Source organism: Tachysurus vachellii, chromosome 13 (genome assembly GCF_030014155.1).
Source record: "Tachysurus vachellii isolate PV-2020 chromosome 13, HZAU_Pvac_v1, whole genome shotgun sequence".
NCBI classification, from domain to species: domain Eukaryota; kingdom Metazoa; phylum Chordata; class Actinopteri; order Siluriformes; family Bagridae; genus Tachysurus; species Tachysurus vachellii.
In genome coordinates, this window is record NC_083472.1 from 18,953,407 (window position 1) to 19,097,585 (window position 144,179).

Below are 144,179 nucleotides of genomic sequence, written 5' to 3' on the forward strand. Positions count from 1 at the left end.
ACGGACAATTTTCCAGAGATGCCAATCAACCTACCATGCATGTCTTTGGACCAGGGGAGGAAACCGGAGTACCCGGAGGAAACCCCCGAGGCACGGGGAGAACATGCAAACTCCACACACACAAGGTGGAAGCGGGAATCGAACCCCGACCCTGGAGGTGTGAGGCGAACGTGCTAACCACTAGGATTGTAGGATTTGTTTGTTAGTAAAATGTATTCAAATATTTTGAATATGTTTGTTTATGTTACTCAAATGACAAGTTGTTTACGAAACTTGTTCTTTACAGGAACTGGTTTGATTGATTATTAGAATTAAATAAAAAATTTTCTGTAATTCTTCTGCATTATGATGCATAAGACCACAGTTGAGCGTGAAGGTGGCAGTGTTCTACTTTGTGGTTGTATGAAAGAAATTTCAGCAGCATGAATTCATAACTAATACTTAAATTCTGGACTACAAAATATTAAAAGAAAAGAGGCTGCCCTTGCCAGGCACTCTTTCAACATGATAATAACCCAAATCATACATCCAGGGCCACTCTAGCCTCATTCTCCATCCAGCATCCAGACTCTGAAAAAGCTCACGCTCCATAAGTGACAAAACGAAAGACATGGCAGTATGTTGCCAACATGTTCAATCTATGAGTGTGGAATCCTTTTAATTATTGTATTTTTTTTTTATTTATAATGAAGGTGTTTAAAAACAAATAAAACTATAAATTTCAATAAAACTCAAAATTCTGCTAATTGTTCTGGTGTTCACTGAGAATTAGATAAAAATTCCTAAATGATGTGCTGATTTATGCTTAGTATTGAATATATACTTATATATGTATGTCATTCTCAAAGTGTAATGCACTCACATGCACTGATATATTCAACAACTATAGAAAGATTTATCTGGAAAATATTAAGTGTTCCCCGTGACCCGAGGTAGTTCGGATAAGCGGTAGAAGATGAATGAATGAATGAATATTAAGTGTTTGATCAAATCAATTATATGAATAACAATATATCAAATATTGTATTCCAGGGAGCAGGCAAGGCAACTGAACAACTGAACAATTTCACAGTCCCAGATGGTGACAATGCAGTGGCTCTGTAATATTCAACATAAATTCTACTCTTATACAAGAAGTAGATTGTTTTCATACAACCATAGTAAAATGTGACTTAATATAAAAATTAAGAGATGGTGCTCAGAAACAAAAATCTTGTTTTGTTTAGATAATCAGACTTGTCTTATCACAAATAAAAGTCCTTATAAGCCTCTGTGGGTGTTGTTGTAAAGTGTTTTTGTTTCATCAAGACTGATTTACATAAGCATGTTAGTATTTAAGAATTCAGTCTCCAGGTAAATCTTTTAGAAACTCTGTTGCTGGCATTGAAGAAACACAGAACTACAACAACAGTGGATTTGGACTTCAGTGATTGGATTAATAGTACGCTTCATTGTTTCATGATGATCTTTCGTATTTGCATAGCTTTTCTGATTATTCTCTGATGTCTCTATTTACTTTAACCATTTAAATGTGTGTTAAAAAGCTTTAAAAGAGATCAGTGTTTTAAAGGTTCAGAAAAAAAATATGAACTGAAACTATTCTGTAGAATTATGTGGCATTTAACTGTGTTCTTTTACAGTAAACTTGACAGTTTAAACTGATCACTTAAAATGTGAATATTTTTCTTACTCACTAGCTGTTTGTCCATTATGAAGGGATATCTCTTTCTCCTAACTTTCATAGGTGAGTGTGTGTTTTTAAAAGTTTCATCTCACTAATTATGTATTAATAATGTCTATAAAATATGTTAAAAATAAGTATTATTGCTTTTTTACTTAATTGTTGGCCTTTTCAGGCTACTATTAATTTATAACTAGCAGTAAAATAAGTAATAGCTTTGATTTATGGATCTCAAAATATATATAGTGTTGGTAAAATGGATATAAAAGTCTACAGACCACTGTGAAATGGCAGGTAGATTAAGCCAAAGATAATCATGTTGATAATCAAGATACAATAATCTTATCAGTAACTTAAGCATAAATTTGCACATCCCTGAATTAATACTTTGTTAAAGCACATTTCATGATTTTAGTAAACCTATTGATGATTTTGGATATGGCTCTATCAGCATCCCCACAGATTTTAGATTAGGTCTGCTCAATAGCTTTGTCATTCAAAAACTTTGTGAACAACATATTGTCATAGGAAGAGAGTCCTTATTAAATGCTAATGACTTTGCCACCTTATTCAATGAGTAAATGAACCATATCTACCAGTTAATAAACATAGCATATTATATATTATAACATCATAAAATATATTGTCATGACATGCAATGATGTTTATTGGCAATTATAATATACAGTATTACCAGATCTTCCAACCAAGACAGTGGCATCCTCCAGTCTATAGCTCTCTAAGAGCATAGGCTCCCTTAAGCCTCCCAAACAGGGAGAAATTACACTGTTGGAAGTTATTGATAAATATAATATAAATAAATAAATAAAAAACAACATGCTGATTTTCCCCCAGTATAATGACAGATCAGCCAATGAACATGTAAATCTGTAATGATGGGAATAATAGTGAACTGTTCTGAACTCTGAACTCTCTTACATTAAGATACACTTTCTGGGCACAAGTCCTATCCCCTTAGCCCAGTCTCATAGCTCTTTTAATAACTTCTAATTTTCTGGAAAGGCTTTCCTCTAGATTTTGGAGAGTGGCTGTAGGGACCCCATGCAGCTTCAGAGCATCTAAAAAGATCTTATTCTCTTCATATCATCAGTCTTTATCCACCTTTCAGTGTCTTTGATCAATAATAATCACAAGCCTCTCCTGTTCATCCTACTGAGTCTAGAAATTCATGACCCAGCATGACACAGGTTTCCATTCTTATTGGAGGGATTGCCATATCAATGGACATGATCATCTCCACCCAGACTCTCTACGGGTGTTCTATGAAGTCATTAGCTAAATTCGTAGATCTCATTTTGGCAGTGTATGTAGCCTCAGGTTAGCTCTGGACAACTAATTATCCATCTTGCCTATGCACACTACCCCACTTTTGTAAATGCAAGACCTTTTAACTTTGTCATCGTCTCCCATACCACATTGCATTGCCAGTACTGCCTTCCTGTATCTGCCAATATCAGATTTAATACTCTTGCCTACAAAGCAAAATATCCACCAGAGGCCACCTACATGAAGGCACTTATCACAACCTATTTTGTAATGCACTTCCTTCATGATGATATGAAAAATATATGAGAAATACAATTCTCATGATTATCTAACCAACTAGAGGTCTTCAAAAGAGAACTAAATGCTCAAACTAAGTTCTAGATTTAAAAAAAAATATAAATTTCAGTTGTTATATTTTATTTTGTACTACATCCTGTAGTGTTAGCATGATAATATTCTTAGTCTTTGACCTACTGAACTAGCATAAGTATGTTTTGGAAAAGACTGCTAAGCAGTTCTGTAGGTTTCTCTGGACAAGGTTGTCTAATAAATGTTGAGAAGAAAACACTGCTTTGAAAAGATTGCTCTGGCATTGTTGGGATTTGAATTTTCCTTCATCCAGTGATAGGGCAAATGCTTTTCTGGCATCCCCTGAATCTCAGACAGACACTGATGTTTTATTTGTTTACTGCATGGCTCACTAAATAAATGATTTTCTGCAGGTCTTGTCCCAGCCACCTCATCTCTTCTGCGACCTGTTAGTCATAAGTATTTTCTGATCAAGACAAAAGTGACATGGCCAGTAGCTCAGAGTTACTGCAGAGAAACATATGCTGACTTGGCTACAGTTGAAAGTGACCTTGACTGGTTAAGACTAAAAGATAATTTGGCAAGGGAAGGTTTGACAGGCGCTGCCTGGGTTGGTTTGTACAATGATATTAACAGTTGGCGCTGGTCTATTAATGGAGTTCCGCTGAAAAATAATTATCAAAATTGGAATGGGATACAGCCTGATAACGATGGTGGCCACCAACCATGTTCTACTATGGGCCCATATGGATACTGGTGGGATTTTGAATGTGAAAGCCTGTTTCCAATTATATGCTACAATGGTGAGTAAAGAATTTATATTTTGCTTTGTTTCTATTTGCTTTTTGGTTTATCAGACTATATACTGTATAAAAGACTGTTCCAACAAATCCATGAATTGTGATATTGATATTGTAATTTTAATAGTAAATTCTTGTTGACAGAATACCTAACATATATGAGAGAAATGAAGTAGGATCTCAGGGGGCTAAGTTAAATTGCATTAAAAACTGAAACTTTTTGTGACTTTATTTTATGAGGTCAGTTTCTTATTCACAAAGGTAAAAGGCAAAACAAAGTTCAAACTCGTGTCTATTCAAACTCTTTTGGTAAAAAGTACAAAAAAATGTAAATTTCACATATTATGTAATAAAACATTGTTATGTTCAAAATTGTATGTTTATGCTGAGTAGAAGGGGATGGCCTGTTTCTCACTGCTATGATGTAAACTATAATAAGCTATAATAAATTACCTTGTCAAATCAAATGTAACTACATTTAAGACTGAAAGTTTACATACACTTAGTCTAAAATATTCAACTCAGTTTTTCACAACACCACAGAATTCATGCTAGGGACATGTCAGTTATATTTCGTTCACATAAGAGGCCATTTTAAAACAATCAAATAGAGACAGACTTATTTCAGTTCTAATTCACTTTATCAGAATTACAGTATATTTCCACAAAATGTACATACACGAGACTTTAGCTTGAAAGTGAAAAACGTGGTCAAAAATGGGTCTTTAAACAGACACATACACACAGGGACCCCCCAAACATGAGATTGTCTTATAAAGTGGTTTAGAAAGACTGGTTTAAGTATATTCAATCAGCGCTTGGCTGAAAAAAACAACAGCTTCTTCCGTTTATATTTCGTTTCAGTTTTATATCTACAGTACTACCGGGCATGTGGACTGTACCTGTGTGAAATCTCAGTTTATGTTCTTAGACAATAGCATGTGAGCAATTAAAAAATGAAAATGGTTTTAAGTATTAAATTTGTAACTGTATATTTTACATGTTGTTGTGCTGGTACTTTCAAGGCAAAATGATTTGTACCTTTATTATTTAATAAGAAATGTTTAGAAACAATATAATGTTCATAGCTAGACCTTAAGCAAAAGATGTACAAAAAAATGTTGTCTTAATTAGATCACTTCAAACGACAAGTGGAAGTGGAAGCCTTATTTCATCAAGGATTTTTCAACTATACTAATCATACTCATTGCTATTTCACAGCTAATAACAGTTTTGCTGGCAGATATGTTGGTGTCAATACTATGTTTGACTGGAATGGGGCTCTGGCTTACTGCAGAGAGTTTCACACAGATTTGGCTTTTGCAACAAATGATGCAGATAACAACGCAATACAGAGCATAGCATACCGTCAGGGTAAGTCTTGGTTTGGCCTATACAGGGACACATGGAAGTGGTCGGACGGAACTAACGCATCAAATCCACTATGGCTTTCTGGACAGCCTAATAATTATTATACAAATGAAAACTGTGCCGTTCTTAATCAAGGACTATTCAGTGACGTACAATGTGATGCGCTCAACTATTTCATCTGTCATACCAGTGAGTTATTTCTTTCATCTGTTTCTAACAATCTGAATGCACTTGATAATAAGAAGTATGCAAATTAAATGCTTTCTACATCAGTCTATTTCCTCTCTACTTTGCTAATTATCTAAGCTCATAAATACAATAAAGAAAATTATATAAACATTGTCCCAACTGACCCAAAAATCTTTTCACTTAACTCTCTTTCTTAATGTTTTGTCTCTGTGTATGTGGGTTATGTAGCTCATCCAGTGAGGGAAAAACAGATCTTGAGACTCGAAGTGAAGTCTGGCTTGAGCATATCTGATTCTGATGTGCAGTCGGCCATCTTAGAACTGGTGAGTCACACAAAATTACTAAAATTTGGCATGTTAAATATCAGAAATATTGAAGCATCACTAGCAAACCTTATATGATTCATATGTAAAAATATACACGACTCAGCACTAAAGATGTTATATTTAAATGATAATAAATGGTCATATCTTAATATTAATAAATGTTTATAAATAACCTTGATCATTAGTCAGCCTATAAATTAGAAGGTTGTGAGTTCACATTCCAGGACCACTAAGCTGTTATTGATGATCCCTTGAGCATGGCCCATAATGCTCAACTACTTGTATGAATGACCAATGAAATTTGCTCTGCATAAGGCTGTCATAAATGTAAATATTTGTTCCCTTTCTAAATGAGCTGTAAACTTTTGTTCATGTTTACACTATTTCGGTTACAAAGATTTGGCCTATCTAATGTGTGTACTAAATATGCTGAAATATTTTTAATAATCTGTAATAGAGCTGCACATGGGACTGTTTTTATTCCCACTCATGGTGGAAGTCCGTTAAATCAATATTCATCTCTTGATCTGAGTATTTTTTTAATAAAGATCGCAAAACAGGCTTAAAAATTCTGTTCCTGTTCTGTAGGTCAGTCAGAAACTGGATGAAAACGGCATGCTGGAAAACACCACAGTGACCTGGAGAGTGCAGTCAGATGGACAAATTTTTAAAAAGAAAAAAACAGACCTCTAGGTGCTAACCAGGGTTTAAGCTCTGTTAATTATAGAAATGCAATTAAAAAGAATGATGTAGATTTCTTTCATTACTGAAATGTCTCTTGATAATATTATTGGCTACAGTTTATGTCTTGTTGATTACTTTCTATTTATAGTAGCTACTTCACATTCCCCATTTACGTATAATTGCATATCTAATTTCAGACTGTCATGTTTTTAAACATCCTGATATATTTGTTATATATGAGTTATATTTAGCATTTTGTTAAAAGTCTTCCCTGTTCTCAGAATGAATAAGAATTAGGACAAATAAACAATGCTACTCATCATCTTTGAAGCCTCACATTTTGTCTTTCATTTCAGCAATGATCAATTAATAACGCGTTTCAAGTTCAAACTCTTACAACCTTCAGCTGCCTGCAAGGTGAATTGGATTTTCAACTAAAACACTTGAACAACGAAAACTTAAACTTGCAAACTTGAGAACTTGCAATCTGGAAGTTCTCTCTCTCTCTCTCTCACTCATTTTCTACTGCTTATCCGAACTACCTCGGGTCACGGGGAGCCTGTGCCTATCTCAGGCGTCATCGGGCATCAAGGCAGGATACACCCTGGACGGAGTGCCAACCCATCGCAGGGCACACACACACACTCTCATTCACTCACGCAATCACACACTATGGAGAATTTTCCAGAGATGCCAATCAACCTACCATGCATGTCTTTGGACCGGGGGAGGAAACCGGAGTACCCAGAGGAAACCCCTGAGGCACGGGGAGAACATGCAAACTCCACACACACAAGGTGGCGGCGGGAATCGAACCCCCAACCCTGGAGGTGTGAGGCAAACGTGCTAACCACTAAGCCGCCGTGCCCCCCAATCTGGAAGTTGAACTCTGAAATTAAAGTTGAACTCTGAGCTTTTACTCCTGCTCGACTTTAGGTGTAATTTCATCTTTGTTGCTTTGTTACCATTTTTGGGACATGATCTGTTAATTTTAATAAAATGTTTAATTAACATTTCAAAAGTTATGAAATTTGAATGATTTATTTGGGAACAAATGACATAAATGTAAATGTAAATTTATTTGGATTTGTTACTGTATTAATGGAAGCTCTTTTGTGAGATTGCAGCAATATGTACCCTGACCAGACTTTACATAACGAAAAACAATGAATTTTATCAACAGAATTTTATAAAAACAACATTTTTAAAGAATTCAAACTGCATGCTTAGTGACACATCAGGAGAGGGTATTTTTTGTCTGGCCTACAAGCTGTCAGATAATAAGGGCTGAGAGGATGCAAATACAGATAAAGTAGTTTTAATGACTATAAAGCAGACACATCCAAAAGGGCTGAGTTGCTTGGCTGAGGCTTGTCTGGTGATAGAACCCCATTGATGGCTTGAATGCATAGAAGCTGAGGCAGTGGGACAAAGGGGATATTGGGATGGCTAACAGGGCTTTTTCCCCCGGGTTGATCAGCTCTATATAGACAGAAATGGTGCCTGAGTGTTGTGAATGGTGCACTGAGTTATGTGGATACTCATTGTGAAAGTGACTGGGACTGACTTGCCATATCTGTGTGGGAGCTGGTGTACCTGCCCATGATTGTCCTAGTCATGGTGCATTCAGGGCACTGCTTGACTCAGCAGGCACCTTGAGACAAGGTGGCAAGGAAGACTAAGTCAAAGAGCTTTGGTGAATAATATTGAGAGAATATAATGCACAGCTTTTATTATAGGTGTACTAGTTTTGTTTCACTAGCTATTTAATATTGAGAATAATACATGTTTTTATGGGTAGTTTAAACAGTTCTGGTTGTGGTGGTATTGTTGTGGATGTCATCAGTGATTACAGTGATCAGATATGGTTATATTTTTCAAAATTGTTTATGACAGGAATTGCAATATTTATTCTGTGTTTTTACAAACAGTTAATAAAAATAATGTCTGTACCAATTTCAAGAGCCTCCAAACAGCTTGTAAGTTAATAGCTAACTACACCAGGGCCCATCAGAGCAAACAGTTTTGATTTATATATGAGTTTGGAAAATGTCAACAATTCACAAGTTATGAAATTAGTTTTTGGTATCTGTAGCACTGCTACACAGAAACACTGACACTGTAGACTGTAATAAGGACACAATCAACCATGCTGAGAATAGTAATAAGTCAAACAACAGAATTCTATTGGTTCCGTGCCTGTATATTGAATCCTGGTCGTTATGGTGAAGGTGCAGGATCCAAATATAGAGTACATGTTAATTGTTTTTTTTTAAAATCAGATTTCTTTTAAATATTTGAGGTCATTAACATTCATTCATTCATTCATCTTCTACCGCTTATCCAAACTACCTCGGGTCACGGGGAGCCTGTGCCTATCTCAGGCGTCATCGGGCATCAAGGCAGGATACACCCTGGACGGAGTGCCAACCCATCACAGGGCACACACACACTCTCATTCACTCACGCAATCACACACTAGGGACAATTTTCCAGAGATGCCAATCAACCTACCATGCATGTCTTTGGACTGAGGGAGGAAACCGGAGTACCCGGAGGAAACCCCCGAGGCACGGGGAGAACATGCAAACTCCACACACACAAGGTGGAGGCGGGAATCGAACCCCGACCCTGGAGGTGTGAGGCGAACGTGCTAACCACTAAGCCACCGTGCCCCCCTGAGGTCATTAACAATAAAATAAAATATCTCAGTATTCATAGATTTATTGCAAAGTTTTGCTATAACAACTAAACCTAATACTCTTGGGCTGACAAAATATCTACCAACTGTGATGGTCCCTATTTTTAAAAGAGAGACTATTTACTGAAGTATATTCCTGTGTTCTAATACTTGAACCTGTGGGTATATGTTGTGAAAAGAACAAACTTATGTATGGAATAAGGTACAATTCAACACAGGTCAAACAAATCCAAAACATAAGCATCGGTAGACATTGGTTTGGTTACATTAGGTCAGATACATTGGTTCAGAATGTCTGTTACAGGGCACTTAAATGAAAGTTGTAACTACATTGTATACAAACATATTTATGTGATGCTGGGTTGGAAAAAGTACCTGATCTCCTTATTGTGAGGCTGTTTTAAACTTGCTGGTCAAGAAACGTTGATAGTGTCATGAAGTCTGTTAAAATCCAACATATTTCAGTGCCTAACCTTGTTGCATTAACCACAGGCCAGGGGCCTGTTTCAATAAGGAGGTTCAACCAACTGTGAGTTTAAACTTGAACCTGAGATGGGAAACTCTGAGTTTTTGGTTACAGAACAGCTGAAATTAATTAGTTTTATCAACTCTAAATTGACTGACTCTGAGTTAAGCGCGTGCACCACAACTATAAAAAGCTATTATCAATGGAGCGCATATATAACGAGTCACCATGGCAACAGCGTCAGACAAAAAGAGGTCTGCATATTTCTCACCAGCAGAACTGTTTATGAAAATGCAGAAATGTGTAAGTTTTATTTTACATTTTAATTACTTTTATACAGTGTTGGTGTAATTAATTACTAAGTAATCTAAACACTGTTATTTAATTAAAGACTATAAAACAATTCTGTATAAAACAATAGTGGATTTAACATCACATTTTAAAAGGTATATTTTTAATGTAAACTTCTCCCTCTAGTTACACACTTTGGTCAATTCAAGGATAATTCATGCAGTTGTATATTGTTTATGTGAAAGCATTAAAAGTGCAGTTTCTTGTCTCTTCTTATTGTTCAAGTGGTTGAGGTTGATTTGGGATTTAGAAAGTAATTAATAAGTAATTAGACCAAATTAGTAAGTAGACCAATACTTTCTAGAGATAGTAATTATTACATTAATCTAATTAGACTGGTTGAAGATGTAATTTGTAGTTAGTAATTAAGAACTATTTTAGAGTAAATTCCCAACTGTTATAATATCAGAGGTGAAACCGGAAGAACAGTATTTTATTTTATCAGGAAACAACACAAAAATTGTCAGAAAGCGCTTAAGAGCGAGACACTTTCCTGACTGCTCTGCAATCAGTAGCCTTACTAATATGTTCCGCATCCCCAATGTTATACACAAAATTGCCATTTGCAAAGAAACGTAAGGCAACGCAAAGCATCTGCTCGGATGTAAGAGCACGGCCGTGATGGCTGATGTAAGGATGGATGAGATTATGGATCTTATTGACTGTAAAGAAAAACGGTACTGCTCAAATAAAAATACATAGGGATGTAACAAAAATCCACTCTGGGCCTCAAAATCCTCTCCTGATGTAAATTTAACTCCCTACGAATTAATACAGCCTCTTCATCTACAGGATTATCCATAAAAGGACACGCCATTTCATATTTACCTGTCTGGCATTTAGCAGACCCCCTTACCCAGAGTGACTTATATTTTGTTTCAATTTATACAACTGAGCATTAAGGGCCTTGCTCGGGGCCCAGCAATAGCAGCTTAGAGGACCAGGGATTTGAACCCATGACCTTCCGATCAGTAGTCCATCACCTTAACCACTGAGCTACCACATCCCACATTCCCTTTGATTCTCTCTGTGTAACTGAAATGTGTGCAATGAATGAGGTGTTTAAACGTCACTTCCTCTTTAAAAAACTATGGGTTTACCGAAGAAAACCTGCTCCCGACCAGGTTAGGTTCACAGAGTAAGTTACTATGGTAACTGACTCGGAGTATAAGTTACCTCTCTTTCAGAAACGTGCTTAACTTAACCTGCTTTCTCGGGTTTAACATACATCCCTTTCTGAAACGGAAAACCCAGAGTTTCCCTCATTTCAGGGTTAACATACTCAGAGTTTTCACTTAACCTCCTTTCTGAAACAGGCCCTAGGTGTGCAGAGGCTGGAACGGATTAAGGATAGGGCAGGGTTAAACACAAAACAAAAACAAAGGCACATGGTACAAGACACACAAATACTGACAGAATGTCCCTCTAGTGTCCAGGCAGGGAATAGTCCAAGCCATTCTTTACAATTGGAAGCGAATAAAAAATATGCAATCTGGAAAAGCTATGTACCTTCACTGCTGCTCAACTTTGTGTACTTTATAGAATTTTAACTTTGTTGCTCTGGTACCCTTCTTGGGACTCATAACATGACCTGCCTTTTACAAACATTTAAAAAAAATATGAAATTTGAATGATTTATTTATGTCTGTTTCTGATGTATTAAATGAAAGTTCTTATGTGAGTGCAACAATCGGCACACTGACCAGACTTCACAAAACAAAAAACAATTATCAACAATGAAAATATAAATTTATTAAAACAACAACATTTTTAAAGATTCCTAACTGCATGCTTAGTGACACGTCAAGATAGGATGTTTTTTTTTAATCTAGGCTACAGGCTGTAAGATAAAAGGGCTGAGAGGATGCAAATGCAGGTAAAGCAGTTTTAATGAGTGTAAGGCAGACGCATGCAATATGTCCAGCAAAGTCAAAACAGGCACAGGTTATGAGATCATAAACCAGTGTAAATAAGGCTAGGCAAAACACAGGACACACTAGGCTGGTCAGTCAGCACATAATATAAGGCTTTATAATGTCAGAACAGATTGCTTAGTGTATGGGATGTTGCAATTTGAGTGTGACTCAGAACTTTGTATTGAGGAGGATAATATTAGCTTAGGGTTGTGAATGCAAGGATAATCAGGGATCAGCAGGTGAGCTTCCTGTCTGGCTTTGCTGGTTGTAGAGCAACAAGGTGGCAAGAAAATCTCAGTGTAAGAGCTTTGAGGAATAATATTTAGAGAATATAAGGCACATCTTTTATTATAGGCATACTAGTTTTGTTTTACTCGCTGTATAATACTGAGAGTAATACGTTTTTTTATGGATAGTTCAAACAGTTCAGGTTTTGGTTCTGATGTTGTGGATGTCATCAGTGATGATAGAAAACCTTTTGTCCATGCTGTTTAACAATAATACAATAAAATATGTAGTTTTTCAATTGCCTCTAATGAAAATGAAACAGTGGATTGTTGATATGTTTCTTTCTTAGCATCTGTTGGAGAGAACCAACAGAAAGGGCTGTGGTTCTGTATCCATTAGTGGTATTACCATAGATTCACATGCCTACTTTTGACGAATTTAGTTTTACATTTGCCTGTCATATACAGTGGGTATGGAAAGTATTCAGACCCCTTTAAATTTTTCAGTCTTTGTTTCATAGCAGGGGGGCACGGTGGCTTAGTGGTTAGCATGTTCGCCTCACACCTCCAGGGTTGGGGGTTCGATTCCCGCCTCGGCCTTGTGTGTAGAGTTTGCATGTTCTCCCCGTGCCTCGGGGGTTTCCTCCGGGTACTCCGGTTTCCTCCCCCGGTCCAAAGACATGCATGGTAGATTGATTGGCATCTCTGGAAAAATTGTCTGTAGTGTGTGAGTGCGTGAGTGAATGAGAGTGTGTGTGTGCCCTGCGATGGGTTGGCACTCCGTCCAGGGTGTATCCTGCCTTGATGCCCGATGACGCCTGAGATAGGCACAGGCTCCCGTGGTAGCTCGGATAAGCGGTAGAAAATGAGTGAGTGAGAGTTTTTTCATTCCCACTCTGGAATTCTGACCAAGCTCTAGGGCTGTACCTGTATGATTTTTTTTTTTTTTTGCATTATGCTGCTGCTATAATATTGGCCTGTAGGATATTTCTCAATGAATCTCATGCACATGGGAAGAAAAATTATGAAGGGAGTAGAAACCCCCTTTGTCGTTTACATAAACACAAAAAACAATTTAAAAGCCAGAAATAGTTTACAGGTTAAAATGGATTCTTGCAATAATGGAAACAGATGCATGTAATAATGGAACAATTTTCTAAAACACATTAAATTCAGTACTAGAGATTCTTAATTGTGGAGCTGTAGATCACTAGTCATTAGTGCTCACATCAGAATGACAGCATGTGCTCTGGGTTAAAAGAATATCAATAAAGATTGCAAAACAAGCTTATAAGTGATTTTCCTGTTCTGTAGGTCAAGCAGAAGCTGGATGAAAATGGCATGTGGAGAACACCACAGTGACCTGGAGAGTGCAGTCAGATGGACAGATTTTTCACAAGAAAATGCCATATCTCTAGATGCCATCAGGGTTGTCTCTTGAAATGGACTATAGGTAAATCAAAAGATTTGCCAAAAATGTAGTTAGGAAATTATTAATTAATTAATTAATTAATTATGGAATATTGATAATAATAATTATTAGGTATGCATATTATTGGATAATTACTTGTAGGACAGCACCATGTTATCCCAATGACTGTTATAAAAATAAATAATTGATATATAACTTTATTTTTTATAGCAAAGTCCACTAAAGTAGCATGGCAGGTGCTATTTATATAATAACTTAATTTTAACTGCAGTTTTTTTTTAGTTTTTGTGAAAAGTATTAATTAGTTTGGAATCTTAATATTTTCTTTTGTGGCATATAGTCAAATAATAGGGTGGATGCATATTGAATGTTAACATAATTATTAATGAAATTTGAATTATTATATGGTAATTTAGTAATTTACTGATTAAAATATGATCATATCATTCAAAATATCTATTCTGTTTAATGTTAATTAATAAAAGGGAACAAAAGAAGAAATGAGAGGTATTTGAGATTCAGATTTTCATCGCTCTGGATAAAGGTGTCTTTTAGAGGTGTAGGATAAACAGAGCTTAATACAGTTTGATTATATATACTAATTAAATGAAACACATCAACAACAAAAAAAAAACAGTTTTCAAAAATACCAAAAAAATCCACCACCACCAACAGCACACTATTATAATAAAAAGTAAAAAAAAACCACAACAATGTACCATGTTATAGCCTATAGACTATGTGATATGTGATTACAAGTAGATATTTACTAGTCACAGCATTTACTAGTGGAAAAGAAACTGTTCATAAAGAAAATCCTCCTTCAAAATGTATACTTTCATCTAAATTCATGCAATGAGTCTTTTAAAATGTTGTTAAAAGTCTTCCTTGTTCTCATAATGATTAAGAATTAGGACAAATAAATAATGTAACTCTTTGCTGCCTTGTCTTTTATTTCATAGTTTATAATGTGTTTATAAAGATAAAGCAACAACCATTAGCTGGCTTCAATGTGATTTGCATTTGCAGTTAAAAAATAATTAGGTTTGTTGAGATAACCTCTGTCTCAGCTGGGGTTCATTTTCATAAATCAATATAAATTTGAAATGAAGATTTTTTTTTGTTGCAAAACCTTAAATTACTCAGAAATATTTTATACATTGAACCTTTATAAACATAACAAATTACACATAACAAGCAACAATAATAAAATGCAAAAAAAATAAAAAATAAATGCAAAAAAACTATCAATTAATTCATTCACTCAGACAGGAATACAGCGCCAGGGCACCGGAAGGCATCACACATACACAGACTCATGAACTTATTGATGAATAACATACTGTAGCCAATCAGTAAAGCATCTAATACTTGATTCTATCCAATTCAGATTATGATTATGATTACCACTTTATTAGGAACACCTCTATACCTTCTTATGTGTTGGCCAAACATGTGGCAGCACTGAAAATAATGCAGAGAGAGGTCAAGAGCTTCAGTTTTCAGACTCTACAGTTTACAGTGAATGGCACAAGAAAAAAAAAAAACACACACACTCACACACTTGTGGGTGGAAAAGGCTGCCTGAGCTGGACATTTCCTGCTCAGTGCAGGTGATTTTTTTTGTCCCATAACTCTTGGGATATTTTTTTGAGAAATTTAAATGACTGTCTTACTGCGTCCAGCCTCTCCAGCAATGGCACGTTGCGAGAGCCCTTGCTTGTGCAGCTCAATAATCCTGCCATGTACAAAAACAGAAAGCCTTTTTGCTTTTGCCATCAGGAGATCATGACATTGTGACTGTCTAAAGAAAAATGACATTGAAGCCATATTTTTGCACAGATTTGAACTTTTTAAGGCTATGGTCTTAAACTGTTGATCAGCAGATGACCAGCCTGTTTGAGTTTAAATGCAGTTTTCAATAAACTGCCTACTTTCTAATTTTTGTCTCTTGCTCTTATTTCTTCTTTTGGCATTTTGAAGAAGTACTTACAACCTGGTTATTATATTATTATTATTTATTTATTTATTTATTTATTTATTTATTTATTTATTTTTTTTTACAGATCACCTCACAAATCACCTAAGAATATAACCCATTTCTTGGGTTATTATGCTTATTTTCATGATTGCTGCTGTAAGTGTTGAGCAGTCTGTATATTTCACATCCAAAATTCTTAGCTTGCATAGTGTTAACTGTCTTCTCTCTCCATATGACAGTGGATCTCCAGCATGTCTTTAACCTGCTGGCACACACTGTAGTTGTGTGGCTTGGTACTGAGGTACTCCATCACAGCTTGAGCTCCAGCTTTCACAACTCTGTTTAATATGAGGACACTAGTAAAAGAAAGACAATGTTGAAAAATATACATGTATTCATTTTTGAATCTGAAACACTGTCATTCATAATGTCTGCCTGCATAGCTGTACTAAATGTCCTGTAATGCACGTCTGAGGGCAAGACATAATATAAAATGTGATATAATGCACATTATAAGTTCGGTTTCGGTTACTGACCTGTGTTTAGAGAGCAGATTCTCTCTTTGAAGGGCCAGAAAGTCTGGAAGATATTGCTCAGGGTCATGGTCCATCACCACTAGGTCCAAACGTTCCTCACCTAGGTGAGAGGCTAAGCTGGAGATGGCTTCAGCTGAAGAACAGGGTAAAACCTGGAACTGAGGTAGATGGACAGATGTTAATTGTAATGGAGATTATCCAGATAGTAAAGTTCCATGTGATGTTTTAGACACAGGTGAGTTCAGAATAATAAAATAATGTAAGAATTTTAAACTCAATTCTGAAATATAATAATGTATAGTTGATATTACATGGGAATATAAAAATATAAAATATAAAAAATTATCAAGATCAAATTGAATACTGGATTAGATCACAAGGCAGCAGTCAGAATGAAAAATAAAGATAAAAATAATCTTAAGATAAATGAAGAAATAAGGTGATATACATTTAAAAATAAAACCTTATGCAGATGATGACATGGATTCACCCAAGGGGATGAAAAAGAGCAGGCTTGCAATGCAAAGCTGAAAATTGTTGTCTCAACTGCACTTTTTTTTGGTTCCACACACCTGTGAATTTTTAAACCCTGCAACAAGTATGATCTCCTCGCCTTTCTCGGCAGTAAGTGGGTCCATCTCCACTGTGAACAATTTTCCAAAGGTGGGAAGCATACGCAGTATTCGGACAGAAGTGTAGCCACAGTGCATTCCCAACTCCAGCACCCTGAGAGGAGCTTTGCGTCGTACCACTTCATCCAGAAACACACCTGTAAGGCAGGATAAAGAAAGTTTAAAGACACAAATTGCTCATTTTAAGAATAACATTTAAAATATAGTGTACACACAAACACAGAGGGTGACTACATTTGTAACCTTTTTCTGGCCCGATGCTGGCTGAAGCATGTTTTTTACTGTAAAGGTCGAACGTGGCCAGCACACTTTCAGCTTGGCCATGGGTACACTCAGAGAAGATGTAGGCATGTGTGCGTCTGACACAAACATTTCCACAGAGGACCTTCAGCACTTTCTCACACAGACATCGATAAAGAGCTCGCAGTGGTGAGTGGCAAAGTGTAATGATCACAGAAAGCAGAGGCAGGGACAGCAGGAGCAGTGTCTCCATGACTTCAGACCTGATACGAAGTGGAGAAATAGCTATTAGAACTTAATAGCTAACTTCACCATACTTTTAAAGATGTATTGTGGAAATAAGGCAGAAATGATCATAACAATAAGTGCATCTGTAACAATAAGTGCATCTGTAATCTTTCTGTAATTACAGAATGAATATGAAAGCCAACACTATTAGTTGTCCCATACCTAAAGAAAAGATGAAGTGTTATCTGTAGAATCTAGTGCATTTTAGCAATGATAACATGTCATGTTTAATTTTGTTTACAGAAAACAATAAAGCATTTGCTTTTGACTTTTCATGACCATTGCAATGCAACAACATTTAAATGAAATAAAAAGATAATCGATACTACTGCTAATGCCTTAGATTTATATAGTAGTTCAATATCATTTACCTTAGAACAACTGTTCTTAACATTTACCTAAATAAACAACAAAAATAAATAATTTACCCAAAAAATAGTTCCTTTAAAAAACATCATAACTTACCAGGCTAAAGAACAGAAAGGACCAGAAAATGTGTGTGTTTGTGTGTGTGTCAGTGGCTATATATACACAGTGCAGTGTGTGTGTGTGTGTCAGTGGTTATGTATACACAGTGCATTGTTTGTGTGTGTATATGTGTGTGTGTGTGTGTGTGTGTGTGTGTGTGTTTCTAATGATTTTGTAGATACAAAAGCCTGAGTTGTCAGGCCCAGCTGTTAGTTATACGTCACCTGTTTTTGACCTCTGTATTTGTTTGGATTAAATGCGACTCAAAACAAATGAGCGCATCTTAACAAATCAAGGAAGTTCTAAAGTTCACGCAAACGGTTCTCATGGCAACCTTAAAGGCACAGTGTAGTGTAAAACAGTCAGGAATTGTGTGCAATGAAAAGGAATCAAAGACTTTCAGAAGACAAGTGAAGTGTCGATATTCACCACAAGAGGGCAGTCATGTGCACTAATTGTACTATACTTCAAAACGATGCAGGTAATTGAAGGGACACGAGAGAATTGTAGCTTTGACATCTGAACTATAAAAACCACTGCAGAAGCCCATTACAAGACACTTTATAGCCCTGTCTGTTCTTAGATTTGTGTTGTAAGTTTTTACCCTTTTAATTAAAATCATTTCTTTATGTTATGAATCTCTCAGTAACCAATGAGTGTTGGTTTTCTTTTCTTCTTCTGTACAGGAAAAAGTGATCTTTAAAGATTAAATAACCTTGATAAAATTAATCTTTATAAATTTGTCAAGCTAGAAATGTAAAAAATAACTATCCATGGATATATATATAGATCCATGTATATATATATATATTACTATTTTTTTTTCAAACTTGAACATTTCGTATCCATAATCTCAGTTTGTATTCATAAGAATTAAGGTATATTTTTTATACTATGACTATCCAAAATCTTCAGCATGCTATTAGAGCTTTCTGAACCCATGCAGTGGGTGTGTGGAGTAGGGCGGGGCTTCGACCACCAGCGAGTCTGTGATTGGTTGTCTGAGTCTGTCATGTGTCGGATTGGCACAGTAGCGCGTGCAGGTGGGCGGGGATCACTGAGAAAGCGGTGCAGGTCTGCGGCACGAGCGCAGGAACCGAAGGGGGCGTCAACTCTCAAGGCAAAAAAAAAAAAACACAAACCGATAAAACTTTTATTTTACGCAACAGCAGCCAGAACGGTGTCACACCGGTGCCAGCTCTCTCACCTCTCTTATCGCCTGAATTAAAAGCTGTCTTGCTCCCCAAATGGCCAGCCCTGGTTCGGATGCTAGACCGCAACATCCGCACAGCGAGGCCGCCCCCGAACCGGCTGTGCGCGAGGCCCGGAAATGGATAGAGGTACGTTCTGTTTACCTTTCAACGTCAGCTGGCAAGTTATCTCAGTCATGCTGTTTCATTTAACACGTGTGTGTGTGTGTGTGTGAGTGTGAGTGTGAGTGTGAGTGTGTGTGTGTGTGTGTGTGTGTGTGTGTGTGTGTGTGTGTGAGTGAGTGTGTGTGAGTGTGTGTGTGTGGGTGTGTGTGAGAGAGAGTGAGTGTGGGTGTGGGTGGGTGTGTGTGTGTGTGGGTGGGTGTGCAAGATTTGTTTACACTCTAGGGGCTGAGTTAAAACTGGGTGCACAATTACACCCAAATCAAATTACAGTTAAGGGAATTCTAACAAGATTTACTAGTCACCTGTTGAACAAATTGAACAAATAGACACCAAATTATCTTAACGTATGCATGAGATGAAAGATAGTGTTCGTGTGGAATGTGTTTTTTCATTTGTTGGCTAATGAACGCTTTTCATTTATTAGCACTTGAGTCTTTCATTTTTGAAGGTTCATTCTCCGAAAAAATGGCACTAATGTGATGTTTAAGCTAAAAATATGTGTCACTTATCAACAAGTGCACATCAATCTTCCAAAACTATGGTGCACCAGGTTGATCAGGTCAGACTGGGCAACTGTATCGATACACCTAGTTATCCGTAAGAGTATAATTACTCAGTTTCTTTTGCAAGTTGAGATGTACAGTATTTGAGGTGACCTCATTATTCTGAAAAATGGCCAAAAGGCTAAGGCAACAAATGTCCCAAAGGTCCGAAGCCATCTCCTCGATTTATACTGTATCTGACCGTGCTGACTATAATGTCTATAGTTTTAAACTCTGGATGTTACTGATACATTGACCCCTATGGCTCTACTCATTCGCTCTCAATCAGTTATTCATTTAAAAACATGTGACACTGCTAGAACTGTGACTGTATACTGTAAGTCACTGTTCTAGTAGTGTCACATGTTTGCCAGCTCTTTTGCTACAGTTATAAACTTGATGAATTCAGGTAGCCATCCTTTGCCAAATACCTCAAACATCTGTGTAACGAGGCCTCAATTTAAGACCAGTTTCAAAGCTTTTGCATGGATGGTTTATTGTTACAAAGCCAGTTGTTTTGTGTTTATTGTGCCAAACTGTTGTGGTTTTGGCTTGAACCTAGCATGGGTTTTACACTGTTGTGAGGAGTTGTACGCCTCTGTTTGTTTAGTGTCTCTGCAAACGTGTATATGCTTCTGCAGAGGTTATGCTTTTATGAGGGTGATTCTCTTACTTACTTAAAAACACATCACAGGACCCTGGGCAAAACTATTACACAATTAAGCAATCCTTCCTAGAGCAAAAAAAAAAAGGTTGAACTTGAAATGTTTTCTTTTGGATCACAGGCAAATAAAATTTTTTGATGTTTAAGTAAGGAATAATATTTTATATAGTAAACAGCACATTGGATTTTTTTATCCATTTATAGTAACTTTTGTTATTGTGGAATGCCAATGAAACCAAGATACTTCCTGTAATAAATGTTATAACAGCTCCATAGTCATTCCCTCATTCTTTTTGTCTCTCTCTTGAAGTTAATAAGACAAAAAGTCCAGTTTATAGAGAAACAATAAAACTGCAACGAAAACAGTAAAGCACTCCTTCCTTCTTGTGTCTAAAAGTTACAGCTTTACCTCTGACTGTAACAAAAGTACTGATACTGGAGACTCCTTCCAAAAATGTTAAAACCTATAATAAAAATAACTCCAACCATATCAAAGGTTACACATAAGAGAAGACATCTGATCAGTCAGAATCAAGAATTCAACATCATTGTGGAATAAATTCATATTAAATATATTCTGCCATAGCTGTATACTAGGAGTATCTTTGCCAGTTTAAATACATTTTAAACAAATGCCATGACTCAAGTTATAGTGATTCATGAGCCTGCATAGCCATTGAAATTTGTGTCCAAGAGTTCATGAGACTATTTGGCTATGTTCTCAGGGCTTTGAATGTAGCTTTGCTTTATATCCTTATTGATGGGGAGCGTAACTGATGGTGTTTTATTGCACAGTGGGGGTCTCCTCTGAGAATGTTAAGCTGTTATATGATTTTGCATAATTAACAGCGTCAGTCTTGAATGAAGAGTGGGTTTATTTTTATTTATTTATTTATTTATTTATTTATTTATTATACAAAACGTGATTGTAGGAGTTTTTTTTTAATTTTCTTACCAAGATTATTTGGTAAAAAATAATGTATAAGAGGATCTTAATTAAAATGCTGAATTCTATAGCAGCCTGAGCAATAGGATGTTCTCTGTGTCAGATAAAAAGAGGAAGATCTTCTGAAGGAAGATATTGTATAAACATGTGATTTGGGACACGTCTTCTGCTATGATCTGCTTATAGGATCAGTCAGCAAGATCCGAACAGGGTTGTATTAACAGTAACATACTTTAGTGACACTTGATTAAATAAGGTTTTTTTATTCTGTCCATTAGTGTGTTTTTGGTGAGTTTCACCCTTGGCAGTATCATGACTTCAGCTGTTTCAAGAGTTTCCTGTAATCCTATGCTGCCCTCCTTTTGGTGGCCTTTGGACCAGCGTCATAGCAGTGCTCACACTGCTGTCTTTGGGCACAGACACACTAAATCGGTCGCTGGTGAGCACGTCATTTGCACGTCAGTAGCAATCTAAGACCACGGATTGCTACTCGTGACCAAGGAATTCATTTATGAAGTACAATTTCTGTCTGAAACTTTAAAATAAAGTGGAAAATGATTGGATGTAAACCCAGATTTAGCCCTCACCATTCCAGCCTCACAGATATATTAAAATTAAAGAATTCTACATTTAAATTTACAGCATTTAGCAGACACACTTATCCAGAGTGACTTACATTTTTTTTATTATTTCAGTTTATACACCTGAGTATAAACATACACAGTTTATACACACGCAATTGAGGGTTAAGGGCCTTGCTCAGGGGCCCTGCAGTGGCAAATTGGTCGACCTGGGGATTCGAACCAATGACCTTCCGGTCAGTTGTCGAACACCTTAACCACTGAGCTACCACATCCCACATAAATAGCTTTTGTTTTTGCGTTCATTTTACTTTGGAGAGACTTCAAGAGAGTCAGTTGTGGCCATGAGTCCACAATGTCTCTTCTATTGTTAACGATGCTTTCATGAAAGGTGGTCTTTATTTTCGAAAGAATGGATACCGCGATTTTACAATTCTGTTTTACTAGTGAACTTTAAACATTCAAGCAACATTTTGGAATGAAATTGAAGCACAACAACAAGAGCAAAAAAACGATAAGAAATGTATAGCGAGTATTAGATATGAGTGATAACTCTAGCATTGGTGATTTACCTTCTCAAAACAGTGCTTAGTATGGTCATTGGTATAGATTTAACAAGGTACTGTGCTGGATAGTTATTGATCCAAAGCCAGTACTGCTATAAACTCATACAAAAGAGAATAGGGACTTCCCAGTGTTTATAGTTTGTATGATTTGATGGTGATTTGATTAAACAGGGAAGTAACTAATAGTTTACCACTAAGTGAAAAGTTGAAATTTTAAGTTAAAGTGGTGTTCTTTGTGGTTTCACTGGTTGTAGACTGAGAATTACAAGTTGCAGTCTCACCTTGCACACACCAGAAGACTTAAGTATTTTGAAGAGATTAATGCAACAATTCAAACTCAGATTTATGGGTCAGAGCTAGTTACCATAAGCCTATGAGTTCTACTTGTAGGATCAAATCACTGACCGTCTCAATTAGTTTGTTTATCACACAACTCATTCTTGCAGATCATAAAAAGAAAGAACAACCCTTTCATGTGCAAAATATGCCTGAGTTGCAAGCAATGCAAGTGTATCCCAATGGGAATGAAGTTTGTAAGGCATTGTGTTAGGCTGATCTGTGCTGAAATTAGTGGATCACTTCAGCAAGAATCACTTGAGACAAACTCAAAGCCTGGTTAGGATTTACATCTGCTTATTTGCTCCTATTGTTCCACAGCTCAGTGCTTAGTGCTTGGGGAGTGTTTTGTTTGTTAGGAATACAATTAATTAGCACATGATGTTCATGCTTGCCCAGTTGTTCATTCAGGCTTGGATGGATCTCTCTGCACATAGCAACTGCACTCAGAACTATAGTTTAACATTGTTTAAGATCAAAGCAGTTATTGTAATCTCACTTATATGGGAGTGGGAAAGTGGTGAATTTTTCATTGGTGTGAATAAAGGCTTCCCCTGCACTGGTTCTGGAAACCAAGAGCAGTATTTTCCCCAATTGTAGATACACTTCATAATTTTCCTTCAGGGACAGCTCAGTAGCTCGGGTGCCCGGGACAGATTTCAGGTCCGAGTTATTAGGTTTTAATTTGTAGTTCCCTGTTGGACAAGCAGGTTTGGACAAGTTGGACAGAGAAAGAAAAGATTACTATTTACTGACTTATATTTAAACATAGTGTACTTCACAATGCTAGAATACACGTATACTTCAGAAACCAACCAACTACTTAATTATACACATCAGCAGAGGTCTGATCTAGCTGTCAGTGCAACACGTTTTACTAGGCAGCTCAATTATCATACACGCTGATGAGTCCAGCTCAAATACACCATGTACTGTAACTCTCCTGCTATGACTGCATGCAGTCATGTTTATCTAGAGAAAGTAAATACACTTTTACCAGACTCGTTTTATATATAACGTGTTTTATGTACAACATGCTGACAGAACAGCACAGCTTATACCTAACAATAATTTTGTCAAAGGCACACACAACATGCTACGTAATACTCCTTCACTTCCCTTTGTCTGTATTAACTACCTAATCACACATTATATTAGTTACTATATAAGTCTAGTGTATTAGGCAATCGAAACATGGCCATGCAGAATGTTTATTTATTTATTTATTTATTAATTATCTAGTGAATTCATTATATTCACTCTTAGAGTAAAACAATATTGTTCATCTGTATATAATTTTGTTTGGCTAAACTCGAGTCTGTTAGAGCTAATGGAAAAGAAAAGGATTAAGTGTGTTTTTTTTTTTTTAATAATTGAAACATATACGTTCCTTACAAATTGTAATAGTTCGCACAGGGCCCCGAATTGAGAATTTGGACAACTGTTGTGGTTTCAGTGGAAACTCCTACAGCTCTTGAGGATTAAGTCCAGTTTACACATTCTTCACTTGACAGAACCTCCTGAATGTGCCTGTGTAAATACATTTCTTAGAACTGAGGACATATTTAGGATTTTGTCAAACACAAAGTAGAAGAAGCCAGTAGGTATTTATGTCTGAGAGCAGAATGATACATTATGAAGCACCAGCAGGTGAACTAGGCTCAATTTAATACATTTTTTATCCCCAGCCAGTGTTAAAAAGCATTGGACTCGGACATGGTACACTGTACTGAAGACTATTCAGGTCTCTGACCTGCCAAATCAAAACAAGTCCAGATGGTCTATTTCACCTAGGTTTAATTCCTTGCTACCTTAAAATCTGTTTTATGGGAGACTGCCTATGAGCAGATCAGGGCTCAGAAATTTAAAAACAAAAAAACAAAAACCCACTTTTTCTGTTCTTGTATTCCAACTCCAAAAAACAGTTATGTAAGTTTTCACATAATCTGTATTTAGGCCTAAAATAATAAAATACTTGGTTGGGAATGCTATTAGGTGCAATTAGCAGCAATAGTGTTGTATTCTATTCAGAAAAAACATGCTAATAGCATACCAGACACACACACACACACATTCCAGAGTCTATGGAAGCCTTTGATTTCTAAAAGTAAGAATTAACTCATAATAATTTATTAGAGGTTGTCTATTTTGATAAAAAAGACAGATTCAGAGTTACATGTTGTCAATAGTGTAAGCAATTTCCCTGTTTTTCAAAATACATAGAAAATTGCTTGCTAGCTGACTCAAATCCCATGCCTAATCTGGGGTAGCTAGCTCAGAACAACAACAATCCTGTGTGTCTGTCTAAAGCATAACTTTATTCAGTTAGACTTTCTGGTGAGGAAATATGAAGCCATGTAACATTTTAGTACAGTGTGTGTGAGCTAGTGACCTAACTCTGACTGAAATTACATGAGACATTCAAGCTGTTCAAAAACATTTTGTTCATTAATAGTAAACTTATCAGTTGTGAATTAAACTATGAGTAAAAAAACTTGCAGGAACAGTACAGTACATGTACAGTATGTTATGCTGCTTGTGAAAAGATTGAATTACTAGAGCTAGTATCTTTCATGCTATCCTTCTTTTGTCTGTTGGTGTATTTAGCTCAGTACACTCTCTCAGCCTCGTGTTACAGACTCCACCATCCCTTGCTAATTCTGTAAGTGGGTCATGATGAGCAGAAGTAGGGCGTTTTTCCATCTCTGAAAATTTCCGAAAGTGTGTTCAGGGTCAGCAGTGGTCTCTTGGGAGCTGGACTCTTTTTGCTTATCAGGGGATACTGGTGGCTACATGCCTGCCACACACATTTGCCTATCAACAGCCTTCTAATGCTCTGCCTACAGTTACTTTACTTCCTATTGACTGCCTAACCCAGTTTGCATAGCTCTGCATTTGACTGGAAAATGAGAAGTCACAAAGTTAAAAGAAAGGCCCTAAATACAAACCAGAGCAGTACATCGTGTATCTTTTAGAGCTGGGAACACATGGCCTGCAGAGTTGAGGAACAACTAGCATCTGATTTGTAACATACAGAGTAGGACTGGGCCATATGACACTAATACGAGTGATCACTGTCTTCATTCATTCATTTTCTACCGCTTATCCGAACTACCTCGGGTCACGGGGAGCCTGTGCCTATCTCAGGCGTCATCGGGCATCAAGGCAGGATACACCCTGGACGGAGTGCCAACCCATCGCAGGGCACACGCACACACTCTCATTCACTCACGCAATCACAAACTACGGACAATTTTCCAGAGATGCTAATCAACCTACCATGCATGTCTTTGGACCGGGGGAGGAAACCGGAGTACCCAGAGGAAACCCCCGAGGCACGGGGAGAACATGCAAACTCCACACACACAAGGCGGAGGTGGGAATCGAACCCCCAACCCTGGAGGTGTGAGGCAAACGTGCTAACCACTAAGCCACCGTGCCCCCATCACCGTCTTAAAACTCCTATATTATGTATAATAGTATATAGGTTTACATATATATAGAAAAACACTGTTGGCTGTTGACTGGCCCTCACATTTCCCAGACTGAAATCCAATTGACAACTTGAAACATTAATTATTGGAGCATTTGAAGCTGCTGGGTTGCACCACAGACTGTCCAGGAGCTCACTGATGCACTGATCCAGGTCTAGGATGAGATCCCTTAGGACACCATCCACCACCTCATCAGGAGCATGCCCAGACGTTGTCTGGAGTGCGTACAGGCATGTGGGGGCCATACACAATACTGACTTACATCATGATTTATCATGATGAAATTCATGCAAGTTGGGTCTTTTATTTACTTACAGTGCATTAGGCAGCTCCAGTTGAAGGAGTATTATACTGAGTTCTACTAGTTGTTGTATTGAATTATTATTGACACTGATGTTATGGCATAATCAGTGCTTGAACCTAAATACCACACACAATATGGTTGTATCCATTTCCTTTACATTTTAAAGGTGTGTGTGGAAATGACTCTGTTAAATATCCTAAAACTCATGACTGTATGTGTATGAGATTAGTTGTCTTTGAGGAATGTTCTCATGGTTTTATATTTTCAGTTCAGTAAGATCAGGGCTGTCGTCAGATTACCGATCCTGACGTTTCTATCAGAGAGAACACCAACCTCCACCACACACACATTAATTTTTACGCACACACAAATTTGAGTTTCAGGATTGTTCTATGCTGAGCCCATATCATTAACAATGGTGAATGAATGGAGCCATTCAGAAAGAGGCACAGATACTCACTCACTCACTCACTCACTCACTCACTCACTCTCTGTCTCGCTCTCTCTCTCTCTCTCACATACACACACACACACACACAGTAGGCCTACACTGTTTCTAGCCAGATGGTATTTACCAAGACAGACAGACAGACAGCCGGGCAGACAGACACAGAAACACGTACACAAATGCAGACTGATCACTTACATACTAATTACAAAACACAAACACATGCTCTCTTTAAATTAAATCTGAAATAAATTCAGAGGCCTGAACACTTCTTTTTATTACTTTTGTCTTTTACACACACACACACACACACACACACACACACACACACACACACACACACACACACACCAACAAAAAGTAAAAGCTCAGCCACCTCTTTTATAATTTCTCACCTTATTATCTTTTTCTTTTTGTATATTATGCATATGAAAAGTCTTCCAAATGCTTAAAACGCAGTTTGATGCTGTGGCCACATCTCCTTTGCTTGCTTGCTTTCTGTCGCCACTCAGAAATTGAGGAGGACTAGTTGAGGAGTTGTTTTCTTACAGCAGGTTCAAATACGCTCATGTCCTAGATATTTTATTTAGCCTTTCAAGCATAATGGTATACCTGATTGCATAATCCTCATCAACACACAGGCGTGGACCCTTTCTATGTTGTGTTCCAACCTGTCCCTTCACCACAGGCATCAGCTATTTCTCTTTGTTTGGATGGAAGTTACTTTTAGATATTCCACATTTATGGGTGTATGTCTATGTAGTATAAACCATCAAATCCAAATAACATTAAAGAAATCTTACACCACATAACACCACATAACAGATTATGTCCCTCTTGTTATTTGTTTATTGTCTATTATGCAGATTATAATATACCATGAGGGTGAAAAAATATAAGTGATTAAAAAAGTTGCAACCAAAAGCTGCAAATTCAAGCACTATATTTGGTGATCAGGAAGCTAGTGATAAAAGCAGGGCACTTTGGTGGTCTACTGCATTCAGGTTTGTATAAACATCGTGTCAAGCTGAATAGACATTTTAGATGACATTTCCATATACTATAGAATAATCCAGCATGGGGCACAGTGGCACAGTATATTCCAAAATAGATTTTTATTATTTTCTTAAATTTTATTATTTTCTTTACATAATTCATATGTTGTTCAGAGTTTTAAATCTCTACAATTTTCCAGTCGCTAAAGAAGAATTTGCTGTAGTAATTGCTGCTATGATTCGGGAATGTTGGGTATGTATGGCAGCCACAGGACCTTGGCACCTTGCAGTGATCGAGTTGACCATGAACTCTTTATATCAGTGCAGTCTGACTGGAACTGGGCCATGACACAGGATGAGGAACTCAAGCATGCCAACAACAAAAAAAACTGAATGACTGACAAAGGAGTAGATCATGTTTATGGGCGGGCAAAGCAAAGTTCTGACTTCACTCTCATTTAGATGCTTAATAGAGCGAGTAAAAAGACCTTCAAAATTCGTAAAGTCAAAGAAAATGCTTTACGGCAACAGGCGGCTCTGCAAATCTCTAAATAATTGGCTGTACTTTCTTACGTTCACCTATTTTGTATATCCTCAAGAAGTCTTATATCCTAAAGTAACTTAATGTTACAAAGCTCTAACAAAAAGTGTCACTATATTAGTAATTAGAATTTCATTCATTCATTCATCTTCTACCGCTTATCCGAACTACCTCGGGTTACGGGGAGCCTGTGCCTATCTCAGGCATCATTGGGCATCAAGGCAGGATACACCCTGGACGGAGTGCCAACCCATCGCAGGGCACACACACACTCTCATTCACTCACGCAATCACACACTACGGACAATTTTCCAGAGATGCCAATCAACCTACCATGCATGTCTTTGGACCGGGGGAGGAAACCGGAGTACCCGGAGGAAACCCCCGAGGCACGGGGAGAACATGCAAACTCCACACACACAAGGTGGAGGCGGGAATCGAACCCCGACCCTGGAGGTGTGAGGCGAACGTGCTAACCACTAAGCCACCGTGCCCCCCCTAATTAGAATTTTTTCTTTGTTAATTAAAAACACAATAAAAAAAACTTTTTCTTCTTCTGCTTAGATTATATAGCGTATTTGCTAGCATTTATGTTACTGCTGGCATTTTTCATAGCAGTGTTTTTATAGAACATAATCTACACCTTCTGATTCAAGGATTTAGCCATGTTTTAGTGTACTGTATGTAACAGTGAATGTAGTTCACTGAAGTTGTGATATAGTAACACAAAGAAAAGATAAGACTTTTTGATTCATCTTTTAGTTCTGTATTGAAAGTGTTAAACATAATAGATTTTTTTATTTGTTGCCATAATGTTGCTTAGTAGAAAAATGTATCGCAACTATTATTAGAACCATATCCTATGTTCTTAAAAACCCAACAACTCCCTTCATCCCAGTTTGACGACCTTGATCCGATTGATCAACATCAAGATTAACATTGGATAAACCCCAGCAGTACATTCAAAGTGTGTTCTTCATATCTTATGTGTTTCTAGACATCTGTTTTTTGTTGATTACACTTGTGACAGTTCAGACTCCAGCAAACAAAATCATTTCCCATGGACCTTCAGTGGAATGGTATGTACACCAGATGCAGGAGAAAGAAAACCTGATGCCTCTCCAGTGATCTCTTTAACGTCTTTCATCTGCTGATCTTGCATTCTGTCACATATATTATGCCCATTAGTATGCAAATGAAAAGTTCTCTTTCTTTGTCTCTTTCTCTCTCTTTCTGCTTTGCGTCAGTGGCTTTGTCAAGCCTTACACTTTAATCTATTTCATGATATATTGTGTGTGTTTGAACATCTCTAAGGATTTTGGGATGGTGCCCATGGAAGCCAGGCAACTTCTCTATGAAAAAGACTATGCAGTCCAGCAGTTCTAGTGCACTCAGCATATAATTGGATTGGGTTATAGGAAATAGAATACAAGATTAAGCCTAGTTTGCACTATTTGCCTTTGGTGTCTTTTGACTCACTGTGCTGAAGTCTGAATAAAGACAGACTGAGGCTTTTTATAGAACAGGAGATCTTCCCTGTGGGGTAAAATCTCAAAAGTAAAGACTTTACTTTTGAGATTTTACCCCACAGGGAAGATCTGCTGTTCTATAAAAAGCCTCAGTCTGTTCACTAAGCAGGCTTGTGCTGTACCTCTTCAGGAAAGGTAGGAAAGGAGGTACACCTGCCTCACAAGGGTGCACAACTATCTTAGCTTTGCTTGGCTGTGTGGGTGGGAACCTGGCCAAAGCACTGGTGTAAGGCTGTTCTGAGTTTGATCAACCGTCCATGAACTGTTTCAGAGATTATCTTTACTTCTAATGCTGGGTTTTGTGGCATCGGAGCTGGACCAATGGTCTCCTGAGATCTGAGCATGGGTCTTGTTGACTTCTGGTCCATCTCAGATGCCATTGTGGCTATGAAGAGTTAGGTATGCATAAATACCCAGATACACAGACCCCAAGACGCCATGCTGCCATCCTCTTCTCTCTGTTGTTGGAAAACATATCGTTGATCTGTCTTAGTTGTTCCACTAATGACCAGTCCTTCATCTGACACCAGCGTGACATTGGTGAGGATGAAGCTTGACCAGAATGCACGATAAGAACTGTACTCTTGCTCTTTATTTGGTAAACACACACTTGCATCCCAATTCAAGCTTGGTGGTTAGCCACAAAACTGGCAACAATAGAGAAAACCTTGTAGACATTGTAGGCATGAACATGCTGATGCTGGTAAACACCTGTTGGCATAGACAACCTGTAAATATATAACATATATATTATATATATATATATATATATATATATATATATATATATATATATATATATATATAAATATAATTGTATTTATTTATGTATTAATTGTAATTGTATTTCAAAGACATTAACTTCCATCATAATGGGTGGTTTTGGGGGCTTTTGGATAGGCAAATGAGAGCCCACTATGTGATATTGTTTTAATATTTCCTATGATAAAAAGACAAAGCATACTGGGTTTTTTTTAACTACAGACTCCATGTGTTAAGCTGATCATTATTTCCAAGCAACCATAGCATACAATGGACACACCAGAGTCAGGTTAATTGTTTCTCTAACCCATATTATGAGAAATCTATTTGAAAATGCTTTATTATCAAACCTCAGGAGACATAATCAAAATATGAGTTGGGAAATAATAAAAGCAGTTACAGTGTTCTTTGCTACTGTTTCTCTTTAGGTTTTTTAATTGATAAATGGTCTGTCATTAAGTGTTCATTAAAACTTCATTGCTTTCTGGCTTTCTGAGTAACTCATGCACTTGGACATTTCCACAATGACAATTAGTGAAAACATCTCAAAGATCTACTTGCACTATATGAAAATCATATGCATTTCATTGACCCAAGAAGAAAACTGGATAGATATAATCAGTTACTTGAGTGATCACAATAACTTCTAAACACTTGATTTTGACTATAAAGGTCTGTTTACAGACCTTCTGAAACCCCAAGCATTTATAGAAGAACGGGGGCATAGAAGCCTTTATTATCGCCACATATACATTACAGCACAGTGGAATTTTATTCTTCACATACATGCCTTTTTCAAATAATCCTGTATTGTTTTCTCAGCAGAGCAGGACTCCCAAGGTCTCATAATGATCCTGAGTGAAGGCTCACAGAGTGGGGTATGAAATATGAGTGTGGATCAGTGGATGGAATTATTTTCAGTCACTCCACACACTCATACATAGTGTAGAGTTCACAACCATCCTCACTGAAACCAGTTTAATGTTTTCGATTAGGGTTGCAGGGGATTTGTGTACTAGAGAAGGGGTCACGGGGGATGAGATAATTGTATATTAGTGATACATTTTGCTGAATTTATACACCCCATGGGAGTGTGTGTGTGTAATATACCCTTTGATTTGACACAGAGTTGCTACTTGCAACCCTCATGAATTAGATGCTGATCCCTCTTTATTAATCTTGCCATTATTGTCATTTCATTGTCACTCTCTCGCTTTCTCGCCTTTCTTTTTTCCGCTATATGAAAGTGAGCTTTCATTCTTTTCTTCTAGGTCATGCCACTCCCTTTCTTGCTCTCAAAGCCCTATTCTTAATACAGGGGGTGCAATCATAACAGCCTGCAGGCGTGTGTGTATGTGCGTGTGTGTGTGAGAGGGAGAGAGTGTGAGAGAGATTGAGTGTGTGTGTGTGAGAGATTGAGTGTGTGAGAGAGAGAGAGTGTGTGTGTGTGTGTGCGCGCGTGTGTGTGTGCGTGTGTGCGTGCGTGTGTGTGTGTGTGTGTGTGTGTGTGTGTGTGTGAGAGTGTGTGTCTGTATGTGTGTATGTATGTGCATGTGTGTAGCTTTCTGCCAGTCTGTATGTCTGACTGTTTTTTTCAGCACATGTTGCATTCATAATAATCAGAAAGTGAAGTAACAATAGAAATGAGGTAACTATCCCCACATAAACAGGCAAACATTAGAAGCTTTGCTTCTAGACCTCACACTGTTATAAAATGACAAGAAGGACAAGCACTTGGACATTAGAAACCAAATCAGCTCTTGTCTAGCACTTTAGACTGTTAGTTGTTATGACTCCAAATGGATGTTTTGGCTCCTAAGCTTTTCTGTGGGTTTGTGATTAATATGTTGTGGGGAATAGTGATAATCTTATCCTCTTAATGGCTTCAGTGTCTTCAGTTTGTACGGAGGTTTACAGTATGTACACTTTGCTTACTCAAATCTCCTCTTAATTCTTGCAAATTTCATTGCTTGAACCCCTTGTTTAGACTTGTAAACGATAATAATCGAATCATCTCTACATGACCTTACACAGCAACAATATCCAGAGGCATTTACTCTGATTAGATATAATCTGTAGACCTACAGTACCATTTTTACGCATTTTGTGTATGAGCTAATATTTTGAACATTAGAGTATGCTAGTTTGAGTTACTCAGTGGTAAAAGAGCCTGTCTTAGCAGAGATGAGCTAGCTGACAAAATTAATCCTGAATGACTGACAGTTCTATGTGTTTTAATATTTATGCTGCTTTGAGGGGAAGTTCCTAATTACCTGCCTAAAACTGGTTAAACCCTTTCGCTAACTTGTCACCCTTCTATTTTTTTCTTCCCCCTTTTACAGAATGTCAATGTTAGTGTCTTTAGTACTTTCAAATGAGTTTATAACCTTAATGGTTTTACTAGAACAGACACAGTTCTTGGTTAAAGCTAAACTGACTTTTTTGAGAAGGTTTTCTTTAACATTAGAGGTATTACCAACATTAGCTAGCTTGTTGCTAATTTTGATCTAAAATGTTTCATACATATAAAAGTAAATAACTGTGAAGGTGCACTTGAGTATCTTTTTATGAGCTTTACATGTGCTGGCAGAACAGATAAAATATATACTTACATGGTGGCATTTGTATTATTTTCCACTTTACATCCTGAGCTTATTACGGCTTGCAAATTTCCACAAAATCACCATAAATGTGGCATAACTGACACTGCCTGGAAGCCTCACAGGGCATTAATATAGGATATTACTTTTGACTTAAACCCTGTACTACAAGTACTGTAGTTAATGTCATTTTATAATATGTTTATTAGAGATATCACTGAAGAATTTTAACCAAAAATGTTTAAATGAAAGAGAAAAAAGGATGGATATTTTAATCAAGCAGGCCTAGAACAATTTGAAATCTAAACAATTTACATTTAATGTTAATGTTGATGATTAGACAGCGATTCCTCCATGTGAATCAGCCATGTGAACTTTAGGCAATTTGTATATAAAAGGACAATATAAAAATGTCCTGTTATGCTTTATTTACAGTACAGTTTACTGTGCATTGCTTCAGAATCAGCTACAAATCTACCATTTTTAGGTTTAAAACAAATTTACACTTTGGCTGTAAAGGATTTTTATGTCCGTGGAACGACGAAATCAAGGCAGCCGTCTTCAACATTCTGTATAAGAACCAGTGATATTATTGTGCCCTCGCCTATTCTGTATAAGCCTGAGATAGTGCAGATGTTTGTTTTTAATAATTTACTATCACACTAGTCTACCAAAATACCACAGCTTTCTTAAGGAAGAGTCTTCTATAGTTATTTGTTACTTAGCTGGTGGAAGGTCAGTGCAAAACTTCACAAAAGGTTCTTGTCAACAAGAGATATGTCCAAATGATTATATAAACTGCAGACATGTTTTCTGGCATCTGTTATGACAAGCAATATGTTTTTGGGTCAAGATGTTTTTTGCTTTGTCATTATTTGGCAGTAAGAGATTCACAGTGTGGACATCATACACATAACCGAATAAAAAAAAAAAAAAAAAATGTTGGCCTTTAGCATAATCATGAACGGCAAACAATTCAACACCAATTGAACTAAACTGTAAGGATGTCAGCCACTGTTCAAGTGTTAACACACCTAGAAAGCAACACTTGGTGTGTAAGCAACAAAATGTAAACATGTAATGCCATTTGTAACCCCCAGTGGGTTGTTGGCCCTGATTGTACATTGCTTATTATCTCAGTTATTTTCCTAAATTTACAGCAAATCTACAACCAAATAATTCCATGAAATAAAAGTTAAACAAACTTAGCAGATTCAGTTTCACTTTATTGAAATTTCAGAAGGCCTTATGGGTGTGCCTTGCCTTTGAGATTATGATTTCATAGGAGAATCTACCCAGTATCATCGTTTAAGCATTCTCAACACTCTAACTCAAATAGAGTAGTGTTGGTAATAATTATTGATTACCTTTTAGAAGTAATGGAATTTTTGCAAATTAAATATAATAAGCTGTGTGCTGTCAACTGTCATTAATATCTTTGTTCTAATTTATTGTTAAACATGTAAGCATTAAGCAGTTAAGGACTCCACTCTGGCTATTGTCACTTTTGGCCTTTGCTCTGTTTAACAGATGAACATGATTTTCAGAGTTTCATCAGTTATGAGACTCTGGACAGATGGGATAATGGCTTACACACCATTTTGTAGTTATTCATCTGGGGTGTTAAGTCATTGGGTTTGTGTCATGAGTCATTAGCGGTCACTGAACCTCAGATACTGTGAGCCAGATGTCCTTCTGAAGATGGTTAGATAATACCATCTGCCACCTACATTTGCCTCTAGCATTTTTAGCTCTTATTCGTCAGCACAAACAAATTGCATTATATAGAGAGAACTTGTTTCAATTTTATTGATTTTTGAAGATTTGGCCATTTTTTTTAAACAATTTTGGTTTAGAGCTAGGTCACACAACCCATAACCTGATTTTTCCATCTATTGGGGCTTGTGTTTGTGTGTGGATGGAAAGTAAGTAGATCACACAGTAGGAGATATAGAACTGCTAGAATGCAGTCTGTAAGTGTGAAGCTGTCTTGGAAGTGCAATGGCAGAATTTGTGCATGTGCTATCTGTTCGATACTTACTCAGCACTTTTTAATGGGCTGAGGAACATTAGAGAACTCTACACCCTTTTGAAGCTGCTAATAAGTTGCTTTCAGTCATCTCCCTCCTCCACAATCCTTCACTCACCATGAGCTGGCTGATAGTAGGATGAAAGACTGCTCTGCCCGATAGGCTGGCTACGGACATGTTCACATGCGACGTGTCTGTTCTCACAACTCAACAAGAGCAGGCTTTCGTGGAAGTCAAACACAGTCTCAATTCCACTATACAGCAGATACAATTCCAGTGAGAAACAAAATTTCAACTTAAGGAGCCTTTGTAAAAAATGATGTACTTTAGTCCAAAAAGAAAAGATTTTGTCACAATACCAGAAGCAGTGAAGGAATGTACCTTTGTGTTTCTTGCAATTAAAACAGAGATCAGAGGAGTCTTTGTAAATCTTTCTTAAACGAGAAGGTGTAAGGTAAACTCTGTTAAAAAATCTGTAGTTGAGTTCGTGAATCCCCAAAGATGTACATTTAGGGAACAAATTGTTACATATGGTGGACCAGTCCATATCGGCAATTCCGTGGCCCAGGTCTTTTTCCCACACTTTTTTCAACCCCTCTAAGGAGGAAGTACACGTATCAACCAAAGCATTGTATATTTTAGATATTAACCCCTTAGAGAGATTGCTTTTTATTATAACCTGTTCTATGTCAGTAAGATCACGTCTCAGCTTACCATTGTCGGACAGAGGTTTTATGAAATGACGCAGCTGAAGGTATTTAAAAAAATGGGACTGTGGTATACTATATTGGTGCGATATTTCTTGGAAGGATTTTAATGCCTCGCCTGAAAAGAAACAAGATAATTGCGAGATCCCTAAGTTAGACCAGACTGAAAGGCCGATATTTTGCAGAGATATAGGGAAGTCAGGATTAAAAGCAATAGGTGAGAAAAGTGTGAGTTCAGCTGGAATCTTAAGATACAGTTTAATGTCTCTCCATGTCTGAAGGGTGTTCGAAATGGTGAAACTTGTTGAGGTACATTTAAGCTTTTTGGTATTTGCAATAAAAGGCAGAAATTTTATTGGGAGAGGAGCACAAGCCCTTGCTTCCAGATTAAGCCATCTAGAGTCGGTCCTTTCATTGTACCAACTAACCATATGCCTCACCTGTGCTGACCAGTAGTACAGACGAAAGTTCGGTAAGGCGACTCCTCCCTTATCCTTTGGGTTCATTAATTTGTTAAAACTAATTCGAGGCATCTTGTGGTTCCAGATGAATTTAGAAAAGTGCTTATTGATGTCTTTAAAGAAAACATTTGGTAAATGACATGGTAGGGATTGGAACAAATATAGAAACTTAGGTAGAATATTCATTCTGATCACGTTAATCCTGCCCAGAAAAGAAATGGGGAGTGTCCGCCAGGTGTTAAGGTCTTTTTTAATGGAATCCAGAAGAGGGGCATAATTCGTTCTAAATAAATCTGTAAATAATGGTGTGATGAATATGCCAAGATATTTAAAACCAACAGTAGTTATTTTGAAGGGTGAGAGAGATGAAAGATCATTTGGAGCAGAAATTTTAAGGGAAAGCGCCATGGATTTTGACAAATTAATTTTATATCCAGATAAGCTACTATATTCTGAAATACACTTTAATATTGCTGGAACGGACTTCTCTGGTTCAGAAATATACAGCAGTACGTCATCTGCATATAAAGAAATCCGATGTTCCTCATCTCCCACCGTTATACCAGAAAGATGTTGGCACTGCCTTATAGATTCAGCCAGTGGTTCGATTACGAGGGCGAAAAGCAGGGGTGAAAGAGGACACCCCTGCCTCGTACCTCTTTCTATGACAAAGGGTTTCGAGATCAAACCATTCGTAGTGACTGTAGCTCGTGGATTAGTATAAAGCAATCTTATCAAATCGGTGAATTTAGGACCTAAGTTAAATTTCTTGAGAGTGGCAAAAAGAAAATCCCATTCGACTCTGTCGAAGGCTTTTTCCGCATCCAGGGAGATAATAAGGGCAGGGAGTTTACGTGCATGTATTGAATCCATGATGTTCAAGAGTCGGCGAATATTATCTGTGCCAAAACGTGATTTTATGAATCCTGTCTGGTCCGGCTTAATGATATATGGCAATACTGTTTCAAGCCTACGAGCAAGGACCTTAGCAAGTATTTTATAATCGGTATTCAGGAGACTTATTGGCCTGTAAGAGGCGCATTCTTGAAGGTCTTTTCCTTTTTTCGGAATTAAACAAATTGACGCCGTTTTCCACGACTCGGGAGCCACTCCATGGTCTAGTAAGTCTTGAAGAGCGGGCATTAAGATAGGAGAGAGTTCAGGCCAAAACTTTTTGTAAAACTCACAGGGGAATCCGTCAGGACCTGGAGATTTATTGGCGGGCATAGATTGAATTGCACTGAAGATTTCTTCCGGTGACAGGGGTGAATCCAAAAATACTCTATCATCTTCGGAAATAGTCATAAGAGGGATACCGTCTAAAAATCTGGTAATATCAAATTGCTTAGCCGTGACTTGCGATTTATACAACGTTTCGTAGAAATCCCTGAATAAATCGTTAATCGAAGTAGCATTGTATGTGGTTGAGCCATCCGGGGACTTCATTGACTTAATTGTTCTTTCACTTTGTGTTTTTTTTATTTGGTGGGCCAGTAATCTGTTAGGTTTATTTGCATATTCATAATATTTTTGCTTAGAAAGGAATATAAGCTTTTTAATATGGTTTGTGTAATCCAGATTAAGTTCAGCTCTGACTCGACATAGTTGGGCCCAATTTGTCTGAGTAGGGACTGTACTGTGTAGACACTCCAATCTTTTTACTTCCTTTTCAAGGTTCTGTCTTTTTTTGGACCAAGCCTGTCTGCGTGCCGAATTATAAGATATAATATGCCCTCTAATTGTAGCCTTCGCAGCGTCCCAAATAGTTGCAGATGATACAGGTGAATTCTCATTGTCTGTCCAATAGTTTTTTAATCCGTCCCTAACCAATTCACAAAATGCCAAATCGTTCAACGTGGAGGAATTTAATCTCCAGACCTTTGTAGTCCTGTGTTCGCATAACATCATATCCAGCTGGACTGGAGCATGATCGGACAGAATGATTGGACCAATTTGGCAAGCAGACACTGCGTGAAGATATTGGGTATGAATCAGAATGTAGTCTAATCTTGAATAGGATCCGTGGGGGTTAGAGTAAAAAGTGTATTCTTTACTCCCCCTGTTAAATTCTCGCCAGACATCGATAATGCCAGACTCATTGCAAAGTTCTCTAAGGACCAGGGATGATCTAAGATTAGTGGCTGAGTCTGAAGTAGACTTATCCATTTTTTGGTCCATAACACAGTTAAAATCACCGGCGCAGACTCCCAAGCCCTTACAGTACTGGTTAAACAAAAGTATGGTTTTAGACATGAATTCAGGTGAATCTTCATTCGGAGCGTAAACATTCAGTATGACAATAGGTTGACCATATGCCGTACCTGTAATTAAAACATATCTTCCGTCCGGGTCGGTAATCTGTTGGTCTAAAATAAAGGGGAAGTGTTTACTAATTAAAATAATTGTGCCCCTCCTCCTGGTGTTTGCTTTACAGGATGAGAAAAATATCTGTCCTACCCAATCTTGTTTTAGTTTTAAATGTTCTGAATCAGATAAATGTGTCTCTTGAAGCATGGCAATTGTAGTTTTCTGCTTTTTAAGATAGGTTAGTATCTTTCTCCTCTTAATCACATGTCCTAGCCCTTTAACATTCCATGTGACAAACCTGGCTGTATTGTGCGTAGTCATAGAATAACCAAAAGAACTAAAAACTGAACACTTAAGACTGTATTAAATCTGAAACATGTGTAGAACCGACCAAGGAAGTTTTTGCATTTATATACACAAAACAAAACACACAGAACCCCAAACCCCCTCCCCCCGCCCTCCAGCCTCGTCCCCAAACGACGAGGCACAGCTATAGAAATGAAACTGTACCCAACTGGTACCGAGCCTAGGATAATGATACCCCATACCCAGTATTGATACAGAGTGGTGCCCATAGGGGGCGCGCGGGCGCTAAAGACCGGTTCCCATCTCCTAAGTTCAACGTCCCAGGCGTGAGCATTTAACTAATAGCACGTGACCTCACCAAAAGCGATCTTCTTGTAGTTATTATAAAACAAAGATGTCAGTAAGATAAAGAAAATAACAAAATAACTTGGTAACACTTCAAAATAAGTGATCCCTGGGTTACTAAAAGTCAATACAATAAAATACTCGAGCGTGCTGATAAACAAGTTTCAGCTTAATAAACTTATGCCTATGTTGCAGTATCCGAACATTACTTATCCTCTAAAGCCTTCAGAAATTCTGTGACGTCCGCTGGGGAGGAAAAAAGATGCAACTGTGTTCCGTGAAGGCAGCGAAGTTTAGCAGGATAAGCGAAGCCTCTGAACATATCGCGAGCGGACAGCGTTCTCCTAACATCGTCGAACTCCCGACGTTTCCTCAGCACTTCAGCAGATACATCCTGAAAGAAACGCAGCTGCGACCCTTCATGGCTGATGTTGCGTTTTTTCCGCGCTGCTTGCAGTATTATCTCCTTATCCGCGTAACGTAAGAAGCGAACCAGAACACTTCGTGGAGCGCGGTTTGCTTCCGAGGCAGAGCCGAGAGATCTATGAGCTCTTTCGATCTCAAAATGTGGATCGGCTGTGAGGTCCAGCCACTTCGGCAAAAAACGAATTGTTCTTTCCAAACTCCTGTAGAGTATATGGGAAAAGATTAACGTCCAATCTCTAGGAGCTGTTTTATTCACCAGGATTATAGGTTTCATTTAAATGAAATCCCCAGCGTCTATATGCCAATGTATGCATTTTGAACATCTACTTCAGAATTAGACCCTTATTTCTGTTTATAATAACTGCCACAGACTTTTTGGACCTGTGATGGTTTTGTCTATTTAGAATACAAAAACCATTAGTGATGTCAAACACAGATGTGGGAAAAGAAGATCTGGGCTGCTGTCTGTGTTTTAGTTCATCACAACGGTGTTAAATGGGGTTGAGGTCAGGTCTCTATGCAGTGCACTAGAGTTCTTCTACTTGAGCCTTGGCATATTATGTCTTCATGGAGCTCTGTGCTAAGCTTTGTGTACAGGGGCATTGCCATTATGACACAGGTTTGAACTTCTTAGTTACAGGGAAGGGAAATTGTAATGGTACAGTGTGCATTTGTGGTATCAGTTTGGGGAGGAACTACATGGGTATGATGGTCAGGTGTGTACATACATTTAGCATTTTTGTGTACATTGTTAAAATGTGACTGCTTCAATTTTATATAGGCCATGTTACACTTACCCCTGCATTTAATAGAAAACCATTCATATAGCACACTGTGTCTAGGTTGTGAGGTTTACCGTCATAGATATCCATTCTAATCATGATGCCACACTGAAAGTGACGTGAAAGTGAAAGTGACGTGACATACAGCTAAGTATGGTGACCCATTCTCAGAATTCGTTCTCTGCATTTAACCCATCCAAAGTGCACACACACACCATGAACACACACCCGGAGCAGTGGGCAGCCATTTATGCTGCGGCCCCCAGGGAGCAGTTGGGGGGTTCGGGGCCTTGCTCAAGGGCACCTCAGTCGTGGTATCACTGTGTCTAGAATGGATTTTTCTGGAAAAAACCTCACAACCAAATGATTGTACTAAGTCTAGGTTGTGAGCTTTATTTTTATAGAAAACCATTCTAATGATGTCAGACTCGGGTGTGAAAGTTATTGTCATAGAAATCTGTTCTAATCTGCATTTTGACTCCTCAGATTATTTTGTAGCCCTGTTTTAATGCTAGCATTATAACCAGAACCCTTGAGCAAATGATTACTTTTTCATTTATCTCCATCACACACACACACACACACACACACACTTACACACACACACACACTTACTTTCATGCATAAAAGTATTGTATTCAGTTAATTCTGACATCTCATCAGTTGGGTCAAGTGCAGAGTATGTAGGGTCAGTCTTTGTTTGTGTATCTAGTGGACTGCACTTGGTCTTTCATATGTCCTACAGTAGGCAGCATAGTGAGGTCTTCTATAAGCATCAGAAAAATGCACACTGTTTATATACTGTGGGGTCCAAAAGTCTGAGACTAGACTTTTCTAATTTATTACACAATTTTCATTGTAACTTATATTATTGATGACAACTTGAATGTAAAGTAAACTCTTTAAAATATTAACATGAATTAGTTGAATCAGAGTTGCTTATATTCTTATATACACATACATGAGGAAAATCTGGCCTTTTATTAAAGCAGTTGTGACAATGAAATAATTTTTAAACAATTAAAAAATGTTTAATATCATACAATTACTTACATTTAAATAGCGATACTTAGAAATAGTACAGAATGTTGAATATTGTGTATTCAATGATGGAACATTTATTTGTATTACATATTTCAAAATTCTTAAACCTTCTGTTTGTTTCTAATTTTAAAATCATCCCATAAATACCATTGGGTCCATTTACATAATTGTAAACTATGTATTTCTGGACAGATGTTTTTCTGGCATTGCGTCCTCTGTGTTATTTTGTAATAACATTTTTAAGTATTATATGTGGTTCTGAAGCTACAGCATAAAAGATTTTGGAATTCTGATTTCTCATCTAGCAAAAAAATGCTGTTTCTATCCACTTGGGTTGTTTTTATTCACTGTGTCGAATAAACCGAAGTCTGTAAGAAACAACTAATACACAAATTTGTAGTAGAAGTAGAAGTAGAATTAATTAGTCAAATTAATTAATTAAATAAAATGAAATAAATCAAGGGGGCACGGTGGCTTAGTGGTTAGCACGTTCGCCTCACACCTCCAGGGTCGGGGTTCGATTCCCGCCTCCACCTTGTGTGTGTGTTCTCCCCGTGCTTCGGGGGTTTCCTCCGGGTACTCCGGTTTCCTCACCCGGTCCAAAGACATGCATGGTAGGTTGATTGGCATCTCTGGAAAATTGTCCCTAGTGTGTGATTGCGTGAGTGAATGAGTGTGTGTGTGCCCTGCGATGGGTTGGCACTCCGTCCAGGGTGAATCCTGCCTTGATGCCCGATGACGCCTGAGATAGGCACAGGCTCCCCGTGACTCGAGGTAGTTCGGATAAGCGGTAGAAGATGAATGAATGAATGAATGAATGAATGAAATAAATCAAAAAGCTCTGGGTATATTAGCACAAAAAAAACCCATTCAAACAGAAGTACCATCAGTTTCATGGAGACTCAATTTTAGAAATATAATTTGAGTATGAAAGCATGATTTCATTTCTAACCAAAAGTTCTACACATTATAACAGATAAATCTCACCCTAACTTTAACCAAAAGATAAAGGAAGACTCACTACTTATCCTGGAGCTATTCTGCCAAGCATATAATTGAATCCAAATGAACTCCACATGGTACAGGAATATTTAAAACAGAGGTCACTTCAGCTGTGGATCTAGTGCTACTCTTTAAGATGTGTATGACATGTGTGAAGTGTGTGAGGATGACTCTGTGATCCTGGTCACATGATTTTTCTTTCTGTGAAGTTCTTAATTAATAATTATTCTTTATTATTTTATTTATTCATTCATTCATTCATTCATTCATTCATTCATCCATTTACCCCCACTTCACACATCCAATTAATAAAACATCCCATTATTCATCCATAGATTCACACAAAACCATTTACGTATTTATTTACCCATCCATTCATCTCTCCATCCACCCACCCAAGTATTAAACCACCCCTCCATTTATTCATCTATCAACCCACAGTACCATTTATGCACACATTTATTCAGCCATCCACCCACAGACACAATTTTTATCCATCCATCCATCCATCCATCCATCCATCCATCCATCCATCCACTCATGATTTATTCCCATAACCCAATCCATCCAAATCCATCTCTGAATTTATCTTTCCACCACCCTTTATTTCCTTTATTTAACCATCAATCAATCAATCTATCCTTGCTCGAAAAAACAATACAGGTATTTAGACTGAATTACCAAACAGTATGTGGATAGACATAACTGGAAACCAATCTTACACATACACACACACACACACACACACACACACACACACACACACACACACACACACTCACACACACTCCATTTGTATCTTTTTTGGAAGCTAGTGTTTAGTTAGATTTTTCCTCTGGCATTAAACAGAACTGTTGCGGAGAAAAACACATTTAATCTCTGATCCCTCTCAGATCATGTATCTGGTTTGTGTTTTGAAATCCAGATTGAGGAATTCCTGTTCATTTGATGTGCGGATGTGTTTAGAAGGACAGTTATGTCCGCGTGTATAGTATGTGTGTGTTAAGGGAGATCCTTGCAAACTGTATAAAATTGTCCAATCTAGTTTCAAATAATAGTTTTAATAATAAAAAATGTATATATTTAAAACGTAAATGATTTCTCACCACATATCTCAAGGTTCGTAATATTTAATGCTGTGGATCATCCATGAGACAAGTTAGTTCAAGTTATATTGTTCCATCAGCAGCCTCTCAGTTTTCACTTTCTTGTAATTAATAAGTCAAAATAATTTGTAGCTTGTCATGTTAGCAAGGAGCTGCATTGGCCTCTGAGGATTTTCCCTGTTTCTCTGACTTTTTTACGCACTGCATTCCCCTTACATATAATGCCACCACTCAGAAGTTTTTTCGCTCTTTCTAGTTGTTATATGTACTAGTCTGCATGCCAAATATGAATTAAAAATAATAATAAACTGCACATGAAATCAAGCTTGTTGCCTTGGTGATTTGTCCACGCATGGTGGTGTGAAGCACTGCAGATGATATTTGCTCTGTCTTTGGCAGTATAAGATTCTAGGCTAAGTAATATTTAGATGTGGAGATCACTGTGGCCTGGTGGTTAGCACATTTGCCTCATACCTCTGGGGTTTTCAGATCAGTTCCCTCCTCTGCCCTGTGTGCAGAATGTTCGTCCTGTTCTTCAGGGGTTTTGTCTGGGTTCTGTGGTTTAGTTCCTCAATCCAAATAAATGTGTTGTAGCTTGACTGGCGTCTCTAAATTGTCCTTAGTGTGTGTGATTGTGCCCTCAGATGGGCTGTCACCTCTTCCAGGGTGTCCCCCTCCTTGTACCCTGAGCCCAGTGGAGTAGACTCCAGGTTCCTTGTGACCCTGTGGAGGAAAAGTAATGCAGAAAATGGATGTTTAGAGGATGGAATATTTAGATGCATTTAAAAACTAAATATTTTAAGTAATTTAAATTCAGATTAATGGTTGCTTAAGTACTAAAAACACTAAGTTTCTGTCATTAAGAAAAGCATTTCTGGATCCTGACTGTTGCAATAGAAAAGTGTTGTTTCAGGGAGAATGTGTTTGAATCCTGATGCTGCCAAAGTGTAAAACTGTTGAATTCTGTGGTGGAGGATGGATTGTGTTTTCCATCTTGTGTATTTCACTGCCCTGTGGCACTGTATGAGCAGCAGATAGCATTATCTAGGCCTGTCTGACAGTTTTTGGTTGTATCTCAATGGAGCTTTTGCTTGAGACAAGTCTCTCTGAGATGCCTTGTGTGCTGTAGCTCTGTTTTATTTGGACTGCAGATCTTTGAATTGCTATAAGACTGAGTAAGCTGTGAGTGTGGTTTTATATAATGCATGAGCAGTCTCTGAGAATGTGGTGGTGGTGGTGCATAGTGGACTTGTTCGGTAACGGGTGTGTATGTCAGTGTTGTCATTCAGATGATGTCATGTGATGCATACCATTTATTCTTAGGCTTCATTGTGTGTGTGTTAACAAAGTATAGATGGCTGCATTTACTACCATCTGTCTGTATTTCTTTACCCTCTGCCTTCTTGTTTTTTCCACTGCTGCGACTCAATCAGCATCCACATGACTAGAATTTATCTACCAATAGACAAACTATATGAAATCCCTAGTGTGTGTTTCAGCTGAATAAGGGAGACAACCCTGTCTAAGAACCGCATTGCCATCCCACTCATGCATTCACCTTCGTATAATACCTCCCTGCAGTGTGAGGTGGTGTTTATGCAGCTGTAGGTGGTTCCCTAATAACCAATAGTAATACACACAGACAGAGCACAGTGTGTCTGACATAGCAGATGCTGCAAAGAACAATCCTCTCAAAAACTTATATAAAAGCTCGATTACATAAACCCTTCTTCCTTTCCTTCTTCCCTTCTAAATATGGTCAGTCACATTAGAGGACTTGTTAGTGCGGAGGAGTAAGAATTGGCGGCAAGAGAAAATGTGGAGTTTTAGAAGAAAGCCCACAGAAATGTAGAAAGTGAAATGCGGTCTTCTGCCCCTTAACATCTATGAAAGGCATTGTGTTATATTATTTATGGAGCACTCTATCTGTCTCTCTTTCTCTCTCTCTCACTCACTCTCCCATCCTCTCTCTCTCTCTCTCTTTCTCTCTCTCTCTCTCCCTCACACTCTCTGACTTCTCCCACCACACACGTTGGTGTCTGCATTTCTCATCAGCAGCTCTTGATTTATGGTTGATGTAAATCTAGGCAGATTCTCTTACGGATGTTTAAAATGCATTTCTGGTCCTTCTGCAATTATTCCCAATGCACTCTAGACATCCCATAGGTAAGCGATGCATGAGTAAGTATGAGTATGAAGTGAGTGTGAGTGATTTATGTAAATAAGCCACTTTTAATATTCCAGCTCTTAAATCATACCCTGATTTGCAGTCTTGAGTTTAATGAGTGTTATATTCGTTTTTTTTTTTTGTGTGTGTGTGTGTAATATGTGAGCATACATTTAAGATTGGAAACCAGTCAAGCAGGTAGCTGTGGTGTCTTGTTAGAACGTTGAACTTTGTTGTTAAAGAAAAAATACCGTAGGCAGCGTTCTTTGTTGTGATTACAGGGACGTAGACTTACATAGCAGCGCAGCGTATGTTTACGTAGCAAAAAGCAATGGTAGTTGTTTTTTTTTTTATTTTAATAAAAAACAACAAATAATAGTCTGTTTGTATTACCAAATTTGATATAAAAGAAAAGTGATTTGTAATAATCTTGCAGATTATGGGCGGTCACACAAGAGCACTTGTGTAATGAGGATAGCTGGCACATGCTAACACTTTGCAAAGACAGCTCTGTGTGTGGATGAGTTGTGGCACAAAGCCTGTTGGTTGTGGTGCCACAATGTTGCGCAATCATTAAGCCGCGTTCAAAGCTGTTGCGAAAATATCTGGAATCAAGAAACTGGATCTGAATGTTTTACATTTACATTTGCAGTATGTGAAGCCTGAAGTACATGTTAAAATGTGTGTTCAGGATTATGATATGCATGTGGTAGCCTAGTGGTTAAGGTGTTTCCGCTACCCATCGGAAGGTTGTGAGTTTGATCCCAGGTTGCCACCAGGTTGCCACCAGGTTGCCACCAAGCTGCCACTGTTGGGCCCCTGAGCAAGGCCCTTAACCCTCAGTTGTACAAAAATGAGATAATGTAAGTCACTCTGGAAAAGGACATCTGCTAAATGATGTAAATGTATGTACCGGTATGTGTGAATATAACTGGTAGCTGTTAAATAATTACTGATTGACTAAAACATGAGAATTTTAACTGAATTTCTGTTACGTTTTATTAGTCAATATAATTATGTATGTGTGCATTTGTTTTTTTCAGACTGAGTACATGTTTTTGGTAGCGACACTGATGGTGAGATGTGAAATGAATAACCTGCTTAATATTACAGGGGGCATCAAAGTTACTAGCAATGAACTGATCGTACTGAGATTTATATCTAGTAGGTTGTGCTGTTTAAACATGATTTTTAAAGAGAGCAAGAAGAAGCCAGCCTGAGTAGCGAGCATCATGAGCAAGCAGTAGACGCTGCTGAAAGGAAGTGTTTGTTTCTCATTCAAGTGCTGTCACGTTCTGCTCTTCACTTTCACGTCACATTTAATTGCAGTCAGTTTATCAGCAACAATTATCCATAGCTGAATCTGAATACTGAAGCAGTTAAGGAGTTGAGGGACTTTAAAATCGTATCTTCTAGTTGTAACCTTTAGCTTCAAAATCTAAACAGCTTCTGTCTGCTCATCATGTCAGTATTGCAGATTGCAGCTTGCATTTATCCTCAAGCTGCAGCATAATAAATGGTTCCATGCCTGCCATCATTATCTTGTACTATCCAAAAAAACCGAGCTGTAAAGTTTGATGTTTTTGTCTTTGAAGGACTTCCATAGTTTCCATTCCAACAATGTTATTCTGTCATGTTGAAAAACTTGCCCAAGCTAGCACATGCCTGCATCACATGAGTATGTCTGAACATGCATCTTGTTGTGTCTTTGTTCTTGTGTGAATCACCAATGCACACAATCTGCACTCCTCGTACCTTCTTCTGAATTACAGCAATTGAAGAACTTTGCATATTTACTATATGTTTCGAGACTATTACAGTAGTCTAAATGTTGCAAAATGGACTAGATGAAAACAGATGGAAGATCAAGCTATTTTCTTTTTCTTCAGAAAGAGAGGAAATTCTCTAGTGAATCTGGAATGAAGTTGACATTAAACAAATTCATAATTACAATTTTTTTTATTATTGTTAGGCTTTTGGAGGATTGAAAACGTGAGTTATTAGTTCTTAAATGTAAAAAAAATTGTGAAAAATAACATTCTGTTATTTGTCAGTAGTGTGTGATTGTGTGAGTGAATGAGAGTGTGTGTGTGCCCTGTGATGGGTTGGCACTCCGTCCAGGGTGTATCCTGCCTTGATGCCCGATGACGCCTGAGATAGGCACAGGCTCCCCGTGACCCGAGGTAGTTCGGATAAGCGGTAGAAGATGAGTGAGTGAGTTAGTGAGTGAGTAATAATGAGTTGTTATTATATGGTATTTTAACCCTTTAGGACCTCCTTCATTAAAATTACTTACATTAAAAGTTCAAGTGCATAATTCTTCTTTTAAACTACTACAACTGAAGATACTGTACACAGTTTGTTTTGAATTGAAGTGGAGTTTAGCTGAATGCATATTGTAAAGATGTCACTTGAGTCATCTTGGGCCAATTCTGCAGAAAATCTTTTTTTTTTTTTAAAGAATAATAAAGTATGTGTAATATTTAAGAATCACACTTAGTGAGTCAAATCAAGGTTTTCACATCAACTTAAAGTATAAACTCTCATTGTCTTCCCTTTAACCTAGAGAGTCAAGTCTCAAGGTCTTCCCATCAACTAAGAGAGTCAAATCAAGGTATTCCCTTCAATTTAGAGAGTCAAGTCTCTCCACTCCCTGGGTTAAAGCAAGAAAACATATATTGGTATTTGAGAGCTCGTTTACTTACAAAGTAAACTTTTCTTTCTTGCTTTTAGTGACCAGAAAGTACACCAGAACCTCTCTTGCTATCTCCTGCCTTGCTCCCATCAGGTTAGAAACTTGAGCTCTGGCCTCTATTAAACTGCAGCTTCCATAGTAAGAGTCCCTCAATATCAGTTATTCAGTTCCAGTGGAACAAACCTAGTCTAGCAAGAAAAATGGTAAAACCCTTTGAACATTTTGTGTCTGGTCTGAGAAAGGAACGAGTAGCAGAAGTTAGCGGCTCCAGAGGGATCACTTTGTGTTTAGCACCAGATGAAGTAGCTACTGATTTAATGTTACGATATATTGTTTTATGGTTAATTCCCATTGTTACATTTAATCTCACTACTTTGCCAAGTATTGGCCTTGAGCCACTCATAGAAAAGAATAGGCTCGGCTACACCATCACTTATTCCCAGTGCTCACATCACAGTGGCAGTGTGTGAGTGTGTCAGCTGAAGAGTGTGGGGAAAAAAGTCACTTTTAATATTAACACAAGTCAAGAAGCTTTATTGTCATTTCAACCATATATAGGTGTTGCAGTACACAGTGAAATGAGACAATGTTTCTCCAGGATCATGGTGCTACATAAAAACAACGACAGAGCTAAGGACATTATAAGTAGTCCTAGCCACAACCAGTGTAAATAGTGTATGTTCAAACAATATTCCGTGTGCAGAAATACTAGAATGAACAGTGTTCTAGCAGCTACCTGAGATATTGTAAAGTGTTGTGCAAAACAGCAAACACCTCAATATAGCAATAAAAGGTTATATTGCTATAAGTCCACTGTTAACATATGAAAAAGTTAACCATAGTTTTTGTTGTGTATAAGTGGTTGATATTCTCTTGTGGCCAGGAGAAACTGCTTTGCACTCCTGAACTCAGCAACCCTTAGTTTTGTGGATAACGCACTTTCCTTATTTATTCGTGTATAGCCTTGTCCAAGAATCTCGCAGTACAGCGTTTTTTGGTTTTAGACATTTGTTGTGCTTAGAGGTAAGGCTTTGGAGATAAGCAGTGGGCAGGAGCTGTTTTCACTGGCCAAGGCCCAAGCTTCTAAGCTCATTTTCAGTAAGAGCAGCAAGCTGCTCTCTGACACACAAGCCTCTTAATCATCCATACTACCAGTTCTGGACTCTGACACCGTCGCTGCAGAATACACTGTCCCACATGGCACGTTCATTCCCTGTGCTGAACATGCCATTCAGACATAATTTATCATAGTACAGTAGCGCCAAAACAATTGAAACCCAAACTAAACCAGACTTCCTTTTCCTCCTGGCCAGGACCTGGCACATATAACGTCTAAGATTAATTGCATTTTTTTTGTGGATTTGTTTTGCACATTCCAGGATCGTTTGAAAACTGTATCAGACCTAGCTTTCAGGTCCTTCTCAGACTAACAATACGGCTGCTCTCTCACAAGAAAACATCCGCTGCGCTCACGTCTGCTTCGTAGTGTTCCTGCTAATGTGCTCAATTGGAGCCCTGCTCAAATAACAAAGATGTGGAAGCGGTAAACTCGGACACAGAGGCATGAGAATGGCCTCTGTTATGTAATTAAAATATCCTGCTGGCAAGCTTGTGCGGAAAAAAGGAAACATCTTTCAATTGTTTGTGGCAACAGTAATCGCATCAGACATGCACGGGGGCTGTGTTCCAACTCGGACAACAAAGGCGACAAATTCCAGAGTCTAAACGAGCGACCTGGAGTGACCTGAACTGTTAGGCTACATGGAGATGCAGCACATGAGCCATAAGCTACTGTGAATATTTTGTTTTTTTTTCTGAGGTGCTGGAATGCGAGGGTGGGCCTTTTGGTCTGTGTCCTACTTCACTAATAGCTACTTACTTTGTTCAGATGTTGACAGTACTTCATTAAGAGAGGAATTTTAAGATTTGAGATAAATGTCTACTTTCTTGGACAGTTCACTCCTGCTGCAATGACCACGGATTTTAGACAAATATAGATGTAGATACTCCGTGTCGTTGCCCTCTGTGGGTGCATGTGTCGCTCATTTAGATCCTTAAGATTAGAAGAAAAGATTTCCTTTCCTACCCTGATATTGCTGGTGTGCATGTTTGCAGATGCAGCTTCTTTTTGTTTGTTTTTTGATGCCTATGCACAAATTCAGGGTAATACAGAGTGAGGAACTGAACAGAATTGATACATATTAAATGGCCATATAAAATCCTACAGGTTTTGTGTGCAATATTATGTACAAAACCCAAACTGTAGGTTTTACATTACAAAAATGATCATATTTCACAATAAATTAATAAAGTAAACTAATCCAAATGAAGGTGACGATAATGTAAATTTAGTTTCTGAAGCGGTGGGAAGGATATGTTTTTAAAATTGAATTATTCATTTCTTTGTTTAGTTTTGTGTGTCTGTTTATCTCCCCTTGTACATTTATACATTTGTAGTAATTTATTATTTATAAACTGCTCCTGACATGTGTATGGCACTTGATCCTGACATGGTGTTAAAAATTAAACACCTTTCTTATTAGCGCCTCACATCCAGCATCAGTGGTTAGGCGCAAAATAAGGGGGAATTATGTCTAACGTTAAACACGTAGGATCTGCCAGAGGAAGCGGCCATCACGTGCTCAGCCTATTAGGGGAGTTTAAGTAAAGCCTGTTGTGTGAAGAAGTGAGGATGCCAATCACATAGAAAACAACATAAAGAAAGCATTAAAAATGTTAACTGTAAACAGACTCTAGATTTCTAACTCTTTTCCCGTCTTGTTCATAATTCCAGATGTGCTATTTCTTAGCGTGAATGACTTCATTAATATTCTGAAATAGTACAAAATATCAAGGTGCTGGAACAAGGCATTAAAAAAAACAACAGACTCGCATCACTATGTGTTTTTGCTCCCTGAAGGCCATTCTGATCCTCAACCAGGACAACAAAAATATATTCACATACATACATTTTTTCATTTGCTTGTTCAGACCATTTCTATTTAGAATTGACATTTAGTAATTTTTTTTTTTTATTTATTATATTTTTGACATGCACAGTGTATGTGACAAACATCTCTTTAAACTTTAATGATGGTGTACTTTTAGATATTAACCAAAGGAGGCACAAGTATATAGCACCGCAGGACTAGAGAGTGTGTTTGTGTGAGTGAGCATGTGCGTGAGTGAGTGTGTGTGATGGAAACAGTATGACTCAGCTGTTTTTACATCTGCACTCATGCAACTACAGCCTCCATTCTCTCTCTCTCTCCCTCCCTCTCTCTCTCTCTCCCTCCCTCTCTCTCTCTCTCTCTCCCTCCCCCTCCCTCTCGCTCTCTCTCTCTCTCTCTCTCTCTCTCTCTCCCTCACTCTCTCTCTCTCTCTCTCTCTCTCCCTCCCCCTCCCTCTCGCTCTCTCTCTCTCTCTCTCTCTCTCTCTCTCTCTCTCCCTCACTCTCTCTCTCTCTCTCTCTCTCTCTCTCTCTCTCTCTCCCTCCCCCTCCCTCTCTCTCTCTCTCTCTCTCTCTCTCCCCCTCTTTCTCTCCCACACACACAGACAGACAGACACACAGACACACACACTCTTTCTCTCTCTCATGACATCTGATCTCTGGATTGAAACCATCTTCAGTAATGTATTTATTTTGTTCAGATTCAGATTCCATATAGACGCCTGCTGCACCTTCAGCCTGAAACACTACAAATGATTCACTGAGAATTGATTTATGAGAATATTTAAAGGAATATTTACTGTATTGTATGCTGGCCTTTTAGCCATGTATCTCAATCAGACTTTACCTACTTAAGTGAAGGTTAAATAATGTTGATAATCTTAAGAAGAGAAATTATAGATCAGAGATTTATTTGTGTTTGTCCCATAGTCAAACTAACTTCTGCTTGATTATTGCCTGGAAAATTGTTCATTACATTTTGTGATTACGTATTATGGTTTTTTAGGTGATTTGGTTTTTTTTAGGTGATTTTCAGGGCCATAATAATTCAATATTCATCCATCCATCCATCCCTCCATACATCTATCCATACAATCAACATCCTGAAAAAAATGTATTCCTCCTAACACTCCTAAACCATTCCAATTTGTAATATATAACTGAACAAAAATATCATGATTTTTAAAAATGTATAGTTATGTTGGCTTTGTAGAAGCCGACATTCTGTTTTCCTATTTAAGATTAGACAAAAATTTATCAAGAGTAACTCCTCCTAGGGCTTTTGAGCCACATGAACCAAATTCAGATATGTTGTACACCCTGGTCTGAAGTTTGTTGCTATTACTTTTCTAAGCGATCCGAGTTCCGGTACTTCCGGTACCGGGTCTCAAAGTGGCCTTTTTTCCCATAGACTCCCATTATAAACTTTGGAGGTTTATAACTTGGCAAGCTTTCGAACTATCTACACCAAACTCGGCCAGCTCTTTTAGGGTGACACTCTGAACAAAGTTTTAAATTGATGTACCGACTGGCCTTTCTGTTGTGCCGCAGCCCCGCCCCCAAAATATGTAAAATCAAAAAACTTTTTACAACATGGACATGTGACATATCAAAACACTCACAACAATGAGGGGAACTAATTCACGGGTATGATGATGTCACATGCTCGTCTCTACTTACCTCCAAATGTTTTGGCACCCTACCTTTCTGTCTACTTCCAAAAGTAACACTGACCCTTATGTCCACTCGCCTCCAAAAAGCACCGGCCTTTGCGAATACTTGCATCGTCTAAGCCAACATCAAAGTTTGTCGTGACGAACTTTACAAATCCTGTTATATATAATATTTTGGTGTGTCCCTTCAGAGTTTTTTTCTTATTTTTTTCGAGAAATTATTGCTTTTGCTGCAGCATTTCTTTATTATGTTGGCTTTGTAGAAGCCAACATTCTGTTTTCCTATTTAAGCTTAAACAAAAATTTATCAAGAGTAACTCCTCCTAGGGCTTTCGAGCCACATGCACCAAATTCGGATATGTTGTAGACCCTGGTCTGAAGTATGTTGTCCCGCAGCCCTGCCACCAAATATGCAAAATCAAAAAACTTTACATTGACATGTCATATATCAAAACACTCAGAACAATGAGGGGAACTTCCTCACGGGTATTCTTATGACGTCACGTGAAAATCAAAAATTAGCACAACATGGACATGTGACATATCAAAACACTCAGCCCAATGAGGGTGACTTCCTCAAGAGTATTCGGATGACGTCACATGCTCGTCTCCACTTGCCTCCAAACGTAACACTGATCCTTATGTCCACTCGCCTCCAAAAAAACACCGGCCTTTGCGAATACTTGCTTTGTCAAAGCCAACATCAAAGTTTGTCATGACTTTGGGATTGGTGAAATTGCAAGCACATGATTCTTTGTTTAAACTGCTGAAAGTGAAAACACATACTGTATATTATTATGTTGGCTTTGCAGAAGCCAACATTCTGTTTTCCTATTTAAGCTTAGACAAAAATTTATCAAGAGTAACTCCTCCTAGGGCTTTTGAGCCACATACACCAAATTCAGATATGTTGTAGACCCTGGTCTGAAGTTTGTTGCTATTACGTTTCTAAGCGATCCGAGTACCGGTACTTCCGGTACCGGGTCTCAAATTGGCCTTTTTTCCCATAGACTCCCATTATAAACTTTGGAGGTTTATAACTTGGCAAGCTTTCGAACTATATACATCAAACTCTGCCGCAGCTCCGCCCCCAAAATAAGAAAAATCAAAAAACTTTTTACAACATGGACATGTGACATATCAAAACACTCAGAACAATGAGGGGAACTTCCTCACAGGTATTTTTATGACGTCACGTGATGTCACGTGAAAATTAAAAATTAGCACAACATGGACTTGTGACAAAACTCTCAGCACAATGAGAACTGCCTCACATGTATTCTGGTCATGTCACATGACGTCACATGAAAAAAATAATTAGCACAACATGGACATGTGATTCATGAACATGGACTCAGCCCAATGTGGGAAACTTCAAGAGTATTCTGATGACGTCACATGCTCGCCTCCAAAAAGCACCGGTCTTCGCGAATACTTGCATCGTCAAAGCCAACATCAAAGTTTGTCACGACGAACTTTACAAATCTAGTTACTTTCTGTGATAGTTGTACTCATGCATGATGCACATGAATTGAAGAGGGCTTTGGCTGATGATGTCACACAACAATGTATTTGGACTAATCTGTGCAAAATCATTGGCAGTTTAGAAAAATTGTGAGCTCCTCCAAATATTGTGGGATGGTTTAATGTTGTGTTCATTTCTGCAATCCCAAAAAAATTGTGAAACTTTTGAGAGATTGTTCAGAACTTGACTTTCTCGTGACAGAAAATCTACTGACCGCTACAAAGCACTGAAACTGACTCACTTACTCTGCTTACAGATGCCTCCAGCATATCCATGATATTCAACTAATTATAAAAAAAGTTATACAGTTCATTACAAAGCCTATAATGCAGACATAAGCATGAGAAATTTCTGAAATGAGAAACTGTGAATTGATCACAAAATCATCAGTAATCATCAAATTTATCCTAAACAACAGTGGTGATGTAATCCCTCTGCTGTAGTTTAACAGCAGCTAGTAGTTTTGTATCAAACCCTCTCACAAGTTTTCTTTTTTCAGTCGCTAATGCTGAGCAGGAGGCCTCTCGTTCCTCTGGGAACCCAGCTGAGGTTGTCTAGTATTTTTGCGGACATGTAGCAGTCTGTTTCTTTTGTGTGACTTCCAGATGCTGAGGAACAACAGCCAAAAGAATGAGAAAATACAAATACACACTGCTGTGTGTCTGGGGCTGTGATTATTTCAGGCTGGTGAGCTGTGTGTTATTAATCTCATCTCTCAGTGCAGAACTAAACAGTTTTAAATCGTTTTCCCACTTACCTTGCTCTTAAGGGTGTGTGGGGGGTGGGTGGGTGTTTGTGAGAGCATCACTACACTGTGGGTGTGTGGGTGCGGGTGTGGGTGCGTGCATGCTTATGTGTTTGTGAGAGCATCACTACACTACACTGTGTGTGGGTGGGTGTGTTTGGGTTGATTGGTTGGTAGTGTGTGGGTGTGTGCATGCATATGTGTTTGTGAGAGCATCACTACACTACACTGTGTGGGTGTGGGTGTGCGGGTGTGTGCATGCATATGTGTTTGTGAGAGCATCACTACAATACACTGTGTGTGTGTGGGGTGGGTGGGTGGTGGGGTGTTTGTGTAGCCGTGGCTGTGTGCATGCATATGTGTTTGTGAGAGCATCACTACACTACACTGTGTGTGTGTGGGTGTGTGTGGGTGTGGCTGTGGCTGTGTGCATGCATATGTGTTTGTGAGAGCATCACTACACTGTGTGTGTGTGGTGGGGGGGGGGGGGGTGTGGCTGTGGCTGTGTGCATGCATATGTGTTCGTGAGAGCATCATATTTTTACGATATATGAGATGCTCACTGATTCAAAGATTTGGAAAACATACAGTACATGTTTTCCAAGATTAAGATCTACATGGCTTAAAATGGATATTTACAGAACATGTTAGGGTTTAAAGACATTGTGCTATGCCTCAGGAGATTGTGAGTACAAGATACAAGGTTGCCAGAGTACCTCTGTTTATTTCTTAAACAAGTTCTTTTGAGAGAAAAGTCTGAGCAAACGATTTTGTCCTAGAGATTAATGACCCATATTTAATTTTCATACTAACACCATTGTGAAATCCTGTATAACCCTCTCACTTACTCTTATGCTGACAGGAGACTTTTCCTGAAGGGAAAATCCCGTCATTATTAGCTCCTATGCTAGCACACGACAAAGATTTACTTAAAAGTATTACAGCTTAGAGCAAGCTTGTCAGCTTTGTGTTGACAGAGATAGTGGTGATACTCCCTAATCTCTAAAGTAGCTGTGTGAAACTTGCACAGGAGAAGTCAGATCTTGTTTCTCTTTTGAGTTCTTGGCTCTGCATTTAAAATATCTTTGTTGTGATGCCAGTGTTTATGTATTCCCGTAGTTAAATAGTGCATTTCTGGAAGGGCTCTAAAATCAGTATACACACACACACACACACACACACACACACACACACACCAAGCATTCAGACCCATTTACTGTATTGTACACTTGCTTGGAGGTTTTGACTCTTTATTATTGTTATGTCTGAAGTAAATTTCTGCTAAATATCTGGTTTGCAGAGTGAGCCGCTGTCTGTCTTTGCTTGAGTTGCCAAATTTCAGCTTTTTCAAAACTTTCAGGTTGGGAATTGTTGAAAGGGAGGTTGCAGAATTAGAGAGTGTTTTGCATCCTTACCTGTATTCATTGTTCACCATTTAAACCATGATTAGATCATCTATTTTATTTTCCACAGGGCAGCTTTAGATGGCGAGAGCGCATTGTCATACTGTACTACTACATGATGAAATGATGAAAACAAGACAAGATAAATGACAGCTACGTATCATATACCAATCAGGTTTCTCGTCTGTAAACTAGCCAGTGGATACGATGCATATTTAAGTGCTTACCTGTTTATCACAAATCCTACAATAATAAATCGAAAGTATTAACTGGTATGTTTACTACACTAATGTCACTATTGATAGTGTAGTAATTTGACACGATATTTTCTTTGTGGTTTGAGGCAATAAACTTTGAATTTGCTCACTGATTGATTGTAAAATTTCCAAACCTTGAGGCAGCAAGGTATCTGCCCCAAACACTGAAGCCAATTCTCAGTTAGGATTAGATTTGGTGTAACTTTTCTACCATTTGCCCTGTTCTAGATTTTGACCCTCTTCTGCATGCATGAGCTCACCATAATTGGGCAGTGCTACTGTGATTGACAGGAGAGAAAGTGAAAAAGTATGCCATTCCTCCCACCCACAGAGTATGGCTAGTTTTGCTTTCTTGGATCCTGACCACAGATTCCTGTGGTGTTGTCGGGACTTGCAATCTCCTTTTCACTTTTCTGTTTATCTTTTTGTAGACTGGTGAACTTCAAGGTCTTTAGACATACTTTTCTGCCATTTCAAGCTTCATGCATATCCTCTTTTCTAAGGAAATAAGACTTGATTGAGCATGATTGCATAAACAGCTCTTTCTTGAAAAGAGAAGATTTTATCAGTGTTTGTGTCTTTGGAATATTTTCGGGACAGGCCAGGTCAGGTCATCTCTCTTGTTCGCACCTCTTAATCTTATCTCAATTACTGGAATCCTAAACCTACACTGTCAATGAATGTTTAGTGGTGTATTCAGTGGTGTATTGACAAGAACAGGACAATTATTTGTTCATGTAACACTTGCAAATCCCAGTATGCATTGGGACAGAGTTCAGCTATAATGTCACCATAGGAAATAAATAAATAAATAAATATATAGAAAATACTAAATGCCTAAGTACCTAATATGTATGGGAATATTCAGATGTATTTAGGTTTTGTAAGGAACTCATCGATTTGTATTCTTGTGTGTGTTTGTGTGTTAGGCGGTCACTGGCAGAAGTTTCGGTGAGGACTTCAGAGGCAGCCTAGACAACGGAATCCTGTTGTGCGAGTGAGTACACTTCTGTTCACAAGCACACTCTTGTTTGCACACATCTATCAACTACAGGACTGTCCACTGAACAACTGTTAAACATGTGAGCAAGAGGTTTTGGCACAACATGAATGTGTACTTCTGAGCTTTTTTTACGAAGTTGACTGTATGATGAACGCTCGAGAAAGGATTCATTAACAATGCATCAAACATGAGAACTCGAATGTTTGAAAGCTAAACGTTAGCATCGGGAGCAGTCGCTGATGTGACATTTTATCCATAACAAGAAAGTGGTGAGAGAGATGAATAGGGTGAGATGCGGAATTCCTGGCAGTGAGTTCTTCCCATCTGTATTTCATTTTCATGTCCTGTATAATTTACTGATGCTTAGTGTGACATCACTAAATATATCTGTCTGCATATTTCTAGCGGAGAGCACCTGTGTGTCTAAACCTGCATGTACTGTATGGTATGTGTGTACTTTATATACACAGTCTCCAAGAAGCAATAGGACACTTATGGATTTTTTTCTGCACATTTAGGCAGTAATTTTTGTTTATATTCTTCTAAAGACTAAGAGGATGGCATAGATGCAACAGTTCAGGAATGAGGGTTGGATACTGACCTCCATCCTGTGTGCATGAGTATGAAGCATCTCCTTATGCTTCAAGGGTTTCCTTTGGGTACACTGGTTTCCTTCTCAGTCCAAAGATATTGCTTGAAGGCTGATTGGGATCTCTAAATTGTCTTTAGTGTGTGAATGGGTATTGAATGTGTGTGATCGTGCCCTGCGATGGGTTGGCACTCTGTCTAGGTTGTCCCCTATTTTGTGCCTTGAGTCCAATAAGAGACCCCAGGTTCCCTGAAACCCTAGGTAGCATAAGGGATAAGTGAAAGTACAGAAGACAGATGTAAACTTTTATGTAACTTGAAATGTTTGTTTAAGCAAGTGATTATTTAAAATATTCATTTGCTTATATTAAATAACACATTACCAGCCTACTCATTCCTCATATAGTGAGTTGCAAAGCTGTCAGTCATTCTAATGAACAGAAAACATATCCTCATTATCTCCAGCTGACTTTCAAGAATTTACTTTCTCATTTCTTTGTCTTTTTATAATCCAAACTATTCTATCCATTTTTTATACCGAGCACGTTTACCTGTTTACACAGCCCTGTTTTTGCCTGACCCATAGGCACATTGATTTAGTATGTAATTTAAGCTTTTATTTAATCACAGGACTATTGTTAGATGATCTTCTTTGTATAATCTGACATGGACAATTGATGAATCATTCTAAAGGTCTGTTTTAAAGTTTATGAAAAAGATAATGACAAAAGAATGATACTGCTTTATCATAAATTTGATTGTTAATGCTCAAGAACTTCCCAGTTCTCACCTCCTGCAGTTTAATGCTGTACAAAAGCAGTGTTGTAACCCCACAGTTGTGTAATAAAATTTTCAGCAATTTGCAGTTAGTTACTAAAGGGCTTATTACATGTTTTAAAGACATCATGCTTTGGACAGAAGTTAAAAGAGCCATGGTACATTAAACACCATTTAAATGTTGTTGCTCCTGTTGTTTAAATGTTGTTGCTCCACAGTGGATCACGTGGTCAGCAAGTTAGATTTGGCACAGGTTTTACGCCGGACGAGCTTCCTGACACAACCCTCCCGTTTTATCCAGGCTTGGGCCGGCACTAAGAGTTAACCCTTAAGGTTAGCTCCCTGCCTGGTAATCAAACCTGGGCCATAGCAATGAGAGCATAGGATCTTGTCACTAGACCACCAAGAGGCACGACAAACACCATTTAAACACTATAAAAACAATCTTTATGTTTAAGCTTTAGGTTGTTTAAAGGTTGTTCAACCCATTTACTCAGTTCTGTTACTCATCAGTAATGGCATCATCTATGACTTTTCTTCTATGACGAGTTTTTGCAGTACTATGAATATGGATTTATAATGAATCAGTATTCAAAACGAAAAAACTGACATTATGATAGCGTGTGATACTGTACCTACTCCAGAGATGGGTAAAAATAAGAAATAATAACTGGAGACTTTTGTTTGTCAAAAAATGTGCTCGGAGTATTTAAAAAAGTGTGAGGGCATCTTGTTGTAGACTGGTGAACTGCAAGGTCTTTAGACATACTTTTCTTCCATTTCTAGCTTCATGCATATCGTCACTTCTAAGGATGAAACCAAACAAAAAAACCTTTCAAAGAATCCAACAGAAAATCAGAATGGCGCTACTTCCTACCGAAACGAGTCACTGACCAACATTATTTGCGTTTATAAAAATGAATTACATATATTTTTAGATCATTTTTAACATTTATATGACACAATTCACTACAGTATTCCAATTCATTTAAGTTTTATTTTAGCTTTTTTTGCTCTTTGTTTCTTCGGTAATACCTAAGTTATGTGTTTAGAAATTTGCTTTCTACACATTTAACTATTAGAGTAAATGATAATTGTTTTGTTTAGTAACCTGTGCAACCATGCAGTTAAAACTGGGAGAAAAGCATCTTATGAGGTCACTTGCGATTTAATAAACCAGACATTTTACATGGAAAAAAAAATTATATTCTATTTGTACTTTTGTGGCTAGGCTCTTTAGCTACACTTATCAAGAAAAAAATGTGTAGAAGCTTAAAGACGTACAGCTCAAAAATTATGCAGTTTAAATCTTAAGTAAAGAAAAAGCAAGCTAAAGTTGTGTTATTCCTTTTGCAGATAAGCTTTCTGATTTCTAGAATACTTGAAACACTTGAAACAATCTACCAGAAGGATGAGACAATGAGTACAAAAAGCTAGCATTGGACTTTTATGTTTAATGCTTTTTAACCTTAAGTGTTTTAACACTAATGTGTATATATCTTAACAATGGAAAAACACCTTGTTAAAATTTGGATTCTTTAGATAAATTGTTTGAAGCCATACACATTTCTCTTCCTGAGCTGACTTTTGTTCCTGGACCCCTATTTATAATAATTTATTATTGTAGGTTATGGTTATTTCTGCCATTGTAGCAAAATGTAAAAAAAAAAAATGCCACTCATTGGTTGTGATCCCTAGATCCCATTTTGAGATCCAGTGCAGTAGCTAGTGTTAGCTAGTGCAACTAATTTTAGCAATTATCTCGCCAACTAGTTAAGTGCTACTAGAATATAACATACAAATGGAATTAAGTCTCGATTTACTTTCTTGGATACTCAGTGAGTGATTGTGGCTATTTTGTGACCTCACAAATGGAAGACATACAGTACATAAAGCGTCCCCGATGATTTTTCAGTAACCTCTTTATCCAGGGTCATGGTGGATCCACAGTTTATTCAGGGAACGCTGGAAGCGAGTGTAACGGGTGATGCGCACAGTTGTAGACTGCTTCGAACCACCAGTTAAAAACTATTCCTCCTGCATTGTGTTGAAGAAATGTAGACGATCAGACACGGCATCGAAGGCACTCGACTATTTGGTCGACTGAACCATCAAAAATATCACAGTTAATTATATAAGCTAAGATGAAAATAAATAAATAAGTGATAAATCATGTAAAGATGAAATAGGATTATTAGGAGCACAAATTGCACCTTCCTCTCTCATATAGTCACACAATAGAAAGGGAAACGGTGGAGCAGGAACAGGAAATTACATAGAGCCATGACAATTAAGGGGAAAACACTCATTCAAACACCACTTAGGCACAAAGTTGTGTGGATTCTATACATATTTAACAGTATCATTTCTATAATGGTTACACAAGGCAGGAATACACCCGGAATCAGAGACCAAACCCTTCAGACACCAGTTCACACATTCTGTCCACTCACATGTTTTTGGGAAACCAGAGAATCCATATGAAGTGATTTTTGTACCATGATGCACTGTGTTGCCCCAAACACCAGTTTAATCAGAATGAGCCTTTGAAGATAACTATTTTAAAATGACACTTTAAAATATGATGGGAATTAAAGCCATTTTAACCAGCTGCCATTGTCACAAATATTATTATACAATATACACAATGTCTGTGCATGTGTGTGTGCATGCATGAGTGAATTAGATCTTGTATTTGTTAAATTAGTAGGAGCAGTTTGTGCAGTTTTTTTTTTTTTGCCAGAAGCAAGTCATTTTCTGTCAGCAGCTAGCATGTCATGGGTGTGTGTGTGTGTGTGTGTGTGTGTGAGTGAAGGGTCACACACACACACGTACACAGAGAAAAACTGGTTTGCTGTATACCCGTTATCATTCCTTTTTAAATTAACAGATGAAGAGATTTTGAAGTGCTTTTAGTTACAGATCTGAAGGCAGTTTATCATTCATAGCACATTGTGATAATGATCTACACTTTCTAAAATGTGTGTGTGTGTGTGTGTTCGAAGTTCAGAGCACAACTAAACACATCATTACATCTACAGAAGAAACCCACTGGTTATAACTGTGCTTACACACACACACACACACACACACACTCTCACACACACAGGTGTTACTATTTATGTAAAATATTTCCGTTGACTTTTTTAAGAATGTTTAATTCTTGCTTACTAAACTTTAAATATTTTTTTTGCCTTTAAGATAAAAGGACGTACTGCTGTTATTATTGTTTCTGTGTGTGTGTGTGTGTGTGTGTGTGTGGTCTCATCTAATTGTTGTGACCTATATTAGAGGAGCAAAGGGAATTCCAGGAAGGAAGGGAGAATTCCTTCATAAACATTAGCATAGCCTGTGTCTCTCAGTCTCTGTCTCTCTCTGTCTATGTCTCTGTCTCTCTCTCTCTCTCTCTCTCTCTCTCTCTCTCTCTCTCTATCTCTCTCTCTCTGTCTTCTCTCTCTCTCTCTCTCTCTCTCTCTCTCTCTCTATCTCTCTCTCTGTCTTCTCTCTCTCTCTCTCTCTCTCTCTCTCTCTCTCTATCTCTCTCTCTCTGTCTTCTCTCTCTCTCTCTCTCTCTCTCTCTCTCTCTCTCTCTCTATCTCTCTCTCTGTCTTCTCTCTCTCTCTCTCTCTCTCTCTCTCTCTCTCTCTCTCTCTCTCTCTCTGTCTTCTCTCTCTCTCTCTCTCTCTCTCTCTCTCTCTCTGTCTTCTCTCTCTCTCTCTCTCTCTCTCTCTCTCTCTCTCTCTCTCTCTCTCTCTCTCTCTCTCTCTCTCTCTGTCTTCTCTTGTTTCTCTCTCTTCCTCACTCACTCACTCACTCACTCATTCATTCATTCACACACAAACACACACAGACACATGGTTTGAATTCTGGAAAATTTACAGAGTAGAGTTTCTTGGTTACAGGAAGATATGTGACTTTGCCTGTGTACTTTGCTTCCTCACGTCTGTTCACGTCTGGACACTAGACAGTTGCATCACTAAATATTATTCATTCTTCACACTCAGGCATGCAGACAGACAAATGATGAAAAAAGAGGGTGCACATAAACACAGATGCACACCCAGGTGCATCCTTACATGTTATTCACACATGTATTCAGGCCATATTGCACAAGTACATTCCCATTACCTCTTCAAATATTATGTAGTCATTATGTGTGTGCATGAAAGCTGTCGAAGTGTTATGTCTCAAGGCTTCAGGTACTGTGTTGCCTTTTATTAACAGAGATTGACATTAGTTGTCAAGATGACGAGACATTCTCATCTCTTTCTCTTTGTCTCTCTGTCTCTCTCTGTCTCTCTCCCTCTCTCTCTCCCTCTCCCAGGTTGCTCAGTTCAATTAAGCCTGTCCTTGTAAAGAAGATCAACAGGTTGCCTACTCCTCTAGCTGGGCAAGTAAGTGACCCTATTTGTTTGTTTGTTTGTTTGTTGACTAAAGCATAAGGTCTGGAAACTGCGTTTCCTCCCCACATGTATCTCTTTATCCGTATGAGTGAGTGAGAGAATCTACTGTATTAAAGGTGTAAACAAGTTGTCAGACATGCCCCATGTGTGGCAGGCGACACAGAGTCTCGTTCAGTTCTCAGAGAACTGGGTTACTTACCTAACCTGAGACGGTGCCTTTCAAAGGAACTCCAAAGCTGCGTCATGGCTCTGGGAACTTCAATACCAACATCACCACACAAGGGGAAAGGCCTGATCCAACGGTTCAAAAGGGGTTGTGGTACCATTTACAGGAACACACAGAGATCCCAGGAGGGAATTTTCTGTCTACAGGAAAGCCTCAGAAGGACAGAGAGACTAGAGAGTCAAGGATGGGTTCGTGGCTAGAGGAAATAATCGCCACGTACACCTTGAGGGTGGTGGGGGGTAATATTGGATGTTGCTATTAATCCCTGAAATTCATGTGAAGTACACATAAGAGTACGTGAACAATGGGACTTGCATTGCTGCTGCTGCTTCTGCACGTGCATGCAAAGCCAAGTATAAATAAAAGTCTTAGTAGCCGTGGCCTAAACCGGATGTGTTCGAGACTTGACTTTCTTTTTAATCTAATCCGTTACGAGAAATAAAAATTCTCTCTCCCTTTTTTTTTTTTTATAAATTTTCATTTCATTGGCATTATTAAGTGTGGGTTTTTGCTTGCACATGTTTTTTGTTTCTGCTTATCTAGTCCACCTAAAAACAATTAGGACCTGTCAGCACATATGCACCAATTTTTTTTTCTTAAATACCCCAAATTCTGTTTTGACACTAGGTGGTGGGTGTGAATTTATTTATTTATTTATTTATTTATTTATTTATTTATTTATTTATGCCTTTGACCTATTATTTTCTTCACGCTCAACTCTAGTCAACTCAAAAAACATATGGGGATTTCTAAAGCAGAACATTTATACATTTGGCTAGTGTAACAGTTAAATTCATTTTGACGGCTTGCGCACACACACACACACACACACACTTCTGTAAAGGGGCCTCATTCATAACAGCGTTTCTAAAAAATGTTTTTCATCTCTATATGCGGAGCACAACTTGTGTAAATAGTAGTGCATTAATATAAACCTGTGATTTGAATTACAGTCAGCACTACTGTCAGTAAACCTTCTAACCAATCAGATTCGAATATTCAAAAGCACTCTGATGTCAATTTGATAAATTAAACTGAAAGAAAATGCTATTTTTAAGTTACGTTGAATCATTGATAGAATCAGAAACACTGGTTCCCCACTCTCTCGCTCTCTCTCTCTCTCTCTTTCTTTCTCTCTCTCATTGTCTCATTGTAAAATATCCCATATCAAAGGAAAGGAGGAGGTAGAACGTGAATGAGGTTGGAGCTTGTTCTTATCTCCAGTTTCAGTCGCCTGTTACAGTCTCATTTTTGTTGTCACATTTTTGTCCTCACATATGTTTTCCATCATTGTATTTGCTCTTTCCATCTCAAAGGATCTGTTACTTGGTTTTTCTCTCATTTCCCGCTTTCCTGAATTCTCATTCTTCACCCTTTTCTCTTTGGCTGGGGATAAAAGCTCACAACTGCTGCCAACCAGACTTTTCTCTTATGCTCAGTTTATAACACTGTAATATATGAAGGGCCATAATGCTACTGTGGAACCTTCATACATCACGAAATGGCCAGTAGCATGTGGCTTGACATTTGGCAATGGAAATTGACACACAGTTTAGAAAATAAGATAAGGCATGGTCTATTGTTCCACAGAAATAAATCAAAAAGACCTTAATCACAGCATCAAGCCACTACAATATGTATTATATTATACACTTGGAATTATGTATGTTGATATACTTCTGCCACTATTTTTCCTGCGCTATGTAAAATATACAGTAGATCTGAAACCAGTGTGTGGTCTGGTGAAACACAATATGGAACACATACTGTTAGTAATCAGAAAGAAATGCAAGCCCTGACCCTTTTTCTGAACCTGGAATAACTCAGTAGGTGAGCCACACATTCATAATGAATCTGCAGACCAGCTGTGACTATTATTACTGAGCTTTAACATTTTTATTTATTTTATCCCGTGCACCTTCCAAGTGAATCAGAATCAAGTCCAAATATAGCTGAGCAGGTAAGAGTAAAGAGCTTTTGGGGATGTGGTAGCCTAGTGGTCGAGGGGTTGGAAGGTTGTGAGTTCGAATCCCATGTCCACCAGGATGCCATTAACCCTCAATTGCTTAGTATAAAAAAATGAGCTAAAAATGTAAGTCCGTCTGGATAAGGGTGCCTGCTAAATGCTGGAAATGTACATGTAGGTCTTTAAACATAACCACTAGGCTTTTTCTAAATGTTACCGTCAGTCCAGTTGGAATTTTCACACCTCCAAATCCAAATCTGAGCAAAATTCTCACGTTTTTTTTTTTATTTGATGTATTGTTTAGTTTGGTTTCACACCGTGTGCAACTTATTGAACCAGAAAGCAAGAAAAATTGTCCGTGCTTTCAGACTTTTTAGTTCTTACAATTGTTTTGTTTTACTATTCAGAACAATGAAACAAACTAAAAACAATTGTCTCAGGGTGTGTTGGGTGGAAAAATCCTTCAGTCATTGGTCAAAAAGAGGGTGATGCAAAGACGTTTAAAAAAAAATCACCCTAACACAGAGAACACACAGCCAGGACTCCAAAAATTACTGAGAGCTGTAGTTTTGTAAAGTTCTATACATTTACATTTACATTTACATTTACAGCATTTGGCAGACGCCCTTATCCAGAGCGACATACAAAAGTGCTTTTAAGTCTCTATACATTAACTCTGGTTCACTAGGTTACAGATTTAAGATACCATGAGCCTTAATCACTGTTCAAAGTTTTTTTTTTAAACACACACATACAACACACAGGGAAGAAAGTGCTAGCTCAAGTATTTTATGAAGAAGTTTGAAGTCATTTGAAAATAACCTGTGACTCAGGTGTCTGGACCCCTAGGGGAAGTTCATACCACCACCTCTGTGCCAGAACAGAACAGAGTCTTGTAGTATATTTACCTCTTGCTCTGAGAGATGGTGGGACCAGTACAGCAGTGCTGGTAGCTCTGAGGGTGCGATGTGCCAACAGAACATTTCTGTTTTACTGAAAATTTAACTGTTAAATGCCCTGCAAGGGGTTTCACTAGTATTACAGGCTTTTGTTTACATATTCTGATGACACTCACATAGCCTGTGTAGCTTGAACCAAACAGGGTGGTGATAGAGAGCAGGAAGTGAAAAGCTTATCTAGTGAAGGTGCAGTTTTCATTATAGGCAGTAGGGGGCTTTAACAAAACTACTCCTTTAAGGAAACAAAACAAAACATTACACATATTGTAAGTTAAGACATTTTATTAAAATTAATGCTGCAATTGCATGGTGTGTGTGTGTGTGTGTGTGTGTGTGTGTTGCTGGATATTTAAATAGCTAATGAAGAAACCCACCACGTTAGCAGACTTTATCTGTATTTTCTGATCTGCCTTTCTCCTGTTAGAAAAGCTTAGTGACAAATCATTTTTATTGCATTATTGCAACAAAAGGCAACAGAGAATAAAAATGAAACCAAAGAAAACATTATCCTTACAGGGGAGTCATTTGGACGAGCGACTCCTTAGCTATTTTTAATTTAACTTCCACTGAAATCCTCCTTTCCTTTCTAAATATTTATATTGCTAATATTCATGCTGCTTGCTAACTGTTGTTTTTTTTAAATCAGTGATGGAATAAAATAGAAATATTTAACTACGAGATGTATTTGGAAAGATGCAATTGGCTAGCTTCAGGAATGACATGTTATCCTTCATCCCTAATGGTTTTGATTAGACTAGGTAGAAAATTGGGAAACAGCATCATCACCTCCATCCACATTAAAATAACCACCTCATCATTTATTCAATGGATTTTCTCAACACATTCATTTTTATTTTAGTTATACAGACTTTACAATCATTCTGGATATATGTTTTATTTTGTATGACATCATTGGTTGCTATTAAGTGCTCAGGCTTTCTACGCTCTGTAATCTGAAGTGGGCTTTGCAAATTAGAAAAGAAAATTCAGGATGCTGGGTGGACTCCTGACAGTTGACGAGGTCATGCAGTGGACAGTCAGAAATAGGTTAGCGATCTGGAAACAAGCTTGAGATCTGTCAGCTCTGAGAGTCAGGTGTTGAGGGTGGAGCTGGATGAGCAGCATGGAAACAGGACGTAAATAGGAAACAGGTGCCCTCTGTTCTCTGCAAGGAAGTGCATATTATTTACAGTATTCACTGTTTTTGTTTTGCATTTAAACTGAGTATAATTAAGATTATGGCCTGTTTGTTGACTATATAATGTCAGTGTGTGATATTTAAGACTTATACTTGAGCCTTGATGAATCCATCTCAGGTTCCCTTTTTTTTTTTTTTTTTTTTTAAGCTCACGTCAATGGTGCATTTGTCATAGGGTGGTTTACCCAGAAATCCTTGCTCTGGTCTGTTCTTGCTTTGAGTGAATGAACACAAGTGAGTGTTAAAAGCATCAGAGGAGACCGAGGGAGAGGGAAAGGGGGTGTATGTGCTTTTCATTGGATAGAAGAAGAGTGAAGTGCACTGGCAAGGCCAAGAAGAGGGTGAGGGACAGAAAAACAACCAACAGTTAAGAAAGGACAAGAGAGAGAGTAAAAGAAAGTTCAAAAGAGGGAGGGAAAACTGAAAATAACAGGCTGAATGTTGAAGATTGAGGCTGCAGTAAAAGTGTTTTGAAGGAAGTTTAGTTTGGCTTGGTAGCTTTATCCTCCCTTCTGGTCCAGCCGTCTTATCTTTCCCCGTACCCTAATCAGCACTGCTGCCCCTCCTTAGGCCTTTCACAGCGAGGATAATTACACACACACACACACACACACACACACACACACACACATTTAATTCCCTTGACTACAATAACACCACATTCTTATTACACAATGAGAACTGAGATCTCTAAGATCTGCCTCTCACGTCTGTCTTCTCCGTGGCTCAAGATAGAAAGAATCACCATATTTAGAGAACTTCATTTTAATGAAGTGCTGTTAAAGGATAACCCACAATCCTCCCTGAGCTCTGTGCAGAAAGAATCTCTGATCTGTGTATAAATGAGAGGACAAATTATGAAACTTTAAAGATGCTGATAAAATTGTTTTAAAATATAACTGCAGTTATAGAGTTGAACGTTAGAATAAAATGGCAAAAAACTGTTATATAACTGCAGTTATAGAGTTGATGGATAGTATGTTAATTATCAAAGTAGGAGAAAGATGAACAGAAAACAGAATTGTGTGAGCAGTTTCCTTAAAAACAGGTGCCCTCCTTTTCTCTTTTAGATCTGGTCCTGCTAACAAAGAGTGGATTTCTTTATATTTATACTTTTCTCTTCTATTTCAATTCACTTATCACTGTTAGCTACAATTCACGATTTGTTAAATAAATGGCTATAAATAAAGTATGTAATATGAAGTTAATTCTACCACTCTTTTTTTTTTGTTCTCTTTTTTCTATATAATTTTGGAAATCGTAATACATTATTTGTTATTTTTCTATGCAAATTACAGAAGGAGCCCTTCATCTGTTTAGCTGAACACCTACTGTACATTTAGGATTCAGAGGAAAAAAAAAATATGCAAAATTTGTACCAGACTATTAGGGAAAACTATAATATGAGAATTAAACTCTGTGGAATTGTTTCCAGAAGGCTTAAAAATTAGAAGGCTCACCTCCTTTAATTGTTAGTTCCTAAGTGTTAATGTGTAGCTGTTAGTAGTCAGGGAATAATCCTGAACAGACGATCTGATTTGTCTCAGTTTTTCAAGAGGTAGAATTGATCTAATGCACTTTTTTTTATGTTCAGGTGTTAATAGACAGAGACTGTCGCCTCAGGCTTATTGGGATTTGTCCTCGAGGTGGTCATGCTGGGTAGAGTTCCTTCTCCTGGGAAACTGTAACTTAACTCTCACTAACGGACAGGAAGACAGCCTGGGTTCAGTCCAGAGGGGATGGTCGTCTTTCTCTCTCTCTCTCTCTCTCTCTTTCTCTCTCTCTCTCTCCCCCTCTCTCCCTCTCGCTCTCTCTAACAAACACCCTCCTGTCATTCCAAAACAACAGTGTGATAACAATCATGAGGGAAAGGAAATTGTGCCACCCTTCCACATCTTGGAGAGAAGGACTGAGGGAGGGAGAGAGAGAGAGAGAGAGAGAGAGAGGGAGAGAGGGAGAGGGGGAGTCAGGAGCTTTTCAGAGGAGCTGGGAACCAGAGAGGAGCGAAGGAGAGTAGTGGAGGAAACACAGCTCAGGTTGCACATTGGAACAAAAGGCACCTGGTGTGTGTGTGCATGTTTGTGTGAGAAAGAGCGAGTGAGAGAGAAAAAGAGAAAGGTAGCAAACACAGTAAGAAATTGAGAGAAAGGACACATTTATAGCACCTGAGAAGCATGTTAAGTAATAGTCTAGATAGAATTTCTTAAAATGAGACGAGGAGGTGCATAAGCTCAGCATCCAAACAACTGGGAGGAGAGAGAAAGAGCGAGAGAGAGAGAGAGAGAGAGAGAGAGAGAGAGAGAGCACTCTGGTGTTGTACCGTCACATTGCTTCACTTCAGCCCGTTGTAAGTGTCTCAGCATTTACTTTGAGACCTGAGCTTGTATTTGATGCACAAGTTTTCTCTCTCTGTGTGCGTGTGTGTGTCTAGGACAACTTAGCGCTCTTTTTGAAAGGCTGTGAGGAGTTGGGATTGAAAGGCTCTCAGCTGTTTGACCCAGGAGATCTACAGGACACACGCACCACCCGGTAAGAGCCATTTCAGCATCATATCTGTGCACCTGCTCAGGTGATTTCTAATCTGTTCCTCTTAGTTAGCATTAGCTCGTAGAATTTGTTGAAAAACCATATGTACATAACCATTTCCTTTACACCAAATCCTATTTATCAGCTATTGCATGTTTGTTGTCCAAAGTTAGAAGTGAACTAAAAGACTAATGTAGCTAATAACACTGTAAAGTTCGAGTAAAGTCCGTCTTACCCAAGATCTGTAAACAGAATCCAGCATGCTGAGGTTTAGGACACAGCATCTTACTGCAACCTTTAATCTGGTAAAGGAACATTATTGTGTAGCATACGGTTGCAGTGTTATGAATTATATTGTTGTGGCTGTTAAACACCGAGATGTGTGCAGTTAAAACCTGAAAATAATCAACAATGTGGCAAAGACATGTTGTGTGATGTCAACACAGTACACACACAGCCAAAGCCTGTGGGGTAGTGGGGTCTGTGGGGGCAGTGGGGCCTGTGGGGGCAGTGCTATCTCAGTGGTTAAGGTGTTGGACACCAAGCTGCTACTCCTGGGCCCCTGAGCAAGGCCCTTAACCCCCAATTAATATTATCATTAACCCTCATCCCCCAAATGCCATGAATGTAAATGTATATGTAAGCTCTCTGAGATTCATGTGTCAAACACAAGAACAGCACAAGTATCATAAAACATCTGAAAGTTTGAAAGAAGGTTCCTGTGCTTGCAATTTCACCAAGTCATTTGGTTATCTGAAAAAAAAATATATAAACACAAAAGATTCAAGTTGCATAGCAAATTCTTTTAAAAAGCTATTACAAAATAGGATTCTAGCACCTATAAACAGTTGCTCCTGCTTTTTTCCCCTGCCTTGATGTTAAATGTTAAAAGTTTGCAATGTGCATTTGTAGATTTAAAGCACTGACAGAAAGCTTTGAAACCTTACAACCTTATTTTTTCTTTGTTAAATGACAACCTAATTTTAATCTATATATCAGAAAACTTTTTTAATATAAATTCTGAGGTGAATCTACCATTTAAATCTCTATGAACAATCTGTTACCCAACAAACAGTTAACACAATACTGGCACTAACGTCCCAGTGTCTGCTATAGAAACTGAATCAACACCTTCTGAATCGAGAGTAATAGCAGTGTTGTCGTACAAACATCTCATTTGAAGCAGCTTGTTTTCAAAATTATATATATATATATACAAATCATAGGTATCTTAGCAATGAAATAGCTTAAAAATGTGAGATCTTTTCAGGTCAAAATTCATTTACAGCTTTTTAATGACATGCAACAGCTTGTAAGGTATTTGGTTTCAGTTTCTTCAGCTCTTAGGTGCTTTATAAGTATATTTAATTTGTATAATAGTGAACCCGATCATTTACTTTCACAGCCAGTGATCTGTGATTGTAGCATGAACATTGTACATATTTATATATTTTTAATTGCCACATAAACATTGTGAAAATGTCAGTTAGATTTCGTAAGGTGAGGATTGTGCTTTACGGTTTCCACTGATTTTACAGTGTCATTATGTAAAGTGTTTCGGGTTAGAAACTTCCTGTACTTGTTAGCTGAAGTAGTTGAGTGGCTCGGATGCAAAACAAAGAGGCATCAGACCCTGAACATGTCTCGACTGATTATCAACGTTTGTTAAAGTAAAAGGGAAATTTCTTTTAGTTGTTTTGTGGTAAATTGATAATATGTACTTCTCCTTTCTGAATTATCTGGTCTCTGGTGGAAGGGCACATAAACTGTGCATTTCTATTCTCATGTTTTAGTTTTGTTTTTATACCCTTATGTCCACTAGGGCTTTTTCCCCCCACACTACAGTAAATATTACTTTTCAGACTTTAAATTTAACTTATCCTCCACATCCTCAAAGTTTGTGCTCTGACCTATGTTTCCTTTATTTCCTACATTTGTACACCATCTGTATCCGTGAGTGTGTGTGTGTGTCTGTGCGTGTGTGTCCGTGTGTTTGACTGAAGGAGTACGATCCAAAATGGGCCAAAAATTGTCATGACAAGTATTGGAAAGTGTCAAAAGTGCAGGTCCTCACAAAAATACTGGGTTTTTGCTTAATAAAAAAAATCCATCTGGTGTATGTGAGTGTTTGTGTGTGTGTGTGTGTGTGTTCTCTTATTGCAGCTTTATGCAGGTCTTGTTTAAAAACCAACAGAGGATTACGGATGTTTAGGTGAAGACATAGGAAGAGGGAAAGAGAGAATATATGTTTTTAGTCTTTCGTGAGGGCAAAAAGGACCAAATTCCCTCACAATCACCTGTCCTTAAACAAATCCTTTTTTAGGTGTAGCATTAATAAGCTATAGGAATTATTGTTTCCATTCTATCACTTCACAAATGTTGGGGTGTTTGTGTGTGAACACATGGCTCAGGATTACAGTTGTTGTCATAGAGATTGTGTTTTGTCCTGTGATAGATCAGTCAGTCATGAGGGGGTGTGTCCTGTGTGTATCGCAGAGCTACATACAGAAAAGAAAGGGAAGATTGTGCTGCTTACAAGACTGGTTTGTTCACTCTGAAAAGGCCGAGGTGGAAAGATAGAGTTTCAGGCTTTTATTGGTTTCTGTACACTTTTGAATGTGTGCATTTGTGCATATTTTTTGTGTTGAATTGCAGGAACACTTCTTGCAATTCAGCATAGTTTTTTAAGAGACTGAGACAGCACACAGTGCAAACAGAGACAGTCACGTTTGTTTGCTTGCTAAAAATGAAACACACACTAGCTTAAGTACCCTGAGCCATCAAGTAGTCCAGCAATTATGTAGGAATATTCCACTGGAAATGGGATGGAAAATGAGGAAATAGAAGGCAGAAGAAAAAATGGGTCCAATGTACTAGTAAAATTCCTAAAAAACACTAATTTGATTTTAGCCTTTTATTCTGTTTTCATTTAGTGAGGTTCTACTATTTAACTTGTAGCTCAAATAAAATGTTGACTAGCTAGTTTTTGGATAAGTGATATGTGTCATCTTCGAGGGTTGACATGTTTACCATGTTTGATTTTATTTTGGCTCGGTTTTTACTGTAAGGTTTTACATGTACTAGCCTAGTTTTTTAAACAGCTAAACAGCTAATTAGCAGTAGCTAGAGGCTGGTTGCGTCGTAGACTATATGAACACTTCTCTGTTAGATCTGATTCTCTGTTTTTTTTTTCATTTTCACAAGTTCACAAGTAAACATGCATCTATTTTGTTTCAATTTGGAAATGTCTTTTAGCATTAAATAGCACTCAATTTTATGTTTCTTATGTTAGTTAGCAAGTAGTTGCAGGCTGCGGCTTCTTTAGGAGTGGGCTGGGGCTTTTTTAGTTGCGGGCTGGGGTTTCTTTAGGAGCGGGCTGGGGTTTCTTTAGGAGCGGGCTGGGGTTTCTTTAGGAGCGGGCTGGGGTTTCTTTAGGAGCGGGCTGGGGTTTCTTTAGGAGCGGGCTGGGGTTTCTTTAGGAGCGGGCTGGGGTTTCTTTAGGAGCGGGCTGGGGTTTCTTTAGGAGCGGGCTGGGGCTTCTTTAGGAGCGGGCTGGGGCTTTTTTAGTTGCGGGCTAGGGTTTCTTTAGGAGCGGGCTGGGGCTTCTTTAGGAGTGGGCTGGGGCTTCTTTAGGAGTGGGCTGGGGCTTCTTTAGGAGTGGGCTGGGGCTTCTTTAGGAGCGGGCTGGGGCTTCTTTAGGAGTGGGCTGGGGCTTCTTTAGGAGTGGGCTGGGGCTTCTTTAGGAGCGGGCTGGGGCTTCTTTAGGAGCGGGCTGGGGCTTCTTTAGGAGTGGGCTGGGGCTTCTTTAGGAGTGGGCTGGGGCTTCTTTAGGAGTGGGCTGGGGCTTCTTTAGGAGCGGGCTGGGGCTTCTTTAGGAGCGGGCTGGGGCTTCTTTAGGAGTGGGCTGGGGATTCTTTAGGAGTGGGCTGGGGATTCTTTAGGAGCGGGGTGGGGCTTCTTTAGGAGTGGGCTGGGGCTTCTTTAGGAGCTGGCTGCGGGTTCTTTAGGAGTGGGCTGGGGCTTCTTTAGGAGTGGGCTGGGGCTTCTTTAGGAGTGGGCTGGGGCTTCTTTAGGAGCGGGCTGGGGCTTCTTTAGGAGTGGGCTGGGGCTTCTTTAGGAGTGGGCTGGGGCTTCTTTAGGAGTGGGCTGGGGCTTCTTTAGGAGTGGGCTGGGGATTCTTTAGGAGTGGGCTGGGGCTTCTTTAGGAGTGGGCTGGGGCTTCTTTAGGAGTGGGCTGGGGCTTCTTTAGGAGTGGGCTGGGGATTCTTTAGGAGTGGGCTGGGGCTTCTTTAGGAGTGGGCTGGGGCTTCTTTAGGAGTGGGCTGGGGCTTCTTTAGGAGTGGGCTGGGGATTCTTTAGGAGCGGGCTGGGGCTTCTTTAGGAGCGGGCTGGGGCTTCTTTAGGAGCGGGCTGGGGCTTCTTTAGGAGCTGGCCGGAGTGTCTTTAGGAGCTGGCTGCGGGTTCTTTAGGAGTGGGCTGGGGCTTCTTTAGGAGCTGGCCGGAGTGTCTTTAGGAGCTGGCTGCGGGTTCTTTAGGAGTGGGCTGGAGTTACTTGCGATGTATTTTAATGCAAATAGGATTAAAATGCAATGTAAATCTATTTCCCCATTAGATTGTCTTTCTCATATCTTTTCCTTAGCATCAGTCTTTCCACTGAAATGACTGGTGGTGCTGTCAATAAAGTGAGCACAGAGTGAAACTATGCAGCCTGGCAGTGTGATGATGGAAACACAGAGCAGATTCTGACAGGTATTAAGAGAAAGAGAAAGAGGGAGAGAGGATGGTTATCTGTGTTATCGGGACTTGTGATTTAATACACTTTGGAATTTGTCATCGCTGGCTTACTTTAGCAAATAAAAATGCTCCTGCTACTTCAGAAGCACAAAGAGGTCGTAGTACTGTAAGCTTGCAGGCAGGTGGAGAAAAAAAGAGGACAAGGTTGCCAGATCTGCCAGATGTTTCTGTCTTGCAAACTATCTAGATAAACTGCAAATGCTTCCTCTTCTGACCTCTTCCATCAACAAATTGTTTCCTAAATACTCAAAGCAGTCTGTCTGGGACCAGCAACCATCCCAGAGTTAAAATCACAGAGATGAATGAATGTATGACAGTATACAATGGCTGGTTATTTTAGTAGTCACAATATCGGAAAGTTTGAAAGATTTTTGAGATTTGGAGCAAAACTGTTTATCAGAACTTTCCATCTATTCCTCATCATCTCTTTTCCTCCTCCTCCTCCTCCTCCTCCTCTTTCCCTCTCTTTCCTGACCATGCCTCTTGGTGCCACTTCTTTTTATTGGAAGTTAAATTAGGAACCTCAAAAGCTGTAGCTGTTATTTCAGGATGAAGACGAATAATTGGTGTCTTGTTATGATATTTCCTAACTAGTACAGTATCCTGACATCCTGAAGATACAAAGTCTGACTGTATACATTTAAGATGCACATAATCTCCTCTTTATCTCTCTGTTCTTTGAATGATATTTGGTTTGGTTTTCAGACTGCATACATCTAATAGCAAGAGGTGGAGTTTATCATGCAATTTGAAAATAAAAAATCCTGAAATCCTGAAAATGAAGAATCCTGGCTATTTCCTAACTTTTGTGGGGGATGAAGAGAAGAACTCTCTCATTTGCTTCCAGGATGTTAATGTCTGTATGTTTGTTACTTGTAACAAATTCAAGAACGCTAGATATGTGTTTCCATTCAAAATTAGAAGGTTATTAAAGGTTTTCAAATTTGGAAATATTTAAAATAAAGAAAGTAAATGTTTAATATCCTGAATATTTTCTACTCATGCAATATATATATAGATCCCTATTTAAATGTATGCAGATGTGTGATATTGACAGTGTTAACTTATTTGCACAAAAGATCTGATTTTTTTTCCCTGCCTAATCTCGTCTTCTGAAGCCTGTGTTTAGATGACACGCTGAATTTGATCTAAAATGGATCTTAAGGTTTTAAATAATCTTGTGGAGCCCATACCAGCTCATGTGTACTCTAAGAAACTCTAGTAAACATTCAGCTTTTCACTCGAGTTGTCAAAGCAGTATTATTTGTGATGAAACTTGTCATATTAAAATAGAAACGAATGCAGAGCATAAGCATTTTACTAGTTTTTACAGATACCAAAGTGTATATACCAATGTTTGTATCTAAAAGTGGTATTTATTCCATGAATTCTCTCTCTCTCTCTCTCTCTCTCTCTCTCTCTCACTCCCACAGAGGCTCAGACTGCAACAAGAGGCTGAAAAATGTAAGTATAATTACACATTTCTGTTTCAATATTCAATTATATCGAGTTCTACCCATAAGTCTATATTTTCAAATTGAAATGTTATTTAAGATTTTAAGTGAACGTGCCTTTGCTCTATTGCAAGCCCATTTTAACACAGTGAACTCCAGATCTCTTCCTGTACTGTAGGTCTCTTTTACAGAGTACAAAATTCAGTTCTGCCTGCAGTCACACACATATTCAGTGTACTGGATTAGCCGGATCTTAACTGCGTGCATAATGAAGAGAGATCTCAGAGTAGAGTTATTGATACATGATCTCATTATGCATTATGGTATATTAAGTAAAGAATAAGAGATTATTGGTTATACTTTTATAGAGCAATCATTATGGTTACTAAATAATCCACTCTTTGTTAGAGCGATACTTGCCGTTACCACCCCAGAGTAAATTATTATCCTATAAACAGTGGTTATTCCACTTTTTTCCACAGGTTTCCTGGTTTCCACACTTTTTTAATTAACTAAAGAATGACACATCACATAATGTTTTTATATTAAACTTGCAAACTCCTTTTCCTTGAAGACTTTACCATGGCGGAAAACCTACTGCCCTTTAGAGCAATAACACCTTTCTTAAATTTTAAATATGTGTCTTTTTACAGAAAACCTTACTGTATCAACAATAGTTTAGTTTGTTAAATAAAAAATATTTGAATCTACTGTATGTATTTTTTTTTAATTCATTCATTATTAGACTTTCATTAAGCGGAACCTTGTATATGACGTGTTACATAGAAAAGATAAAATATTACAGCAAGCTCATCAATATTAACCTTTAATCGTTGCTGTTAAGTTGGAGTTATTGTCAGAGCTGCTGTTATAGAACATGAATCAACACCTTCTGAATCGAGAATTCGGGTGCTGTGTATTATAAATAGTGTCATTTTGTTTTTTTTTCCACAGCACTGTTGAATGTTTATCCAGAAGGTGATTAATTTTCCTATACCAGCAGCTTTGACAGTATTCCCAGCTGCAAGGTTTATATTAATATGTTCTTTCTGATATGTGAGCGGTTCTATAATAAGAATACACACTTTGGCATGTATCACGGACGCTCCCTATAAAATTGCGTTTTCTTCGATATGGTAACGTTTACTTGAGGAGACGTTTATTTATATATTATTCTGTTGGTGCCTAGTAACAGTCAGCGGTAGTACTGTAATTATGTTCTGATATGAGAAAGTTGTCCGATTCTAAGAAAAGTCTCTGCGGTTTCTTGATAAGATCACAAGCTGTTGTTTTATTAACTTCAGGAGAGAGAAAAACAGACTTGTGAGTGAGGGACACTATAAATAACACTATAGAAATATGGATCTTCCACTTCGCTGTTAGCTGTAGGTGAAAAAAAAACAATGTTGGGTTTGGCTGCATTACATTACCATATACCATTTATATATTGAAGTAAACTGCTTGTTCTGTGTAGACGGCTAATAAAGTTTGGTAATAAAGCTCTAAATGAGATCAGTTTGATTACTAAGTCTCCATTTAGTGCTGTACAGAACTGGTTGAAACTATGTAAGCATGTATCTTTCTGTCTTTTGCAACTTTGCAGAATGATAGCAACTGCACACACATGCATACGAACACTCATTCCTGCTTGCCATGTTTTGTCAACAGGAATAATCTCTGACTGTATAGATAAATATCTCTAGTTTACAGTATTTCTTGCCTCCCTTTTGCTTTTAGTTTTTTGGTTGAAATGAGGATTATGTTGCTGTATTGTTGAACATTTGTTGAAGTTTGTGTTTTGATTGAATATTAACCGTACATTATATTACAATCTGTCAGTTATTTGCAGTGTTGTATAAAGTATTAGAAAGCAATACTTGAGTAAAAGTACAAGTATTGTACTAGAAAAAGACTTTGGTAGAAGTGAAAGTTACCTTTTAGAATATTACTCAAGTAAAAGTCTTAAAGTATCTGATATTTAATGTACTTAAGTATCAAAAGTAATTTTCTGATATTTAATGTACTTAAGTATTTGAAGTAAAAGTAAAAAGTAAAATTTCTGTGATTTTTCGGTAGGCATAAGAGCAGGGGCGGTTCTAGAGTTAAATTTTTAGGGGGTTTTAGCACTCAGTGAGAATTTAAAACAAGAAGAGTTTTATATTATATATTATATGACTACATAGTAAGCCAAAAGTTATGGTATTATTTAAAATGGCAAAAGTGGACACCAAAGTTTTATGCATGATGTAATGATGCCAGTCTTGAATCAAATCAGTTTATGTACTGTATGTGTGCATTCTCTACAAACAGTGTGTCCAATGAATGCAGTCATTAATAAAAAAAAATATTCACAAGACAAAGACCAAATCAATAAATGTTATTTTTATTTAGTATTGAATGCATTGTTTGCATTAATATTTTGTTTGTGCTATCAACTGTGGTAATAAGAATAGTGAAATTTCACTGCTTTTGGTTGCCGTATTTGCGGCTTTCAGCCGATTAACGTTATAGATAACGCTGCGCGTGCCTGTGCTTCTCCGTAGAAAGTGAGGACGTGCACAATACAATCTAGGAGCAGTAATTCGCCAAACCTCCCTTATTGCAGTCGCACACATTTCTTCTAATTTTATTTTGTAGTAACGAGTAACGATGATGCTTAGTGGAAATATAGCGGAGTAAAAGTATACATTTTATCTAGGAAATGTAGTGGAGTAAAAGTGAAAGTTGACATAAATTTAAATAGCGAAGTAAAGTACAGATACGTGAAATTTCTACTTAAGTACAGTAACGAAGTATTTGTACTCCGTTACATTACAACACTGGTTATTTGACAGTGATAAAAGAGAAGGTTGTTTTAAATAGATTTTTCCTGGAAAATAGCTGAAGGCCCACATCCTGAATGTACAGCTCCAAGAACTAGAAAAGTTTATTTATGGTTGTGTCCTGTCTGGTGACTTGTGCTTTCAAGTGGCCCTTAGCCAAGGATGCTGATTTAAGCATAAATCACAAGCTCACTGGGACTTTATAGGGTTGCATTGCTGAAATTTCTAATTCAGGATCCTGATACATCGTGAGTACAAGTGGTATGACAAACAGCCTTTTGAATAAAGATTTAGGATTTGTTTTGTGTTTTATTTTTTTTGTATCTGAAACTATGGCTAATGATTGTGCAGATCTTTTTCTATCTCTTAGAAGACAACCCACTGTCTTGATTATTTATGGTGCCTCCATAAGGCAGCCGTTGTCTTGTTTGTACAGAAGGCCACCAAACATACAGTGTTGTGTATTGTAGTAACACATTGCTAGCATTGTACAATCACCACTGGGGTTTTTTTTTGTGCGGTCTATGTGCTGGCTGTGTTTGTGTGTATGTATTTGTGTTAAGTACTTGAACAGCCCAAACTACGTTCCACATTACCATGGAAGAAACACTCTTTTGTTGTAGGATGAATGGGTGAGAAATAAAAACAAAGGTTGTTTGCTTTGCCCGTCACGTTATCAATCTTTAGATAAGCTGTCATATCTGATATTCTACTGTAGAATAGGGTGACTGATTTTCTAAACATTGTTAAATTGAATACATACATTTATTGTCTTTATTTGGCATTTAATAACGTGTTGCAAAACAAATCTTGATAGATAGTTGATTTAAACAAAATAAAAAGCAGTGGATTATAATTTTATAGTTTATTGGTTTTGTTCTATTTCTAGGTTCTGATTACAATCTATTGGCTGGGTCGGGCAGCCAATAGCAGTGCCACATATAACGGGCCCACTCTGGATCTAAGTGAGTTTGAAGGACTGCTCTCACAGATGCGAAAGGTAAACACAGTACAACATATTCACCACTGTACATCATTATCATACAGCTCTATCAGTCTCATACACTACAGTATAGTATAAATCTTATCAATTTCACAGCGCACACTTCTGGCCTAGTGGAAAATGGTGCTTTCAGCCTGGACAACATTGTTAGCTCATTATATTTTAGCATTCTTAGCATGGTGAGTCAAGGCACTTTCTCAAATTGCTGTCTCAGTAACTTCAGGCTTCCTTCAAAGAAATGTACTATTGAAATAAATAGGGAGTACTATTAATATTACTTCCCAATTCTTGTAGTACCACTATGTCTTTTATATTACCACTCTATCAGTTATACACCAAACTATCACTTAATCATGTATCATACACAATAGCTCTATCAGTCTCTTTATTCTACTTACTCTAATACTAACACGACACAAATAATGATTAGCATTACAGTTGCTGTATTGAACCATTTGGAAAAACCATGAATTTAAGAATTTGGCCTGCCAGTTGATTATCCTTTGCTGACTTTTGGTGAAGAACTAGGCGAGGGGCAATAGCTCTTTTCTCATCTGGAAAACAGACATTTTATTTTTTAGTGTCATCATCACTTGGCATAATTTCAGCTATTTTATGACTTCTTAGGATGGATGTTTATAGGACCCTGAGTTACTTTTTCCTGAGAATGTGCTTATGGGGGCATGTGATTTTATAGAGATGGGTCAGAGAGCTCTATAAGGCTTATGCTCTCCAGAGATGAGCTCACACCGCTGGCCTTAGCAGTCAGGCCTGAGCAGTCAAGTTAAACTTTTATGAGGACACTGATGAAATGCACACAGGCATATGCAGATGTGGTTGTTATTGCTTTCATTCTGATTACGTACATGACTTACAGTGATGCAGTAAGTTCATTGCTAGAGAGACCAGATGCAGGGCTAAAGACATAAGATCAGTAAGGAGACGAATTTTGGCAGACTTTAATAGATTTTGCCCCCTCTTTTAGCATTTAATGAACTGATAGCATGCTTTTAAATAAAAGTCAATGATAAGAACAGATTGGACAGATTCAAAATGTCTTGTATGTTGAGTCAAACATGTAATGTGAAGTGCCAGTATAAAACAAACAACTAACCACTAATATAACCCTTATGAATAGGCAGATTAGTGTAAAAAGTAATTATAAATGGTTAAGCTTTAAGGGGTAACTGTTGTCTTTGGTCAGTTATGTTAGCTGCTTAGACATGTTATTTCTTTTACAAGAAATTTTACTAAATTGGATCTTTATACATTTTTGTTCTAATGCTTGAGCTGAATATTGCAAAATGTTGCAGAAGAGCTGATTTGAGCTTTGCCTATATACATTGTGAATTTGAGCCCAACTGCTACTTAAAAAATGCTGGTTAGCACTCATCAAAATAGTGCTGAGGTTTGCTCAGTTACCAAGGGAACAGGCACAGATCTTTATATAGTATAGATGCAGTCATGCACACACATACACAGAGTGAAGCTGCAGCCATAAGAAGGGGAATGATGTCAGTGAGCAATGATTTATTTCTCCTCCATGACATGTGCCTGTTTAATAGGTCTCACTCCTCACTCAGTTTTATGAACTGGACCTCCTTTCACAGGACATGCCAACTTGGTGCACAGCTTTAATGGAAATGTCATCTTCATTTTGTTGACATGGCACAAATTAGTTTGGAAAAATGCTGACTCCCCACACTTCACTTCTGTGACTGCTTCAATATAGTGTGTCTGTTTTGTCAGGGTAGAAAACCAGCAAATTGACTTGCTGTGCGTGCGGGTGTGCATGTATGTGTGTGCGTGTGTGTGTGTGTGCACGAGTGCTGCTGGAGAGAAGATTTAGTCTCAGTTAGGAATGTGTCTTGCAGTGAGAGCCATCAAAGTGAGCCATTGTACCCAGGGACATACTGCATGAGTTTCAGACAAATCAGACGTCACATCTTCTTTAACATGATCTCCTAGAGCATTTTTTTTTTAAGCCCTGCTACTAAAGTACCCCTGTCTTGCACAAAGCTCCCTCAACGCTGGCACATCTCAGCTACCCTTTTATTGTCACAGTTGCCACTAAAAATAACCAGGTACATTTTGGCATTTTGTATTAGTAATTTCTTGTTTGTAGCTTGTAGGAACAAGTTGAGAAATACCAGTAAAAATGCCATCAAGAAATACAAACCAAAAATGGACAGACATTTTAAAGACAAGGTTAAAGTAAAAGTAGTTTTATATAAATCAAAAAAAATCAAAAAATCGATAAATTATATACTTCCAGTGTTTCTCCCATTTTCTCCCCAATTTGTTTACCTGCCAATTTGGTCACCTGCCAATTCCCAACCTCCAGCCAGCTCTGACCATAATACAATATGATAGCGGAGAGCTTGGTGGAAGGTAAAACAGCTACTGACCAGGAAGAGGGAAGGCTAACTCACGCCCCCAACAAAAGAGGTGAAGCCAGCTAATTTTTCAATTAAATGACAATCAAAAGGAAGCACTGTCTGCCCTTCTCTGCATACATGAGCTCACAAAGCCCCAATATAATCTGGGTGTGATTGCAACAAGGAAAAAGGACAAAAAAATATACTGATATTCACTTAAAATCCTGACAGTGGAGCACATTTTTGAAAGTGTAAGGTGATTAGAAAATTATTTATGGGGTTATTACATACTTATGCAGGGATAAGAAGATTTGCAAAATGATGGAATGAACAATGGGAGCAAGTCAGAAACAGGAAGCCACATGCACTAAACTGAAAAGAGTGAACGACAGAGTGAAACTTGGAAAGAGGATGAGTGTAGAGTGATGGGGAAACAGCTAGCTGGGCTTTTAGGAATAGTCATAACAGCTTTCACTTCTCCCCAGGTATTAGACTTGTTAGCTCTCTTTAAGGGAAACTACATATATTTAAACTTTGTGTGTGTGTGTGTGTCTGTTTTTCAGGAGGTAGAGGACTGGGACAGCCCAAAGCGCAGCATTAGGGATAGTGGTTACATCGATTGCTGGGAGTCAGAGCGCAGTGACTCTCTGTCGCCGCCCAGGCACACCAGAGACGACTCTTTTGACAGTCTGGACTCCATCGGATCTCGCTCACGCCACACGCCCTCTCCGGATGGCCTGTTTGCCCGCAGCTCCAGCGATGGTGAGCCCCTCATACGCATAATGTCTCAGACAGAACATTACATCTTTGTGTTAGCGATTTGGCACATGTCTCCAGTATTGAAAGCCTGGAGGAATGAAGCATAGAAATGAATAAAGTTGGTAAAATTAGCTGCGATAGACTGGAGTTTTATGTAGAGAATATTCCTGCTTCTGTGGCCATTACTCTGAGGATATTTTCTGTATTCGAAGCATGTGAAGGTCAGTTGAGGATACTGTCATTAGGGACTGATAGGGATGTTGCTTTTTGTTAATACATTATGGCACAGTAGCGGGTAGTGTTGCGACCACGGTCCACGGTATATAATAGAATTATATTTATATCACACTACAAAAAGGGAAACAGTTAGAATTGATGTCTTATTGTGCACTATTTTACAACATTTCTTTTGATGACAATAAAGCATTTATGAAACAACATACTAAATGTTCGCTTGTGTGCAAATGTTGCCTTTACATCCATCACACATTCCCCAGTCATGTCTAATAATAACATCATATTAAATGTACAGTGTAGTTGTTATGATATAGTGAGGATGGATGTTAAAACATGATTTGGATGTGACAGCTATTCACAGCGTGCAGTGTATTCATTTTGGCTGTGTGCGTTGCCATAGAAATGATTGATTTCTAGGTCTGTAAGGATGAACAGCTCCAGGGGGAGTCTTTGAGGCGAGAGTATAATTTTCATCAAGAAGTAAATGCTCTAATATGTTGATGTAAGCATGTACACCATAGAGGTTATTTTTTAGCTCAGGATAAATTACTCCATATCATATGACAATGGTAGTCCATTACAACCTTCTTTATCAACAAAATCGTAACGCAAGACTTTTTAAACTGGTGCATGTCATTCTTTCCAATTTGCTTATTCATTTAAGGGCTGTGATTTTAATTTGGATGTTCTTTTTATTAGCTTTTTACACAGCCCTTAGCACACAAGTTATATGTCCCCATGGTGGATATGATATCATCCTCTATAGCCAGGCATGGATAAGGACTGGTATCTGTTATTGATATCTGTGCTGTGTTTCTGGTAGCTCTGAATCTAACCTTAATACCAAATGTTTTCTTTATCCGAGACTTACTGCAGGTTCTATGTGCGGCAATTTTTTATTTCTTCAAGAAATAAAATTGAAAGGCAAGAAAGAAAGAAGGAGGAAATACTTCTGCAGTGATCTTTAGTAGTGGATGGCGAGAATCCTTTTTTAGCTCGCACACACGTTTGTCTTACTATCGTTGTAAGGACCATACAGTGACAAATTTATTGATGTAGCTATATTATACAAGATTTTATTTTTTTAAATTAAAGTAAAAAAAATAACATGCTCACACAAACCGCTTACTCTTCATCTATTGTTGGTTTTAAAGACCATGTAAAATGCAGGCCTGTGAATGAAGCAGGAAATTTAATTGCTGAGTCAGATCTGTTAAAGCCAATGAGGCTTGGCTACACACACACACACACACACATAGACTCCAGCTTCTATCTACTAATGGACTATCACCTCTTTTTGTTTTCTGTGGATGATACCCAATGCATTGGCCTTTCAGTGTCATTTTGAATCAGCTGATCAACACCAGACAAGTCAGACAGAAGCTTACACCAAAGTTCTTGATGCTCATGTACTTGGATAAAGCATAAAATGAAGCACATCAAAGAGTCCATACACTTTAACCCCAAAGTTTTCAAGCCGATGCTTTAACTGTCACAAAGCATTCTGCTCATTTCAGTGCTGTTGACATTCAATGACATCAAAGTATCGTTTGAATATCAAACATATCGTTCTAAGGACCCCTACATGTGGGAATATAACATTTGCATGCCCTTTTTGTGCTGTAATTTTAGCGCCTTTGAAACAGTTCCAGATGGGAGTGTCAGTAATTCCTTTTTGAGTAAACATTGCCTCAGTCCATGTTCAAAGCTTGAGCTCACAGAAATGCTGTTTCAAATGTGATGGCTTTGTAAATATTTAATAAAAGTGAAGTGGAATCTTAAACAGCTACTTGTATTTTTTTTATATGCAGGTTTGAAAGGAAAACTGGGACATAATTAGCTGACAGTTGAGTATTTTATAAGGCCAGGCTACACATTACTGAGCTTGGGAAACTGTTGATTGCTGTGGAACACACCCCAGTGAGTAGTTAGGGTTTTATGTAAGAAGCCTGAGAAATTTTGACGCTTTCCAAAGCAGATTGTCTAATGGCGGAATAACTGAATGAGCATCTACCCAAAAAATTGTTAGCCCGCTAACCTTCAACTTGTGTGTTTCTGCATATAGTCTGCTTTTATCCAAACAGTATAAGTTATGTCGAGTCCACTAAAATAATTATAAAACAGACCAGAAGGCTGTAGCCCTTTCCAAGTAGACTTCAAAACAAAGAAGAAAGAAGCCTTTTTCTATTCAAAGAAATAACATATTTATAATGCATTACTGGAATCAAAAAACAACAAAGCTAGACTTAAGGGAAGAATGTTGTTATCCAGTATCATCCATCAAGTTGAGGTCATGCTACGTTCTTAGAATGGAGAGTTTCATCTGCCTCCCAAAGGGTGCTTCAGTATATTCAGAAGAGAACATTTAGGCTTGAACTTTCAACTGTTCAAAAAAGCCATAAAGTGTCTTCAGGAGTATAAGTCAAAAAAAAACAACCTACTCTCCTTGGCCTCTGATCTAATAAGATTTATTTTTATATCTATTTGGTCATCTTTATTTTGATTGCCTACATCTTCTAGTACTTTCCCCAGTGAAGAACCTGTCAATCACATTGATTAAGACATAATGTTTTAGACATATGGAATGTAGAAGAACTACAGTGTGTGTTTACCCGGAGCTATGGAAACGATCAAAAGGCTTAGATAGGGCTGGAGCCACATGTGTAGAAGGTTTCGCCAAAGAATGCACCAAGATGAAGGATGGCGGTTAAGAACCTTAAAAACCACCCTTAAAACCTGGTGATCAAGGTGCTTCTTGAGAATGCAGTTTTTAAATTATTGCAATTTTAAAGTGAAACAGTTCGTCATTTTCAAGTTATGGATGTGCAGTTTGTGGCTGATGGTGTAAATACTACCTTACAAAACCCAAAATATTGAAAAAATTATTTGGACATTTTATTATATTTTCATATTTTGTTTGTTAATGATGTAATGCCTATTTAAATTGCAAATAAGAAAATCACTTTGCTGGGGTGGTAGTCAGAGGAGGGGAGAAGGGCCTGAGATGGAAATATGTGGACTAAGTATAGTTGGACTTACAATCTACACAATAAGGGCAGAAACAGGAATCAGTAGGGAGATTATATTTCAAAGATGGTTTGGGAAAATCTATGCCACTCACAGGAGGAGCTGAAATCTTTGGCTTTGAATGGGGCTAGAGGTGTCCTTCTTAGCTTTTCTGGTTGATAGAAAGGAGAATGTCACTGTGATTAGGGACTAAGAGCCTGAGTATGTGAGGTATGAACTAGATATAGTTTTACATAACTTTACATCCAGACAGAAAGTGCTTTAGTACTAAACGTCCAAATTGTGAGGGGTGAATTGAGGGGCTTGAGCACCATACAAGCATCTTCTAGCAGAGCTGTGTTATTTACGATCTCATTGGATAGAGATCATGGTAGACTCTGGCGACATTATACCTCACAATTAGCTTGGGAATGTCTGGGGATAACCCAGGAGGGGCTGCAATTGAGACTTGAGGCAGGGAAGTCTTGACTGATCTTTTCTCCCACCAGGAAAATGAGGGATTACCTCAACTGCCCCTAACTGCTCCCTTATAAGTCGTGCTATTTTTGATAGCAGTGTTTTTGTGATCCGGTTATGCAGGCCGTGGCAGCGACTCGGAGTGCGACATCCCTTACAGGAAGCTACCGGATATGCGGCGAGATGACATGCTGATGCGGCGAACATCATACAGTGAACCGCGTACCGCAGTGCCCTTTAATCAGTACCTGCCAAACAAAAGCAACCAGTCATCATATGTGCCCATTCCTTTGCGTAGACAGCGCACAGAGCGTGAGGAGAGCTGCAAGAGCTGGAGCAGTGCCACCTCTCCGATAGGAGGAGAGAGATCTTTCAGGTAATGGCTACAATGAACACTGTGGTTATTGATTAAAGCATTATTTTTTTTTTAACTTGTATTACATTTATTGGATCATTAAAGGTAGGGTCTCTGTTGTTTGAAAGCCAATGTTGACATTTGAAATCACCAAAACAAACACGCCCCTAACCCAAATGGGTCCCACCCCTGTTTTGATAGCTCCAGCCCACATATACACCAGACAAGTATAACCCAAGTATAACCCAGACAAGTATTATGGCAGTACCTGTTGGGGCAGGCAGTACCTGTTGGGGCTGACCGAGGGTATATTTTTATCAATAAATGAACTCAATGAGTAATACTATGGTAATACAAATGTGTTTTTGTAGTACTGTGTGTTGTACCGTGAAAGGTTTAGCTCCGTTTCACGCGTTAGACGTTCAGTTCTCTCCAGCGCTGGAAAGCTGATCCTATATTAACACGGGTCCTGCTTCTTGCCTTACCGTAAGCCTTTCTTCGCTTTCTTTGTTTTTATCCACCATGTCAATGTTAAAACCGCTTTCTGCTAATGTCACACAGTCTCTCCGCCCATATTGACAAGACGACAAGACACGCCCCTTTCTGCTCATTGGCTACACGTTACTTTTGTTTTTGTTTTGTCTGGCCGCCCAACGCAGTTTTCTGATGCATTTCTCAAACAACGGAGACCCCACCTTTAATGGTAACATATTATTGGATTTTGTCTTAGGTCTTTGAAGAGTCAGAACTTCTGACTTTCAGGTCTAACTAATCTCTGACATGGCATCATCCACTATCACCAAGTTTTACTTCAAAACCATTGATTCTTATAAAATGTATGATGCAGCCATGGTTCTATGGCTAAGGGAGTTTCTTAAGATCTAGTGGAATATTCCCATGCGATAATTCCCCTGACCAATAGTACCAATAGCAATAATTTGTGAATGTGAGCGCAGGTGGGTAATCTATAAAAGGTCCCCACTGCTCAACATTTATTTTCATGGTCAAGCTCTCTACTGCTACATTTTCCTTTGTTTGGAAGGCTGCCTTTAGCATTACTTTTTCTGCAGTGGGCATTTTCATTAAGGACTAGGTTCAGCTGTAGAAATGTAACCCATATACGCCATTCCATTATAGGTCATATGAACCATTATGTCGGTTCTTTTGTGGCTACAACCTGACTTGAATTATGCGCAGACCTCTTCAGCCAGTGGTGTAGCTTTTATCTCAATTTTATCTCAATCTTAGCAAATAATCATTTGCCATTGCCACCAGTATGCGCATTTGAACAAGCTAACAATGCTCTACTTTCCAACGATTTGGGCACCGATCAATGTCTATCATTATCACCCAAGCTGTGCAAAGGATAACAAAGGATTAGAGTGCTGTACTGAAATATTTAATACACTTATTCCAATCTAGGGCAAGACAGTAATGACAAGGAGGATAAGTGTAAAGTGGGGACCTTTTATTGATAATGATATAGACAGGTGACAACTATGCTATTGGTACATGGCAATTTAAAAAGCCCCCTGGCTTTTCAAGACCGTTTATAGTAAAATGGCACAAGGATGGGTGCTTTCTGTATGGCTTCAGTATTAAGTAAAAATTGAGCTCAGCAGTACTCAAAGGAGTATTTGTGAATTGAGGATAATTGTTAGCTAAGAATCCTGGGATAAGTCAATACTCTAAACAAGACTTTGGCTCTTTGTTTGTTTGTAGGGGAAATAGGCCACCATTAGTTCTTAATGTTTATTACTTCAGGAATTAGAGCCTGTCCTTTTTATTATATGAGTCTGTAGCTCATGTTTCCCAGCAATAGCAGTGCACTACTGCCAGTGCTTTGTCTTCTGCCAAAAACATTCAGACAAAATATTGACTAAGCAGGCATATCAGCTGCCAGCACATTTAAGGAAGATGTCTGTTCTCCCAAAATGATGGCACCCTTAATCACTGCCAGATCACACATAGCAATCTTGAACCAGCAAACTTTGCTTCATTTTGGGTCAAATATTTCAAGAATATGTTTGGCATCATTGTTGGGGGCCAGTTTTTGGCATTATAGTGGCGACTTTTACAATGGAAAGTATGGGGGTTTCCTATTTTTCATGCAGTTGATGGAGACCAGATGTGGGTGGTAATTGAGTAAAGGCCTGAAAGCCAGAAGATTCCAATTTGTCCCTAACTGATCATGAAATTGTGTGGGAGAACACAGATAAGGGCAGGGAACACAATTCTGAATTCACACTTAAATGTATTTGATTTTATTTATCCCCTTTGTTTCACCTTGTTCTGGAATGTTCTTGGGAACATTTTTAGGCACATTTTGTGTGTATTTTCTAGTTGCTAAGTCAGAAGTTTATTTCTGCCAGTTACTATGTAAAATCTACAAAGGACAGTATTTTACCCTGTGTTTATTTTTACTTTTCTTGTGTATGATATGTGCATGATCTTTCATACTGGGCAGGTGCAGATTGGAAAAAATACATCATCTGGTTTCCAGAGTCAGCTGTCTATTTTTGGTGAACCTTTCCCCAATGTAGACTCAGATTCCTACCCCAATGTAGACTCAGATTCCTACCCCAATGTAGACTCAGATTCCTACTCTTGCCTTTAGTAGAACCTGATGTGGTCTTCTGATGTTGTAGGCAATCTACCTCATGATTGGTTGTGCTTTTTTGAATTCCCTGCTCACCACAGACTGAATGAAAGGTTATTTGACTTACTTTCAACTCGTACTAGTTTAACCATTTTTCTTGGACTTCTTTTATCATCAATGAGGTTTTTACCTCTAGAACAGTTGTTCACTTGATGTTTTTTTTTTTTTTTTTTTGCACCATTCTACAGAATATAAACTGGCAAGAATGTGCATTTGTGTAGGTGTTCTTAGTGAGGTTGGCTGTATTTAGGTCTTGACCACCATTGTGTTTGTGCTGTTAGATTGCACCCTGCTATAAGAAGTGCAGACCTTTTGATGTCCATATTCAAGTTCTGAAAATAATTTTGCCATGGAACCAGAACTTTTACTTCAGGTATTTCAAACTGGAGACCTCACCTCAAACCCCAGATCTCCAACAGATAAGGTACACATATGATAAAAAGGTCATGAAGGAGAATACACATTTAAGCACCACATCATACAACACAATTTGAAATTGAACACAAATAATAATGGTGAAGGTTTCCCTAAATGCGTTATAGCCCTATATTCTATCTATAGCACAACATTAAAAAAAGGCTCCATACTGAATGTCACATTGGTGGTCCAAGATGTACCACCTCACCAAATGTACTTAAAAAAAATTCTTTTGAATTTTTGAAAAATTCTTCAAGAAATGTCAAACGTAATTGAAATGAATTGTTCAAGGATTAAAGCTGTATTACTACCTACCCTTGCAATTGCTGCAATGTGGTGATGCTCTGGCATCTCAGAAATGTCCTACACATCCTTAGTAGAACAGGAACTTTAGTAGCCTTAGTAATTCTGTTGGATATTAGTCCACAGTGTGTACAAATTTCACAGGTATTTATTTATCAAAACTTCATTTTATCTTTGCAACCTATTTAAAGTGTCTACCTCTGTTTCTCACATGCTATTTGTTTTTGATTAGATGTACAAAACTGAAGAAGGCTTTACTGGCTTTTTCTCAGCTTCCAGGAATAAAGCTTTGCTCTGAGACCTTAAGCTGAGGTACTGGCCTCCTTCTTGGTCTCTGACGAACAGCAGTATTCAGGGCCAGATGTTATTATTTGGAGCTCCTGGACAAGTTTCTGCTGTTAAGAACTTTTGCAGTCCAATTTACTGTGTTGTGGAATAACTGGTCTGCTTCTGTAAAATCCTTCTTGAATTCAACATCTCAGATAAGGCTATTCAGAGAGGCCTGGGGTGGCATTTATGAAAAAGCTTGACCTAATGGGCTCCAAGCAGGATATAGAAAATGTCAGCTTTGTTTACAAGAGACAAATTGATTTAGGTCATTTCAGAGTGACACGGGAGAAATGCACTTGTGGAAACATAGAAATGCACTTGTGGAAACATAGAAATGCACTTGTGGAAACGTAGTTTCATGGTAAGATGATGAGAGGAGATCAATTGCTTGTTTCCCATTAACACTCAGTCAAAAAAAGTTATACATTCTGTCTAAAACTCTGAAAAGGATAAGTGAAAGAAAATTATTTCCCCTTCTAAATGATGATGCCCAAAAACATGAAACATGCCCAAAGGTCCCATAGGAGTTCAATTATTTGAAGAAATGCATTTCTTTTTACTTGGATGCAAATCTTTTTAATCCATTGTAACATTAGGCCTTTTTTCTGTTTAGCAAATAAGACCCAGAATCCATGTCATATAATCCTAGGCTTTCATACAGGGTGGCTTGTTATTCTGTGCATTTTATTACACACCTACTCATTATATTTTCATCCATGGAGTATTACAAAATTAATAGTGCTTTTTCTGTTCCTTTCTAAAAACAGACTCACTCTCACCCAAACACAAATAAACACACATAAAGCACATACACACTCCACCCAGAGGAAGACGGGAAACGATCAGGCTTCCTGCGTTTCACCTCGGCATAGCATTGCTAGGCTGAGTTGGACTTGCCCATGCATGGACAATGTAAGAAAATTATAACATGACCCTGTGCTCCATACACAACACAATAAAACACTTGAATGATACAATAGTGAATGTGATCACTGTTGACTAATGTTGTGTAAGTAAAATGTCTCATAAACAGACCAAGGCATCATTGCAGACCTTAAAAAAAATTAAAAAGCAGAAAAAAGTAAAAGCAAAATAATTGTAATGTTTGTTTAGTGATTCAAATGTTTCTGTCCGTTTTCAGATTTAAATCTGAAGTGGGTTCAGTTTTGTTTTGCAGGTCTTTTTTTTTTTCACATTTTCTGTAGTTATTATTTTTTATTTTTTATTATTATTTATTTTTTTTTGTACCTGGCCTATTTTATTTTATTTATTTATTTTTTTTTAGCTAATTAGTTGGTTCTGTTTCCCAAAATATTAATTAATAGCCTAACTGAATCCCCTGTGACAGTGACCAAACAGTTAAGCTAAGGATTAATAAATACTGTGAATGCTCCAAAAGTATTAGAAATCTGACCTATGTTTGTTTCTTCTGGGATAAATGTAAAAACTTTATCTCCACATGAGAAAAATGTAAAAGATGAATAGAGTGCCTCCTATATGGATCAGCATCCTTAGCATGCTGTAGTGCCAGTGTCTCATCATATTTATGTTCTCATGCTATTGTTTCACTTTCCATGATACTCTGCCTCTTCTCTGTTCTTACTGGCATTGGGCTTTTTTGTGTTGGTCTGCCTCACTTGTGGTAGGCATATGCCATCCTGAATTTAGGGAGGGATTTTGGAGCTGTGTTTCAGTTGATTGCTACAGAGGATCGTTTGTGTACTGGGGCCAGTAAAGAACCATCTTCTTTTAGTGAGACATGAAAGGTTTCATTCTCTCTCAGGCGTTTATATCCCTGCTATCATCCAGATGCAGTTTTAATATTAAGCTTTCTCGTGGTTATATTTCTCTCTTGACATGGTGAAGGAGCCTTAAGGAGGCTAGTCTGTAAGCTTTATAAATCATAATTGCTCAGTTGCATTGCTGTGCTTATACAGTATATAATATGTCAAATGTGTGTACAACAGCTATAGCTTTGATGAGAAGAAAGATTGGTGCCTGTATAGTCAAATTGTCTTTACTATAGTTGCTTTCCATCTCTTGCTTAGATTTACATTTACAGCATGTGGCAGAGCCATCGCCAAAGAGACTTGCTTGGAGTTCTCCATTAAAAACATATACTAACGCTAATGCAGAAAGGTCAATGTCTAAGAATCAACTAACATCCTGTTATTAGCATTTAACAGTTAGGTAACCCAAACAGATAATTATAGACCATGGTTTCACCACGGTTAATCTGTTCACAAGTGTTTCCTTTTGTCTGATTTTCTCACAAACATGAATGCAAGTAAATCGAAAACTTTATTTTAAATTGTCCGTACATGTGAATGGGAGCATGATTGTGTCTGTGTTAATTTTCCTGTAAAGTTCTTGTGGCTTTTCCAGTATGTAATACTGCCTTTTGTCTTGTGTTTCCAGTTAGGCTCTAAAATGGTCACAGTGGTGAATTGTTCATTATAACTGTACATCATTGTGTACACATACTGTATATATTAAGGCTAAATTAAGACTCATGCACAGCTGGAGAAATCATACATTCAAGCTCCATTGATCTAGCCTAGTCTTCTTCTTCCAATTTTGGCTTTTCTTGTTAGGGGTCACCACAGCAAATCAGTCTGTTTCCACTATCCTCTGCATCCTCTACTCTTGCACCTATTAATTTTATGTCCTCATTTAACACATCCAACATCCAAACTCTCCTGTTTGGCCTTCCTCTTGACCTCTTACCTGGCAGCTCCATCTCCAACATCCTTCTACCAATATAACCATCTCCCTCCTCTGTACATGTCCAAACCATCTCAATCTAGCCTCTCTGACCTTGTCCCCAAAATAGCCAACCTGAGCCGTCCCTCTTATGTGCTCGTTCCTAATCCTGTCCATCCTCGTCACTCCTAAAGAGAACCTCAACATCCTCATCTCTGCTACCTCCATCTCTGCCTCATGTCTTTTCCTCAATGCTACAGTCTCTAAACCATACAGCATAGCTGGTCTTACTTCTGTATTGACCTCACATAGTCCTATGTCTAATTAACATTTACATTTGTGGTATTTTGGCAGATGCTGTTATCCAGTGATACATTTTTAAATTATTTTATACAGTTAAGCAATTGAGGGTTAACTGTCAACATTCATTCATTCATTTTCTACCGCTTATCCGAACTACCTCGGGTCACGGGGAGCCTGTGCCTATCTCAGGCGTCATTGGGCATCAAGGCAGGATACACCCTGGACGGAGTGCCAACCCATCGCAGGGCATACACACACACTCTCATTCACTCACGCAATCACACACTAGGGACAATTTTCCAGAGATGCCAATCAACCTACCGTGCATGTCTTTGGACCGGGGGAGGAAACCGGAGTACCCGGAGGAAACCCCCAAGGCACGGGGAGAACATGCAAACTCCACACACACAAGGTGGAGGCGGGAATCGAACCCCGACCCTGGAGGTGTGAGGCGAACGTGCTAACCACTAAGCCACCGTGCCCCCCTAACTGTCAACAGTTTATTTTATTTTTTTGCTTGCTAATGTGTTTATAGTTGACTGTGTGTGCTAGCATTAGAGCTGTGAAACTTGGTTTTTGTTGCACAGCATTGTGTTTTGCTCAGCATTGACATTATTTTTAAGATTTATCTAACGCAAATCATGAAAAAGTGTACTTTAATATTCCCCAGTGTCTTGTAGGGCTACACTAGTAGTTCTTCATACCTTGACTTCTTCTTTTAAACCCATGGACTTGCCATCAATCCACAGAAGACAGTATACACAGACCAGAATAAATGAGTGTTTACCAGTGCACTTTGTCTGCTAACACCATAATGTGCACAACCAACTTTGTTCATTCTGCTTTGATGAGTACCACTTGGCTTGCAGACTCATCATGCTCACTGTTGTCCGTGGTGATAATCCCATCATTTTCTTGGCAGTAGTCCCACCCACTCTTACTCTGAGGTACTCCACCGCACATCCATGACTACTAACTCTATGACAACGAGAATCATAGTGACCGGCCCTCCTCTGTCCCACAAGCTGTGCCAGGTCCGCTTTCTCTACCAATCACAGACAAAGAGATAGATGCAGGGGGATTGACATGTAAGCAACGTGTAACTAAACTTTACATAAACATGGCCACCCTTTTTCAGCTGGACAAAGGTGTCTAACCTCCCTGGTTACCTATCTCTTTAATTAGATTTGTTGATTTGGTTTTTTTTTTTATTTTTTTTTGTATTGTAAGTATTTATCTATCTATCTATCTATCTATCTATCTATCTATCTATCTATCTATCTATCTATCTATCTATCTATTTATTTATTTGCTTGTTTGTTTTTATATTTGTTTGTTTGTTAATCTATTTGTTTATTTCTTTATCTATTTGTTTATTTTTTATTTAGTTGTCTGTGTCATTCTTTGTTTAAATGTTTATTTTTATTATTTACAAAAACTATGTCTCTGAAACTACTTTTAGTTATACTTTATACATAACTTTTTTGTCATTTGCCCTTTTATCCTCTGTACTGCAGTTTTTAAGGCTGAAGCAAGTTTGGCATTCTTATGTCTTATGGGGTTTGTTAAAGCTTGTAAACATGTGTGTTCATGCTGTCTATTTCCTGGAGACCATAGTCCCATAATCCCATAAAAAATTCCAGTGCTATTTATTTATTGCTTCCTCTCTCTGTTGTGAAATGAGATCTATCATGTCAAGGTATTTGAATTAGAATTAGGTGGACCCTAGAAAGGTCAAGACACAATTGAGACGATGTTTATTTGCTCAGTGCTGCCTTTTAATGAAAGTCTAAAAAGGGCAGGTGTCGTGCTTAATCAGTAAATCACACTCCTAACTTTATAGAAACAATTTAATGAAATATTTGGTTTAAGTTATTTGAAAATATTTCTGATTTCTCTGAAGAAAAACGTTTAGTGTAGCTCAAAGTAAGCACAAAACAAATTTCTCGGTTTCTTACTAATCAAAAATAAATTCCCCCGAAGTACCTGTATTTATGTCCTAGTGTTGGAAAGTTCATTAAAATTAATTTGTTTTTATATTAAAAATCTAGCATATTGTAAAATGTGCTGCAAAGAATGCTAAGTAAAAACATCTTGAATAAAATGTGTGGTAAATTGATATTCTTATTTCTAAATATTTCATAATTTTTTTTCTCATTATGTGATTGTTCTAACTGAAATATATTGTTAGATTATTCTTAATATTATTGGAACATTTTAAGTTTCACTTCTATTGGCACTATTCTATTGGCAGATCATTCTGCTTTTTACTATTGTCTTGAAATAGGTTTAATAATTATATATTGGGGTTATTGTAATCTTATAGGAAAAGCTGGATACGTATGACTAGATTAAATACATAATAATTTGCTAAAATCATTTTTGCTCTGTGCTGCATATAATAAATGCTTATGTATAGAATCCAATAACTATCCTTCGACTTGGATTTAGGATTTTACATTGTTTCATTTGATGATAAATACTGAGAAATGTGCGCATTCTTGTTTATGGAAAGTCCGCGTGGTTGAGTATTGCTGTGTTAATTTTAAACACTTTAGGTTCAGCGTCATAAATAAATAGCATCATATTGATTTAATCCAGTATCATTTGAACAGTTGAAGCTGATGTAATTTTCATTTGGTTGTTGATTTGTGTTTTGGTCTAGATTTTTTTTTCTTGTTTTACACTATAAAAATATTCAACCATTCGGTGATTTAATAAGGATTTAAATACATTTAATCAGTCAACACTGGCTTCTGCCTTTTTCAAGAACAGATAGTGATCGTTTGTCCAAAAATTGAATAAATAATAAATACCAGGACGTTGAACTACTGTCTAGCTACAATGTTGATTTGGCTGATATATCACAATTTACCAGTCTAAGTCAGATTTATTACCTTGGGTCAAACCTCCAAGCTATATTTATATTTGTTATATACATGCTGTATCTTGTTTGGCTGTGTTTTTTTGTTTTTTTTTGGAAGACATGATGTGTTTCTTGTGGTAGTTTTTATGATGGAACCACACTCTGTGTCACTAGTTTAGAGGAAAGCAGGCCACGACTCACTGTGTTGTGTTTGAAAGATTTATTAAAGGCATAGCTTCTAAGAAATTTGGAGGATATTTTGGCATTTGAGATTGTAAAGGATGTTATGATTGGCTTCTGCCTTGCTTAGGATGCCCTCTTGTGTCTGTAAAGGGGAATTATGCTGATTGATGGTATAACCTGAATACTCTCATACACACGCTATAGGTTTATATTTTGATTTGACAGTTTAATAAGGACTTGATAAGGGCATGATTCATTTCCTGTTGAACACTCCGGTGTCCATATTTGCGCTGATTTTATGATGAAACTTTGCATTTATTTTTTTTCTCCCTCATGTCTTATCTGCTATAGATTTGGCTGCAGTGATAGTGTATTTGATGACCCTGAGTAAGTCTTTTTTATACCAAATTGTTTATCACAGTCGTTTATCTGTGTGCATTCACTTATTTGAAGCCTTGTGCTTGCATGCGCTTGAGTCAGCTCACTAAAAGCAGCATAAACACAACTGGCTAACGGTACGGGAGCTGTGGACACACTGCACTGGGCTCTGAATGCTTCAGTGTGGCAGTGAGAGCAGTGGCACACGTCTTCATACAGGTATAATTAATATGTTTACTGATTCAAGTGTTTAACACTGTGGCCGGGTTGCTAATTACTCTGATGATACAAAATGTTAAATGCTCTACTGGACTACTGACAAAAATCAGATTCAATCTGATATGCAATTAAAGTGTAAAGGTGCAGTTAGTATTTCTAAGGGATTATTTCCATATGAATTTTCTTTACACAAGCCTGAAACTAGCCTTATTATTATTATTATTATTAGTAGTAGTAGTAGTAGTAGTAGTAGTAGTAGTAGCATTATATGGAATATTGAATCATTTCTAATTGCAACTTTAAGTAATAAAATTACATAAAGGATTTAAAATATTATTCAATTATTTAATTAAATTTTCAATAGTGATCAGTTCTCATAGATATGAAAATCAGATCCTTTTTTCCATACGTCATGGCTTCCACTCAAAATATTAATCAGCACTGTTGTTTTGCTCAATATCACTTTTATTGTTTGAGTACTCTGAAAACAATACTCACCTGCGATGTGGGGTCAGGGTCAGAATACCGTTGGCAGCCACGAGACCGAATGTTTTCATGGTCTCATAGAATAAGATCTGATATATTTCTCATTGAAGGCCAGTCAAGACTCAATGTGCCAAGCTCTTAACCGCAAACGTCTCTACTCTTTCTCTATATAAATCCTGATGGTTGGTAAATGCTTGCTTTTTTTCTCACTAATGATCTTCCTGCATCTGACTCCAGCTTGAGTGACTTGACAACAATTTATATTTACTTTAATGATACGTACTTTATTGCTTCTCCATTTGAATGTATCTTTGTGGCGTTTGCATTCTTTTGGGTTGTTTTCCTGCATTATGTGTAAAACTGCATGACCTGAGCACATGGGTATCACAATGGCCTTGCACATGCTTGTCAACGTAATTCATCAAAATGGAATGAATCTCTATAGACATGCTCGATAAAATGAATCGTTTTGTAACGCATTCTGTCTTCATTATAGGAGTGTGAGTATGATTGACGTGAGGACTGAGGATGATGGCCTGCTTTCTCCTCACAGTCAGGTCCGACACGAGCTGATGCACAGCCAGTATAACAGGATAAAGGAGGAGGACAGCCAGTGGCAGGATGTGAGTGTTCCAGAGTAAAACTGACTGACCATGGCTTTGTAGATGATGAACATCAGAAAGAAACCTGATTGAACTTGTTCAGATGTTCTAGAGAAGATATAGATATGCATCAGGACTCAAACATATTTATACAGTAGTTCTTTAACAGCTTTATCAAGTAGCGAAGTTGGCAAGACCTCATCAACACTGGTGCTACATTACATCTAATATCTGACAAAATTTTTAGTCAATGAAATCAAGATGATACACATTTAAAAGCTTATTTTTAAATATTTCAAATTATTTCCTTGAGTCCGCTATACTAGACCGAAGTTTTTGCAGGTCTCGGACTGAAAAGTAAAACTGAGCTATGAGCTATTATATTGCGAGCAAAAGATAGAAATATAACAGTAATTTAATAACAATAAAATTGTAGATTTATATTAATTGTATGATCCATTAAAGTGATTGTTACTTTTTGTGTGCAAGCATCCAGATTTGAAAAGAATCCTTGAATTTTGCACAAAGAAAAAGAAATGCTTAAATACATACAGTAAATACCATAAAACGATATTATAAGTGCTATATACAGTACAAAATGTGAATGCATTTGTGTGTATTTAGGACCTGGCACGGTGGAAGAGTCGCAGGAGAAGTGTGTCTCAAGATCTGATAAAGAAAGAGGAAGAGAGAAAGACGGTGGAAAGACTGCTGGGCCGAGTTGATGGCACGCAGAGGCGGAAGAGCTTTAAGACCTACAGGGAGATAGTGGAAGACAAGTACATCTTTTCTTTTGCACGTTGTTTATTTATTCATTTGCAGTCATTGTAGTTTTAGTCATTGTTGTTGATGGAGTGACTCACATTCTGCTATTATGGATGGTCACTTACAGATGCTTTATAGACTTAGACTAAAAACAGTAATACATGATCTCACATGGATACTATAAACTTGTACCTAAGAACTGCTGCTGTAGTCAACGAGACTGTTCCGAGATCAGGACACGTATTTACAATATGCTCATACTGACTATCCCTTCATCACACTTAGACTGGTTAATGTCAATGCTTCTTCTTGATGTCATTTCAGGGAGATTTTTCTTGCCAAAATCACCTCTGGATTTTCCTTAGGGATCAAATTGTATGAACTGGTTTGCGATTATAAACAGATTAGCTCTGAAACTCTCTCAAACTCTGAAGTGCCATGGTCAAAAGAACAGTATAAAACTGACTGTAGAAAGGATTGTAGTTTTATTTAAGTCATGACAGATGAACCCTAAACCCAGCTTGTGGTACTTTTTGGCTTCTTATATCTTATTCTAGTCTTCTATTTCTCTCTTTCTCTCTCTCTCTCATTCTCTCTTCCTATGTAAGGGAGCGTCGTGAGCGAGAACTCCATGAGACTTACCTGAAAGCTCGAACTCCAGAGGAGGCAGCTGCTGTACTGCATCACTACGCCCAGCGCTTCAGTATCAGCGAAACTGTGCTGGAGCACCTCAAACTACCCCGTGTTCTCGAGCGTAGTATCTCTGCTGACCCCACGCACTCCATATCTTCCTCCAATGACCCCGTCTTCACCTCTTCTTCCTCCTCATCCTCCAATCCACTGCAGTACCTTCGTCAGCAATCCCTGCCTGCACAAAAGTTCACCACAACTGTGGAGGCCCAGGTGGCAGGATACAGGGCAGATCATGTGGCTGTGGGACGGGAAGGAGGAGGTTCAGGGGCAACTCTTTCGAGCAGGAACATCCCATTACTTAGTGCCAAAACTTTCAGCCATGACAGAGCAGCCAAGGTACTGTTAGAAAGCTTTACAAACAATTGCTGTGTACCTGGGGAAAAAAGGAGCATATGACATGTTTAAGATGAATAAATTCTTAATCTGATATAAAATGAATGTACATATATATTTTCTTTCTTTTTCTTCTTCTACTACTTTTTCTCAATATAATAATAATAATGATGTCATTATCTGCAGCAGAAAATTTTAAGTGTTTAAAAAATTAAGTGGACTTGTTTAGGTTAAGATGTTTTTGAATAGAGTTAAAGGAGAGTTCTTCTGACAATAAACAAGCTCTTGTCGCTCTCTGGTGGATGGAATGTATGGCGTATAGTGTGGGAGCCGAATGAATAGTTGGCAGTGTTCACTGTTGTGTGCCTGTCTGTGTGCAAGTGTGTGGGCTCTCACTGAGTGAAGTGGCTCCACTAGGACAAAAACGACTTGCGTAGATCAGTCCTAGTGAAATACCCCATTCAGCATTGATGATGTCTACAGTTACAACCTCCACACAGGACAGGAATTTATTTGAACACATTCTTCTGTTCTAAGCACTTCGACTGGCTAATACGTTTGACTTGAACACGGTGAATGTTAAAATGGATATATTTGTCTTGCTCTAAGTACTAAGTAGTTTTTTTTTCTATAAAGTCTGTTTCTTTCTCTCGTTTCCAGGGGGATGAAATGGAGCGAGTTAATGGAGAATCGGACAACGACCACAATTCCGAAGACAAGCAAGAATGGGGGAATGAAACAGAAAGGAAAAATGATGGTGAAAAAGAGCACACTGGAGATTTGTCTTCTTTGCTGTTTTATCCATCTCCTTCCCAGAACGTTGACTCGGACATTACAGAAATAGAGGCGTCGAGCTGTCTGTCCTCAGACAAACAAGCAGTCTCACACACGCCCGCACACACTCTGGATGTAGACACAGCAGACTCCGAGTCAGTAGAGGAGAGTAGCTTGGTGCCAGGATCTAAGAGACAGGAAGAAGAGGACACACAGCAAGAAGAAACACTTAGTCGCCCCACCTTCTTACCTACGGTCTGTATACACACTTTTTTGTTGTTGTTGTTGTCTTTTTAGTAGCTTTACTGGTTTCAAGCTATATGCTTGGGTTTTCTGGCCTTCTGAGTTCTGCTACAGTTTGGTACAGTGCCTTTGATGAGTATTCATTCTACTTGAACTTTTCCCCATTTTGTAGTATTACAGTCAGGGACAGAATTGTACTTAATTGGGATGTATGACATAAATCTACAGTAAATAGACCATATGTGGAACTTAATATTAGTGGCAAGCTTATTTGCAAGAAAGACACACAAATATTACAGCCAGTTACCATCAGAAGTCACATATATGTGGTGAATACTTTAGAGCACTAAATTTGCTGAATACTAAGAATTAGTAACAGAATACTAAATTCTGCATATAAATATTAATAGTATTGTTTGGCTGGTTATTTTTAGCAGTCACAGCCTGAAGAAGAGGCAGTTCCTCTAGTCGAGGGCATACTTTCAACACAGAAACAAAAGGAGCACCAAGCAGAAGGTCTGTTACTGTGAAAAGAAATATTCTCGTCCAGGTTGTGGCTGCACTGTTTTTCTTTTTATTTTCTTATTTGCTTTTCATGTATAGAGAATGAGAGCTGTCCAGAAGAGCCTCCAGTGGAGACCACTGACTCCGTAGGAATCTGTCCAACTCAACTCGGCCCACAAGCCTCATCTCTCATAAACACTACTGATAACCAGGTTTGTGCTTCTACATAACAAACACATAGTTTAGAATGATTAATGATACAGCATTTGTAGTCTAATGCTGTGGTAGAACTGCAAAAGATCATACGTAAGGGATTAGGTGGAAAATTTCAAAACTAAACAACAAACATGCCTTCGGATATTTAGCTTAGCAGCTCGGCATTTTAACACCAGTATACTAAAATGTACTACAAAATATGCCTAAAGAGCTGTCTTGTTTTTAATAATGGACGAGTGACGATAGATGAAAAATGAGTCGACTGACATTTGTGTTTTAAATGATTCCATGTTAACTGACATTCTCTGGAAGCTCCGCCCTCTTATTCCCATATCAAGAGTTATGTTTTATTCTGTGTTTGTGGTGCTTGAAAGACCCACTGATTCATTTTTTTCTAGTTAAATGGAGAATGTTTTGAGATCACCAAGTGTTTAGCTGAAAATGGTCAACAATGACTGAAAAATGAAATATTAAATAGGCCTACAAAAGATAACTGAACATTCATTACAAATGCTGTTTGTTTGCACTACAAGACAACACTAAGGGGCAGAACTTTTTTAAAAACTGGGAAGGAGGCTGCAGACGGAAAAGTTTTAAAACATCTGGTTTAATTCGTTGTATATCTTTTTAAATTATCAGGCCTTGGTTTATTAAGATCCCAAATAACCAGAACAAATTTGCGTGTTCAAATAAGTTGATAATTTGTGCACGCAGTTAGTGGGTGTCTTGTGGGTGATTTACAAAGAAGACTTGGGTAAATGACATGCAAAGTAGTGGGAGGAAAAGCAGTGGGAAGAAACAATATAAAAATGAGGTTATTGTGTGTGCTAATTATTCTCAAGAGCTGCGGGATGTTACAGAGAGACTCCCAGAAGAGTGAAACTTAAACTCTAGTATAATCATGATTAAAGGGAATCAGACATGTTTTTTTATTATAAAAATGTACACATATATTTAAAAACAGCAATGCACTGCATAATTATGTTTAAATAGTCTACAGTTATATTACTGTACCTTCTGTGTTAGTACTTAACTTTCACTTAAGTGAAAAGTTATATCATGCTAACTTCCATATCATGCGACAGTCAATTACACATCTGAACTTAAACTGCTTCTAAATTGATATAGTGTGCTGAACAACTCAGATTCTCCATTAGATATTTTTCGAATATGGTTGCTCTGTGTGTGCTTAACAGCATTACATAAATATCAATATAGAATATTGGTACATTTTCAGTGAAATCATTAAAGAAGCTTGTTCTGTTATTAAAAGGAGAAGAATGAAATGTGAGTCAGCTTACATGCTAAAAAGAGTCAACTCCAGGTTCATTAATGACGCATCACTGCAGGGTATCTCTTTAAAAAAATCTTTAAAAAAAAACAAAAACAAAAAAAGCACACACCTTCTTTGAACCCTTGTACCACCTCCAAAAAATAAATAAATAAAGAAATAAAGAAAGAAAGAAATCTGCACTTACTCTACCTCTGCTCTTTACTCATCTAGCACTCAATTAAAAATCTTGTACTAGTTGTATTGTCCCTGCCTTGCTTCAGTTTCCTCATTTGTAAGTTGCTTTGGATTGAAAGTGTCTGCTAAATGAGAAAAGTAAAATGTAATGTAGTTATTTATATACAGTAATATGTTTTGTGTAATGTGCTGTATGTTCTAGGCCAGTAAACCAATCCTGGAACCCTCAGATAGAAGTGCAAACCCACCAGCCCCATCCGGTCTAGAACACACAACACCCAAATTTGTCCCTGGACTCCCTGTAACAGGTAAATCGCTGCAAATGACTACAGTGTGTATCCGCTGCTTTTCTTTACACCTGTTTAAAGGTTGCAAGGTTGCAACTGTTTAAAGCAGTGGCTCACACATCCTCTCCTTTCTCCCTGACTCTGGCTCATTGTGTAGAGCTGGCCAACAGTGCCCAGCTAGCAAGGTTGTCTAGTAACCCTAAGTTACGCTGGGACTTCTTCACTTCACCAGGTAAAATGATTGGCTAAGCTTTGCCCTGCCCCATGATGTGGAGTTTTATCACTAGGCTTTCATTGGCTAAAAACCACTGTATGTCCTGTTGCTCTAACCACACTGATTGTTTGTTGGTTTTACGCGCTGTATTGTTATGTCTATGTCTTGAGTGAGACACAATTTTGTGTTCCCAAAACATTTCCTGAATCCTTCCTGATTTTAATGTCTGGCAACTTGTCATTGTACTGATTTAAATTATACTATGTATATTTTATTTCTATTTACTGACTCAAACATGACAGGGCTACTGTTATAAATAATAATAAAATAATTATTTCATTATTATTATTAAAAATAACACACTACACATTTTCCCAAAAATGTAATCATTAATTATAAAGAAACTTTAATTTAACTAATAAAGGAAAAATTATTCATTTAAGAACTTCTGCTAGTTTCATGTCTACTCAGGATTTAACACCATACTAATCATTTTAAATAATTGTATATTTTATATTAATAAATAAATTAATATTTAAAGTAATTATCCATCCACTGATGTATAATTGTTACAACATTCTTGGACATTATCTAGCAAGGTAAGGAAAAATTTGTTGCCATTTGTTATTATTTGCTCTGCAGACTTTTCTTCACTACAGAAATTTGTGACAGCATAAAGCCAGCATTAAGGCAGATCATTTGGCAACTCAAAACAACTCTTTAGGCAGGTCTTTAAGGTGGGTCTTTAAGGCAGGTCATTAAAGCTGGTCTTTACTGCAACTCTTTAAGGCAGGTTATTAAGGCTGGTCTTTACCACAACTCTTTTAGGCAGGTCTTTTAGGCAGGTCTTTAAGCAAATTCTTTAAGGTAACTCTTTTAAGAAAGATCATTAAGGCAGGTCATTAAAGCTGGTCTTTAAGGCAGGTTTTTAATCAACTCTTTAAGGCAAGTCTTTAAGTCAGGTCTTCATGTCTGGTCTTTAAGGCAGGTCTTTAAGGTAACTTTAATCGACTCTTTAAGGCAGGTCTATACAGCTTGTACGGGCAGGTCTTTGAGTCAGGTCCTTATGGCTTGTCTTTAAGGCAGGTCTTTAACTCTTTAATCAACTCTTTAAGGCAGGTCTTCATGTCTGGTCTTTAAGGCAGGTCTTTAAGGCAACTCTTTTAGGCAGGTCATTAAGGCTGGTCTTAAATGCAGGCCAATATGGCAACTTTTTAAGGAAAGTCTTTATGCAGGTCATTAAGGCAGGTCTTTAGGTCTGGTCTTTATGGCAGGTCTCTATGGCAACTCTTTATGTCAGGTCTTTAAGGTAACTCTTTAAGGCAAGTCTTTAAGACAGGTCTGTGGAGCTCCTCACCTAACTGCAGACCCAATGATGACAGACAGTACTCAGACTGCCTCATTACTATAATCAGTGTGGATGTGTGAACAAACCATCTAAATAAATCAGTTGGATACACTTAATAACTCACTGTAATAATTCGGTGTTCATCAAGTGTTCAGTAGCTCATTTTTTTATTTTTATTTTTGGAATAATTTTATTTTCTCTGTTTAAATGAATTGCATATTTTAAGACTTTTGTTTCATTTTTCTGCAGAACCTGTCGAGAAACATCATGCAAATGTAAGTAACATTATGATGGCCATCTCTACTCTTTCCTCATTGTAGATGACTTTTCTTGCTATTTCTTCTCTGGTATTGAAAAAAAACAAATATTCTTGTAATTACCAGTATACAGAAAAGCTTAAACTTTCAGTAGGAATATAAATTGAAGATAAACTATAGAATTATTCAATAAATTAATCAACAGGATAATGGGGTTTCATTTCCTGTACTATAAAATATTAGGCTTACTGACCAGAAGAGGTTATAGCAGGAGCTGTCTGATCTGTCATTTCTTTTTCCTTTACATGGATTCTTTTCTTTATGTAGCGTAGGGACACTCTTGGCTTGGGAGTAGTTTTAGACCAACTCTGTCTGTCCCCTCCATTCCTTCCCGTTCCATATGGTGTGTATGTGTGTGCATGTGTGTGGACTCGATTATGTGTGGATGTGAACACGGTACGATCAGGTGGCTCCTATGGGTTTGAATCTGGTGAAGCGGGGTGAGCACTTTTCATGGGATCCTGAAGAAGAGAGAAAACGGCAAGAAAAATGGCAGCAAGAGCAGGAACGCATGCTTCAGGTACAACAGCTTTGCTATCCAGAGCTCCTGCTTCGGCCAGATGCATGGTGGAGCTCTGAAGGCAAGCAGGCTGCAAAAAGCAACAGCAGCATTTGCTAAAGCATGTTTTCCTCCAGAGTCTACTAATTATTTTAATTGTGTGGTGCTTCAGATAGATTTAAATGCTTTCTGTGTGTATTTATTTTATGTATAATTATAATTAACACGGTTTTAAAACACATAGCAAGCTTACTACCATGAAACATTGCTTAATCACGGTAAAATGCATGTACGTCTTGATCACTTGGGCTTAGCTGTTGCCTGCATCAGTCATATGTACGCTGAAATCACATTTAGTATTATTAAGTGTTATTAAGTGTTAAAACCTTTGTAAGCCTTTCCTAATCACCAAGCTTAGAATTAAACTAACTACATGGTATGTTTCAACCTTGAGAACCTGAGCTATGTTTCAGTTCCTTAACCACTGTGAAAGTCACTGCCACTGCACCTAAAACCATGATTTCTTAGCTCTACTCCCACTGTTCTGTGTAATTTCAAGGTGATGGATTAGATGTGTTTGGAGCTTGGAAAATTGGAAATTATGCCAGACATTGGGACCTTCAGGGCTGGAGCTTTTTGTCCAATATCTTGACTTAAACTTGGCTCATGGGCCATGTTGCTTAAGATAAGAAGGTTTTTTTTTTTGTTTTGTTTTGTTTTTGTGTGTGTGTGTGTGTGTGTGTGTGTGTGTGTACCATTTAAAGCTTAGGACACAAAATTTAAACGCACAATCAAATATATGTACAGCCATTTGGTCCAAGAAAAATATCTGTTATTGTAACATTACAGTAGCTTCACACAGTCAGCTAGAGAGCTACAGTGGATACTACACTACAGAAGAAATATCCTCATTAATCAAACCTCACATTACATCAAGGGCATTCCATGTTGTACTCTTTTACTCATCTACAAATATTTTCAAGCTTTTTTTTCCCTTCGCCTTTAAAAATATTTTTATTATAAGCCTAACACTGAAACTATTATAAAGACAGTTTGTTTCTGCTTATGCAACCCCGTTTAGCACAAGCCCAGATCACATTGATTGATGACTGATTGGTGAGGATTTGCATTGTATAATTTGATGTTGAGAACACGTTATCACACAGTCTGTTAATAGAATTCAGCCTAAGATTTTATTGGGAACATTTTCTACAGTGTGACAAGTAATAATATTAAAATGATATTGCAATTTACAACCAACATTAAATGTGCAGTTGTTTTCTGTTATGGATGAGACCGGAGATCATAGTAGTTTTAATTTGAAATAATCTAGAAGTAATGTGTGTCATTTCCAAATAATAGAATAGTATATTGTAGTAAATGTAGCCTGTAGTGTGTTGCAAATTAATCAAACAAATGATTCAGAAGTTCCCAGAAAGATTGTGCCTTTAAAATATTGCTGCTCTACTGATTTTGACTATCCTTGGGCTGCTGCATCTCTAGCTGTACCACTAGCAATACCCTTTCCTTGATAATCTTCTAAATACATTATTGTTATAACCATATTTTGTCTTTTGAGCTGATTACAAGGATTATCCAGTAATTATGTGGAGATTCTACATTAGGAAACTAGGCTATGTGAAGGCATTTTTATTTACTGAGATATGTTTTTCATTCCTTTTGCGTTTGTCTGTTTGAGCAGGAGAAATACCATCGTGAGCAGCAGAGGCTGAAGCAGGAGTGGGAGAGAGCCCAGAAGGAAGTGGAGGAGGAAGAGAGAAGATACCATGAAGAGGTAACTCCATACTCCCACACCACTCCATTGCGACTGGCTTCCTGTAGCTGCTTATATCAGTTTAAAACACTAATGCTTGCCTGCAAAGCCAAAAACAGAATATCACCTACTTACCTCAAAGCGCTTATTGCTTAGGCACTACACACCATCTGATTTCTCTAGCACTGCTTAACTGGTCCCACCATCTTTCCGGGTGAAAGGAAGACATCTATCAAGACTCCTCTCTGTTTTGGCACCTGGGTGGTGGAATGAACTTCCCCTAGATGTCCGAACAGCTGAGTCACTCGCTGTCTTCAAACGTCTAAAGAACGACTTCTTGCTAAAATAATTAAATTAGCACTTACGTTTAAAAAAGAATGTATCGTCTGCATGCTTTTCTTAATATATTACCTCCTAACAAAGTTATTAGACTGATGATATTTTTAGTCTGTGACCTAGTGAACCATTACCAGAATGTATTGATTTATTGAGACTTCAGCGCACTTCTGTCTTCAAAGTCCCTCTGGATAAGGGCATCTGCCAAATGCTGTAAATGTAAATGTAATGGCTGTATTCAGAGTTGGTGACTTGTATATAGTACATACTTTGTATATCGTATTATATATACTCATATTTACAGATGGGCTGATCAGCTGCTAAGTCGATTTTATTGAGGCTCCATTACATTCTGTGGAAATCATCTGTGTGTAGCTCACACTTCTGAAACTGCCAGTAAAAGCATCCAGTATTGGTTGTTTCAATAACATCAAGGTCTCCAACAAGATTTTAAACCTTAAAAATTTTTTTTAGAAAATGCAGATTGATGAAGTAAGGTTGTATGTTAAATGTAAACAGAGACTATGTAAAAATGAAATATAAACAACTCATATATTCAGGAAGCTTAAAGAAGATAGTGATTTTCATAATGTTATCCATAATAATTCAGTTCATGAGATAAACCCGATTTCACATTACTATTCGCTTTCTCCTATGCCCTTTGTGTTAGGGAAAACTTTTTGTTGACTTTAAAGTTGTTGTACTAATAATTAATGAATTAAGTCATTAATTAATAGTGGCCTTTTGTTAGGCTTTCTGTATTTTATTTGTGTGTATATACAGTGCAGAACATGGATTGCTCCTTGGTAGTTTCATTAAACTCTCAGTCAGTAGTGCTATGGACTCCTCTGCTCTTATTTTTCCTCACTCAAGCCAATATAACACAGCAAAAATGAAGTGAATGTGGCAATGAATACAGCAATAACTTTGTAAATGTCAATTCCTTCACTAAACATTTCTCAACACCATTTTTCCAGTAGAGCTTTTTCTATCAGTTCTGATTGTTTGTGTCTTTATTGTCCTCTTGAAGGAGCGTAAGATTCTTGAGGAAACAGTGGCTCCTCTGACGCCCAACTCTCCTCTGCCATCCTCTCCCTGTTATAAGAAATCTGCTCTCACCCAGAAAAACATTGTTTATGACTGGGAACACAAGCAAATGCAGTTGGAGAAACAGATGGTAAGGAAAGATGAGAAGATATGTGCATGGAAGATGAGTAGAGATGCTTTGAAGGATACATGAGAGGCTGTATGGAAGGATGTGTGCAAAACTGCATGGAAAGTGCTTTAAGGGTGGAGGGGACGTGTGTAGAAGAATTCATAGGAGACTGGACATGATAGATAATGTATGGGCAATTAATTTTGGGATGCCGGGAAGGAGGATAGGAAGATGAAGGGTTGAACACATGAGATAAAACATGAGCGTATGCATGAATATTAAACATACTTATTATTTTCCATTTAGATGGAAACTTTGGAGAATGGGAGGCAAATGGAAAATAGGAGGAAAGAACCAACAAGGACCAACAAGTAAGAGTGCTCTGTGTCAAAACAGTCGGTCCTGCTAAACAGATGTTGATCTGAACCTACATTAATCTGTCGGTATTTTTCTTCCTGATAATTTTGGTCAGTCTCTTTGCTTGTGGTTTTGTATTACTGCAGTTCTCCAATGCCAAGCTGTGACCAGTTACTGGGCCAGACTAATGGACAACGAGGAGGAGGAGCAGTGGGGCATAACAAGGTTTCTGAACACCTATACTCCAGTCAGGGTAAGTCCAGCAAAATACACTCATTGCTGCATGAAAGATGTGTGAAACAAGCCAAAGCCATTGCACAATAAAATGTTCTGTGCCTCTAGAAAATGATAATAGAGATAATTGGTCAAATAAATGGTAGAAATATCACTATCACAAAATGTGTATCAAACATATACTCCATTGTTACTTAGATAAATAGGGTGTAGGACCCACTTTGCTTTCAGAACAGCCTAGATACATTGTGGCACAGATGTCACAAGGTGTTCCCCAAAGTTCCTCTAACTCCCTGTTGACACAATTGCATCACGTAATTGCTGCAGATTTGTGCTTCAAATCTCCTATTCTACCACATCGCAAATGTGCTCTACTGGATTCAGATCTGGTAGCTAATGAAGTACTCTGAGCTCAAGGTCATGTTCATGGAAGCAGTTTGAGATAACATTATGAGACATTAACAATCTGGATGTGGCCATTATAATATATAATATAGGTCAGTCAACATTGTGAACATAAAGGGATATTCATGGTCAACAACAATGCAACTCACATAATCGCTGGTGTATCTCATTTTATGTGGAGGGTTTAATGCAATGTCTAATGTCTCAAACAGTTTAGTGATTTCATACACAGTGATGTTAAAAACTCTGACAAGCTAAGACTCAAAACAGAACTTTCAGTAGATTTTAAGGATAAATCATTAGTGTTAGTGCTCAAGATTCAGTCTAGAATAGTAAGCTAGTGTGCTATTTAAAAGATGATGCTAGAATGTTTATTCAGTTATGTACATAATGTTGCATGGTGCTACACTTCCTCCACTATTTATGGCACCACACGGATGCATCAAATGACTGCAGGATACCTTCAGCAGCCATCTTGCATATACTTTGTTAATAGCACAAATAAATCAGCCTTTGCATAATTTTAAGATTTGCACTGCTGCCACGTGAATGGATAATTGCTTGAATGAGCAATTAGCCAATGAGTGTATATTCATGAGCATCTGAATTCAAAACAAATTTGTACAGAACATGTTAAAGGCCTTTCTATGCTAATAATTGTGAACCTTAAAAGATGCTGAAATACTGCCAAAGGAACAACCTAGGGTTAGTTTAATTTAATACTAATGCTTAGAGTAGTATATGAATTAGTGACCAATTCAGAACGGTTTTTTCAACACTAGAGGGCAGTGAGCATTAATTCAAGGTTGCAGGTTCTGCAGAAACAGAGTCCATTATATCTTGGTGGAGTTCATGCTCAAATTTATTTAATGTGTGTGTGTTTAGAGAAGGAAAATCATGAAACAGATACTGTATTTAAAATTGTTCTTGACTGCAATTATGCTAAAAGGTATTCATTATCTTTATGTTGTTACAGAAGGTTCACATATTTTAAAGTATGTATTATAAATGATGCATGACTGTGTTTGGAATAGATGCCTCATGGAGCAGCAAGCAGCATCAGCAGCATGCTTCATCACAGCCCTGGCAAAAGGCTGCTTCTCAGGACAGTAACAAAAATATCCAACCAGCGCCTGGTAGTCGTAGAAGGTGTGTGTGCTTGACTGGTTAAATGTGTCATTTATTACAAGTATTTAGGCTTTTATGTCTTTGAAATGTGTGCATCCACTATCGTGTGAAATACCTTCATCACTACAGAAGCTTTTCAGATTCCATTTTCGTTGCTTAAGCTGTAAGCATGGAAATCGGTGTGAATGAGAGTGTGGCTTCTGCTTCTCAGGTCTGGTTCCATTGAAAATGCTGGTGCAAAGTCATCACAGTCAATCTCACACACAGACACACAACCTCCATCACCAAACAGGTACATGGGCACGCTCTCTTTGTCTCATTGCCACGCTTTGTCTTTTCTCAACCACAAGGGGGCAGGCTTTCTCAAGATTTAACATTTTTTTCTCCAACCACACCCATGTCTTTTTTCTTTTCTTTTCTTTCTTTTTTTTTTTTTTTTACTGTGCGGCCATGTAAGTATTGCAACCACTGCAGATGTCTGCTTCATGTGTTAAATTCTAACACGTGTGTGTGTGCGTGTGTGCATGCATGTGTGTGCGTGTGTGTGTGTAGATCTGTGAGTGGGAAGAAGCTGTGTTCAAGTTGTGGTCATCCACTTGGTAAAGGAGCAGCAATGATTATTGAGACTCTCAGCCTTTACTTCCACATCCAGTGCTTTAAGGTATGTATACTGCAGTGTGTACCTCTTCCTGTTCTTCCTTTTAAGAGTATATTGTTATATTAATATAACGTTATATTAATATAACATTATATTATATAATATTATATACATTATGTACACTAAGCACTCTTTGTATCATGTTGTTTTTCCCTCTAACACACATACACACACACACACACATATACATACTGTACATACATGCATACACAAAACTTTTAGTGTGGGATCTGTAAGGGACAGCTAGGTGATACCTCTACAGGAACAGATGTAAGGATCAGGAACGGTCTGCTCAACTGTCATCAGTGCTACATCCGCTCTCGCTGTGAGTCACTTTTAGACACAAACAGGCATTTTCATATTTTATATATTTCATATAGCTTAACTGAAAATTATTTCTGTCATATTATGTATTCTCTTTTTTAGCTGCTGGTCAGCCCACCAACTTGTGAGCAGGTATAATGATTTGGGGAAACCTAAACCTAAACAACCCATCACAGCTTCTAAAAATCATCCATTGCTTGTTGGGCTATTCGCATCTCCACCCTCACTGAGACCAGTGCAAGATTTCCAATTCAAGGCTAATTTGCTATTTTATATATCTTCTGATAAGTGTGTCAAAAGCCTGGTGCTTTTTTCAAGGAAGAAATAATCAATGTCCACCCAGCTGATCAATAAAGTTCTGCAAATGGTAGACCTTTTAGAAAACAGATGGGTTTTAAACTAATACAGAACATTCCACTCATGCTCACACTAAAACCAGCACACTACAGATAAAAGTATGCTGGTAAATCAATGAGATGCCTATCATCATTTTTGGATGTTGAAAAGAATCACAAATATAACGTCTTTGAATGTTTTATCCATCACTATGTGAAAATATGGTGTATACCATTAAAATCTCTATGATTGCAATGTTTATCTTGATTATGCAGGATTTACTTGGTGCAGTGGTAATCCAGTCTGTACTAGTTGGGTGCCTATTTACGGAAAATACCATGAAGAAAATGTAAGCCACTGCAAACCGTTGAAAATACAGAAAAAAAAACACCAACATTAGCACACCATTTTTTTATCATTCCAGTAAAAAATGAGGATTTAGAGCTGGTTTATCTAATCTGAATCGTGCTCCACCTCTGATGCTGCTCCTCCTTCATCTTCTATCATGGTCTTCATAATGGCGGGAAGCTGGCCATAATTATAGCTGGGAAGCAGACCATAATGGTGGCTGCACCTGATCGATAGACATCCATTTCCCCCTTTGTATTTCCTGGGCTGAAGGGGAAAATTGTCCTCATGTACCAAGTAAAGGTTTCATAGTTTGGACTGATTAAGTAAAGCTCATGTATACCAACTGCTTTTGTGGTGACAAAAGCAATTACATATGTCTTAAGGTCATTTTAAGATAATTTTGGTTTATTAGTGGAAGGTATATTAATGCATTGAAACAATGTGCCTTAGAATGAATGATTGCACAAAAAGCAGCTTGAGATATCAAATCCAAAGGCCTTTGTCTTTACACAGGACAAAGTAACATTTTTTTGGCCACAGAGAAGGAACATTTAAGAGGGAAATTTAGAAAAACAAAATATCTTTTTCTGCTCTCTGCATATTGCAATGTGTAACCCCTGTGCTCTCATAAATAAAGGTTTCAAAGGTTGTACTTTTCCTTTGTCTGGAATAGTAATATAAAGAGTACAGATTTTTTTTTACCTTCAGTTTGTATCTTTCAATGCGACACATGAATATAGTATGCCTGATAATATCTAATAACACCATATAGAACATAATTTGACTGTGGTTGTAAATTTCATACTGCTTTCCAATTCAAAGATAACATATTAATGTACAAAATAATGTACTTTTGACTGTTCCAACCCAATGACAAGGAAAAGTGAGTTTGGTACCTTTATTTCTAAGAGTGTACTTTAGACGTATTTTCTAAACCCGGTGATCTGTATATGAATGAATGAAAAAACACCTGAGGGTTTCTGCACACAAATAGTAACACCAGGCTTATGTTTATTTTAGAAACGGTTTATAATCTGCCTAGACACCACTCCACTAGCAATGCTTAGCATAGCTTTTTCCACGATATGTACCTGAACATAAGGGCAGAAAGCTCAAAAGCTTCAGAAATCAATTAATGTTAAGCTTTCGAGAATTTTGATCACTGGACATTAAATATGCTCTCATAATTTCTTGTATAGTCAGTGTTCTGCGCTTTGGCTCTGGATGTGTAGCTATTAGTCACAACAGGCATATAGGCTACATACAAAGCAGGTGCAGTTTGATATGGTCTAGGATGAATGACCTACCTTGGAAATGCAATCAAATCTAAGGTATATTTATTGTTATCTTCAAATGTACACTATCCGAACATAGATTACTTTGTTGTTCCAATGCGATGGCTTTACAGTATACTCTATGTTTTTAAATAAAACTCCTTAAAAAGAGTATCTGATTCTGGGTCCGTTTGTTCTGCAGACGTTCAACAGAGGCTATCAAAATATGTTTGGTGTTATTACAATATTAAATGGAAAACATAGACATGTGGATTGTTATAGTATCAGAAAAGCTATTCAGGTATTTAATTAGAGTATGTTATGTTTAAATAAGAAAAATAGGTTATCGTATCATTAACCATTTGTTTATCTGATGTGTATTATTATTATATTATTATTATTAGTAGTAGTAGTAGTAGCAGTAGTAGTAGTACAATTATTTGAATGTTACATAAAGCAACCTTAGTAGTACAACTACTACTAAGGTTGTTTTATGTAACATTCACATTTTGCGTTAATGGACCAGATAAATGCCGGCCGGCTGCTGTCCAAGGTTCTGAAACTGACTGCGACATTGATATTGACATTTTATAATCTGTTGTGAACCATAAATTCATGTATTATTTATGAATCCCTTTGAATAAATGTACTATTTAAAATTAAAAAAAATGAAGAAACGAAAAGGCTTATTGCAGTATGAATGAATGTAAAGATAAGTTACAGTGAAGCAAAAAGCATTCTCCAACCACATATATGCTTAAAGCATATTAACTTACTCAAATCGTAAATATTTCCTAATATAAAGGAATATTCTGACTATAATTTACATCCACGCTGAAGAGGAATCAGGACCAGTATGGTTTCATAATTATTATTGTTTTTATCATCAACAACCATGTCAATGGTACACCTGAAAAACTATGTGCACATGTAGAAATATTTCCTTCTTAAATATAAGCATCCATTACCTACATATAAATAATTCTCAAATCCCAGACAAAACGTGTTACATAATGCTCACAAAATAGGTCAAATTATTATAAAATTGAACAAAATAGACAACATGCAAAAAAGGAAGAAAAGAAATAAATACAATGCGTTGCATCCATTCCCTTTTTCTGAAATGAATTTGCCAGTGGTAACTTGTAAAACATTAAAAAGACTGAACTACGAGGGGCGATATGGTGTCTATGCTTATCTAGGACGATATTATACGTATTAACACTATACAATCTGAGCCACAAAAACACAGCCGTAGAAAGACACACAAAACGTTTAAGTATTCCTGTCAACAGTGAAATATGTACGTTTGTGCCATTTTAAGGTATAATTTGCCGTAGATTCATAGATATTTTAAATGAGTGTTTTTAGAACCCCTGGCTCTAATGCTTTTGTAACTTCATATCTAGAAATATATAACAGAGGCAGTAATTTGTGTGTACAGACATATTATAATTTACGGTACATGAATGCTTAAAAGTCGGTGTAAACAAACAGCCATGACGTCATGTCGCACCGAGTCCGTGATGAAATACTTCTGAGGCAGTCTATCAGTTATTTATATCTATATATGGTATCGACGATCACAGCTATTCAACTAGAACAAAAAAAGACGCAAGATGTCAAAACCAAAACGATGATTATAGCTTGGGCTAAAGTAATGTCTGTAGAATATAATCATCCAGCCAGCTGTGTAAACGAATGGCTATCGAAAAAGTCAGGTGATGGAAACCTGCACTGGGTCTCCTGGTTTTATGTGTTCATTATTTTTTTTTTCAACAGTGAGCAGAGAAAACTGGTCACCCTCATTATTTTGGCATTCCTCCTTTGATGAGTCAATGATCAGTTCACTTTATTTCTCTCTTCCATTTCTTTTTCTCTCTTCCTCTACTCGGACGACCCTTTCTTTCAGAACATGCTGGTCTTTACTAAAGTGGCTTTGGCTCCGTTCTGTCTTTGTAAAGATGACAGAACGCTGGCGAACGGTCCCCCGAGAGAGTCCGGAATGGAGGTTATGGTGCCCGGGGCGGATGGCCAGCCCTGACTGGGCGCTGTGCCTCCCATTCCACCCACAGTCGTCTTAGCTTGCTCAACCTGCCCGTTTACGCTCGCGCTGACTTGGGACCCACCGGTAGGGCTTGGACCACCACAGGTGGATGCAGGGTTCGGGTTTGGTCCGGGGCCTCCTGTGCTGTCAGGGTCGGTGGCTTTTGCCTCTTTGCTGTCCTCCTCGCGAGCGTCTGATTTCTTGCCTGAGCCGCTCTTGGCTGCGGCGGCAGCGGCGGCGGCCGCTCGCTCCTGTTTACGAAATTTAGCGCGTCTGTTTTGGAACCACACCTGCGGAAAAACCGAAATATTTAACAACTCAGACTAATAATGGCATCAATATAACATCTAAATCTATACACATATAATAAGCAAGTACATTTTTATTGTTTTCTTTTTTCAAATTTTATTCAGTTGTATATATAAATGTGAATTTAATTCTATATCTATATATTCTCTACCTATATTAATTAGATTATATACGGTCAATACAAATAGACTTATAAAGTAATAAACAATCATTTGGTTTATAAATAGAATTCAGTTAATGTATAAAAATAATATAATAAAATTATTATATATTTAATATACATATAAATATGTTCATAAATTAAAATTATACATACATTATGATATAAATATCCATGTTAAGAGCTTGTTTATTCGTCTGGTAACGGTTATAAATTATAACGCCAATTTGTGGATAAATAGTAGCCTATGAATCTAACAGGACTTGTTGTGTGTTTATGTACCTGTACTCTGGCCTCGGTTAGATCGATTTTCAGTGCAAGCTCTTCGCGTGTGTAAATGTCTGGGTAGTGGGTCTCTGCAAAAACGCGCTCCAGCTCCTTCAGCTGTGCGCTGGTGAACGTGGTGCGGATGCGCCTCTGCTTTCTCTTCTCGTTTAGGCCACCGTGATCGGTAAACAACTTGTAGGGAACTGTCAAAAAAAAAAAAATACAGACAATACACATAACTATCAGAACAGCATAAATTCTGTTAAAATGTTTTAGGCAACATTCCAATTAGAATCTAGTCAGCTCTTGTTTCAGGGAAAAGAGAATACATAAAATAAAGTTTGGAGGAAAATGTAAGCAGAGAGATGCCTGTATCCTAGTTGGAATGCGATAAGATCAAATCACGATAAAAGATAATGTTATGAAAATCCCGACTCAGCTGTAATCTCGTTATCTGTGAAATGTAGTTAATTGAATGTTATTGGAGGCAGGATTGGAAACTTGTCATAAATACTTGCATCCTTTTCCACAGCTGGTATCACTGTAACTTCAATCCAGTTTCAATAATGAGCTTAAGTCCTTCGTTATTTCATTATTTTCGAAGGTTTATGTCTCGTCGCAAAGTAAATAAATTATGCCTATCATTTTGGCAGCTTAAGATAATTCTGTTGGCGGTTAGGGTGTGACTGGGATAGTGTAACCCCGTAACCGAATTACCGCTTGCCTGCAATCGCTTCTAACGTGATAAATTCTTTCATTTGTGTAAGCAGATTTCGTTTGGTAAATACTAAACACATTTCCATTTTCAAATGCAATCAAGTCGTCCAAGGCTATATACCGGGCCGAGATTCGCTCTGGCTCGGTATGGCTTGTGATCGCGGGCTTACCTGCGGCGTACGGGCTGCTCTGATGATCTCGCAGCGTGCCCAGGCTGCATGAGCCGGGGGTCAGAGACGGACATCCTGAGGTGGCACCAAACGTGGTCCTGATCGGGTTGTACTGGAAACCACTGGCTTGGCTGCACGAGCTGAAGTCCGCGTATGCTGACGCCAGGCTCGACGTGTCCATCCCGGCCATACAGGACTCGTAGGCAGAGGAATTGAGGTATGAATACTCCATTTTATACATTTGAAAAGGCTCTGTGTAGAAGGAAAGCTGAACTCCCAAAAGAAAGAGTAAAAAGATATATGCGCACACACAAACGTCAAATTGAATTAAATCGGCAAATGCATAGAAAAAAGTTCGAAATTAAGCAAAAAAAGCGAGCAGAGCTGGGGAGCTTGATATTTTTTGACTAGTTTGAAGGAGACTCGTGCCGTGGTAGATGTGCACTGCTCGGCGCCTGCTCCAAAACTGCCCTCCTTTATAGGAGCTGAGCCTTGTTTTATGAAAAGCCTCCCAAGGAGCCGCCTAGCCCCAGGTCTCTAGAGCATATAGTCCTCATAATAAACTTGGCTCTTTCCGCTTGGACAATAGCACAGCGTTTGGGTCTTATTGCTAGCGCTTTTTTACATGACAATAACTCATCAGTCTATTGGGCTGGCACTGGGGGGATCGGGCTGTCCAACCTCCCTATCATTGATCCCCTGCATCTCTAATTAGAATTTAATACCCCACCATTACGCGCCAGCCTCTCCCCCCCCCTCCATCGCGTACAGCCCTCTCCGCTCAAACCGCCATCTTGCCCTTTAATTCAATCACACCACTTGGAAATAATGAAAGTTGGGTGACGATTCTCCCTGATCCAATTTTCCCCGAGCTTTTAAGCCTTTTAACCGACCGTACACCTTGGGCTGAATTTTCGATAGCGTGTCCCCTCTCTCTCTCTCTCTCTCTCTCTCTCTCTCTCTCTCTCTCTCTCTCTCTCTCTCTCTCTCTCTCTTTCTCCGCGCTTCTTATCGCTATCTCTGCTATTTTACTTAGTTGTTTGGATCGTTTTGCTAGAGTTTAGCATCCTGTTGTTGCTAAAGTGTAAATGTCACATCCTCAGTTTAGCAGTGGGTATGGTAGGGGCTCCAGGAGATTAATACTATTCGCATGTCAACTCAGCCATAAAACCAAGATGTGGATAAGAAACCTACCCCAGCACTAACGTTAATAATAATAATAATAATAATAATAATAATAATAATAATAATAATAATAATAATAATAGAAAGTATATTATAAGAAATCAGATGTCGGCAAAATGGATGGTCTATTTTTTTTCTTAAACCATCCAATGTCTTTCATTTCCATGCTGCGGTTTTATGCCGCCTAGTAATTTGAGAATCATTTTCTAATTGGTTTTATTGCAGTTAGGCTATTATTTTCGTTAAAGGGCAAATAAGATTTCGGTAATGAGGGTAACAAACTCGTAAAATAATCATCAAGCCTCTTATCTTTATATTATTGCCCAAGTGCTTAATTTTGTTACGGTAACAAGTTGCTCGCTGGTTTTCGCCGTGTCTTTCTTGGGTTCACTTAATACAATTATTGATTCCTGCGCAAAGTAGCTTATCGTATACTGAGCTTTACAATTATTTTAGATATTGCTAACGAGTATGTCATTTACAGTTATACTATAGCTTACTTTAATGCATTACATATATATATATTATATAAACATACACGCATTTAGATTTGGGACAATGCAAGAATAACCACGTAATGGAAGTATTCATATATTAATAAAATGAATATTTTCTTATAATAAATGGAATATTATAAGTACTTATAATAAACATTTTTTTTCTCTGTTCGTTTCAGCAGGAGAAATAAATACCCAGTCACAACCTGTTGAAATATTTTCATCCTCAACAAAGGTATTTTAAATGATATGCACTCTTTTAAACCTGAATATGATGGAGAATCTTTGATTATCCCTCTATTCCTGAAATAAAAAAGAATTGAGGTTAGTAAGAAAGACATGCGAAAACATTTAAGGTTTCACTGCTGATTATTCTTCATTGCCTAATTTCTTTTTTTAAATTATTTTTTGAATTCAGTTGCTCGGCTTCTATTGTTAGAAAGATAAACGACGATTAAAGTTCATTCTTTCTTGATACAACCCAGTCGCCCTTATGTAAATGTTCTTTTTTCTTTTCTACACGCGAGCTTGTGGCTCCGAGTTGTACCAAATGGTTAATTTGATTACAGAAACCAAAGACCAACTGGCCCACCGTCCTCCCTCCACGCGTCTGGCAGAGAAAAGCAGCCATCCCAAGGAATTAATCTAATAACACACAAAGGGCCGAGAAGTCTTTTCTGATATTTTTTTGCCGAGGCAAATGGAATTATAGCTTTTGGCCATCCGTTTCTTCCATTCAAATGACTCTTTCTTGTCGTGCTCTATAGTCCACCAACCATTGAAACGCCCATCTATTATATTTTCAACATCTCCTTTTATACCATTAACTGGTTCCATGATCTGTTTGGCGGAATAAAATGTCAGCCTCTGAACACTGGATATTTAATATTGAACGTTACACCTGTCCACTACGCGCACCAGGACACATACACAGTCTTGCAAGATGATTTTTTTTGTTGTGTGTAAATCAACTGATTAATTGCGGAAGCACATAAGCCTAATAGGTCAATAGCATGTCGCGCTTTAAATTAACTTTTATCTGCTCCATAAATCGTAAAAACTGCGCGTTATGGCTGCGATAATGATAATGGTTTAATAATAGGCATATAATTTCGAAGTTCATCTGTGATTTAATGACTCATAAATAACGGAGTCCATGTGGATTCAGTTAAATAAATCAGTGAAAGTGCACCTTAAATTTTCAGCCAGCAAAGTGGTTGACAATAGGGGCGGACATTATTGTTAAAAAAATCGCAGAGGAGAAGTCCGTGTGGTCGCTCCACGCTGGCGGAATGCGGCTTGCAAAGGGGAAAAACAGAGGAACAAAAAAAAATGCCATTGTGTGTAGATGGATGGGAGTCATCAGAAAGAGAAAAGGGGCGTGAAAAACAGAGAAAAGGCGGAGGAGAGGGACCGCTGTGTCAGATTTAACATAATGTCTCACTATATGCTTAGGAAGTCTTCGGTTTTAACAAATTCTGTAATAAGCATGAGGCGTGTGTGTGTGTGTGTGTGTGTGTGTGTGTGTGTGTGTGTAGAAAAAAATCAAAAATAACTGAAAAAAACAATGTATTATAAACCGGAGGAATTAAAATCGACCACTGTCCAAGGCATACAGATTTCAGACACATGACTGTAGTTGCTAAAACTGGAATTTGCTTTGGACAGAATTGTAGATTGTACCAGAAAACGTCGCTAAAGCGTGTCCTTTAGACGCGAGGTTGCTCCCCAATGACCCTGCAATAATCAATCATCCAATAAGACTTGTCAATTCTGTCAATCACTGCGTCTTCAACAGCTATGTTCCACCAAAAGGTTTTGTTCTTACCGTTGTTGTTGCTGTTGTTGTTTGTTTGTTTTTGTACAGTTGTATTTTGACATCATTAGATATCACGAACAGTAATCTCCGTCTACCGTGCCATTGTAAATTGATAACAACCTGGCACGTGTTCTGGCACCAAGTGCGTCACACGTAGCAAGCTCAGGGGTCGTGCATCTGAAAGATGACAATAGAAAATAACAGAATATATATATATATAATGGGGCAGATTTTACTGTTAAAGTGGTGTACCTTTAATTCGAGTAGTGGCCTGTTCTAATTATGTACCGTACCTTAAAGATGACGGTACCACACCAAAACATAAAAGCAGAAAACATAAAAATCAACATCAATATGAAGAAGAAGAAGCAAATGATGATGATGATGATGATGGACCAAAGAATGTACTCATGTAATAATAATAATAATAATAATAATAATAATAATAATAATAATAATAATAATAATAATCTTCCTCCTGTGAAGAATACAGGTTGCTGTCCACTTAAATGTGGTTACAGTGAGTCTACTGTATAACGCCGTCTATTCTTAGGCCGGCTTTTACTTCTCTGCAGAAAAATAAGTGAGGATGAAACCCATTTTATAGCTGCGGCATACGAAAATCTATAACTTTTTTCCCTATTGAGGGCTGCAGTTCTTCAGAGACCCCATCGTGTGGCAAAAACCCCTGCCAAGTGACCACGAGGTCTGGCCTTCACAGAAGTAGATTAGCATAAAAATCTTATTCTGCAGGCGGACGGCATTAGCAAACATATTACCCTCTGTAACGCGGCTCTGCATGGCCCCGCCGAGAGACTGTGCTCGGAATCAATTACTAAATTACTCCAACCTCTAAGTCGACATTAACGGGAGAAGAAATGCCGTATCGACCGGAACAAAATAAGATTTCGGAAAGATGCGATCATTTAATCTCTTGCCAGTGTTCAAGAATCTGATTCATAAAATTGTCTAAAATGAGATGGAATTAAATTCTTATCGGTGTCCGCCTGTCATCGTTTCATCTCGTGCTGTGTTACGTTGGTTTAACGATGAACCTTATTAGATCCTGCCAAGACTACTACACACACAAACACACACACACGCACGCACGCACGCACGCACGCACTCACGCATAGGCACATCTTCACTCTCAAATCTCCATCGGAGGGCAATAAGCCACTTTTACTGGAACCTATGGCTCACTCTATATACAGCTTATTGTGTTCCCTAGCAGTATGTAAGCCTGCAAACAAATCATCTGACGCTAAATAAATATAATCTCTGTTAACATTTTCGATTTAACAGACACAGTGTTAAACTTATACCCATGACCACTAATGAAAATGTTAGGAGTTCATTAAACAGTAGAATTTAGTGTAATGTCTTGTTTGCTGCTTTGCTATTTTGCATACTTTATAAACTACAACAGTAATTTAAACATGTTAGAGAGGAAGTGCATGGCTAATATGCAGTAGAGGATTACAGTGCTTTGTAGTAGACACTGAACCAGAACTGGGGAAAGGGGGTTAATTATTATTATTATTATTATTATTATTATTATTATTATTATCATCATCATCATCATCATCATCATCATCATCATCATCATTATTATTATTATTATTATTATTGATGTTGTTGTTGTTGTTATTATTTTATTGTTTTTATTTAAGCACTGGCTACTGGCAAGTTATGCTCATATAGCGATTGACAATTATTAGGCCTGATCCCATAAATCAGTCGGCGGGGCTGTTATTATTGGTGAATAGAGTGGCCGGGGAAGCTAGGGTCACTGTCATTAACCACAGAGCGCTCTCTCTCTCTCTCTCTCTCTCTCTCTCTCTCTCTCTCTCTCTCTCTCTCTCTATCCACCCTGGTTTGCTCGGCCCCCCGAAGGCATTTGGGTCTGTAGGACCTGCTGGCTAATATCGGCGTGCATGTGTGCGGGGGGCTAAATGCTTAATCACACATGCATTAGCGGGGCAGACAGCGGCCTATTGTGAGGAAACGGAGGTTTTACTGGAATTAAGCGATTAATGACCAGCTCTGCGACAGGCGACGCCGCTGCGCATCGAGAATGATTGAGCGCTTTTTAATGTTTTAAAGAAAAATCCTTCATGGCCTCTCAAGGCGCCGCAGTTGTTGGCCTTCAAGTTGACTTGCAATTACAGTAGGCTCCCTCTCATTTATCATATCATATCAAAACTCCAAATTATAACAACTCTAGCCTATTATAACCTAGCTTTTTTCCTAAGGTGCTGGCATTACCACTCACAATACTGCAACGCATTTACACCAGCAATTACAACAATTACAACACCATCTTATATGGCATTATCTGAAACGTAATATTAGCTTAGCCACCAATATAACGCCCACCTTTCAACCATCTCATGTTCCTTAATTGTATATTTGATTAGTGCATTCAGTTTTTTAAACTTGTTATGAACGGGGCGTAATGAATAGACTTTGATTCCTAAGCAACTTTTTATTTTCTTATTTATTATTATCGTTAATATTGGGTATACTATATCTAATTTCCTTACTCATGTGAATACACGCGGATTGACATCTTGGCTTCTGCACCCTCAGCTTCTGCACCAACCAGAGCTGAACACTGAATTTCCCAGCCACGCCATAAAGAACGGCATTCTTCTGCACCCATGAAGGACGATAAATCACGTGCAACCTCTGTCATATTTTGGTGAACACATCGTTTCTAGCCATGGAGAAAATGTTTCTGATGAATGAAAGCGGATATCAAGGGTCAGTGAACAGCGCGCATGACCGTTTGAACCCAAGGTCTGGTAGCCTGGAAAATGTTCAGAAATTTTTTTTTTGGGCTTTTTAAGAGAAGTTGAACTGTATGTTTATTGCGTTGCTTTGTAATGTGCACTCAGCTACGTTGTGGACGTCTTTGTGCGTTTTGTATTTTTTCTTTTTTTTCTACTATCCACAATCCGACTGTCTAAATAATACAAGTTTTATAATATTAACAATCTGAATCTGATTACATGATTTTAAAGGCTTCTCAGGATTCGATTTCCAGTTGTTACTTTCAAGATGATGCGCTCCAAACACCGCCCGTCAATAGCTCAGTGTATTTTAATCATGGTAATGGTGAACTGGAATGGCTCCTTTATGTAGTTTGCCAGCTGGAAGCAACAGGGTGACACCTGACAACTCACCGGTCCAATTTTCCTGCCATTTCCACCATCCCGTCCAGAGATAAATTCACATGATGCGCTTAGCAGGTGCTCAGATCTAATGCATTACTTTGCACACAAGATTACGATGTAACTAAACCAGGGATTGCGTGGAAAATCTGACCTAAAATCAGTTGATAAATCAGGTCCAATAAATGAGGACTGTATGGTCTGTATTGACTACAAAACACCTCCAAATCAGAATGAATAGTGTTATCCTTTAGAATACTGCTTTGGGGTTCGACTGCATCAAATCAACCTCAGTTTGGTTCATTTCTGTTTCCTGAAAAAGTGCAGTGGTGCTATTTGTGGCTCTCTTGGGAGCCATGATAGATCAGTACTTTTTCACTTTGCGGTAGCAAGACAATTTGTTCTTTCCTGATATTGTTATTATTATATTTTTTGTTTGCTTGTTTGTTTTTCTAGTCTATAACTGAATTCTAAAACTAATTCAATAAGTGATCACAAAACTCTGTGTGGTAAAGTTTACTGGTGAAAGAAACACTTTTTTTTATGTATGTATACGTGAAAAGATAAAAGAGAGCTAGAAATGAATAAATATAGTATGCTAGGTTTTCTAACCATGCACAGAAAATATTTAATGTCTACAAATATGAATTTTTAAGTATTCAGTCCTATTACTATTGCTTTGTCTTAGTTAATTATGTACTATTACATCATGAGCTACCACTTGTTTTGTATAATATTTGTTATATTCATATCATGCTGCTGTGACACTTTAATCCTTCATGATAGACTTAAAAATACCAATCTTATCTTATCTTTTCTTGTCTTATCTTATCTTATCTTATCTTATCTTATCTTATCTTATCTTATATTGTTAGGTATTTTACAAATACACTGATTTCCTTAACAAAAAAGCTTTGCTTGTTTACAGATGATTTGTCATGAAAGCAGTACAAGAAACGTATCTCATAACTCATAAAGAGTTTAAAAGCACAACACAACTCACATGTTTGTTTAACATCTAGCCTAGAGCAGTTGTTTGAGTACACCTGGACACAAATTGAACAAAGGAAGAGAAAAAATTTCCAGTGCACTTGAGGTGTCAATTCAACTCCGTGCTTTTTGATCCTAGTAAACGTGAGAAAGTACCCAGATGCTGTCCAGCCTGTGGATGTGGATGGTGTAATTTTGGAGAACACATGTGCTGGGCTGAGGTCGCAGTTCGGGCCAGGCCTGAGGTAAGGTATTGAGTTGCAGTATCCGAGCAAAGCCGAGAGAGGCAATAACGCTAATGTGATAAAAGAAAATGGTTCTCTGAATATAGGTGGGCTGGAAGCGATACCCCCTCGTATCTATTTCCAGACCGAGGCCTGAAGTGATAGAAGTGACGGAAAGCCAATCCGGCAGAGAGCCTGTCCTCTCGGGGCACCCAAGAAACTTTAGACCTATAGCCTACTTCTGTGCTGTATACCAACGAAACCAGGCATTCATAATTTTCCAGTAAAAAGAAAAAAAAACATCAATAATTATGTTAAAATAGCTACAGATAAAGCTTATTGTAGTGGTATGAATTATTGTATAAACTACAGCCCACACAAAAATTATGCAAAAGTAGTACTTATAGGCTAAATCAACACTGTGAGTTATATAGAAGTATTCCAACTCAAAGTTATTGTTAATCGCTCATAATAATAGTCTCAGTAGTTGTAGCATACTTAGTTTTTTTTCACCCCTGATGCTCACTGCTTTTTCCATAATTTGCTTTTTTGTCTGTGCTGGATAGAGTAAGGGTATAGGAGGGTTTTCTCTTAGCCACGTGCAGGCCAGATTGATGTCATTGTCTCGGCACACTGACCTTTGCTGTAGAACCCACGGCAGACATCACAAACTCTCACATCAATTTAGCTCAATTGGATGTGGCATGCCTGGGCTAACTCGATTTGTGCAGAAATGCACCTGTCTCTGCCTTCTCTCCCTATAGATTTGCTGAGAGAGGAGGAGGGGATCTCTTTCTCTCTCTCTCTCTCTCTCTCTCTCTCTCTCTCTCTCTCTCTCTCTCTCTCTCTCTCTCTCGGCCTCTCTGCAGATGTAGGCTCTTTGCAGCAGGCCTGGTGTGCCTTCCAAGGTCTGGGCAGAATGTCTCCGAGCGCCAGAAGGAGAGGCCATTAGCTGCGCGCTAATCACATTACTGCACGTTAAAGGGGGAAGTGAAGGCAGGCTGGGGAGGGAGGAGAGGAAGGGAGAAAAGTTTAAGGTGTTATTAAGGTTGTTCATCTCTCAAACACGACCGTGCAGTGTGTTTATGCAGCTGTTTTAATGTTTCTGAATAATATGCCTCTATGTGAGTGTGCTGCATGCCCAGGTCGATGACATGTCTGTTTGCATGTTACAGTTTCATGGTTGTGTGGACTTGATGTTACTTCTAAGTACATCTGCATTTTGTGTGTGTGTGTATGTGTGTGTGTGTATGCATGTATGAATGATTTGTTTAGGCTATGCAGAGCAGGCTTGCTGTCACAGATGAATAATATGAGTGGCTTTATGAGCATTAAGTAATGAGCAGCATGCTGGGAACTGTGCGATCAGCACCAGCTCTCTGCACAGGGGTCTTCCATCTGTGCTGACACAGTGATTACAACACAAACACACACACAGACACACACACACACACACACACACACACACACACACATACATGCACTAGCTTTCCATACACAAAATAAGTATGAACAAAAACAGCAAAATAAAAAATTGCTTTAATTTGTTTCGTTTGGACATCAATGTTTTACACAGATTTTTTTTTCAAATTTTTCAAATTTTACAGAACACTTTGATGAGTTAAAAAAAAGGTTACTACAACACTGCTGAAAGTTGCCATGAAGCTATTGCAAAGAATAACGTTTGTGTTTTGTTATATACTGTACGTCTGTATAATAATTCACAGTAAAGAGTAAAAGTAGTAGTTTACCTTGTAAGAAAATTCCAGTAGCATGGACTCTGATAATCTGTAATTTTGTAATTTTGTAATTTTCAGTGATCTAATGAATATTTTGTAATGAAAACTGCTGTAAATTTAATGGTAATACTATTTTGCATTTTTTTTTATATATTTACATGTGTACATGCTGTAAATGTATATTATGATTTAATAAAGCTGTTTGCTATTACGCCCTGCGATGGGTTGGCACTCCGTCCAGGGTGTATCCTGCCTTGATGCCCGATGACGCCTGAGATAGGCACAGGCTCCCCGTGACCCGAGGTAGTTCGGATAAGCGGTAGAAGATGAGAGTGTTTGCTATTACCTTTGTTATTCTATGTTATGGTATTTTATGGTATCTCTAGCTAGTCTTTATAAATTCAAGCACAAACAAGCCAGAATGACAATGTAATTTATTTGCTGAAATAATAAAACAATGTAAAGTTTTTAATAGGTAAACTAAAAATAGCAGTCACTATCTTTGTAATGGACATTTGGTAAAATCATGGCATTATAGTTAATTACAAATTATTTTTGCTAAAAAATAATTGGGACTAAATAATCAACATTTTAATTTGTATAATAGGGTATTGCATCATTATATATAAAAGTAGGAAACCCTTAAAACCTTTAAAATATCCATTCTTCTAAAGATATCATATCACTGTTGTGAATATCCGAAAACGCTGCTCCACTTTTCCCCCTATGTTTTATGAAGGGAGACAATGTAAAAATAACAAAATTAGAAAAATAAGACTAGGTTAGCCCAATTTCTGCTGGGCCACAATGTGTCTCAGGAAAGATCTGCAAAGTACTCTTTCACCCTCTTTTTTCATTAAATGAAAGTTCTGTGCAAATGCCAAACCAGCTTTAATGAATGGCTTATTTGTTTCATATTGACTCATCGGAATATGACCATGGGCTAACCAAATCAAACTGTGCAAGTGCTCAAATCATTGGAATAGATCCTATCAGAAATTCACCATAACATGTAGTTAACAAGGTGCACTTTGGCAGCGGTGCCTTGCGGCAAAAATGTGGCAGATATTGAATGCAAAACCAATTTACTCTGGTAATACTAAGTCATCTTTTTGTCATTATTTTAAAAATACTAAGACTGTCAGAGAAACAGTCAAGATGTGTTTGAGGTTTTACTTTTTCCTTAAAGTTGCAGAAACGGGTTTCCAAATGGGACTGCTGATGAGACAGTCCTAACAAAGATGAATATTTCAAAAGTTATAAATTACCAAGATGGCAAAGTTGATCAGTGGATTGTCAATGTCTTGTTTTATTTAGAAACCACTCTGTGACATTTGGTCACAAGGCTCGATGATATCAATGTTGATTCACTTTTGTTAAAACAATACTTTTTCCAAATTCCGTCATGAAACATATTTCTGGTGTTTAGCAATTCTGATGTTAATTTGTTGATTAGTGCTGTATTTCTGTTATTTCTGTGTAAAATTAAAAGTTATCTACTGCACTGACATCCAGGTGGACATAACTAGCTCAGTAACAGAGCTATTCATAGCAATGTTTAAATCCCAGGGACACCACTATCAGCAGGTAGTCAAATGGCATTGTGGGCAATGTAGGTAACTATTTACTATAGTGCAAATAGAGCTAAGAAAGTTTTAACTGAAAAAGTCTACTTAAACAAGTTGACTTTTTTTATTTGAAACTTCTTCTGGCTTTATTTTGAAAGTATTGTATCTTAGTATAATGGTTTTCAGTTCTGGGTTTGTTCTTGCATCAGATTTCTCTCAAGCACATAGGAAAAGAAACTATTAAAAAAACTCCTGTATATTAATAATTAAAGAAAACTTTGAAAAGTGAATTTTCCCAGTTGTCTTCAAAAACATTTTGACATTTTATCTATAATTTGAATCTGTAGTCAATGGTAGCCTGGATGGAAATGGATGCTGAATACACCCAGCTGCACTGTACATTTTAGAATAGTATAAGTATAGAAGTATACTCCCCTGCACGGTGATTGCATTAACTCTGGCCTTGTTTAGCTTAACTGACCAAGGGTCAATGTCTTCGCCCAACGTGCCCCAAGGCACACAAGTCTTAAGGCACGAACACTGAACAACTCACAGGGTGTGTTGTGTGTTCTGGCTGCCCCCTCCTTTTTTTGTGGGGTCAGAGCTGGTGACCTATTATTACCACCAACGCCTCACACATACACACTTAGTGATAGAATGACCAATATGCCCCCAACACATCGCTGAGGCTTCAAAACTCACACACACCCGCAAAATGACCAACACCCCCTTCACAGACTGACCCCACATTGCCTAGCCATTATAGGGGACTCAGAAAGCTTTTAGGGCTACACTAACGCTGAAAGATTGATGGTGTAAAATGTTGGGTGGAGGAGGGGGGGAAGAGCAGGTGGTTAAGAAGAAAATGTCCCCAGTTTAATGGGAGGCGCAGAGCATAATTCAATAATTATGAAAAGTGAGAGAGTAGCTGCGGCGAGTGGATGGGTGGCTGTGGGACTGAGAGAGCTGCAGCTGGAACATCAGGAGCCCAGAGAAAGCAAAAAAAGTCTACAGAACAGGTGAAATCACAACCATCATCGTCCCCTCTTTGCTTCCTGTCAAATCGGTGTCTAGAGTTCAAAGAAGACCAAATGTGTAGTATTTGCAGAAATTTGATGTAGCTGTCTGTTTACTACACCTCAGTACACAGCGCTAATATAATATTAAAATCAAAATAAAGTGTGCCACAATCCATTTTTCTGAAGCATGGTATCATCAGTACTTTTATTACACAAACTGTTTCAACTCACAGTAGCAGGAAGTTGATTGGAGGGTATAGTGTATTTGTGATCCATATATTTTATTTTCACTGTTTTTCCATGAATTCTGTAGACATTAAACAAAAGTATTATTAAGTCATGGATTTCCTGGGTTTTTTTTAAGCCATAAATATGTTGATACATGTCAGCCTTAAAGTACTATGACATGGAAAAATCACATACATTTCACATAATCATATTTATCGCAAGGGATTTGGTGAGTATTTACAATTTACAAAAACATGAAATTGCATTTCACCATGTTATTCCCTAAAATTGCACATTGAACACATGATAAAATATGAATGTGATCAAAAGTGAAAAATAAAACCACAAAATGGAATGATTAATATGGAAAATATGTCAATAATGTAAAAACAATTCATGAGCCAGTTGCATGTGAAAAATAAAAATAAGACCACATATAACAATGTGCGAAATATAAAATTTTAAGTGTCTAAAACCCCACAAATCATCAGGTCTGTGTGAATTTTCTGTAAGGAATTATATTTGTTCCCTAAAACACACATCTAATAGGCAGAAGTTCAAACAATTGACTATATACTGTATAGTTTGTTCTAATGACCCAAAACAATGTGTTTACTTGTATACAATATGGCAGAAAAATATTCTGTACACATTCTGTAATTTAAAAGGTATAAAGGCCACTTGTGATTTATATATAAAGGCACTGTTCTGATACCCAGTATTAACATTAGGCCTGCACCAACAAAAGATAATGAATCCTTATTAGAAGAAATAAAATTCATTTAGAGTCTTGAATGATTTTCTTTTGTATGAATTTAATTAATCGTATTTCCACTTTATTACAGTTATTATATTTAATCTGTAAGTGATTTTTATTTGAAAGAGTTTAACTGTGAAGTGCTACTTAAAAAAAACATTTACAGCTCAGCAGTTTTTAAAGAAAACTATATCAGATGAATATCTGGATTATCTGTTACTCGAGGTTTCAGCATCATTACTAATATCAGAAAAGAAAATGCGGTATTGTGGCATCTCTAGTTTGCACACCTCTGGTTGTAGAAAAAAGCATTAACAATTTTTTAATGAGATTATTTGAGGATATTATATTTAATATCAATGCACCTGGCAATTAAAGCAATAAAGTGTTTAAATGTAAACTCAAGTGTATTTCCAAAAATCTGTGACTTTTACCTCATAATTTTGTATTTCATAGTTTTTTTCTGGGACTACCTCTCTTGTTTTATCCAGTTCCAGACTGTTCCCATGTCTCTCATCCATCCTCCCTCTCTCTTTATCATCCTCTTTTCTCCTGCTTCACTGATGTCTTCTTCGCTTCTCTGCACAAGACGTATTGATAATTCCCAGCCAAAAATATGATTCCAGTTTATTCTACAGGGTAAAAATCCAATAGTGCAGCCTCCAATTGGATTGTGTGTGTGTATTTGGGTTTTTTTTTCCCGGTGTAGGGAACAATAGAGACAGAAAGGACCCGACCCCAGACATTCGACATGAGTTTATTGTTAAACAGAGACCTGATAGAATTACTGGGAGCAATAGATGATAATTACATCACAACATGATTCCTCCCTTCACTGTACAATGGTACATATTCATCTATCTTATGCATTGACTCAGAGCTTAGATGTGGCATGAAGGAGATGACAAACCTAGGTCAGAGAAGCAAGTGAGGTGCAATGTTGTTTGTGTGTGGAAATTGTGTAGTAGAAGCAAAAGACATTATGCAGAGTATTTTCTGATTTTTTTTGTATGCCTCTATTTCTGCAATGCCTTTATTTCAAGTACATAAAGATGTATTGTGTTGAATATATCTCATCATTCCCTTTTGGTTAAAGATGAGAGATAAAGACACAAATCTAGATGTTGTTAAAATCTATTATTAACTAAAAGTATTAGAACATACAGTACACCAAGATTGCTATTTGTTTGTGACTCCTATAATCTCTCAAGCCAAGTAATGACCACATAATGCATTCTTATGCTTTGCAGGTATACCTTTTCATTCACTCTTTTATAAAATATGTACAGGGTTACCTTTAAATAATGTATAATAATGTTGAATTTATTATCTGTGCTTCAGATAAGATGTGGCAGGCATAATTCCATTACAAAACTTCCAACGGCTGTTCTAAAAGTGTGTATATTCTTATATTTACATTTTTTATGCAGTATAAACCCCCACAGCTTTTCATTTTCCTTAAGTTTAAAATAACTCGTATTCAGTAAACCACATTAGTAATACAGTCATAAAATATATGCGCGTACACACACACACAAAAACACACAAACACACAAACACACACACACACACACACACACAAACAAACTTTGAGTAATTGAATTTGGCCAGAGCCAGCACTGGTGGTTCTGGCGTGTGGGGGAGGCTCAAGTAGCAGGACCTGCCGGTGAAAGATCTGTGCTTTTACAAGCCTAGACAAAGAGAAACAACAATAACAAAAGCACCCAACTCTGATGCTAAAAAAAGTTATGGAGGCCACTCCGTCTGCCTGGCGTGCTGTTTGAGTGAGTATATGCGTGTGTGCTCTGGCTGGTGTGGGTGTGTGTGTAGTGGGGTGGGCCAGAGGGGTTAAGTAGGATAGAAGGCACCCATACTTCAGATTGGCAGCAAGCTGCCGCAAGTCTAATCTAATCAAGGGGCCTCACAATTCAATTAGGTCCATCTCTGGGGCCCCACCGCCAGCTTGCCGAAGGTTCGGCTCTTCTTCCCCGACGCCCTGTCGCCCCCTCCCCAGCCTGGCTTTGCCAGATGAATGCAGATGAAATTTAAAATATGAAAATCTTCTATAATTTATGGAAGTTGTCAGGGACAGTGAGGGGAAGCTCTGGCTGCTGGTGGGTAATTCTCCCCTTAGAAAGAGGAAGAGTCTCTCACTCAGGGAGACTGAGGCTGTTTATGGTGCAGCAATAAATGTGCGCACACACACACACACACACACACAGCATTGCATCATCACTCTCACCAGAAGCATGGTACATACTTTACCAGCCATCTCCAGCTGCTGTGTGGGAACAAAATTTTTTTTAAAATGTACACATTCCACTATTCAGCACATCTGTGTGCACAAACAGTGAGCTTCAAATATGATCTTTTGCAATGTTGGAATAAAGAGCACACACATACACACACAGGTCAGTATCATATATTACACATATGCATGCATTTCATCTGAAGGGCAATGAGAATGAGTGATGGCCATCTTCTCGAATGATCTCAACGTCTTAACAGCACTGCCTGGGAGGGGCAGCAAGGCTCTTAGACAAATTACACCTCATTAGATCCTGGCTCTCACCGGCGCGTCATGTCAGGAGGAATATTTTTTGATTTGCACAAATTTGCCTGGAATTCCACTTCACTTTTCCCGCCCTCCATTATCAAACGCAGGAATCTGATTAGACCTCGATTATTCTCTTGCTCACTCATGGTCCTGCATACAGCCAAGCCTCCCCTCCTCTCTCTCATTCCCCTTGAGTCATAATTCTGCAATGGCAGATAGATAGCATTGCCTGACTGAGACACTGCGGCCAAGTTAGTGTTAGTGCAGTTTCTCCTGTGCCTTTCAAAGGTATTGATGTTTAACAATAATAAAAGGGTTTTTTCTTCCTTTATTGCATGATATAAGGATAAGCCTTTTTTTTATTTCAGTAGTTTTTGACCTTTTATATTATCCAGATCATATAGATCAATTAGGCCAACTTATCGATTTATTTATTTTTTTTTGTACCAAGTATCTACAGTTGTTTTTAGATAATGGATAATGTGCTACTACACTAAAACTATTTTCTGAACATTTTGCTTTGGTAGATTGAGAGCACACTGACATGACAGCTGCTTGGAGTTGTTACCAAAACTTAATATGTATTTGTTTTTCAGTAGTGTGTGAGTAAATTGCTGGTTTATGGTATCACCTTTAATATTCTCTTTTTTGTTCAAGTCCTGTTAATTCAGCTGATTGAGAAAGTAATTTCTCTTCAAATAACTACTGTTACAATTACCACAAGAAATACTGTACCTAGTAGTAATGTAATTCATTGTTTTCTATCTATTCGTCTGATTCTAGCATATCTTTGCAGTACCATTTATCCAGATAACATCAAACTCAATAAGCTTATTCAGTCAATGAACAAACTCTCACAGAGACAGAATCAAATCTCACTGAACAGGTGAAATGGATTCCTATGGTTAAACAATCATACCAATTAAGCAATTTAATCCCAAGTTGAAATTTGATTAACAAGATCCCGTGGCTCCAAATATGGCCACCCACCCTTGCTCTAATCACAAATACACAGTGATCATGTACTCCAGCTTTACCTTGAACTGTTAAGCATTATGCTCTGACAACATTATGGCACCTGTTTCATTATTCTCCCATGAACATGTACCTCTTGTAACTGTGTATTGTGGTTATTTATTAAAACACACTTTTATGAAAAGCAATGCAGTTTAATGTCCTTTATTTTCAATTGATATAATATTGAAAATCAGTAACAAACCAACATTTTAATCATTAACAAATCAATAAAACATAACACTTGTTTGATAAAACAAAACTGCATGCACAGTAGGTTTCCCTTTAGTTGCAATGGAATACAATATTTTATACAATACAACACATAGCTAAAAACTATACAATACAACAAATGCTAACTGAAAAATAAAGTAGCAAAACCTTTTCTTTCTATTGTGTACATAAAGTAAAATAAACTCAAAAAAAAGACGGAGTAAGCCAAGGGGAAAAAATGACATTGCTGAGTGCATCACAAAAGGCTAATTTACTGTCATCTCTCTCTCTCTCTCTCTCTCTCTCTCTCTCTCTCTCTCTCTCTCTCTAACTCTCTCTCGCTTGCTCGCTCCATCACCCCATGCTGAAAAAAGCGTTGTGCTGCAGGATACCTTGTCGCAGTGTTTGGCTATATGAAAGGCGGCCCTGGCGGGAGATGATGGCCTGCTAATTGTGCTTTTGAACAGACCGCGTGAGGTGCAGAGACAGAAGTGCAGAGATTATGGCCTGGAGAGGGCACGTGCACAGGGCACTTACTATAAACCTCCATCTCTGCCCATTCATTCTCACATACCTTCTCTCTCATACTATTTTTACTTGAAACAAGTGCTAATTAGTGTAATCTCTCCAGAGAAAATAGACCTGGAGAAAAGAGTTTCTAAAATGTACATGCAAGAAACGTTAGACTATTGCGTCTCCTCAGCTCCCTCCCACTTTTTTTTAATCTCTCTACATGCACCGATTATTTTTTCCTTCCCTCTAATTTTCAGCTGAAGGCTATGCATGACTAGCATTCGTGAATAAAGAATAACAAAGCCTTGAAAGACATCCTCTACATAAAACTGGTGTCAGATTATTTCTGAATTTATGCATAGGCATATGTTTTGTTATTATGTTGGCATCAGTTTGTGTGTTAAAGCAACTGGAACCCGAATCTAAAATGGAACCATTATATTTATCATCTATTCTTGCATATTTTGCCTCTTTACAGAAATTATACGTGATTCAAGTATTGGTTCCATTTACTAGGTCTATGTTCCTAGTATAGTAGCTATTTCAAGCCCAAAAATTAGATTTAAATTCGACGCGCTGGCTGTTTTCTTCAAGCTTCAGGTCTTCCCAGGAAAGCAAAGACTCCCTCGCTTCCTTTAACTATTTTTCTCTCCTCTTGTCTCTCTCAGCAGGAACTAAAGCTGCAATTCTCCCTCAACCCCCCAGTCGTTCACCCTTCCTGTCTCCTTCACCCATCTCTCGCTGCCTCTTTGCTCCGTGCCTTCGTCGCGCTGGTGGCTCAGTAGCTAACCGAATTAGGGCACAACAGAACACCTTTCCTCTGTGCCGCTTGCCTTCACTCTGCTCGCGGCGGCGTCTATTGAGCGCGCGGCCGGTGCCGGTGACTGCGCGCGCAGGCCTGCCTCCATTGAGGCCGCCGTCTGTATGGAGGTTTATAGTGTGCATGCTCGGCCTTGCCCCTTTCCCTCATCAATCATCCGGCTCTGTGTTTGTGGGGGAGAGCTTCAGGCGCAGAGACAGGCCTCAATGCGCCTGTCAAACTCTGAGAGAGAGAGAGAGAGAGAGAGAGAGAGAGAGAGAGAGAGAGAGAGAGAGAGAGAGAGAGAATAGAGAGAGAATGTTTACCACTCCTGCATGGGTCACTCACGCCAATCAAACGTTTGCACTGCTCCAACAGTATTTGGATACTTATTCAGATAATTATATTTGACATTCAGATGAAAATCACATGCTATTATCCTTGGTATTAACATTGTTGCATTAGCACCTACAGTTACTTCAACACTTCATTCAACACTGATTTTGCCTTCCACCTCTTACTAACTGTCCATATGACAAAGCCCTGTAGGCATAAACTCATATATTAAAAACACTAAAGGATTATATTTCATAGACGACGTATGTGTTAAAGTACACATTTTTTAGAAAGATAATTATAAAGTGTTTTCTTCCTCGTTAACACAGAATAATAATAATAATAATAATAATAATAATAATAATAAAGTCATAATATAATAGTGTTTTAATGATTTAATCTTATTTTTAGACTTATATACATGCTGAAATAATTAAAAGTCTTATTTTAAGTTTTTTATTATTAGTATTAAACTCATACTCATCAAAATCTTTGTCTTTAACGTATCTTTTGCATCTCAGCAGCAGCTTTAAAAAAGTGATAGTAGTTATAGTGGCTCTCCTGGTCTGTCGACGATATAGATCACTTTCTTCTTTTTTCATCAGGCCTCAACAGTATGTCGAATTCTTCTCTCTGCACTTAACTTTTTTAATAACGATCTTCCCTCTGGCCGGAGGTCTCCTAGAGGAATACCTCAATCCGATTAGGGCTCTATTTTACAGCAGAGACGGCGGGGCGCAATAAGAGCTGGGCGCGCGGAAACAGGCCTTCACCCATCAGCTATTAGATCTCTATTAGCGACCTGTATCTCGACCAAGAGCCAAAATTAAACAATTCTTCAAACCGATCCAATGTCGATTGAAACCTCACAATCCCGCTTCTTCCCTTCTTTCATCTGCTATTTGATTTTATTTGGCAACGAGCATAGGTGTTGAGAACAGAAGTGTTCAGGTGCAAATGAAGCCGTCCTGTAACGGAGCCCACACTTGGCTATGTTTCACTGAACGAAGAATGTAAAATTCTACATTATTCTACATTTATAGCGTTATTGTCATTTTATTTTATGACATAAAAACAATTCTCCCCAACAGCAATAATAATCTCACCAGCAAGACTACAAGGTAATAAGTGGAAATAAACGAAAACCTTCTTCGATTAAAACAGCTAAATAAGAGAGTATTCGTGATATTTGAAATTGTTCGTTTGGTGGCTATTTTTCTTCACAATCTAGCCAACACAAGACCTACAATAATTCTTGTTAACCTGTTTAAACACCGAGGAACCATGAGCCACATTTCCTATACTCCGAGAAAAAGGTGTATAAATGTACCTTTTCTTGTCGGTTGGAAGTTCCATTAAGGTTCCTCCTTTTGTATCATATGTATCATTTTATCTAGAAACATGTATGTTGTGTTTGTTTAAAATCTAAAACTAATCAAGGTCCATTTATATATCTTAAATCAATTGAAAGGTAAGTTACAGCCCACTATGACCTTGTTTTTAGGTTTTCCTGTACGGACCCAAATTTGTACAAGGAAATACACATAATGCTTTAGTTTCACTGTACTTGCTTTTAATGCATTATAGCTTGGAATATAATTAAAATGATTTTACTAACTACGTTAATAGCTAAATATAAGCATGGGATATTATGAGGATGGCGACGAGCTCTGCATGCACAAGTCGAAAAGGAGTAACAGTTGTAACTGAGTTTATTGTGAATAATACATTTGATATTTGACATTTGATTTTACCAGAGGCTTCCAGGGGCATGCAACTTACCCAAAAGACTAAATTTTTAAGCACTTATATTTATTTTATTTCTGCAGATGCCTAGTCTGGTTATTTATGGAAAAAGGGCATATATTGGTCTGCAGTCTATTGCTCTACTGTAGTGGGGGAAAAAAACAACAACAAAAAAATATGGCTCGGAAATACTTAAACCTTATTTACATTGCAGCACAAACTGCCCAATAAAAGTCTTTTTTTTTCAGCTAAAAAACGTGTATGAAAGTGACTCGAGCACGTATCTCTGTTTATTCAGTCAAAAGATGGCCATTTATCATCGATAGAGACAGCGTCGCATTTTCTACCTAGTTCTCTCAGACCCGCTCCCAAATTCAGCATTTTTATGGAAAACCGCAGTCATTTTGATTGATGAAATCTAAAGATGTCCAGAACAATCCGAGAGCTCCCCGACTGCGGCGCTCCTACGGGGTGCTTCTCTCTGCGCATTGTTGCACTGACACACGGGGGGGAGCGTCGTGAGAAGACACGAAAAAATCAGGATTTCAGTGTTAAAAAAAGCTCACAAAAAGAAAAAGGATTTCTTTACATTCTCCCAGACGGGCAGTGGGAAAGTCGGAGAAAGTCTTTGCATTTTAGAAGCAAACAATACCACCTCAGTCTCACTTGACTCGTTCAAACCATAGCCCTGTGTACTATATGGCTTAAGACGAAAGAATGGGCTATTTATTAAATTGATGGACTTCAGCATGTGCCTTTTAAAAGTATTCGTTTAAGATTCAAGAGCCCAGGATGGAGTTAGTTTATAGTGTCTTTAAATAAGATAATTTGATTTGCAAAATGGCACTTTGGGGGTTGCTTTATGTGGTGACTTAACGGAGCATGGCTTGTTGCTGCGTTTGCCACATAATTATGACCAAGAATGAGAAATATTGCAGTGTTGTCTGGGTCTTTCTTCTTTTTATTTCCGAACGAATATGATCCCCGATGTGATTTCATAATTTTTCATAAACCATCGCTAGCATGTTTTTCCCACCACCCACAATGAGAATTATTAGAAATGCCACCTGCTTAATTGTCCTAAATTGGCGCATGCATTATTAATAAGGGCAATGCTCTGGTGGATTCGCCTTCGGAAATATCTTACTTAACGTCGCGTCACCCACGGGGAGTTTTTAATAAATCTCCCTCTATTTAACTGCGCCTTTTCCCCCTCAGACTCCTCCAGGCGGACACAGGCCGTGTCGGTATCGCGTTCAGGACCAGCTGCTCCAAAATACAGACAGGCCCTTGTCAATTAGGCTCTGACAAAGCGCGCCCCGGATCGCCCGAGGCTCCACACTGTTACAGTCCAGGCAATTAGCGTCCATTTCTGTCGAGACCTCCGTGGAGCGGTCAAATGGCAAAACATTGCAAAACAAACGGAAAATTGGGCCTAGACTCATCGCTCACGGTACAGAGACGAAAATCATGGCCATAAGGGTTGCAGCATTGCCGGATTTGGCGCCCGATTTGTCTAGTTTTTATTAGCCTACACTGGGCCTGAGGAGATGTGCTTGAAGATATCATTTAGCTTGGTTATGATTTAGTTGCTGTTTAGCTGGTTTATACTGGATTAGAGTGGCGTTTAGAAAAATGTTAAGATAATATGCCAACCCTGCAGTAAATAGCCTGTAGTACACAAAGCGTATTGAATATGAAATGAGAAATGATTTGAGCCAACAGAGCAAATTTCAAATAATGACAAGCGCCATTGCTCGAGCCTTTGTAACGGGTGTCAGTCCAAGCAGCTGGCGCTGGCCTTTGGCCTGCTGATGGTTAGGGGGTGATGGACCTCCGGACAGACCCGGCCGGCAGATATAGTCCAGGTCAGAGAGGCCAATTGGTCTCCAGCAGGACAAGTGAAGTCCCTCGGCTTGAGGCAGCTGAGCCGAACAAAACGACTCCAGCTCAGTCAGCCCAGGGAATCATTAATGGAAGCGTTTGTTTAACTAATTAGCAAGCTGGGCAGCCAAAGAGGGAATTTGTAGAGACAAGGCATTCAGTCAGTCAGAGGAACATCCAGCGCGCAAAGTACAGGACGGGGCCAGGGGCAGGGCAGCGGTGCATGTACATACTGAAGTTCAAGAACAGAACAAACAGGCCATCGCATTCAACAGCCAAACAAAAAAGCAGACTAGCGAGTTCTGATAGAAAGAAGGAGGGAAAATCTCCGCGTTAAATATGGGAAAGTTAGGGGAACGGGTCGCTAGGTCAAGAAAAGTCAACAAGAGAGCAGCGTCGATGACAGAAGGAATTTAGTATCAAAAATACATAAATCTTTACGTGAGGGCAGCGGGACAATGAACACAAAAGAGGGCGAGTGGCCGACTACACACTGATTTGTTTTTGGCTTAAAAAAGAATTAATGGATCTGGCCGAATTGTTAACATATAACACAAAACGGATGGAGGATAAAAAAGAAAAAAAAGGGTTTCCTTACGGCCTTTGTCAGCAGCAGCGCTTAATCTTGATGGACTATACACACATCTATGGCCACACAGGGCATTCTATAGGAAAGTTAATAGGTTGAAAGCTATAATTATGGACTATAATAATCCGCGGATGGATCGTGAAGCCAGAAATATAGACTTGTAATTATTGCAAATCTCAGTTACTCGATATTATTATTAAATTATGTAAAGGTGAATATGCCTATATCTGGGAGTATGACTGACCACACAGTGAGGTCTATGTCATGACCACTGATGAGAACTCTGAGTGACCTCGGGCACTTTCTCAGAGCTATGCTAATAGTCCCCCTCCCTTAGTAACCCTTGTTAGTCCTCTGTCCCCACAAACGCCGAATTCCATAACTCTTCATGAGAAGCATTATTAGGGAAATCCTTCCTTTTTGACAATTTAATAGTGCGAACAGATCATGTGTGTGACAACGGCCATTCATCTGCACTCACAAAGAGCAGACCTCTGAGCCTTAGTGTCCAGTTCAGTTCACAAGGCCTGCACTGTTTTGCATTAATAGCTATGTTTATGAAACCAATCATAATTAAGCCTATGTAGTTGATGATTCGTCAGATTTAATAATTCAATTAAAGAGTACGACCAAGTTTCCACTTCTCATTTTGGGCATACATAGCAAAATGCTGGTTGTTAAATTAACAGGCAGTGTTTAATGAACTGTTACACGTTTAAAAGAACTCTTGCATTATTTCCACATTTGCTTATAAACACTGCTGTAGTGTCACGTCCAGTGTGACATTTAACAAACGAGGAGTAATTGTGCTTTAGACCTCAGCTATGAATTCTTTTTCGAATCGGTTTAACAGTTTCAAGGCAATTTTGCAGCATCCTCCAGTGGGACTAACAAGGCGGAAAAAATGGATCCTTCGTGGCCTCACCTTTGGGAGCGCCTCAATAACAGAGACATCAGCTCCACACCAAGCCGTATAATTTTTAATATATATGCAATAAATGTTCAATTTGTTGCCTGAAAATGATGGGAAATAATTTCGTCATATTTTAAAGGCTTTATTACAGCCGTGTTTTCGCTCCAGCTCCTTTGTGTTTGATTAAGTCATTCGGAGATTGTGTTTGATAAGTTAATAACGATGCTGATATGATCCTCTTGACATTAAATTCTCCACGGGGCAGTTAGAAAAAGTGCTTCTTGAACAAAAAAATTCCACCTTGGCCTGTTTGCCCGAGCCTGTCAATAATTCATTTCTTAATTTGATGACTTTATATGTCCTAAAGTCCCAATAGCCCGATCTGATATTAAAATATATGCATATGTTTAATAAAAAATACCCTATACATATAATATGTGATAAGCTCATCACAGTGCTGGATGTTTGATACAATCTTATTTACAGCAGTTTTATGGTATAAATTCTTTATGCTTAAAAGTATTTCATTGAATAGAGGCGTTAAAGCTGTCAGGGTTGGAGCTCTTTTTCACATGCATTCAGCTGATACAACTGATTAGCTAATTATTAAGCATTTAATATGCTGAGCTTTAATAACTGGGTGCAAATGATAGAATGTATAGTGTGCATTTGATTCACATGGCCTTTTATCCATAGAACTGTATCGTGATACAGAGACTGACGAGCAATTTAAAAGTAGCTCTTGCAGTTCAGTTTGCTGAAATTTTAGATTCCTGGATTTAGATATTGATGAGAGTTTGATGATGAGCTGATGAACAGTATCGAGGTTTTGGGAATTAAGCTGTAACTAGACCACATCCAAGCACCTG

General features: G+C 38.0%; 3 protein-coding genes across 9 annotated transcripts; 1 reads left to right on the forward strand and 2 right to left on the reverse strand.

The window, feature by feature from the left end:
• Window positions 1–14,749: 14,749 nt before the first annotated feature.
• LOC132855524 (transmembrane O-methyltransferase homolog) lies at window positions 14,750–18,192 on the reverse strand. Of its 3 annotated transcripts, none has more exons than XM_060884513.1 (5): window positions 18,110–18,192; window positions 17,133–17,392; window positions 16,830–17,026; window positions 16,258–16,415; window positions 14,750–16,077 (listed from the first exon to the last, which is right to left on the reverse strand). In XM_060884513.1, the coding sequence occupies exons 2-5, from the start codon at window positions 17,380–17,382 to the stop codon at window positions 15,933–15,935; spliced, it is 750 nt and encodes a 249-aa protein (XP_060740496.1). In that variant the 5' UTR covers window positions 17,383–17,392; window positions 18,110–18,192; the 3' UTR covers window positions 14,750–15,932. The 3 variants fall into 3 exon arrangements, with proteins under 3 accessions (XP_060740496.1, XP_060740497.1, XP_060740495.1); XM_060884514.1 differs by lacking the exon at window positions 18,110–18,192 and adding an exon at window positions 17,883–18,099 and having other exon boundaries at window positions 14,750–16,059; XM_060884512.1 differs by lacking the exon at window positions 18,110–18,192 and adding an exon at window positions 17,883–18,099.
• A 792-nt stretch (window positions 18,193–18,984) lies between these two features.
• limch1b (LIM and calponin homology domains 1b) lies at window positions 18,985–116,046 on the forward strand. Of its 5 annotated transcripts, XM_060884465.1 has the most exons (27): window positions 18,988–19,225; window positions 58,430–58,497; window positions 64,193–64,262; window positions 71,052–71,149; window positions 77,374–77,404; window positions 81,106–81,216; window positions 84,161–84,359; window positions 88,200–88,452; window positions 98,547–98,582; window positions 99,775–99,901; window positions 100,505–100,659; window positions 101,254–101,674; window positions 102,332–102,700; window positions 103,123–103,204; window positions 103,292–103,404; window positions 105,079–105,184; window positions 106,975–107,000; window positions 107,449–107,562; window positions 109,244–109,336; window positions 110,682–110,828; window positions 111,114–111,178; window positions 111,311–111,417; window positions 112,838–112,952; window positions 113,143–113,223; window positions 113,484–113,592; window positions 113,812–113,914; window positions 114,016–116,046. In XM_060884465.1, exons 1-27 carry the CDS (start codon window positions 19,133–19,135, stop codon window positions 114,039–114,041), a joined length of 3,318 nt encoding a protein of 1,105 aa, XP_060740448.1. In that variant the 5' UTR covers window positions 18,988–19,132; the 3' UTR covers window positions 114,042–116,046. The 5 variants fall into 5 exon arrangements, with proteins under 5 accessions (XP_060740450.1, XP_060740449.1, XP_060740448.1 ...); XM_060884467.1 differs by lacking the exon at window positions 113,143–113,223 and having other exon boundaries at window positions 18,985–19,225; XM_060884466.1 differs by lacking the exon at window positions 98,547–98,582 and having other exon boundaries at window positions 18,987–19,225.
• A 463-nt stretch (window positions 116,047–116,509) lies between these two features.
• On the reverse strand, window positions 116,510–120,205 carry phox2bb (paired like homeobox 2Bb). The gene is made up of 3 exons (XM_060884510.1): window positions 119,545–120,205; window positions 118,673–118,860; window positions 116,510–118,211 (listed from the first exon to the last, which is right to left on the reverse strand). Exons 1-3 carry the CDS (start codon window positions 119,783–119,785, stop codon window positions 117,783–117,785), a joined length of 858 nt encoding a protein of 285 aa, XP_060740493.1. The 5' UTR covers window positions 119,786–120,205; the 3' UTR covers window positions 116,510–117,782.
• Between the last annotated feature and the right edge of the window lie 23,974 nt (window positions 120,206–144,179).

Excerpts from the sequence above, each read along its gene's own strand:
- limch1b (XM_060884465.1), top strand. The coding sequence starts at position 19,133 with ATGGCCAGCCCTGGTTCGGATGCTAGACCGCAACATCCGCACAGCGAG. Across the intron at positions 81,217-84,160 it reads TGCTCTCACAGATGCGAAAG|GAGGTAGAGGACTGGGACAG; the intron begins GTAAACACAGTA and ends TCTGTTTTTCAG. Across the intron at positions 111,179-111,310 it reads GAACCAACAAGGACCAACAA|TTCTCCAATGCCAAGCTGTG; the intron begins GTAAGAGTGCTC and ends GTATTACTGCAG.
- phox2bb (XM_060884510.1), bottom strand. The coding sequence starts at position 119,785 with ATGTATAAAATGGAGTATTCATACCTCAATTCCTCTGCCTACGAGTCC. Across the intron at positions 118,861-119,544 it reads GAGCAGCCCGTACGCCGCAG|TTCCCTACAAGTTGTTTACC; the intron begins GTAAGCCCGCGA and ends TTTTTTTGACAG. Across the intron at positions 118,212-118,672 it reads TAACCGAGGCCAGAGTACAG|GTGTGGTTCCAAAACAGACG; the intron begins GTACATAAACAC and ends GTTTTTCCGCAG.
- LOC132855524 (XM_060884513.1), bottom strand. The coding sequence starts at position 17,382 with ATGGAGACACTGCTCCTGCTGTCCCTGCCTCTGCTTTCTGTGATCATT. Across the intron at positions 17,027-17,132 it reads CAGCATCGGGCCAGAAAAAG|GTGTGTTTCTGGATGAAGTG; the intron begins GTTACAAATGTA and ends CCTGCCTTACAG. Across the intron at positions 16,078-16,257 it reads AATCTGCTCTCTAAACACAG|TGTCCTCATATTAAACAGAG; the intron begins GTCAGTAACCGA and ends TTCTTTTACTAG.